The 124,883-nt window shown below is 40.9% G+C and overlaps 8 protein-coding genes across 16 annotated transcripts; 5 read left to right on the top strand and 3 right to left on the bottom strand.

Moving 5' to 3' along the window:
* Positions 1-9,095: 9,095 nt before the first annotated feature.
* On the bottom strand, positions 9,096-19,937 carry RB195_001638 (uncharacterized protein; the record flags this gene model as incomplete). Of its 2 annotated transcripts, XM_064198527.1 has the most annotated exons (18): positions 9,096-9,151; positions 9,543-9,687; positions 9,757-9,885; positions 9,940-10,099; positions 10,160-10,288; positions 10,348-10,444; positions 10,586-10,676; positions 10,737-10,797; positions 10,979-11,165; positions 11,631-11,728; positions 11,900-11,995; positions 12,052-12,211; positions 12,276-12,402; positions 13,114-13,262; positions 13,413-13,587; positions 14,467-14,625; positions 19,587-19,792; positions 19,859-19,868. In XM_064198527.1, 18 exons carry the CDS (start codon positions 19,866-19,868, stop codon positions 9,096-9,098), a joined length of 2,235 nt encoding a protein of 744 aa, XP_064054408.1. The 2 variants fall into 2 exon arrangements, with proteins under 2 accessions (XP_064054408.1, XP_013297808.2); XM_013442354.2 differs by lacking the exon at positions 9,096-9,151 and having other exon boundaries at positions 9,520-9,687; positions 19,859-19,937.
* A 27,253-nt stretch (positions 19,938-47,190) lies between these two features.
* On the top strand, positions 47,191-51,999 carry RB195_001637 (uncharacterized protein; the record flags this gene model as incomplete). 3 transcript variants are annotated; one of them, XM_064198525.1, is made up of 7 exons in its annotated part: positions 47,191-47,279; positions 48,229-48,234; positions 48,588-48,608; positions 48,640-48,706; positions 51,299-51,441; positions 51,528-51,664; positions 51,941-51,999. In XM_064198525.1, the coding sequence occupies 7 exons, from the start codon at positions 47,191-47,193 to the stop codon at positions 51,997-51,999; spliced, it is 522 nt and encodes a 173-aa protein (XP_064054405.1). The 3 variants fall into 3 exon arrangements, with proteins under 3 accessions (XP_064054405.1, XP_064054406.1, XP_064054407.1); XM_064198526.1 differs by having other exon boundaries at positions 51,513-51,664; XM_064198524.1 differs by lacking the exons at positions 47,191-47,279; positions 48,229-48,234; positions 51,941-51,999 and having other exon boundaries at positions 48,596-48,706; positions 51,513-51,693.
* Positions 52,000-52,040: 41 nt separating this feature from the next.
* On the bottom strand, positions 52,041-53,728 carry RB195_001636 (uncharacterized protein; the record flags this gene model as incomplete). The annotated part of the gene is made up of 5 exons (XM_013442814.2): positions 52,041-52,104; positions 52,160-52,329; positions 53,101-53,196; positions 53,271-53,437; positions 53,563-53,728. 5 exons carry the CDS (start codon positions 53,726-53,728, stop codon positions 52,041-52,043), a joined length of 663 nt encoding a protein of 220 aa, XP_013298268.2.
* A 1,131-nt stretch (positions 53,729-54,859) lies between these two features.
* On the top strand, positions 54,860-76,579 carry RB195_001635 (uncharacterized protein; the record flags this gene model as incomplete). 3 transcript variants are annotated; one of them, XM_064198523.1, is made up of 31 exons in its annotated part: positions 54,860-54,888; positions 54,999-55,068; positions 55,344-55,466; positions 55,888-55,948; positions 56,234-56,280; positions 56,412-56,517; positions 57,587-57,675; positions 57,733-57,793; positions 57,847-57,986; positions 58,049-58,213; positions 58,280-58,396; positions 59,221-59,366; positions 59,428-59,605; positions 59,677-59,796; positions 59,918-60,001; positions 60,117-60,211; positions 60,416-60,529; positions 60,605-60,741; positions 60,835-60,920; positions 62,931-63,018; positions 63,071-63,097; positions 63,150-63,241; positions 64,160-64,275; positions 64,787-64,879; positions 65,251-65,352; positions 70,749-70,851; positions 70,917-70,999; positions 71,070-71,166; positions 71,456-71,590; positions 71,647-71,787; positions 71,851-71,901. In XM_064198523.1, 31 exons carry the CDS (start codon positions 54,860-54,862, stop codon positions 71,899-71,901), a joined length of 3,096 nt encoding a protein of 1,031 aa, XP_064054403.1. The 3 variants fall into 3 exon arrangements, with proteins under 3 accessions (XP_064054403.1, XP_064054404.1, XP_064054402.1); XM_064198522.1 differs by lacking the exons at positions 62,931-63,018; positions 63,071-63,097; positions 63,150-63,241; ... (7 more) ...; positions 71,647-71,787; positions 71,851-71,901 and having other exon boundaries at positions 60,835-60,944; XM_064198521.1 differs by lacking the exons at positions 54,860-54,888; positions 54,999-55,068; positions 55,344-55,466; ... (19 more) ...; positions 65,251-65,352; positions 71,851-71,901 and adding exons at positions 65,891-66,107; positions 76,466-76,579 and having other exon boundaries at positions 64,139-64,275; positions 64,787-64,863.
* Positions 76,580-76,687: 108 nt separating this feature from the next.
* On the top strand, positions 76,688-87,424 carry RB195_001634 (uncharacterized protein; the record flags this gene model as incomplete). 2 transcript variants are annotated; one of them, XM_064198520.1, is made up of 15 exons in its annotated part: positions 76,688-76,721; positions 76,812-76,841; positions 77,072-77,101; positions 78,658-78,690; positions 78,767-78,795; positions 78,830-78,982; positions 80,682-80,797; positions 80,857-80,949; positions 81,077-81,172; positions 81,647-81,764; positions 83,904-83,974; positions 84,046-84,151; positions 84,219-84,353; positions 87,079-87,219; positions 87,365-87,424. In XM_064198520.1, the coding sequence occupies 15 exons, from the start codon at positions 76,688-76,690 to the stop codon at positions 87,422-87,424; spliced, it is 1,245 nt and encodes a 414-aa protein (XP_064054400.1). The 2 variants fall into 2 exon arrangements, with proteins under 2 accessions (XP_064054400.1, XP_064054401.1); XM_064198519.1 differs by having other exon boundaries at positions 78,767-78,805; positions 78,945-78,982.
* A 499-nt stretch (positions 87,425-87,923) lies between these two features.
* Positions 87,924-101,735, bottom strand: RB195_001633 (uncharacterized protein; the record flags this gene model as incomplete). The annotated part of the gene is made up of 13 exons (XM_064198518.1): positions 87,924-88,016; positions 88,082-88,195; positions 88,687-88,830; positions 88,946-89,077; positions 89,438-89,575; positions 90,059-90,190; positions 90,262-90,423; positions 90,873-91,004; positions 94,698-94,829; positions 95,109-95,135; positions 101,391-101,408; positions 101,466-101,546; positions 101,637-101,735. 13 exons carry the CDS (start codon positions 101,733-101,735, stop codon positions 87,924-87,926), a joined length of 1,404 nt encoding a protein of 467 aa, XP_064054399.1.
* A 1,294-nt stretch (positions 101,736-103,029) lies between these two features.
* RB195_001632 (uncharacterized protein) lies at positions 103,030-104,821 on the top strand (the record flags this gene model as incomplete). The annotated part of the gene is made up of 3 exons (XM_064198517.1): positions 103,030-103,074; positions 103,468-103,878; positions 104,417-104,821. 3 exons carry the CDS (start codon positions 103,030-103,032, stop codon positions 104,819-104,821), a joined length of 861 nt encoding a protein of 286 aa, XP_064054398.1.
* Positions 104,822-108,505: 3,684 nt separating this feature from the next.
* On the top strand, positions 108,506-120,524 carry RB195_001631 (uncharacterized protein; the record flags this gene model as incomplete). 3 transcript variants are annotated; one of them, XM_064198515.1, is made up of 14 exons in its annotated part: positions 108,506-108,539; positions 108,637-108,758; positions 109,884-109,933; positions 110,210-110,277; positions 115,590-115,681; positions 115,898-115,986; positions 116,091-116,178; positions 116,379-116,482; positions 116,782-116,875; positions 116,947-117,036; positions 117,115-117,222; positions 117,320-117,402; positions 117,470-117,588; positions 120,460-120,524. In XM_064198515.1, the coding sequence occupies 14 exons, from the start codon at positions 108,506-108,508 to the stop codon at positions 120,522-120,524; spliced, it is 1,206 nt and encodes a 401-aa protein (XP_064054395.1). The 3 variants fall into 3 exon arrangements, with proteins under 3 accessions (XP_064054395.1, XP_064054396.1, XP_064054397.1); XM_064198516.1 differs by lacking the exon at positions 120,460-120,524 and having other exon boundaries at positions 116,094-116,178; positions 117,470-117,617; XM_064198514.1 differs by lacking the exon at positions 120,460-120,524 and having other exon boundaries at positions 117,470-117,617.
* Positions 120,525-124,883: the final 4,359 nt, after the last annotated feature.

Here is a 124,883-nt window from a genome sequence, read left to right as displayed (position 1 = left end):
GGATCCAGCTCTTGGTAGTTGTGTAGCAGGTCACACGCCGAGGTGTGTAGTGCTGATGATAGTCGCCCAACGATAAAGGGCTAAATGATACGGAACCTAAGGTTACAACCAGCAGTACACGAAAAAGCGTCCGGAGGTAGACTAAAGATGTTGCGCTCTTAAGTATCACGTTGTCCTCGAATTAATGAGCATGAAATCACCGTGGAAATGCTGAAGAATTTATGACATGAAAAAAAAATCTTTCCAAAGTCAAAACATATAATCCTATATGAAGGAAAGCTATGGCTTTTATGTTGTTTGAATTAGTTGAAGCTAAATTATAGTTAATCCAAGACATCAGTCAAAGTCATAGTCTACAGTGATAATTGATGGAAACTGCAAATAGTTTTCCAAGGTGATTTGCGAAATCCACTGATTATCTATTCGTACAGGAAATGTGAATGCAAGATCGTAGTAAAATCAGAATTTTTAGAATTTCCTAATAAGCTAGTACTTCCGGGAGGTTAATTTTTAAACGACTAGAATGCCTTTTACAGCATTATGCAGTAAAACACAATGGAAGCAGAGGCGAGGTAGTCGTCACGTGAAACTCTATTAACTGAGCTTTAACATCCTCGTAAAAAAATCGGTTTATTATTATTTGCTTCCCCAAAAATCTACAATGGTAACGTTTATGAGATCAGTGTTAAAACGAAATTAACACCATATATGACAAGTTAGTCAGTTGCGTCCATCCCATAAATAATGCGACATTCTGAACCTAATTTTAATTTTCAAGGAAAAGATATAAGAAGAACTTTTTTCAATTTAAAACATATTTACTTTCAATTTCCCTAATCCTCTTTTAACTTTCTGATTCACTTTCATTGCCTCTCCTTCAAATAAATGCTTCTTACTATAAAATACTTCTTAACTGCCGTTGAAAGAACCGTATTAATCGCAATCTCAGATCGGCCAGGACGAAAGTTAGCTTGCTCGTTGCGCGTTGATTCTTCGCAATGCTTAAAATCATCACCCCACGAATGTGAAGTGGTACGGATTTCAGGTGGAGTATTCGTATACGGAGTCGTAGACTATGAAGAGAAGGGTAATTCCGTCCATTACTTCCTAATTGCCTTAAAAAACGGCCCGAAAGATACGGCTTCGAGCGATCCGGCGCGCTGTTTTCTACAATGAGTTCGATTCAGGAGCGTTTTTTACGGCAATTAGGAAGAAATGGACGGAATCACCTTCCTCTTCATAGTCTACAATCCCGTATACGTATACTCCACCTGAAATCTGTACCACTTCAGATTCGTGGGGTGATGCTTTCAATAAGTCGCTCCAGGATAATCCGTTCCAAAACCTCTTATATAACACGCTACAAAGAGATTCTTCGTTATTTCCCAGAGTGCATGACAAATAACTTTTCGTGGAGGAGAGTTATGATAGCGTGTCTCCACGAGTTAGGTATCCTTTCATCTATCCATATTGGAAGGATGATTTTATCATCTCACGGATTCCAGACGGAGGAAGATATTCTAGCATTTCTGCGCTAATTCCGTCATCTTCACCAGAGTTTCCATTTCTCGTCTTTTGGATACGGACCAGAACCTTCGACTCGGTCGATAGTTCGTCGTTAACCGCATATATCGGTCTATAAACGTGCTCTAGTTTAGGAGTTAACCGCGGCAGCCGATCTATTGGTAGTGTTGAGGACTGGAGAACATCTTTCCATTTTGCCACTGTAGTGCTTTAATAAAGCATAGGCTTTTCACCCACGCCTTTCCTCCTCTTGACGTCCACGTCCATTGTTTTGTATTACGAACAAACACATAGAAAAGTACACTCTAGATGATTTTAGAAAAAGAGAATCTGAAAAATTACTAGCACTATTAAAGAACATATTAAACTGGTTCAGAATCGAGATTATTATTATTATTGTACTAAATACGAGTCTGATTGCCATCTGGTGGCCCTGCTTTAACTAAACGCAATCAGGAGTTCGATTGTACGCATTGCGAATGTACGAGCTATATAACCTGCACTCTTTTATGGAGAGATTGTCTTAAATTGCAAAAGGGTGTTGTCATCCAGCACACTGCCAAAGCCATAACGTGGAAGGTCAACTGCTTGAAGAGAGAATGGATTTTTTGGCAACAACAATTTGTTTCATCACGTTGAACTACCAAACAATATCGAGTGAACTCCAACAGACCACACTGTCTGAGCATCTGCGATATCTATGTGTGCCGTTTGCACTGCAGAAAGTACGCATGAGAGATCGGCTGTCATCAGCATCGAAAATTGCACCACATACATCGACGAGGCTGAAGGAAGGTGGCTGCGCGATACCTGTGAGCAACGACTACAACAACCTGGGGGAGGGGGGAACCTGGCTCAACGTCGCCTAGAAGCACTTTGTACGTCTGCGGAACAAGACGTAAACTGTTGGTCATAAGTGCCCATGCACCTACACAAACCGCTGAGTACAACAATAAGGACGCCTTCTATGATGAAGTTAATGCGTTGACGTATAAAATATCCAGGCAGCAGGTGGTCATCGACGGAATGGACGCAAATGCAAAGATAAGACTTGAACAACAATCCGATGTATGGAAAATGGTATTATCCAATGGAGCGCACGTCGAATAACAGTGACCTCCTGGTTGACTTATGTGAACAGGCAGGCCTCAACGTCGCTTCCACGTTTAAGAGGAAACATCTACGCCATGCTTCTTGCACGATCGATCGGGAGGTTCGTATCCGCCTTAGTTCTCACCAAGCCCTTCATCCCTCGATCGATAAACTGGTACAAGACTTGTATGGGAGGATAAAAACACTGAATTGACACATCGACCAACCACCGCAAGTCATTGGATGGGCCAGTTACACGTTTGCAAATCTCAAACGATTCTGAATTGAAGTGAAAGTGGGGCGCATCCCATCGGGCGGATTGATTAAATCCAGGCTTTTTATCCTTTATCCTCTATCTGTGCCATCACCTGAGGTGGCAGGGCTGGCTGGCTTCAAGTTCTCACCAGGGTCAAGCGTGTGATGGGATTTTCCCACCGCAGGAGGGAGGGGGCGAAGGTTCGCAAAGAGAGAGGGTTGCAAGGAAAGAGGGTCGTAAAAGAGTGTGCGGTGGCCAGTTGTGAATTGAAGAGCATAATAAGCATGATAACAAGCACAAAAGTAACCAAACTAGTAATTAAGTAATCACATACATTCCAAAATATCACAATAAATAATACTGAATGATTACATAATTACAAGTATTATATTTAGTTTCAAGCGTAGAACAGTAAAATGGAAGCATCAACATTTCCTTTTGACAAAGTCCAATGACAACGTAGTAATGGGACCACGCATGTTCGACACCTCCGAGCCAAAATTTACAAAAGAGATGGGAACTTGAAACAATTTCTAAAAATGAAGAGTTTAATTTTACGTAGTTTGTAGCAGTTTAAATATGAACTTAACAAAATTTAATGACCATAAAAGCCCAGATTCTGTGCACAGGTCAGGTCTGAGAGATCGCGAATAACCTTGTCGTAAGAAGACCAGAAGAAAAAAGGTAGTTTTTAAGAGAAGAAGGTTTGCCCTAACAATGGTCACATCGCTGTTTTTTTTTCTCCCCTTATAGTCTTTTTGGAAATTTGCTGGGACAGAGATAGGAATCTGTTAGATCTGTTAATGCGATATCTGATAGAGAAAACCCTCGGCTACAACATACTGGAAGATGATACGCTTCGCACTTCGCAGTTTCTCCGAGTTATTGAATTTTATTCAAAATCATACACTCTTCGGCACGTGAGCAAAAATCGGGATTCTGGCTTTTTCCATTTCAAAAAAATGGGACGGAGTTTCAAAAAATCACCCACCAATGGAGAATTCAAGAAAACCCTTATGTGCAAAATTTCTCCTTGTCTGATTTTCTCAAAATTTAGATGGGTAAAATTCAAAAAAAGGTGAAGAATTTTAAAATTCGTCCTCTTCCCTTCCTTCTCTCTTTTTCTCTAAAAAAGCCTTCTTCTCTAAAAAAAAAACTACTTGAAATACCTCTTTTGACCCACCTATCATGGAGTTATTCGCGATCTCCCAGACATAACGATGTGCACAGAATCTGAGCCTTTTGGTCATTAACTTTTGTTAAATTCACTTTTAAACTGCTGTATACTAGGTAAAATCGAATTCTTCATTTTCGGGAAGTTGTTTCAGGTTTCCATCTCATTTGCAAGGATATGCCTTAGCCGAGAGTCGACCACACTGTCATATTGCAGGGACAAAACGTTGATTTTTTCGCTTTTTTTCTTTTCTTCGTCCCTTTGTGAATCGACCTCTGTACATGACTATCCTATTTTTGTCGTATTATGTGATTTAGTCAGAATTTGAAGCTAATTCATAGATTTTAGAGTAGAAATAAAATGGAATAAACATGAAAATATTCCAATATCAGTATTTCAGCAGCATTTTGGCAAATTTGCGTCTTCTAGTAAATGGTATATCTTTGCTTCTGTCAGCTACCGATTTTCACATTTGCTATTGGTTTCCCCGCTAATTTTCGACTTTTCGAAACAGATGAATATTGAATTAGCAGCAGTCGAGAACTATCACAGGAACGTTGGAACGTTGGAGGGGAAGAAGAAGAAAGAGGGGATCGTTTTCGAATGGGTCGTGTCTCATCACCACGCTTGACTCTGATTCTCATTGATCATTGAAAGCAAGCAAAGGAAGCACCTGAAGAAGCGTAAAATTCGGCGTTGGCGGGACTCTCGGACGGGTATTCACTGTTGCCTCACACAACCAACATGATGTCGTTATACTAGAACAGAACGTTTAAGATGATTTAAAATAAATTACAAATGTTCAGGTTGGGCGTTTCATCCCCTCTGAAAGTAATAGAGGGACACCTGGTCCCTTCATTTTCTTCACTATACAAAAGGACGTCGGCTACCTTTTGTCCTTAATACGCAAATACAATTATAGGATTAGAAATGTAATTGAACAATCACGCGCAACCTTGTCCACTTTGCTGTTCCCTCGGGCCTTGTCTGATGCAACACCACCGCTCCAAACGATTCCACAGCTCTGCGTTGTGTGCACCTACTCCTGCACCAATCCCTCCGGATGACGCCTTCTCAACTGCTTAGGCTTGGGTCCACCCGCAGAGACCTCAAGAGAGCTCTGAGTCCCCATTTCCGAAAATACGCTCGGATACACTATCGTCTCGGGCGCACTGTACTAGTGTCCTGAGCCTTGCCATCGACTCGATTGGCTCTCCGCTACGAGGTGTCACACTGAATTAGCGAGCGGATTGACTCCTTAACTGTGAGTGAGCTTTTTATATAGAGTGATTTCCCAGCTGGTATCACGTGGCTGCCGCTCACGAGACCGGCGACCACATCTCTGCCCAGTTTAATTTGAGTTCAAATTCATGGAATCGAAAAAGCAGAATTATAGGTACGACTACCTACAGCAACAACATGTAACAGATACATAACGTTCTATATACGGCAGTACACGGTACTGACACGAAAAATTTACTCAAAATAACCTTAGAAAAGTTATTTAAGAAAAGCTAGCTGGCAGCAACGGCTAGCGACGTCTAGCCAGAAGACTAGAACTCTGGCGGCTACGAACTGAAGAGGCGCGAAATTTCACCAATTCCTCAATTTTCCGGCGAGTAAGCTTTTTCACGTAAGGTAGGGCGTTATCATGAAGTTGAGCAACAGCAAAACTCTCTTACTTGATTGGGAAGTTCTATCACATCCAACTTATTCTCCAATCTTGGCACCGTCTGACTACCATTTGTTTCGGCCACTGAAGCTGCTTCTACAAGAGGAAAATTTCAGTGATCAGAAAGAGCTGGGAAGTGAGATTTTGCTCTTCTTCTACTCGCAGCCGCCAGAGTTGTGGATTTCTAGAATTGATAGTTTGACGAAGCGATGAACACAAGTTATGGATCATAATGGTAATTATTTCGTTTTTTGATATCTATCATGACATATAATAACGTACTTAGTCCGTGTGTGGTGCGTGTGTGTCCCCCGGCGTCGGATTTTTGCGCCGATGCCACATAACTATAACATGGGCTGCGACGGGTCTCATCACAGCGTCCTAATGGTGCTTGGTTGTGCAGTAGGTAGTTTCGTGAAATTAATTCATGTGGGTCTGGTAGGGAGTAAACGAGACGCTGTGAACCTTTTCATAGCCATGATCACTGCACGTGTTACTTCTGACCTCTACGGCTCCTCCTCGTGTCTACTTCTTTGCACGTTTGCCTCAGTTTGGTAATATGCTCTCTTCAGAAAGTGGAAATATGCATGCAAACGACTCCTTAAGTATTGTCTATGTTCGACTGTCTTTGAATCTTCGCATGTTAAAACGTAGTTTTTTAATTGATTTTCTTTATCAAACAACAGCTAACGTTTCGGCGTCATCGCCTTCCTTAGAGCCTGGAAAAAACCAAAGCCATTAGTGATTTATCCTCTCAAGCGCCTCATCACCCTAAAGAAAGCATCCAAAACGGTAGGCAAACTCAATTTGGTTAACTTGATTAACAAAAAAAATCACTCAAAGGCTCCTTAGGTACTAAACAAAAGTTTACGTAATCTCACGTGGAACCTTATCTTTATTAATTTAAATATGTTTACCATGCGGAATAATGTTTGAAATGCTTGCAGTGCGCTTGGGATGCGCTCCATTTCAATTCAGAATCGTTTGAGGTTCACGAAGGTGCAACTGGTCTATACAATGACTTGTGGTGGTTGGTCGATGTGTCAAGTCAGGGTTCTTATCCTCCCAGACAAGTCTGGTATCAATTTATTGATCCCGGAGGGATGAAAGGCTTGGTGAGCACTGGGGCGAATTCGAACCTCCGATCGGTCGTGCAGGATGCGGAACCTCTAACCGCTACACCATACCCCCCTCTGAACAATGTTATCTTCTGTTATTTCTAAAAGCGCGAATAAGATCATGCCAAATCTTTCATTCGTATTATTTCAAAAATATTAGTCAGAGCTTCAAGAATGGGTTTTTTGGACTTTTGCTGAATTCCAACAACTTTAAAACCGGGAATAAATGACAAAATCTGGATATGTTCCCAGTATAGTGTTTAGAACAACTTGCATTTTGACAAGAGTCAAGTTTTCCTTGTCTGCTGGTATCATATGGTGAGATATAATTTTTCAAAGTCCACAAGTTGATAATCAGAAAAAATCTTTTGTTGTCAACTTTGAGCATTTATTGATCCTCGAACAGCTTAGAAACACAACTTTATCAGGTTTATTTTGTAGTAGATAAAATATACTACTGTTTCATACTTTAACAAACTCCCTATATACACCTGTCTTTAATGCTAGAAGCATCAAAGTAGGTAAGTTCCAATTTTTTTCGAGTAGTGCCTGACCTCGTACTGATTTTCTTGGCGTGTTGTGTGGCTATTGATACTGTGATAACTAAAATCTTTTTCAGCTTTTGATTTTACATCAATAGCTGAGTTTTCGCGGTGTTACACCATGTTTGACTTTTCACTGATTTCCTAGACCCGTCTTTTTTTCGCACCTTTGCGAAGGCATAGCGCCTTCCATTTGAGTTACACATGTCGAGCTATGCAGGACTATGAGGACACCAGTAGCATAAACATGATACCACAAACACATAGAACGATAACAAAATGACTGTAATGGCATTTATTAAACATCAACCTAAATAGAATTTTACATAATCTAAATGAATACTGGCTAAAATCAGAAAACTAAGGCAAGCAAAAGATGTCATCATCAAAGTCGTACATATCAAAGTTGGTCTCGGATCTCTGTGATCCAGCAGCGTCTCCGCTTCTTCCGCCGTTACTACTTAATCCATTTGAACTCAGATCTGTAGATACGACACCGTTAGCGACACCGCCGCTGCTTGAGTACACGGCTATTCAAAGCGTCTCTGGCACTCTTCCATACTTCCACTTGGCATTTCTCGGGAATATTAATAAGTAATATTTAAAGAGCGCTTAAAACATAAATATTGGGTAGAGGTAATGATTAGACAAAAACACTGGTTACCCATCTCTTTTATGAATTCGACTTTGTCACAACTGGTGCGCCTCTCAACGGAGACCACTAAATCTGTTTTCAAATCCACGTAAACTTCTTTCTCGAGAGCCAATGCGAACAAATTTTTGTTTCCCTTTTTTTCCTTTTCATCATCTCAACATTTTTTTGAGACACAACGTCGCATCGTAGTTCCTCCCTAAAATTCCTGTTATCTGACATTTTTGGAAGCGTACTCTATTTCTGAGTACAATTATCGTGAATTATATTTGGCAGGAAGATCGCAACGAGCTCGCAGCAATTCACATACATTCTCCACCGATGCGTGCATCCTGTTTGGTCTCTGCCTTTCTCCGACTGCATATCCCAAATATTTGCCGTCCTCTCTTTCGTAGTCCGCCATGCTATCCCGATCAATAGTTAGGAAAGACCATGACACCGGTTCATATCCGGAATATACACAATTGACTTCATTTGTGGATGTTGTTGACCTAATAAAGAACAGTTTCACACTTATCGCAATACTTGTCGTTCTCGAAAACGCACTAAAATATCAATGATTGAGCATTTATTTCTTTCAAATAAAAAATCTGCAAAACCAGCAAGACATAATCGATCACGTGCACATTCAAGAATAAAACACACCTGGTAAGATACATGTAACCACTGGTCATTTTGACAAATGAATGTGAGACAGAGAGAAAAAAAAAGAAGAAAGAACCCCCGACAATCATTTAAAAGCAGTTATTTGTTGTTTTGTGAATTATGCTTGACTTCAACCAATAACAAACAGTCAGAAACGCAAGCATAAGCATAACATTGTTACTATTGATTTATAATAAGGCTACAGTAATATTGTGTAGTTGGGATAAGAATAAGTTGGGAAAAATGATGAAGATACGATTGATGACAGGATATCTACAATTTAAAAAAACTATAGGTTAGTCAATCAATCGATAGTTGTGTAGAAAACCCGTTCGCTCGCTGAAGCACCGCAGTGACGATTCTCCACGTAGGAGAATCGCCGACGTAGCGCGGAAGAAATCGTTGCAGTGTTATTGATTTTCAGACAGATGCGTAGAGCAGCGTGCATGCGACATGTTTGATGTGCGGCTTGCGCTCTGCGGTAAAAATCGATAAAAGCAAGATATGAAGCATCACATTTACGCAGGCAAGTGGAATTTAGAGACCACGAGGATTGAAATATGAGTTGAGATGAGGTAGAAGTAGTACTTCTTAAATGAATCTATGATTTCGTAGTCGCATGGATCATCTAATCAACCCAACTTTCAGTTCTCTGGCTTTTAGGGTGAAACACTAACAATTAGCCAACGTTACAGGGGAAAAAAATTTAACAGGTTAATAGGGAATTCACAGGAGAAAGGGTACAAAAAGTATGGGATAACCAGTATATATTTTGCGTAACTACTAAGGCATGAAAGCAACACTGAACAATGGTACATAGGTCTTTGGCTTGGTGCCAAAAGGATTAATGATGATTCAATGCCTCACGATAACTCATTTTGTCTAGATCGTCAGCGATGTCGGACTTGGAATGTACGCCGGATGTGGAATCTGATGGGGCCCCGCCCAATTCGCATCCACCGCCAGGAAGGCGGGACCGTAGTAAATGACAATAGGTGTCATAACGAAGGATCTGAACGGAGCTATCGATATTTCTGGAGCTTGATAGTTGAAAAATGTGGAGTGATCAAAAGAGGACTACCTCCTGAGTAAGATAACGCTCCTTAAAAAAGAACTCTTCTACAGGTCGTCCTTTCGCCTTAAGAGGTGGCGCTTCTTGTCGAACACGGGACAACTGCTCTCGTAATTCACATGCGGCTGATTCATGAGCCTGGACATAGCTTCACAATGTTTATTTAGCCACGTGAATGAAAAGATTCCCTACTTTTAATTGCTGCGCTAACGGCGCTGAACTGGGCAATTTCGGTAGTCGGGCCCTCGAAAATGCTCCTCCCGAACACGCAGGTGGCGGAAGAGCTCGGGATGAGAACCGCGCACAGGCAAAGTTTATTTGCATCACCCAATCCTCTACCTCAGCAGAGCTCCTGAAAAGTCAAATTCCAAACAAAACACAGGTTCCGCAAAAGCTGTTGCTATTTTCTCACGTCGTCTGGAACAAAAATTCTCCCAGATTGGCGGTTCTAACGCGAAAGATGTACTGTTTCTTCTTGTAGTCCGGAGCTGGTTCAGCGAATGCATGATGAAGAAGAATGGCATTGTTAAAAGTCTCATATCTGAACAAAATGTTAATCCAAAAACTCATGTTGCAATAATTTAAAGGGCTTTACCATACCTGCTTCGTTTTTTGTCGCTGTCATCTCGTCCCAAATATAGCACTAAACCTCGTAACCTCGCATACCATTCTCTCCATCCTCGTCTTCCAAACGGAGCTAGAAAAACTTGATAATGGATGAATATTTTCCTGAATTTTGCAATAGAAAAGCTTCCTCCGAAAATGAATGGCCCTGTAGTGCTACGAAATGGAACATGTGCGAATTTTGGGACAAGTGCATGCCGTAGTTGGAACTTACTTTTGGCGCCATCCGCATCATAAACACATTTGCGCATAATATAACCGCATTTATATTCAACTTGTGATTCAGGATCAACCTCAAGCAGCATCTGAAATCGATCAATAGGAGGAAATTCCCGATTAACGCTGAATTAATAGATAATTCTGACCTGACGCGAGACAAAGGAACGTTTTGAAGCAACCTTAGACGTCAGTGGTTTTTCGAATTTACTGAAAAGAAGAAGGCAATAATATACTGCATTCGCATACCTTGACAACAAGAAGATTAGATTTGAAAGAGAAGAGATGGAGTAGGTGCAAGAATCATTTTAAACAATATTTAAGCAGGAACCATAATTTTACTATATGTGGAGTCAATTATTGATTCATGAAACATAGTGATAACGCCCACCTCGCATGAACAATTTCGTTCTCCTTAATACTGTTATATAGAGCCTTGAGTAGATCACGTTTGTAGTGTACTCCAGTATGGGAGATATTATTAATAAAATCTCGAATTGTCATCTTTTTCCCCAAATTTTGTCCATGTAAATCGGAGTTCAATAGGAGTAAGGCGCATGTCAAGGTGTGCACGTCATCTAAAAATAAGAAGAATGTAATACTATTGACCAACTATTTAAAAAGCTTTGATGCTGTAGCATTTCAAAGATAAGGCTTGGGTCAAAAAGCCAACTATTTCTAGTTTCCTTCAGTTTTCTTTTTTCGTCACAGCAAAGGTGAAGAAACACCAACAATAGTTAGTTACACATCTGGTAGAGTTTTTGATTTCTAGTGAACCGCGAATGCTTGTTTTTTTTTTTTTAATTTACTGAGTTGTAACAATTCACGAAGTAAAAATCCACACACATTCACTCTAAAGTTTGCTATTATTAAATAATATCGAGGAGATGGTAAAACTACTCTATACGGAAAAGAAGAACCAAAAGGTTGTCGGAAAGACTTCAAAACATTTTAAAGCAATTTAAGATACTCGTAAAAGGAAAGAGGTTCAAAAAGCGTGACTAGAAACAATGGCTAGTGATTTGAAAAAGAAAACAACTAACCAACGGTATCAAAAAGACTTGGATCACACTGATGATAACGTGTAGAGAAGAAACGAAGAAGACGTTCACGTTCTGATGAATCTCCACGCAATTCAACCCTAAAAACTGAATATTTTTCGTAATTTTCGGACTCGGGTTCTCGTGCCATATTTGATACTTTTCTGCAAAAATTATGTGCCGCGCCAGAGTTCGGCAGAATTGATCCCGAAGGGAGCAACATACTGAAGAACTTCTATTTTGTTCCGAGAATCTATTTGTACACAACTTACCTTGACAAAAACTCTCGTAAAGCAGCATCTATACGTAGACTAGAGAAGAAGAATAGTTCTAGATATTTGGTGGTAACCAAAGCCGAGAACTCAGACCTAAACCACAGTTAGTTTGCAGTAAAGTAATCTGTATGCGTAACTTCAACTATTACCTGTCATTCAGCCTCTCAGCTACGTCCGCTTTGGTGCAGTCCTCTAGCCTAAACAATTTTGCTGCCTCTCTTGCTGCTTCTCGTTCCTCTTCCAGTGGACACTGCGAATCCGCACCAATTGTACCATCCGAACGGAACGATCCGAATACTTCATTGCCACCTAAGCGGGTGATTTGATTAGCATTGAATGCCATTATCAATTAGAATGACTGCAGTAGAAGTACCAGTTTGTTGTCTCCTTGTGTTCATAAGCCGTCTATTGCTAGGACTTGTCGTCGTTGATGCAGATGGTGCACAATTAATTGCATTTACCGTAACCGTTGAGTGTTTTGTCGGTGAATCAGCGGTTGACTGAAAATTTTTATTATCTCATATGAGTAAATCTGGAATGAAATTATTCAAGATAGGTCAGAGGATCTCCTTCAAAGAATGAGTCCTCCAAAAGAAAAGGAATGTAATTTTAGCAGTCCTCATTATATTTCTATGTACACTGGAGTAAAAGAGAACCAGTTTTCGCTTCTGCAATTTCCCTTACCTCTTTCTCTAGAACACTATTTCCCGCCTATCAAAGGAATACAGCCACGAGGTAAAAGTGTTACGTTCCTATTTCATTGGCAATCGTTTCACAACAATTTAGACATTTGAACCGATATAAAAACGGCTTGTAGAAAATCCGAAATCTTCAAAAGATATCTATATCCAGAGAAATCAATAGGTGTCTGAAACGTTTATGAAATCTGGGTAGAAGTGCGCCACGACCTCAAATTTACAAGAGTTCAGAAAACTAGCAACTACAGCGTTGCGTCAAAATGATACAATGTCTGCTTTTTCAGCGGTGGCAATCAGTGTGGTGGGACCCTAGCTACCACTAATCGGACAACAAGAGCCCCATCTCCCCAATTAGAACACAACAGCTGCCTGTCCGCAACTGTGTCAAGTTTCAGGTAGTTTTAAATGATAGTAACGCTAGCGATGTAGATCTATTAAGGACATCCCAGAGTAGAGAGTTAGAGTAGAGTCCAGAAAACTCTGAGAGCTTGAAACTGATCGCTTGCAACTCACAATAACAAAAGTATCCGAGCTGCCTGTCTTTTTATGGCAAATTTGTGGATTTGAAAATGCGGATTTATAGTATGATGAATGCATGGATGATTCCATAACTTGAGCCGTAGTTGCAGACGATGGAGACTCGTCGTCAATTGATGCGAAATCTGGAATAGGTTGCATTTCTAACACATCTCTGCAGAAAATATTTAGGAATCGAACAGGTGGCGATTTTTAGGTTCAACGCCGGCCCAAAAATAACTCACTAGTTCCTATAACTTTTTATAACACTATGCTAATCTCGTGCAATTACCCACCTCCATTGGTATGTGAGACAGTTCCCTCGGATTTTTCCGAGATTACCGTCGGGGATACGGTAGCGCTGGGCGGCTTTTCATCGACAGTTGGTGGTGGCAGTACGATTGACGATGGAGAGCCGTTGGACAGATGCGGTGGTGAAGTACGTTCAGCAACTTGATCTGGGCATGAGACCTACAAATAATACAAGTGATGACATTAGAACAGTATAACCAAAGCAATCGACTAAATTGCCTCCTCGATGGCTTTTTTCGCGCTGAGAACCACACTGTGTGGATTTAATCTCATGTACTATGTGTAAGCTTAGAGAAGTTCATCCGAGCGTACGAAAACTAAAGAGATAGGACGTCCAGAATGAGGTCAGTGATGGTGATAGAAATTTTGCAAGAAACACTCTTAGGAAAATTTCATAGGATATAAGCAGAAAGTTCAAAGTAATCCTACAGCGCCTAAAAATATCCAGAAAAAGGGGAAGAGATAGAAATTATAAAAGAGTATAATTTAGAAAAATGGAAAAATAATCACTTACATACATACAAATTTCATTATTATTTTATTTTTAATTCTCAACAGGTTAACATTCTTTCGTTTGAATCATTTTTCACTTTTTCTTTATAAGATTTGATATAATCTAAATTAAATAGGAATGCATTTGTTCTATTTATATTAAATAAAAAGACCTCTACTAAACAGGAAGATAAAATAAAGCCATAGCAGAAGAATCATCACCAGAGTCGGGGGAACACCTTTGTGTGTACAGCTTTTCAGTTGTTGACTTATGTAAAAATTCAGAAATCATCAGTTCGCCGGAAATGAGATTTAAAAATTGTTTAAAAGTTTTAAAAAAAGAGAGAGCGAGACAAGCAGCGAATGACCAAGAGAAATGTATGTTCATGTGTTGTAGTAGCGTTTGAAACGATGCGTATCCATCACGGTTGTTCAGTGGCCACTAGGAACACCTGTTCTTCACTGTTACTCGAATAATTCGCATCTCTTTCATCAATGCATGTTTATTTGTAATAAAACCAATCAATCAATATGTATTGAGCATACCTGTCGCTGCGTGTTAACCGTTTCCGGTTGACTACGTGATGTTGGTATTCGACTGCGCATACTTCTACGTACAGATGGAAACTCGGACAATGTTGGCGCTGGGCGTGGTTTAGGTGTTTCGAGAATTTGCGTGGATGGTGGTAATTGATCGCGAGCGACCTAAATGAGTAGCGATGATTCTCGGCTTATCTGTAGTACCCTGAAAAGATCACAAAACAGAAAAGTCATATTTTCACGTGACTGATAGGTTACACCTCCAAAACTTCTAATAAAAAAGAAATAATAAACTAAATAATAATAAAATAAAAATAACTAATTCTAAGATAAGCAATCAGTTACAGTGCTCATTCCACATACTCAATCCATTAATATATGGATAATCATATATTCTACATAGATTCTTTTAGAATTAAGTAATTATTCTCAAAACCTATACTCCGCATTATTATACAATATATATTATATCTACTTATTAACAGCTCTATGGATTTCAGAAGTGTCAGAATTGCAGTCTAGTACATAAAGATTACCATAAGCACTCTTCTTCGAGAAAATTCCCCACTGTAGTGTAAAAAAGAACAGAATTTGGCAGAAAAGGCAAGATCGCTCAATAATGATCAAGTAACTGAGGAAGCTCTACTAAGAAGATGAAAATCTGTTCCGCTGACATCCATTTAGCCCCCAGACCACAATTTTGCTCCGCGCAAAAAATTATTGATTGGGCTTATAATGGTGTTTGGCACAGAATTAATAAGCACAGTTACAAATCAATGTTCCAAAATATTTGTAGTCGATTATGTCCCAGAACAAAGCAACCTATGCAATAATGAACACATGCACAAAAACAAGACGAAACTGGTAGTTCCATTACGATGTTTGCAGTTACGGAAAATAATCGACCTCGAGCAAAAAACTCGAAAACGCGCAGCGATTGAATGCACAGAGAGCTGGTCGATTGCACAGTAATTACAGGGAAATTTAGCATTTTAACGCTGTGTTTGAGTGAGTACACACACAGACGCATGCAGCAATCCTACGTCTGGAACCAGCTCCTATGTGGAGCAAAGGACATCTTTGCTAGAGGAGTAGGCAGAGAATTTGAGGAGGAATACGATTCCCAGAGAGAATCAACGTCGAAATCTGCTTGTCAGTGCGCATAATTTCTTTCTGACTAGTGGCTGAAAACAATCAATCGATTGGTGCTAAGTAGAATTTATGACTTGATCGTAATCGTAAACGAGGACGGACTTTCGAATCCTGGTCACCACAACGAATACAACGATTCAATTCGAGCAGTATTTTATCCGTTGAAGAGAACTCAAATAACGATGAAAGGTAAAGTATCCGTAGTTAATAGATCTGTTCAGGACGCGTCAATCCATTTGACTTCAATTCTGAATCCTTAGCGGTTTGTGAAGTCAAATGGATTGCGTACGCAGCTTACACAGCGTGTTGTGGTGGTCAGCAGATGTATCAGGTAAGTTTCTTTCATCCAGCCAGACAAAACCGGAGCCTATCTATCTTTAGTGGGATCAAGGCCCAGGTTTCGAAGTATCGGTAGTGCAGCCACAGCCGAAACTTTCACTGGCTGCGCTACACCTTCCCCTACTCAAAAGAGTTCTGGTACTAGTAGCAAGTAATTGCTAAGACCATAAATACTTTACATCTACGATCCTGGAGGGTAGCAGCAGCTGGTACCTCGTGGAGCTTATTCCATGAATCTTCTACTAAATCAGCCTAAGCAGCGTGCACTCTTTTTCAAGTACTTTCAAGTTCGTATGACAAAAAAGAACTATTAAAGTCTTTGAGTAGTTTCGTTGCGAAAATACCAGTAGGCAATATTTACGGTTCCACACCGATTGATGTATGACCGATTTTGGGTGCTAAAAAACGAAACATCTTTTTTTCAGTTGGAAATTCATCAATGAGTTGTCGCTGCAGATATTCTGAAATCCTTGAAACGCGTTTTAGATCTGAACTGAGTGCAATCTAGACCTCGTAACTCAAAAAAATTAAAAAAAAAATTAAAAAATTGATCTAAAAAAACACCACAGTGCACTACTGTAACTAATTCTACAAGCAGCATTGGGATTGATTGTTCGTGAAAATAAAAGGGGAAGTAAAGAAAATCATAACTAGGAGAATTTAAAAAATTGAAGCAAAGTCCCTTGCATCAGATAGAACTGGATGGACGAGGACGTGGATACCATATCTTGTTAACCTTGCTTCAAATTTCTGTAAGTAATCCTACATGATCACAGCTTCCTGAGCTTAATGTACTTCTAGCTATGAGATGAATTTAACTTCCGCAGTTTTGATGCTGTATTCTTCATACTATTCAAAATGGCAGAGAACTAGACATGTTCTCAGGTTTCAAGTGGAACAAAAAAGGAAGAAAAGACGCTGAAACCTTTAGAATCCACTGCTTCAAATGCTCAGATGAAAATTCTTGTTATTTTCTTCTTCGTTTTCCAGTAAAACGCATTGGCGCATCCCAAATGCATTGATACTCCTGTGACTTTATCCTTCTTTATCCTTTTTTGTAGGAAGTCCATTCCAGTTGAAAAGCTCAGCTCTTATTCCTCTAAGTCTATCTACACTATCTAATGTAACGATCAAAAGAAGCTCAGATAACCATTCAGTTAACCTGTCCTGATATCCATGAAAGTAATGTCCTCTCATGTTTTCTTTGCTGCTTTTAAAGGCAACATATTACGAGATTGGTCGAGTGGTGGGTTGCAAGTATGAGCCATGCTCAAATCCTTCTAATCGTCCTGAAAAACGATGTGGGGATCGGACCTAGTTCATACGAGGTACGTTAGGACGCGACACGCGTGAGTGAGCGGTCGGAAATCACTGTAGTTTTCTCACAAGCCTCTTCGAGTAAACCCAATCAACCAACGTAGCTCGTGGGAACTAAGGCCACGCCTTTTTCAAGATGGGGTATCGAGCGTGGCCAGGCTCAAACTCGTAATCTACAACCCGAAATTTATATTGTCCCTCGCAGACCGCAACACCGTCGATTTCGTGACATGCTGCTTTTAAGTCGCTTTGTTCAAAACCGCAAATATTAGAAAAGAACTTTTCCCCCTACGAAAACAGCAATTTCGAGCACAATGTCCCCATTCGCTTATTGTGTAAAGCGTCGAAATTAAACACTACGGCCTCGGAGAACACTCTAAGTTCAAGAGAAAGCTTGCACTTTTTTTCATGACGTAAAACCATGAGAAAATCAATATTGGTCAATTCGCAAGTCAATAATGAGAATATTAATTGGTAGATAGAAATGAAAAAAAAAACAAAATGCGGGAAAAATGAGGACTTTAAGCAACACGCCCACCAGAAAAAACAAAGAAGAAAATTTCCTCAGAATCCAGAGTAACTGCACAATCAATTCCAAGTAAAGGTTAGTAAAATAGGGAAGATTTGTGGAACAAAAGCTATGAAGGATTAGAAAGTTGGACCCAGGTCCGAATTTGAATAATCGATTGCATCGCCCATTTCAGCTTCTAATGGATGAAATTAGCCAATAGAGTCAATAAACAACCTCGTGTATAACTATCCAGGAATGAGAGCAGGGTCCGAAAGCTCATGAAAAATAGACTTATTGTTTGAACGATAACAGGTGAAAGAAGGAAGAGAGCAAGACTCAAGAGGTCGTTTTTTATTACACTACATTTATCTTTGGTTTCATATTGAATCTCTTACAAAAAATAAAACTGAAGTAAAATTTTTTTATATTCAAACAGAAAGTTTCAGTACAAGATAAGCTGATCCAGTTTATGCAGCGACCTAAGGACGAACATAAGTGATATTCGATGGTCAGGAGACAGTAATAAACAAGTTTGTTTATCGCCGATTGACTGACATTTTACTTCCAGACATGTGGTGCTCCTTCCTCTCGCATTTATGTGGAATATTCTGGGAAAGGGGAAAAACATGTTTTCAAAATTTATATAGCAAAATCGCAAGAATTATTACAAACAGAAGTCACCTTAATCTTTTCATCAGAGGGACTAATATTTCAACTCTCTACCGACACATTCCATTAAGATTAAATAGAAGATGCATCTTAAGAAATGAACGAAAAAAGAAACTCTAGTCCTTTTCAGATTGATTTTTCTTTGTATTCCTGATTATATTTCACTCGAGTATCAGTCGTTTGATCAACTAAAGTCATTCCCACTTATATTCTACCTATCTTTTTGCCTTTACTCCCCTTCATTTTCACTGAATCACCCCTACTTATGGTGAAATGAATATCACTCTCACACGGATAGAGATAAGTGCCCCAGATGAATAAAATATGCAAAAATACTTAGGTAAAGCATAGTCAGCTTGTATGGATTTTTTAATGCAAATGTACATACGTAGACAAGAAAAAAGAACGGAATATCAATGAGCTGTTTCGAGGGTCCATCTAATAGCTACCGTAGCAAGATCGTCACATGCGTAAATTTATTTCAATTTTTTCTCATCGCATTCATTATTACGGTCTTCTGAAGACCATTACGAGCGATTCATGTGTAAGAAATGGCATTCGATTGCATTACTAAGCTCCAGTGAGCTACACGCCCCATCGCCTTTGAACTCACCACGAAATAGAGAGATGTCAGAGATCAAAGAAAGGTAATAGAGAGGGTCAATACCGTATAAATCGAACTAAAACTGATGATCCCTCAACAAAGTTGTGGCTTCTCTACATTTTGTGCATTTGCTTTTATTAGAACCCGAAAAGGGAAACCCTAATCCTTTCCACCTTTTCAATTTTCTAAAACCCCGTACTCCCACTATTTCACGTCGCTGCACCAATCAAATGTTAATTTCTCAGCCTTGGCGCATTGCATTGCACAGCATTAAATCATGGACTTGTACAAACCCCACATTATATTATTAAGACCTTAGAATTTTGCTTTGTCCCCAATTTAATTAATTAAACACGCTCCTAACTGAACCTTCGAGATTCTGTCCTACTGTAGACTTCAAAAAAGTCCGAAGTGTATTTTGGCGGCCAGGCCACCCTAGGAAATCACGCGACGAAAAATTATTTTCATGAATTTTCCTTAGAAATCTGTTGATTTTACAAATAACTTTTAATTGTAAGATTCAAGATTGCTTACCTTAGCATAGTTTGGCGAGATATGATGGTTGAGGTTCAAGATCTTGTCACCGGTCATCACAAAAGCCTCACATCGCGGGCTACGCGTTGTCGAATCGCCGCGAGCGAGCGACGAAGAGTCGCAGGGCGAAGACGTCGGCGACGACGGGTACGTCGACAGGGCCTCGCGCGCGCCCGACTGCGCCACAGCCGCCATCCGGAACCCGTCTGGAACGTGACAAATGACGTCAGCGTAAGACTAGCCAACTCGATACAAATTGTTTCGACACGCACCAACTTCCATAAACGAATCGAACGAAATGAATAGTAGGAATTGAGGTGAGAAAGTGGAGGTAAGCAATGATGTTCGCATGTTATCAATTAAAACTGACTTCCGTTGATTGCTAAGATGGAATGTGAATGGACAGATTGATTGGTATAAGGGAGTCGTTTTAACGAAACTAAACAGATTTGCAAGTGAAAACAACGGAGAATAATATATACACACTAGCATAGAAGTGTATCAAGATATCATATAGAATACATGTAAGATAGACCTGAGGTGGACATTTTACTAGATGAAAAATGAAGGCTCTCACCAACGTTAAGTTTTTATAGGGGAACTTTTTTGTCCACAACGATTCCAGAAAAAAATTACTCCAGATTCAACCACGCCATGAAATCCTCGAGCAAAAGGACAAAAGTAAGGACAATGAATAAATTCTGGGACCATACTGAATCCGTGCAATCCATTAGAAATGGTTCAAGAAGAAGCGGTTCAGCTGTCCAGCGCAGTTCACCGGTTCGGGCGGCCGCGTATCATGCCAACGTTTATAGTTGGGATTTTCTTTTAAAGTAATAAATCGTTAACTGGTGTGTGTTAAATCAATAGCGAAAAATAGATGGATTAAATGGAAAGAAATGAAGAATGAGAAAATCACAAAAAAAAATGAAAATCTACAAAATGAACAGATGAAAAAGATTATGTACAAAGGAGACGAGAGCAGGATATTTGAGAAGTACTAATAACAGAAAAGCGAACTCACAAAATTGAAAAGCCAGCGGAAAGAAAGGAGTAATGGGCGAGAACAACAAAGAATAATACATTCAGTTGTACTTCAGCTCACAGAGAGAAAAGTGTTGAACAAAGAAGAATTTTGACAAGCATCATACCATTCACCTGAAGAAAGTGTTTGAAAAAAAGAGTATACTTTAGCAGAACTTGCAAACAGGTTCGTGATCGAGAAACAAAATTCGTGAAGGAAAGGAGGTGAAAATGAGAAGGCTGCAAAAATTCGAAGAAAACAGAAACAAGTAAAGAAGAAGAGACAAGTAATAGGGAATAATCGCCAGAAAAGACAAGTCCAAAAAGAAAGAAATAATTAAGAGTCACGTAGATAGTGTCAAACAGGTCTAAAATTCATCCAAGATCAAAAAAGTAAAGGATAAAGTTTCTGGCGTTAACCAATCCGCTTGGAATGCGCCCCCACGTACACTTCAATTCAGAATCGTTTGAGGTTCACGAACGCGTAACTGGCCTATACAATGACTTGCGGTGGCTAGCCGATGTATCAAGTCAGTGTTTTTATCCTCCCAGACAAGTCTGGTACCAATTTATCGACCCTGGAGGGATGAAAGGCTTGGTGAGCACTAGGGCGGATTCGAACCTCGATCGTGCAGGAAGCGGAACCTCTAACCGCTACACCACACCCGCCCAAAATCAATAGTAGAAGATAAAATCAAAGAAAACAAAAGATAGATCCAAAATTTAATAACTGAAGACAACACAGTTCGCAGCAGATAGAGAGATAAAATGAGAATGAATTTATGAATGAATCAATGATCGAATGAATGAATGAATGGATATGAGAAACCGAAACATCAGTGGATTAAGTGCTGTGCACAAAACGAAGCTTTTTGCGATTGTGTAAGACCTTCATAGCGGAGATTAGTTGGCTTAAGTACAAACACGTTTTCGGAGCTCTTCTCTGTGCGAAAAAAAAGAATGGTTCTTCCTAGTATGTCAGCCACAAAGAGTGAAGCTAAACCATAGATACATAACTGATTCAGCGTAATTCACCTCTGCGTCAAATCCAACAAGAATCTTGATAATCCGAGGATTTCACTAGTTACTATTTCAATATGTTCCTGTATTTGACTTAAAAAGGTATATTATAGCAGTTTTAATAGTTTCGTTGGTCTCAAAATAACTGCATTCTAATGAAAATAACCCTAAAACCTCTCATGCTCGCTGTTCCCTATCAACGTTTCAGGCACTACCATCAGCATCAACAATCCCCTATAATTCAGATACATCACGATCACGGTCAATCTTCGTACTGAAGGCTAAAATTTAGGTGTCGCACGGACAACGTCCCCGATCAGAAAAGGTTTTTTAAGATGAGGTCACCGACCATTTTCCACTAAAGTGTTTTCCTTCTTTTTTCAAATCAAAGCAATCTTATTTGTCACATTCCTAGGAGTACACAGGTGAGGATATCAGTACACACAGATTTAGAACCAGTAAGCATGGATGACAAGCTGATCGATGCAGATTACTGGAAGGTAAACTTCGATTTAACTAACATTTACATAAATGGTGGAAAACAGATAGGAATGATAGTAAAGGGAAATCTATTTAAAAAAATAGAGAAAATCACTGAGTATATAAATACATGAAGAAACAGATAGACTTAGGTATTTTTAATGACTTAAAAAAATAAATAGGGCGGGTGTAGTGTAGCGGTTAGAGGTTCGGCTTCTTGCATGATCGATTGCAGGTTCGAATCCATCCCAGTGCTCACCAAGGATTAATAAATTGGTACCAGACTTGTCTGAGAGGATAAAACACTACTGACTTGACACATTGGCTAGCCACCGCAAGTCACTGTATACGCAAGTTACACGTTCGTAAATCTCAAACGATTCTGAATTGAAGTGAATGTGGGGGCGCATCCCAACGGAGTGACGCCAGAAACTTTATCCTTTTAACTTTAAAAAAATAAATGAGACAGTCACAGTAAATTCAGGGAAAGGATTAGATTTAAGGGAACCAAAAATTTTCTCAAAGAACCGCAAAACGAGTTCCACGACAGCTATGATCAAATCGATATAATCGGATCAAACAGTCCTTAACCATCCTCTTTCTACTCCTCATGAATCCATTGGAAAGACGAAAAAATGAGGTTGAGTGGATTCCGGCCTCCTCTTTTATTCGCAGGACATTCGAGGGGATTTAAATGAGTAGAAATCAGCTGTAAGCTTGTCGTTCACCATGGTTAATCGGAATCGATAGAGAAATTCCCCATATGGTGGGAGTTGTTCGTTTTTTTTTTCGTCAGCTAAGCGATATAAGTCGTCGTGGATGTGAACGCCGCACTATTACACATGCAGATACGAATTGGTTCCACACGTCGCTACTTCATACACAGAAGAAAATAGCACATTATGTACACATGTTGAATTTATACTATACGAAGATCCAGCAGTCGGTGTGTAGTGGCTCGACAGCAAGAAAAAAGTTGGAAAACTTATAATCCTCGAATAGTTCGGCTGTCTCTTTAACAGTATACCCCCTTATAGGTGTAAGGAATGCCGAAAATTTTACAAGCTCGATAGCTGTCGTCTACTTCTGTATCCTCAAAACGATTGGAAAGGCAAACAGTACGGGACTGTCTCTCTATCTCTGTCTAACATGAATTCTAGAAAGTGGCTGCTGTCCCAAAAATTCCCCCAGGTATATTTATGACTGGGACTCTCATTGAAATTCCGATTGAATAAAAGAGTCACAATTTCCATTTCTGTATTCATGTATCTGCTCATTTATTTCCGCGCCTTGAAGTACGCTGAAAAAGAAAAACAAGTCGTTTCGAAATCAAAATGGGATTTCAACAACTTTAAAAGGAAATCTTTTCTATGTCTATGACTATGTTCTATGACTGTTATAAACTCACTAAAATGGAAATTAGTCCCTTAATTCTTGAGCGTTCGTATACGACGGGATTTTCTTCTCGGCAGTAAACTCAACGAGGAAAGGGAACAAAAAAGAGTTAAGAATAGTAATAGCAGTAATAAGCAGTAAGTATAGGTATAAACATGTTTATAATAGTAATAATCAAACAAATGGTAAGCACAAAAATTACTGTACAATACCAGTAACCGTTAAGTTATCATAAACTTCATTCAGCATGTACCATAGAATTCTCAAGGTTATTAACCGAATCTCATTTAAAAAAAAACGAAGGAAATGTCCTATTGTACATGAATATCAGTGATTCGCAGCCATTGACAGCGCCAAGCGGGCGCGATAAACATTCGAATGACAATTGATATTCAAAGTATATGACGACGTGGCATGAACGACAAATGGACGCGAATCATTCAAACTGGAACATGTGACATGCGGTTGTGAGAAATTTTGTAGCAGTTGTAGGCTTCGAAAAATAAAATCGATAAAAGTGCGTGATTCAGTATATACTAGACAGCATAGTGTGTAATAACCGTACATATCTATTGAGAACTTTGGTAATAACAACAAATTCTCTGTTAATAATTCCTTGATAAGTCTGTTTACTTAAAGAATTATTTATAGGACTTAAGGAATTGGAATGCTGCATAGAGATATCAATAAAATGACGTAGACTGGTGGTCTGGAGGAATTATCGTGGACTTAAAGGCATCACCCCACTAATCAGGGGTGGTACGGGTTTCAGGTGGGTAATGCCTACGGGATCGTAGATTGTAGCGAAGAGGGTGATTCCGTACATTTCTCTGTATGAGTGTAGACGACCCCGGAACGCTGTTTCTTACGACGTCCCCTATTGCAGCGCACAACCCTTGCGCCCTCCCACCTGCGATTCGTCCGAATGAGTTTTCGACGCCTGCGATTGGTCGAAAACCCACGCCTGTGATTTGTCGAAAACTCATTCGGACGAATCGCAGGCGGGATGGCGCAAGAGTGGCGCGCTGCAATAGGGGACGTCGTAAGCAACAGCGTTCCGGGGTCGTCTACACTGATACAGGGAGAGAGTACGGAATCACCCTCTTCGCTACAATCTACGATCCCGTAGGCATTACCCACCTGAAACCAGTACCTCCCTGGATTCGTGTGGTGATGCCTTTAAGGTAATGAAAAAGTGGCAAAAGCAGAGCGTCACGCCCAATAACTGCTATGTAAATCTAAAAAACCTAATTCTCAGTAATTGTATTTTTTTCCTATCGAAGATCGGCTGAAATTCCAAAAAGATTATCTTTCGCCTACTCACCAACCAAAAGAAGGCAGATGGGCGCTACAGAAGAAACTGCCGCAAATCCAAGAAAGCGACTTTTTTTAAGGAATAATATATTTTGTCGATAGAATAGCTTAATTGCGGAGCAGGCTAGTGGAGCAACGCGGAAAAAAGGCACTAATTTTAGGATACGCAGATGACGAAGGGAAAAAAGATGCCATAAAGGACAGATCTCGTTCAAAATCAACGTGAAATATTTGTTGTGAGTCCTTGATGTGCCATTTTTGAGGAGAACAAAAACGGTCAAGCAATACCAATCGTATGTGTTCTGGTAACAATCCAACATTAAATTTCAAACTCTCGAACTATGCGAAAAGGAGTATGGAGAACTGACATAGGAATGTCAATCCAAAAATAGCTGGCGAAAAAGATAGTCTTTTTTCAAACATCTATTTACAGGGAACAAAAGTAAGAGCTCTACTATATTTTTGGATGCGTCAAATTAAAATTACCGTAGTTGGAAACTAAGAATTTTGCCAACAATCACCATGAAACCTATACAAAAGGACAGAAGAAATGTATGCAAATGATGATAGTTGCATGCACTGTTGTTTTGAAATAAGAACTTGTAGGTTGTTCAAAAAAAACAAGGATAACTAATCCTATCCACACCTCATCTTATGTAGCAGAATGTAGCAGAGAGTAGGGTTCGCATTGATATCGAATGTCACGAAACGAACAAAACATGAACTAACGTTAGGAACAAAACCATTTCGAAATTTCCGAAGACGAAGAAAGAACAGAAAAGAAGAAGACACCATAGTAATTCCTTCACAGCACGTTTTCTAAGATGTAGTTTAATTTTTTTTCTCAAATTTTTCAAAGTTAAGGAGAAATCCATTCAAAATGTTACATAGACCATTTTGCATAGCTCTAGAGTTTAAAATTCAGTATTGAATTGTTATCAGAACACATGCGATTGTTATTTTTGGGCCGTTTTCGTTCTCCTCAAAAATGCCACACCAAGGACATACGACAAACATTTCACTTTGACCTTAAACGAGATCTGCTCCTTAGCGCATCTGGGTCCCTTAAAGTCAGTGCCTTTTTCGCGCAGCTCCACTGGCCTGTTCTACAACCGAGAAACGACGCGTATGTAGTGCGTTCACAAATGCTTCCATCTTCCACTTTTTACGAAACAAGGAAGAACATCGAAAATCCAGCACCTTTAGTCAATCCAAGAAGTTTCTTTCATTCTCAAGAAACTACATCTACATTAAAATATGTAAGGCCCCCTTAAACACGGAGGATTTGTAAATTAGTTTTATAACGGTAGAACCCAACTAAAAGAATTAGATTTTGCAAGAAAAAGTCAGAATGATGAAGCGCATGAATAAAAAAAATCGGGGAGAAAAAATAGAACAAACTGAGACCCTACAAATTAATCACATTGTCCATGGGACTGTCATCTGTACTTCATCAGTGCGTGAATTCACAAATATAAGAATTTTGTATATTTGGAAGTGTAAATTTAGCTTCTCCTTCCATATGAAACATTTCTAAACAAAAGTATGTGATATATTCCTAAAGCTTCCGAAAAAAAGTGGATTGACATGGCAACTGGCACAAAATTCGGAATTTCTGTAGCAGTAACTGCCGGGCAAACAACCCCAAAAGGACTCCGCGACAAGAACGGCGCACTAGCGTTTTGTATTTAAAAGGAGTTCCGCCCACAAGATGACCTTCTCGTCGAAGACAACCCGGTCAGGCGTGAACAAGCCTCTCTACCCCATCACTCGTTGCACCGCCGGCTGTGACTCATCCGATCGTAAAGTAGTGAAAAGCTCACGTGACTTACACATACATCTCATAGTCCCACTTTGTATTTGGCACTACATTATTATTTACAATCAATTCACTCGACGCGTCCTATCCCGAGAACAAATCTACAAATAAGAACTCGCCAAAAAGAGAAAAGCTCAACCTGATCCACCTTTCTACAATTGAAAGGCTCAAAATGTACGTGATTACACAAGGTAAGAAGCAAAAATCAATCAACGGCGAAAGCAGAAGCCCAGTCGAAGAACAATTGAGCGCAATGGCACATCCTGCAAATGGTGTGAGCGATACGCGTGCCAGTAGGACGCCTTTTATTTGCCGAGATGAGATTCGAAGCTAGACAATTAACACCGAATGACAAGAAGACCATTCTTTACTGAGTAATCAATAAAACAATCGATAGGAACATAGCATGCAACTGTAATCGCTGTCATTTCTGTTCCTCTCCTCAGGTGCTAAATACGATAAACTGAAGTCGCATTTTTGCCAAACACATCTCCTAAAGATGTCAATGTTCGAGGACATTTTGTGCATTTGTACAACTGATCGTGAACAAACTGACGACTACGTTTTTTTCATCTTTCGGCAAAGAAGACGTGCTGAGTACACGGAAATGAACAATACAAGAATTCCTAGCGAACAAACAGCACCCAGTCAATAAGTAAATAAAAGCGGAGTTAAAATGAAGGTAAATAAAAGTAATAAAGGTAATAAAGGTAATAAAGGTGAGGATTCAATATGGTTCGAGAGAAGAACTTTGGAAAAAAGAAACGAAATCTGCACAAGAATTCGACTTTAGAAAAAGAAATAGGAGGAATTCAGAACGTGAAGGGAGAGAACAAGTAGTTTGGAAAATGAAGTAGTTAGGGCTAAGGATAGTTAAGTTAGAAAGAGTAGAGAAGAGCGGAAAAATGAAAAAGATAACATGTGAAGAGTTTTAAGAGGGACAAAAACGAAACATGGGCTTTTGGAGTTAGTGGGGGAAAAGGAAAATTGCCAGCCAAAGCGAGTATTGGAAAGGAACAAAAAAAAGCATGCTTGAAAGAGGCGAAAGAGGGAAGTATGTGAGCGGAAGACGAAAGCAGAAAAGAACCAACGCAGCAATAGCAAAGTCTACAACCATTAATCGATAAATCAATAGCAGTGAAATAAATATTCCTATCTGTTGGAACTCACGTCGAAAAGTCTACTTATAGGAACGAATCACAATCCCGCTCTGGCTTATCCCTTTGCAGCTAAAGAGACCCTCTTTAGTAGGAACCGGTTCGCCTATGTAATGATAAACTGCGTACGTAACGTGTACTTTCATACTCTTGTACTACTTTCATACTACAAAGTCTTAAGAATAAGTTTGCCATATATTGTAGGTAATTACTAGCAAAAGTTCTGCGAGGAACGAAGAACAGTTTAGCTGGTTGTAGCAGCCACAAATATAATTTGAAGAAATCGTAGATTAGAGTAGATTCCCGGAAAAATCATCCAACATTACAATTATACGGTAGCGATGATTGACAAGATTTATCTTACTTTTCTGTCAAAGATTGAAGGTGAAATAGAGAACATCCTTCAACAGTATGTTTATTACAGCACAAAAAAGTGGCGACCTACAAACATTTTTGGCGTAGCTTTCGGAAAGAAATATGATTTCCAACGGGACTTATATACAGCTACAGTACTGATCAAACGGTGAGTCCGTTTTACCATAACCTCATCTTACCTCGAACCTAAGAAAGGATGGAAGGTCGTCTCGTGAAATCGCACCGCATTAACGAGATCGGCTGAGTGCGCCGACAAGCACCCTGTCTGATGTCTTTAACGCCGTTGCGAATAGACTGGGGAAAGTCATTTTTTCATCCTTTACAAGAAAGGATCGATTCCCATATTTTGTGTACTTGCAGTGGCACACATTTTTTTGAAGCGGTAAATGAATTCCGAGAACTAGTTGCTGCTGCTGTACGCGTGGTCGTCGAATGGCGCTAAATGTGGGTGAGCGTGCAACCTCTTGACGGTCACTCCCATCAAAAATAGGCACTTTCGCTCACTCCTCCGTCAGGCAGAAGTCGTCCAGCCCGGCTGAACACGCGAACGCTAAGTGGAACGTTAATTGCGTTTTCGATACTAGAATTTATATACAAGAAAATAGCCATTCATTAAACCAAAAAAAAGGAAAATGAATATTGACCTATATTATACTAATTATGTGATTATATTATATGATTGTATGCAAATTACATAACTATGTGTTGCTGTGTATCTCCTTTAAATTTTAACCAGCCTGAACGCTTTTTGGGCTTTGGTGTTCGCTCCGCTCGCCCTCACCGATTGAAAAGAAATAATTTTTTTTTTTGTAAAATTAGAATTGCTTTTTTCTATCAGCGCTTTCTTCAATTTTTTTAAAACGAAAATTTAAGCATAGATGAAAGATTTTATGGTGTTTCCCCAAACGCATCGATTCTATATTTGGAGAACAATAGAACTTGGTTTAACATCTACGTTTCTCTCAAATCTCCACAATTTGGAAACATTATTCGAAGTATGAGTTTCCTCCGTTCTCAGCTATTAGCAAAGAACGAAGTGCTAAAGCCAACATCGATGGAGACATAACTTAGGAGAATGGATAAAAGGTAGAGTGCTCGCCTATCAGGTGCATGGCGATGGTTCGGCACCTCACCGGTGGAGAGTTTTGCATCACTGTGGAGTATTTTCGTGACACACAGACAAACAAACAAACAAACAAACAAACAAACACACACACGGACTAAGCGCGTTATTATATAGCATGATGGATAATCTTCTTTAGAAAGTGAAAGGGTGCGTGTAAAGAGCGTCCCGGCGGAATTTCGAGCATGCCCTGGTCATGCCTCGTCAGAGTAATTAGCGATGGTGCGTATCCTAAAGAGATTCACTTTCGTTGGCACCTAAGTAGCTGACTCTGCCTACCTACCGCTAATCATACGCTGCATCACCCGCTAGGATATAATTCACTATCTACTAAATTGTTTTGAAGAATCACACACGTCCACTGCAATTTTGTGATGTGAGGTAAACTTGTAATCCTACCAGAAGCAAAAGAAATCCTTACGTGAAATATGAGAAAGGGACGCATGTTAATAGCTTCAAATTACGTATGTAAAAAATTTCGTTAAAATGGAGCATTCCAGCTTTCAAAAGTAACGCTAATGAGAATTATCGTTATTCTGTAACTCCCAAGCTTTTTTGTAGCGTAATTTATACAAAAGACCTACAGAGGGACCTTCTGACTTCTTGGAACTTACAGGAAGAAAAGAGTTCAAATTTGATAAGATTTCTAGACTTTTTGAAAGTAGTATAAAGACAAACTGACTCCCTTTCTTTATTAGAACACCATACGAAATCCCATGTACTTCTATCTGACTCTATTATTCTTTGACTTATTCGGTGATTTCGACAACTCACACCATTCTTCTTTGCATATTTCCTTGTAACTGCACACTTTGCTCTATGACCTTCTCTATGGCCTCTTCTTCTCTATGGCCAGAAGAGCATCTTAGACGGTTGTCGGCGTTTCTATCAACGACTGAAGTGACCTAGTCGAGGTATATTCGCGTATCCGCCGGCATATCCACTGGGCACGTTATGTCTCGAAGGCATTCGCAGAGGATCCGACGGGACCCTCTTTACCGTTCCCCAAAGTGAAAAATAGTAATTTAACACTTCAACGTATATCTCTATTTTCACGCTTGATTTCATGCGTGCCGTACGAAACTGGTCCGTATTTCGAGGAGTAGATGAAGTGAGTTGTAGGTAATAAAGTTAATAAAGATAACAAATTTATCGAATTGTTCACATGTGAATATGTATCATATTAGTGTATTTATTTCAGGGAATTAATGAGAAAAGATATCAGTATGCTGCAAGTTTCTCAAAGAAATTACAATTCATAACCTAATTCAATAATGTTCGGATGACGAATGTGCAAATGAATGGAAAAATGGGAGGGAAGAAAGTTAAAGGGTGGAGAATGGATGAATGAGTGACTGAATGAATGAACTGATCAATGATTTATGTCGAACGAATGGAAAAAATAATTACATATATATATATATATATATATATATATATATATATATATATATATATATATATATATATAAGTGAGAAAACAGGAAAACAATACTGAGAAGAGTTATCAGCAAAGAAAAATGAAAAAAGTACAAATACACTAAAAATAAATAGACAAAAATGTGAATCCAAAATTATAATAAACAATATTTGTTTCGGAAAACTTAGACTGCTCACTAGAATATTAACGGATAAGGTGCTTCAAAAAAGATAAAAATAAGAAAAGAAGAAGGAAATGGATTGAAAAAGAGCAATCAAAGGCAGCAGAAGGGAATGAGTGAATGAATGAAGCTCAGAAGTAAGTCACTTGGCAGGCATAGCTTCATAGAAACAGTCTCCCAACTCTTTTCTGGAAAAAGAAAAACGGTTTTTGGTGGTAAAGTTACTAAAGTTCTCTGTAAAAAATTAAGGAGAATCAGTTTACGAGGATAAAAATGAGAATATCGCGAAAATGCTACTATTACTGTGCGATATACCCTCTGTTGAAGGATAGCCTATCATCTGATTCTATTTTAAAATCAAAGAACATCGCTTTTTGTTGACAAACAACGACCAACCTAAAAATAGTGGAATTTGGCTGCTGCAAGTTTATAGCAATCGATAATCAATATTAGGACAATCGGTCGACCACATACACGAAGGTGTGGATATCGGATGTGTGACCGTGATTTGTATCACGTATGATGACAGTGATGGCGGTTACAGACGAAGTGTGGCAAATTACTGGGAGATCGCAAATTAGTAGCTAGTAGACTGGCTGATCTAGGTGATCTCGAGTCGATACTAGTGGCTCTGGACAAACAGGAGAACAGACAATGCAATCTGCGCCACTTGATTAATTAGATTATAAACAATGATGTAAAGCAAGCAGGAAGGAGGGAGTACTGTGAAGAACACAGGTTTTTCTTTTCTGGAAAAGAGAATAAAAGGATAGCGGAAAAATGCGAAGAGGAAAAATATTTCACATTTCAGAGATACAAAAGATTCATTCTCAAAGTTCCCGACTGTCTAGAAAAATCCAGAAATGTCACCAAGAAATTGTCGGGAAAAGAATTAACTAAGGCGAGTAACTTAATAACGCCGCAACTAAATGTCGTTTGGTGAGCGTAGCGGGTGTCAAGGACAGTCGATGCGGTTGCGATTTGTTGTTTGGAAATGAAAAGAAGAGTAAAAAGTAAATTAAACAAAGTATGAGGATTATCTATCGGCTTCGCGTTTTTGCACTACTCTTTCAAATTTGTTTAATTATTTTCCGAAGGGAATGGTCCAAAATTTTATTTTGAGCTGCTAAAATACTGATTTGGAAGAATTTCGCTCCATATTTCCGTCTAATACTTCTGTTGTTCAAATGCATAATATGGCCTTGGGGTTACAGAATTGCGCAAAAAGAAACACTTGTAGAAAACCACAATACTGAGTCGAAAATTATCCCTGGAGACTCAGATGAACTTCCTGAGGATGAGGAAGAGGATGTGGGGAAAAATTGCTGAGGGAAAAAATAGTCACCACAATCACAGGAAAAGAATACTGGATTGACTGCTACAAAAGTCCTCTTCATAGACTCAAGAATTTGTCTAAATGAATAATTGTTTGTTTCAGAAGATGCTTTCTGAGTTGAGCAAAATGTAAAACCCAAAATGAAAGAATTTCCGTGAAAATCGCATGATTAAAAACTGGGCACATCCGCCAGAACACGTTTGCGCTTCACGATTTAATCGCTTTAAATGAGATGATGCTTTAGATGGGCTTGCACTGCAATCAGCTAGCAGGGCGCCAGTGTGATCAAGGTAAAGTTTTTCAAAAGGTGGAATAATGAAGGAAACCTCGGAGGGAACGACAAGTTCAAGTCAAAATTGTATTCAGTCCTATAGATACAAGGAAATACCCCGTGTAACGGACTCTCGGGAGAAAGAATTTTCTTTTTTTCTGATAAACTAAGAAGCGACAACAAGCGAAGCAATGTTGAAATTAAGAGTTTAAGCAAATGAGAACTCCACCTTATTCAACCGAAATCCATCTCAATTCAGCAGATGTTTGGGTGAAAATCTGCTCGTCAGATTCAGTATAATAAAAGGTGATAATTAGAGTGATTACATCACTATCTGATAATTATTTTGTTTCAATCTGAATCTGGAAAAGTGCAATATTTGCGGTGGCCTATGATAATAAAGCTGTTTGGCATCGGGCGGGAAGGTACAACACCGATATCCCTGCCCCTTTGATTCCAATAAAATCTACTTTAACACTGCCAAACCTTCTATTAATGGTAACGCTTGAATGAAAACCAAAAATCAGAAAAAAAAAATAAAAAATAAAAACCCGCATAACCCAAGCAATCCAGAACTGTTAGGTCTGTGAGCGTCCAAAACTTTAACCGCTGGTCTACGAGATAATTAAAACATTCTCAAGCAGCAAAACAAAGTCCGAAACAGCTGCAGTCATTTGATACGCGTAAGAAACGTTAAGGACAACTGCTTTTAAAAAAGATCCTCAGTCAAAAAAAATGGCGCCACAATGTTCAAACAAAAAACTATGACCTATTGGAGAGGTTTGAGGTAAGATGTTAAAAACTTATAAAAATCCAGAAAATTGTTTCGTGAAGCAAAACCGACTTTCTAACCATTGGTAAATAGTAGACGGTCAATTCTTGGGGAAAGAGCACAATAAATAAAACCATATACTTATCAATCTGGCAGCATTATTTTTTGGGCCTCCTTTTTTCCTTTTTTGTGTAATACACTACGAGTGCACATAGATAAAATACAAAGCACCAACAAAAATCCATTATAAAAAAAGAAGTGGGAAGTTTCTTGCGGTCAATTTTCAAGCCTTGATCCTTTCTTTTACAAGAGTAATTTAGTCTGATCTGTAAGACCGAACTCTATTATGGACTAACTTGGCTCAACTGAATTTTCCTAATACTATCGCCACATTAAAACGAGAACAACGAGGTTGGAGATCTTACGTGCAAGGAAGAACTGAAAAGAAAAGTGTGCAAAATTGGAAAAAAAAATTCTTCTTTTTTTAAGGAGTTTCTTCCAGGTATCCATTATGCTAGGAAGAGGTGATTTCGGAGAATTCGAGAATATTAGCGTGTAAAGCAGCTGCGAAAGGGACATTTGAGTGGAGGATGTGTGGAAATGTATCAAGGAGGTCAATTTTCCCCAGCGTAATAAAAAAAACTACATTTAAAATGCCAGGCGTCGAGAAAAATCAAAAAGTAGGAAGTGTTGAGATTATTAAAAGTGCATAGAAAATTGCAGGGCATAGAAGGTCCGGACGTTTCTTCTAGGATCCGAGAAGCAACAGAGGGTTAATTGAAGCGAATTTTCCGTCGAGGCGCTATATGTGGTTGTGGCAATGAATGCCCTCTCTCTTATGTCGTCTCTCAGTATCGTCCCGTTCGTTCGTTGTCGTCGCATCGATTCGCCGCCCACAGCAGCCTGGACCGCACACAGCAATCCGCAGGCCGGCTGGCCTGTGGTGGCATGTCTGTCGGCGGTCGGGTTGTCTTTGACCCTCACACACATACACACCGAGAGAAACTAAGGAACAGTGAAACAGACTCGTGGACGGTGTGTAACAGACTCACCAACCGCATCAACTGCACCTTTTTGTCGTCGATCCGGTAAAAACTAGTTCTACAACGAAGTCACAGCTCTTCTAAAGCATCCATACAGCTCTATAACAGCAATTGCTAAAATTGCTACGGTAACAACGTCTAAAAAAGATGTTTTGCGGTATAAGAAAAAAAAAACTAGAAATCTCTTTGGCTTCGCTTCCACGTACGTGTATCAACGCGCCTCACTGTCAGCCACACTTGGCAAACACATCACTCGTCCCATTTCTATTGTGCACAAAGATGTTGTGTTTACAGAGGAGAACAGTATGTAAACAAAAGGTTATGCATGATGATCGACGTTAAAACTTACTTTGTGCTTTACTTTAATATTCAGAAAATATTTAGAGAAATTTAGATTCGATTGACAAGACGTGACATATGCCTACACTGGGTATACTGTGAGACCTTATTCAAGTACTGTTCACCACCGTTTGTAAATAAGTAGATGCTGATCGCAGACAGGTGGGAACTGTAAGAAAAATAGACGAACATACATATTGCCTTGACTCTATGAAGAAGATCAGGACCTTCGCAGCAAAAAAAGCTGCTTGTCTGTCGTTCAAGAGAGCTCCAAAATTTGGGCATAGAATGGCTTGTTATGGAGGACACTTCACAAGAACAACTGACATTAGCTTCAGAGAGGAAAAGCAGGAAATTCGCTTCCAGTTATTAATCCCCTCCCATCCGTTCCTATTCAGCAGGCTAATATCACTCAAAAAATTATGCGAAGAATAGCAACCAGGACCAGTTCAGTGATGTTCACATAGAAAAGAAAAGGAGTCCTTGGAAGAGATTGTTTCACTAATTGCGGCTTTAAGGGAAGTAGCCGCAACTAGTGAAACAATTTCTTCCAAGGATTTTTTTCATTTCTGTGCACTTACCATGCTCAACTCAGAAAGCATCTTCTGAAACAAACAATTATTCATTTAGACAAATTCTTGAGTCTATGAAGAGGACTTTTGTAGCAGTCAATCCAGTATTCTTTTCCTGTGATTGTGGTAACTATTTTTTCCCTCAGCAATTTTTCCCCACATCCTCTTCCTCATCCTCAGGAAGTACCATAGCTACCACAGCGCTTAAGAAATCCGAGACAGAGGAATTTTTCCCGAAAGCCTCGGTGCTGGCAACAGCACTACGGGAAATAACCTGATCTAACGAATGGGTGACACATACTATACAAAGCTTAGTTGCAGAACTAATATGTTCGTAAGTAACAAGGAGTTCGACTGTTGAGAATAGCGGCGTCGGAAATTTAATTCTACTAGCCTTCTCAATGTTTCTCTGCGTCTCTGCCTTGCGATTCTGAAGTGACAAGACAATTGAAAGCTACGTAGCTGGCTAGCTGGCTCGCTTAAGCACGCCGGATATAGCAGCGAGTGCAATGAAGCAGAGGGAGTTCGGGGCTAAAAACAGGCGAGTGCAATTTGCTTGGATGTCTATGGAAGGAGAAATCATACATAATTATTGGTAGTCTAGAGCGTATCCACGTGCTTGCACCTCCAGCGCCTTGCGGAGTGTTGAAACTTACGATTGCATGAGTTCCGAGTAAATCCTTTTGGGGGTCGATGCTGGCCAAAAAAATCCATGGGTTTAGGAGGATAGAAAGGGTTGCCATTCCTCTGTTTTTTTTTGACGGGCAGATAACGTGAACATCAAAACAACTCACCGTAACGTTGTGGTCGGTCGGTCGTACTTGAACAACTGAACTCATTCCCCTCTTCTCCCTCGTGTCACTCAATGACACTCAATACGGTTCTTGTATAAATATTCATGGAACCATGAAGTGTTTTTGAGCGCATCGCGAGATGAAAACCCCAGAATGAGTGTTGTTGATTTGCGGGGGCTTCGAATTACAACGTGGTTCGATTCAGCCAGCAGGTAAAAGTCAGAATGATTTCTGGACTAACGCTAAGATGAATAGAACCTACAAAAATTGCGATGTTGTCAGTGTCCCAATCTTTAAAAAGTTGTTAAACCGGTCTTTACACAGTAAGAGATTCATGGGGGAACCAGTAAAGTGCTTACTCCACTAATTTCAACCAATTATCCAAAAAACTTGTTATAGATTACTTTTCAAGAGTAGTAATTGATATAACCTACAAAAAGCAATCCAGATGGCAAAGAAGGGGAAATGGAAGCTGTCGAGAAGTTCGAAAGAGTATTCATTCCCTATGTGTCAATCAATCATTCAGATTTCCCTCCTCCAGAACGTGTGTGTGCCCACTTCGCAACACAGGAACAACAAAAACAAATGATGAATGCAATGTTTTCGACTACAGAAAGCATAGAACACCACAGACAGACGCTAGTAGCCAGTCCGAAGTCCTGAAGATTGGATTAGCGCCAGATCAATAGCAGCTAGCTCGGACTGGGGGTCAATTAGCCGTTTCACGAGTGTCCCTCGTGACGTCGTAAATGGCAATGAAATCCTGGAAGAGTGACCGCTGGAAGATGTTGAACGCGATGGTTGTACGGGATGAGGGATTAGAGAAAAAGAGTGTAACGAAGGACACGCAGAATTTATAAAAGGAGGTATTCCTGAGATTAACTAAGGAACGATCAATTATGAAGGAAAAAGGCTGCGAACAGCTGAATTAATGGAAAAAATTCTCCCAACTGCAAAATTGCAGTACAGAATGGAGGAGGAATTCTCAGTGAGGCACTGGGGATGAACATTGGGATGTAATACCTCAACGAAGTCGAAAACTTTTTCGCTGGCAGAATATGAAGCTGTGAAGTTATGTACTGCTTATGCGGTTCAAAAGACTTGTTAAAAAGAATATTTGCGAACAATCGGAAAATAGAGAAATAAGATCAATTAATTAACACGGAAATTAGCCAGTTTTCATTAATTTAGGAAGATCGGAGCACCCTTGTGTTAAAAAAACAGATCTAACAGAAACTTAAAAAAAAAATAAAGCAAAGAAGATCTATGTGTGTAATAAAAACCCTTCCTTCCTTAATATTGTTCTTTAAGAACGTTTTTAAAAGAATTAGCCTGAAAAAGCAAAAAAATATGAGAAAGCGTTGAGAAGAAGCGTCAATGGAAGTTGAGATGGGATTTAAGCAAACAGTATTTTTTCTTAAAAGCGAAGTTATGTACCTGGCTACTCAAAAAAAAGAGAAGAGAACGCAATGAGAAAGAGCTGTTAGCAAAGTTATCCATGAACACATATTAATTAGTCCTGATAGGATGGTTTGTTAGAGGGATACAACCATGTCACTCTCATCGTTACAAAACTTTGGGAAATTTGTTGATAAAAATTTCTAGTGCTAGGAACAATTTCTACAATGAACGAATAAATTGTTTGGTTTTTCAGGGATGAACTTTCTCCCCGTGGACCAATGTCCACCCAGTGCAGTAATGAAAAAGCTAAATTCAAGGGTTTGTTTTTCTCAACGATAAATTAATATTGATTCTTCGCGGAGGAACGCTCTCACTGATAAGGAAACAATTAAAAATGGACGCGTATGTGAAAACCAGAGATTGGAAATACAAATAAATCATAAAATATGGATTCTTCGATTGATACTTAGAGCATATTTCAAAATAGTTTGAAAGAAGATTTTAGGAAATTAAAACATTTTAGAAAACCACAACAGAAAAAATGCGAACATTTATATTAGTTATTATTTTATTTTTAAATTCACACTAGCGCTAGAAGTTTCTTCTTAGAGATAGCAAAGTTTTGCTGCACTTAGCAATAAGCGAATTATTTGAAGCATTTTAATTCAAATTAATTTTACAGCAGTTGAAGCATTGAAAGTAATTGTTATTTACCAGCTTATTCATTTGTTAACCAAAATATAAGAAAAAATTCAAATTCTAAGGGAGATGCATAGATCATGTTTTTAAAAGTGATAATTTCAATCATTTAATAGTTATTTCATTTAACAGTCCAATCATTCAACCATAAATCGTGGTCACCAACGCTGGATTTTAGGAGATTTCCGCCTCATCAATAAAATCGACAAGACAAATCAATAACGGTTGAATATAACGACAAACCATAACGAGCGCAGTGCAATCTAGAATGTCGTTCATCTAGATTAAGCTCTCCGCCAGCGCGACAATAAATTTTTTGTCAAACTTTCTAGTGTCTGCTTTCTTCACAATATGCATGATCTCTTGTAGCGATTTCAGCTGCACGTTTTAGGTTTCGATAATTCAGCTGTATCCTGAACGAAAAGGGCTGGATGCGGCGGAAATTGCCATACTTAACTGAAGCGAACTTGTCCCACCAACGAAAGAAAGGTTTTTCTAATAATAAAAGAGGGATATATATTATATAATAATCAAGTGCTGTGTAAAATTAAATTAATCAAAAAATATAAGAGCGTCTGATGTTTCCTAGCTAACGGAATATTTTTTTCGAGAATTTCCCGGCCTTCCTACAAATGAGAAGGGGTGATGTTGCGATGATTCTTTGCCGGTGTTTTCACGTTTGAGGTGGGGGTTAGGCCGGTGCGTTTTTGACTATCAAATACATCAATGCGTTTAAATTTTTACTTTATTACCATGTCGATTAGATGTACCTACAAGAAGGATGAAGTCACTGGCGTATCGATCCACTTGGGATGCGTCCCAGGTTCACTTCAATTCAGAATCGTTTGAGGTTACGAACGTGTAAGTGGCCTATACAATGACTTGCGGTGGCTAGCTGATGTACCTATTGTAGGCTATTAATGAGGAACTGTTGATGATCAACATACCTGAGCTGGAAAAAAAAACCACATCTTGATACATCGGCGCGTCAAGCACTCATCAATTTTTCACATGGCAACTGGACTGTGCATGAAATCAGCTAGAACATTCTGAATTTAGTGGTAATTTTGTTATCATTTGACATCGCAATCAACTGGTGGTGTGGATCTTCAATGTAAAAACCTTAAATTTGAAAATGGCCAGCCAGAGTCCTCTAAGGACAAAGTCAGTCTCGAAAAAAACTGCGGCAATTACTTTGCAGAATGCTTTAACAGATGGAGCATATCTCTCAAGTTATGTTCCATGTTGTTAAATCCGTTAGATTTGATTATGTCTTTAGTAGAGATGGCAGGTTTTGCACTATAGAATGAGCTCAGAAAAGTGAATGGAAAGATAACATGAAATTGACCGAGCTGAAGTGAAACGGTGACGACAACAGTAACATTGAATGAAATCGTAAATGAAACACAAAACAAACTTTCTAGTGCGCGGAATGCATTGTAGAAGTAGCAATAGTAATTAAAATATGAGGTCATGCTACGGAAATGAGAAAATTAATGTCAGTTTCTCAGTCGTCGTCATTCAACGTTCGCAATCCAACTAACATAAGTCAAACAAACAGCGGAAACAACCCCCATCCGCACTACCGTAGGCGCAATGCGGCTTGTCCTCGTTCAACTGCCCGCAGTAAGTTGTATCGTTGAGGAGATGGATCACATAAGGCTGTTTCGCACGCCTTTTTGGATCACTAGGAGGAATTGTGCAATGAAATCATGGGCCCATGAGTGGAATTAAGCTGCGCGTTCTCTCCCGTACACACCTCATTGAGTTCATTGACAGGTGCACGAGCGTGCAACAAACAGGAAACGCTTGGTTATTTATCGTAAAGGCGACTAGGTGAGGTTGACAGGAGAGGGTGCGGCTGTCATTGGAGCGCGATTGTCATCGGCGTTCAAACATAGTGAGCGTTGTCGGAGATTGGATCACCTGCTGCGGGTGTGTAGATCGACACTGTCCTAGATTTATGACGTGGAGAGACGAATGTTTCGCGCATAAATGTTTCTAATTCGCTAGCGATTAGTAGGGAGTTAGAATAAATTGTCTATGTTTCTAGACTCATTTCTATTTCTAGACTACTTCATACCATGATAGTAGCAGTTAGTATAGATAGACAGTGTTCCATATTGCTACAGTATTTGCATTAGTATTTTGTATTTGTCGAAAATATTTGATAAAACAATGAATGAAGAAAATGTATCTTGGATGGGAAGTAATTACTGCATTTTTTCCAAATCCGCAAAAAGACAAGCAAAAAGTTCTGATGATTAGTCAGCTAGTTGTTTTTTGTTTTGGTTCCAGTAAGCGTTCTCTTCTCTTCAAATGAATTTACTTCTACCGATCTTTAGCGAAATGTTAGAACTCTTTCTGAAGACGCAAGATCGTACAGCTTCAAACTTCAAATGCACTTCATACCGCGCGTAAACATAAACATAACAACCAAAAAGACAAGGGGTAGAACCATGATTCTACCGCAATTAATTCGCAGCAAAAGTAAACATGTACGTTTTCGGAGAAAAAAGTAACAGTTCGTTTGGTGTGAGTGGTAGTTCACCAAACGAACTGTTACTCATTCTCCCCAAAATTAACACAGTGGGAAGGGCACATTTTCCACATTTAGAAGCTCTGTGAAATGGAAAATAGCACCTACTCATTCTCGTATTTACTACATTTCTTTGTCTGCTCGATACATTGAAAACAAATGGGCGATTTGGCTTATGCACGTGACAAAAACCGAGGCGAGTAGAGAACTCGGAGATAAAGATGAATAGCAATAAGCAAGCAAAACATACATACAAATAAAATACATGAAGCACAATTATGAAATGAGTAACAATAAACACGTAAAATATATGCTAATAAAATATTTAGACAAGCTGCATCAAACAATTGATACAATAGATTTTTTGTTCGTACTTTTTTGCGAATGCAGGGCTTTGGCAATAACTACAAACGGCTATCAAACTTTGAAAATGTCCAACTAAAAGGGTTTCTTGTGTCCTTTCTTTTTCGAAGGGATAGTGCTGTTTTGATTGTGTGCAGTCACCAACGACTTGGGCCTCGACGATGAGGAAGCCTCGATAGCTCAGTTGGGAGAGCGTTAGACTGAAGATCTAAAGGTCACCAGTTCGATCCTGGTTCGGGGCATTCCTTTTGCTAAGGGGTTACTGTTGAGCGTTTGGCTCCGAATCCATGAGCGAAGTGTAAAAAACTCGCTTAGAAAGAAGAGGAGAAGTTTCCGGAGGATATTCGAAGGGACGAAGATATAAGATGTATTTGCTATTGAGTAGATCTAAACGATTATATCAATAAAACCGAAGAAAGTAAAAATAGCATCAGTATTCCAAAAAACATGTAGCTCATAAGGATTAGAAGGTAAACATTCGTTAAGATTTCTAAATAAGAATTCCTAAAAATTGTCTCTGAAGACCGATTTTGATTTTGGTTTTTTCTCGCTTCATGTTACTACCAAATTTCACTGCCTTACTAACCATAGATGAGCACTACAGTAATGCGGTCAACCATCGAATGATCTGTTCACAACATTATTACCTCACCATATGAATAAGAAACAAAATTTGCTAGAGAATGCAGCGAATGCAAGAGATGACAGACGAGAGCTAGAATCGGGAAAAGAAACACAAAAATACAATGAATAATTCTTAAAATATACGCATGCAGGTCATCAAAACCTACAATTAAATTTTGATGTTCTGCTACCATTCCTGAAAAATTGGTGAACAACGCGCCGCTGAACCATATAATTTGATTTAAATCACTTCTTCAAGAAAAAAAAAACATAAAGACAGACACAAATAGAAAAGAGCAAACAAGAACCATGGTCATTCATAAGCTGTTTCAATTGCTACAACGAATTTTTTCCCTAAAACCCAACGATTTGACAACAAACTCGATCGATGATGAGCAGATAGCGGACAGCAAAGAATGAACAAAGGAGGGAAATGAGTGCGAGTGACCAACGAGGATTGAGCGCAGCGGTGCATCTTCGTCGTTTTTGCATCCTCAATCGTCGTCGCCGGTCGGACGCTCCGCGGCCTCCACCTCGGAGCTCGATTTTGAAGTGAATAACAGCGATGGAGCTAATTGTGAAAGTCAACAAACAAATAAAAAAAACTGATCGTGAACAGGTCCGAGGCTGGCGGTGCTTGAGTTCCTCTATAGTTTGAAGGTTTCCGAGAATGTGAAGAGTCAAGGATCTTGACTGAGGTAAATTTGTTGGATGATTCTCCGGAACGAATAATGCATCCAAGAACGTCAACTAGCGATAAAAAGTGTCCATCTCACAAGGCGCCTGCTCACCCTCTCGTATGCAGCGGATTTTAAAAATGAAATAGATAGATAGCTTCCACGAAGAATAATATTCTACCGGCGGCAATTTTGACCAAAATGTTGTAGCATCGCTATCATATAAGTGAACGTAATAGTAACTGATTTTTGGTTAAAAAAAAACCTCCTTCGTTGGTGTCTGACGGTTTTTTTGGCAAACAACAAGAAGAAAAAGTTAGTAAAATCTACTTCTCTGACTGTTGAGAATTAAGAACTTGGAAAGTGGAAAAAAGGAGGAATACATGTACGCGTATATTCTTTTAATTCGTCACTAAGTTCTCTCATCTAATTTAACAAAAAAGAAAACAGCGGAAATTTGGGTGGATTGGAATATGTGACATGAAGAAAGAAGAGACAAACACAATAATTATTTTTCCTATTTACTGACCATTACTGTTATTTAAATAACGGCAAATAATCAAAGAAATACTACCACGTTGAACGTCAAAAAAAAACGTAGAAAATATATTAGTGTCGGAATGGAGATAATGGATCAATGAAAGTCGCACTGTTTCGGACACCAACAATGATATGTTCAGATCAGTTGATCAGATCAGCTATTAATCTGCTAACCACTATCTTAATATAGAAAAATACGAATATTGTTGAAAAACTATGCGTTACCTAAAACTGCGCTCAGCTTTTCTGTTGCAGTTTTCCACTTTAATGAGAAAACTCAAGTGGAATTGGTGTGGAAAAATATCACAAGCATATATGAATAAAGATTCACTGGCAGGCTCACGATAAAATGTATTTTAAGGTTTATAATGCATATAATGGCATACTATGAAATCCGAAGAAACGACAAATTTATTCTTTGCTTGCGTGAGGAGTTCGTTTGAATCTTATTGGTGTGAGTATTCTCAACGTTTTACGATATGAAAGCAAAGAGCTCAAGATTTGTTCAAGGATTTCCTGTCCACAATCCATGGATAATTAGCATGGCTACTGTTTTGAAAGTGCGCCATACAGATTAGCGAGGGCAATGACTAGCATAATCAGGTAGGTTTCTGGCTGTGAAACAGCGCGTCCTCCTCGATGAAGATTAATAGTTAGTCGAGTCAGGGGCACCATCAACGCTATGCAAATACCTCATACGGAAAGACTGGTTCTAACTTGAAAACTGCGAGTAGCACGAGAATGTTTTTTGTCGGAGAGTGGACGGTGTACTCTACTGTTTTCCGGTGTCCCTCAAATAAAGCGATCCTTTATTGAAAATACCAACATTTATTGCCAATGTCTTTGAACATAGTTATGACGTTATAAGTTGTATTTGGCGTATATTAATATTAATTCCAACGTTCTATTACTTCGCAGCTGTTCTTATTTGGTTCGTTTGGCATTTATTTATTATACATTATTATTATTATTTATATTACTTACTTATTTATTTATTTATTGAAACACCTGCAGGTGTGCCATAAAACAGAAAAAAAACAAGATGGAACAGAGTTCACTAGAATCTCGCTTGAATTTTATACAGCAAGGCTGGCCCTTTAAAGCATGAGGAATGGTGGGTTGGCAGGTCATTCTCCTGCTACAGAAGGTGAGAAATACTCATACGAGATCCTTTTCCCAGATTCAGAACGCTACGGTAGATATACGGATACCAGGGTTTGCGTGACCAACTTAACCTCGAACGGAGGAATCCGTCAGGGACCCCTGGGCGAACGGGTGGGGGGACCTCAAGCGCAAGGGCTCATCAACTTTGCTATCCTTGAACGGCTTTGTACCACCAGGAGAGAACAAGGACCAACTGTAGGGACGAATTTAAAAAGGAGCATATCAGGGCAGAATTCCAGCTAGCTAATGTCATAATGAACAACAGGAAAAGAGGAACCAAAACTGTGGCCCTAAAACAGATATCAATCCTTGAAGCTTAAAACAGATATTACCATACTATCAGTAATATTTATTTATATTTGAAAGATACATGATTGTACAGTATTATAACATTATAGTATTGTTCAATTGATTGCGATCGATTGTTCCTAAGGGCAAGACGAGCAGCAGAAAAGCGCAGCCTGATCTTTTTCTTCAATCTCCCGGCGACCCTGGAGAACATTAAAACGAGGAAGAAAATTGTTTACAACATATTTCCGTAGATCAAACGCTACTGAGTAAAAAACAAAACAGAAGAAGATCTTAGCGCTCAAAGTCTCAGCGGAGTATCGAGAAGCTACTCCTTAATCTGGATAGGATTCCTCTGCGGGTAGTGTTTTTCTTTCAGTTGTTCCTCTTTTAAACTACCAGGAATCCAGAAAAGGTGAGCTAGGGGATCGTATTTGGACCGATTCAACTCTGCTCTTTTTCCGAGAGAACTCCATGACTCCCTAAGAGAAACTCATAGAAAAGCATACGGGAAGTCCAGTGTTTTATCCACAAACCTATCCAAAACTGCACTTTTTCGTCTGCTTCTAAAATCGGTTTGGAAACAGCACCGAAGCCGTCACAAAAAAAAAAAACTAAAAAAAAGCCATAGCACATATTCATGCTCGTCTACCTACTGCGCGCGTACTCCTCCCATACTATGTAGTTTCAGCTAACCGTAATGCAAAAAGTGGCCCTCCACATTGGAAAAAGAATAAAATCCGAATGTCCTACGTTTCTACCACCAGGGGAGAATAAGGACCAATAGTGTTCGAGCAAATGTTGACTCGATTTTTCTCCCAGGATCTTTTCCATAGTTGGAATTTAAACAAGTGGTGAGCCTTTAATTGATCTCTGAGACCTCCAAATAAATGCTGATGCTAACAATTTTTTGGTTTTTCTCTGCAATTTTTAGTTTTTTGGGAATTTTAGAAGCCCATTCGGATCCATAAAGGTATTAAGTAAACTATAGAATACCTGGTAAAAACAACTAGTGGGCTAAATGTATAAAACAAGCAAATATTGTCGCCAACGTTGTGAAGCACTTACCGCTAAACTATGGAAAGAAAACAGAGAAAAAAGATTGACTGTTTTCTCGAACAATTTCAGAGTTCTGTTGTCCCGCTTACGCAAAAGTCAATTACTTCAACAGTTTTAACATGAAGGAAAGAAGAAAATAAAATGACAATGTAAACAAATGTACACAAGTACGAAAATAAAAAGAAAATGTTAAGGAAAACTCCAAGGAACGATTATTTGTCTTGTACTCCAATCTAAATAGTATTTTTGAAATTCCCCACTTGAAATTAATGAAAGCTCATCGTGACGCAAATCGGAACACACAAAGAGATGGAAATTTCGCCGGCAAAAACGTGAACCTCCCATAAATTGTGCGCCAGAGATGCGATGTGTCCTTTTACTCACGGACCAGCGTAGAGCTGTCAGTTCACCCTAAATCCGTAATAAATCATCCGCGTGGACTGCGGTAATCGGCCCAACGATGGGTAGCAAAAATGCACAGTAGTAAAGAAACAGGCGCACTTCTGTTACACATACACGGATGCACGTTAGTGCTGGCACTGAACTCTTCAGGCCACCCACAGGAGACGGATACGCGAAAATTGAAGCAAGGAGCAGTTGAGATCGCGAACCGAAACCGAAGTGAGATTTGTCGAACAGTTGTCGTGCAATTGGAGAAATTGCTGGATATTCGATATGTTGTTTCTAAGGGTATCGACTGTGTACGGCTGTCAATTATGCATTTTGTGGAGGAAGGAAAAAGAGGAAGCAATGCCACGAGGAGGAGAATGTTTTTAGACCGGAACATAATAGTTTCATGGTTTCAGTGTCATTGTTCTGTTAAAACTGTTCCCTGTAACTTGACCTTTCCCGCAAATCCTTCTGTAACTCGATTAGTTGTTTTTCTAGTAGCCTCCCAACACAATCCTCCATACTGAGATTTTCTTCGATAAAATGAAAGGGAGATATTGTGACAGAAAACAACGTTTGTTCTGTTAGCTAAGACTCTTCAGAACTTCTAGAAAGGCGATCGAGAACCTGCAAGAGATTCAATGAGAGTTCTGGTGAAAATCTGGCAAAGAGAGAAGAACCGAAATGTTTGTGTTCAGCAAGAGGTTTGGTTTCTAATGCATGATTAATTCGACTCTTCTGTAGGGCACACATGAAAAGAAACAGCAACGTTTCAGTCAGTTTAGAGAAAGCGAAAATACGAAAAGCCGCACCGCTTCCAGCGCAGCTGCTTACGCAACTGCGTGTTGTTCTGACCCTACTATGTATAAGTAGTATGCGCTGTTTACGATGGTGTTTTAAACTTCTTATCTAACGTTGGACATTCAATCTGGTGGATTGACCTACAATAAACTATGAATTTACGGAAAGGTAGTCTTCAATTAACATTCCAAAAACATGGGTTATCATGCAATCTCCTGAAAGAAAACTATTCCCGAAGAAATAAGCATGCGTTCCAGTTTGGCTGATATCAACAGTAAGCACAAGTTTTGTGATAAATTACAAACAAATTAAGGTGAAACGGGTCTCAACACGATGTAGTGAGCGCAATTACGAAAAATGAAGCGATTTTGCAGGATTCTTCTTCCTTGTAAAAATTCAATTCTGCTGCACTTGGCTGCATACAAACGCACAAAATAGGAGATTTTATAAATGACAGAAATTAGCAACTTGATACCACTCTATCACACAACTACTTACTGCAGGATTGAATCAAAATGATCCACAGACCTGGAGCAAACATGCCAGTGGCAGCAACATACATGTGATGACGACCTGGTGCGCACCCGTCTTCACCGTCCTATCCTTCGCTAATCACTAATAGAACATGGAATATTGGCTAATGATCGATGACATAGACGGAAAGAGTGGAATGCGTGCTGCTCGAAAAAGTCGGATGCCAATCGGTCCTGTTCGGTATTCCTGTCTGTTCAAAGAAAAAAAAAACCCAGCGCTTTCTATAAAAAGCTGGGAAGCGAATGCTAATCCTCTAAGAGAATGTTAGGGAAGAAGACTTTGCTGCTACAGCGCAAAGAATTCCATCCAATCGAAGAGGAACGAGATTTTCGAGAAGGAATAAGTACAAATTCGATAAAGGTCCACAAAACATTAGTCATCCATGCCGGAAACTATGACTAAGCCGTGAAACCATTGTATAATTAGATAACAACAACGGTTCGAATTGTTTTGAAATCGAGACGAAAGTATGCAATTGCGTTTTTAACGATGAATATTTTTACGCTGAAATGGACCTGATATGTTACATGTATGCAAGAGATGCAAATTTGAAAACGATGCTACAGTCGGCGCAAGAATCCTCTACCATGGAAGCAACAATACGCTTTCGGAGAAATGCAATAACAATACGCAAAGGAGAGATAAAAAGATGTGAAATCAAGGAAGAGTGTTGTTGTTCCCATCGGACGCGTCACGGTCGCCCGACTAAACATAAGTGTTGACGAGTATGTGCACAACCGCACCCTGGCAAAGTATGTTAACCATTGCCTGTACGTCTGCTTATGGAAGAACTCATATCGCAGAGGGACGAAGGAATAAGTCGATGAATCAGACCAAGTGCTAAAGTGCTACGAACATTCCAAATGACATAAGCAGAGAGTCTGAGGAAGAAAGGAAAAAATACGCCAGGTTGAATACTTAAAAAACATTTCCGTCCCGCTCATGCGTGGCACGAAACCAATTAGATCTGTTTGCACGTGTTCAACGGGGAATAACTATTGATTGGTTGTTTAATCGTATGTTTTTAAATCGCAACAGTTAAAACAGACATTGGCCGGGTGCTCAATCTTCGACACGGACGGTGCCAGTGCATTGTCAGGAACTGCTGCTAATTTATCGCGTCTTTTAGCTTAAGGTAAGATGAGCTTAACTTCTATCTTCAGTGTGTTCAGATGCATAAGTCGGCAGTTTTATACCGTTAACGGTACGCTCTTCTTACATTGTATCCGAATTTTTCGCAGCAAGAAGTTTGCACGTGTTTTAATGATGGCATACAGCATTCATAGCATGCGTGGCACGAAACCATTCGTAGAATAATAAATGTAGAATATCGATCGTGATCTATCCGTGGTCTTTTTGGAAAACTCGTTTCCTATAGAAAAATGTTCTTTCCGACTATTTCCACTGACGAATATTATCAAAAAGTCATCATAATCCTTTGAATACTATTCTTTGTAATGTGATCACGATGTAAGGATGACATTTTAGCAGTAATTATGTGGACAGGAGGTGCTCTTGAGAAATATGTACGTGATTTAAGTTGTTATATCAAATCATGTTTGGATGGTCCTGAGCCTATAGAACAAAAATCGACGGATAACATACAAGTATGCAAGTTTCCGAACTTTATTTACTTTATATAATTCTATGTTTATATACGCTATCTACTTCATTTACAATTCAAATTGTACTATTGAGGGTACAAATAAGTTTTAATGTTTTTCTTTTGTAACTTTGAAGCTTTCTTCAAAAAAACCGGTATAATGGAAGTATTTTCCATCGTTAGCTACGGTTTTTTTTTTCATCTTTCAGGCGCCATACGGACCCCGAGTTGGAAAAAAAAATACCTCCAAAAAATCTTTGGAGGTGACCCAAAGCGACTTCATTTACAATTCAAATTGTACTACTGAGGGTACAAATAAGTTTTGATGTTTTTTTTGTAACTTTGAAGCTTTCTTCAAAAAAGCCGGTATAATGGAAGTATTTTCCATCGCCAAGGATCGGTCTAATTTTTAGCTTCTTCGTAAGAAGTGAAGCGCAGCCCGCCCAGATTATTGGTCAGCGACCGAGAGAAGTGATAGTCGGAATGAGCAATGTGTGGTGAATACAGCGGGTAGAATAGGACACCCCATCGAAGCACCTCCAAAGTATCTTTGACGAATTTTACGACACACGGCCCAGTATTGCCCATGTTCGACTGTCTTAGAATCTTGGCATGTTGGAATGTAGTTCAATTGATTTCGTATCGTATCACGTGCATGTTGTGCGGTGACGATTATATAGGGAGTTAGTATACTATCCTACGAGTCCGAGATCACAGCATGCAGAACACTAGAGGCATTTTGGATCACCGATAAAATCCAAAAATGAACAGGAAGGATGAGTGCAATCGCGATTGCGATCACAAACGAACTACCCCCATATCAAGACCTATACGGGTTTTCATCTACGGGACGGGCCGTGAGGTCCCTAAAAAAAAACCTTTGTGACTCATAGTTGTGGTACGTGGTGGTCTGTAGCGTAACCAGACCTTGTAAATGAGGTAAGTACCAGCTGATGTGCTGCTGTTTTGGTTTACCTATCGTTTGAATGTTTTCTGAGATGAGGTGCTTGAGAGGATAAATCACTGATGGCTTTGATTTAATTTAATTGACTGCTTTGATTTAATCCTCAGCTCAATTGTGTGAACTGTTGTTGGTAACGTTCACCAGTTATGGTTTCGTTAGGTTGGTGTAGCTCATAGCAGATCACTCCGAGCTGGCCCCACCAGATCCACAGCATTAGCTTCTTGAATATTCGGTTTGGCCGTTGAAGTTGATGCATGGCCAGGCTGACGCTGCGATTTTCTGCGCTCTGGGTTGTTGGTGTGGATCCATTTTTCGTGGCCAGCCATGACTCGGTGCAAAAAAAAATCCTTCCGATTTTGCCTTCGGAGCAGTTGTTCGACGTCTCTTGGCTTGAGGTCATACGAAACCCACGTTTCTTGATTTCCCACCATACTCATGGACTTGAGACGGCTTGAAATCGCCTGTTGAGTCACTACCAAGGTTTCAGCGAACTTCCCTTGAGTTTGGCATGAATCTTGGTCTAATAAGGCCTCCACCTCAGCGTCTCTAAACTTTACAGACCTCCCTAGGCGTTTTTTTTTCTTGTCGCTTGTGTCTAAATCGTCACTTTTGAAACACCGAAATCACTGCTCACATGTTTTATTGACCGAGCATGTTCTCTATATTCTTCAAACAACAATCGATGTCCGCAAGCTGCATTTCTTTGAAATTAAAACAAAAAAGCAGCGCTCCCCGCAAATTGTGCTTTGTTGGCACAAAGGTGATATAGGGTATAAACAAAATAGATTGTTTACATATCAGCAAAATGACATATATCTTTGGAGAGAAATCACGACGCCTTACATGCATATAGCTGCTAGATGCTCCGATGCGATTTAGTGCTAGTTACGCCATCGTTTGTAAATCCCTTAAAACTTATTTGTACTCTTAATAATATCTTTAAGGTATGCTATATGGCAGTGGGGAAAATTATCCCGTTACTACCCGTTAGAGTGCATCTGCATTTCGCATTTCGCAACTGCGTTTCTGTGACGCGTCCACCGCAGCTCACACGTTCCCGCTGCTTGAAACGCAAGCTCAATTTTCCTTCCTGCATTTCTACGTTGAACGTGCATTGTGCTGTGCGTCAGCAAAGAATTTCGACATTGAAAAAAAACTCGTCCAAACTCGTCCACAATAGTCTGCTGCGAAATTCTCAGAAGCGCTATTGAATTATCGATGCAACAAGTAACTGGCACCTTTCGCAACGCCTAAAAAATGCACTGATTTATATTGCCGACCATAGCACTTAGCGAAAAACGGGCTCCACCTCTTCAACTCCTTACGGTGGGCACGCGTGTTTTGAGCAACTACAAACATCAAAAACAATCATTTTCGCAGATTTGATGTGGCGTAGCAGATTCTACCAAGGTCTATCCTATTGCCCTTAGCTGCGATGTTTCTTTTTTGGTTAAAAAAAGGTTACTTCTCTAGATTCCATTCCTATTTATAGAACGGAATAACCAGCCACATCATTGTCTAAGCTACTTTTCCTTATATTCGAGGGCTATTCGTTGCCGACATAAAAATTCGATTGATAGAAGTAGACAACTTGGCAATCGTACTTCAAATATCATTGATTGATAATTGAAGGTAATCAATGACACCACTAGATTCGCATTGTCAATAGACGTCTCTTTGTACAAACCGGAAGAACTCCGGGTTCACCTCACCGGTCGAGACCTCATCATTGAAGGAAATCAGGAAAAGCCTGGTGGCGCTGGATACATCCAAAGGTGGTGTCTCTATATGAGGAGAACGTCGTTGTCTCGTTTATTTACTTACTTATTCTCTCACCAAATTTTAGATCATTCTTGCGCAGATGGACTCTACCTGATGAAGTGGACTTAGACGCAATAGACATAAGTCTTAACGAATTTGGATGCCTATCGGTTGATGCAGCAAAAACCGGCCTCCATATGATGAGAAGAGAACTGCCGATCAGGATTTATTCAAGAAGTGAGGAAGAAAAAACAGTGTTGGCTTAAACAGCATGTTGTACTCTCTCACTAACAGCACGTTATGTCCCCTGATTAGGATTTTTTGGAATTTTCTGTTGTGTTATACTCCTTTCAAAGAGACTGAGTTATGCACGTTTGTTTCTTTTATTCAATTATAACAAACAGCATGAAATTAATGATACATCTCTAAATTTGAATCAACTTCTTACCTATCAAAGACAAGCTAGTAACGTACAGTAAAGAGCACCGATATCCGAAATTTGGTGGTTTTCAGGTCAACAGTCAGGCAGTGATTTACCCAGTCTTTATCCAGCTGGTAACTTTAGAATTTGAGTGACACGTCATAACTATGAAACATCAACATAAGAAGATCCTCATTTCATCAGTGTAATTGCAGCCAGAGTAAACAAAGTACTTATAACAATGAAAGCCAATTCCCTGCAAATGCCGAATATTTTTTGTTCAAAGAAAAACCAAACATAAAGGTACAAACCTGTTGCTTGGAAACTGATCAATGTCGAACTCAACCTCCACTAAAGGATTTGCGGAGTCATGAGTCTGCTTTTGAAGCGTTTTTATTGCATGTTCCACAGCAGCTGCATCACCTTCGAAGAAAAATCTCACATCTGGAGGGCGAGAGAATTTGTCCGGAGCAGCATGAACCTAAAAAAGGCTGAAATAGTTGGAGAAGAAATCCTGTGCTACCGCATAGATTCATAATTAGTCAGTAAAGAATATGTTGAACAGGGTGACTGCGATGCGCTTGTCGCAGCGCATGCTTTTTCTCTGCTTGAAGGCATCACCCTACGAATCTGGGGTAGTACGGGTTTCAGGTGGGTTATGCCTGTACGGGGTCGTAGATTGTGGGGAAGAGGGTGATTCCGTTCATGTTCAGTGTGTAAAAGGGCGACCCCGGAACGTTTTTTCTATTGCAACCACCCTTGCGCCGGAACGATCGAAGCCGTGTTTTCCGAGCCGTTTTTTACGGTAATTAAGAAGAAATGGACGGAATCACCCTTCTATCCACAGTACACAACCCCGTATAGGCATAACCAACCTGAAATTCGCACCATCCCAGATTCCTGGGATGATGCCTTTAATGCACACTCCCTTTTTCCTTTCCTTAGCCAGCAAAATTTGTGAAATACATTCGGCGCCATCTAATTGTATTTTATGGAATATTAAAAGTTATGTTCGAGACGTCATTTAAGTGTAAACTCATGTTTGCGGCAGTCTATGTGTAATTTTATGAAAAACGAAAAAAAAAAACGCTTATGTCTAGGAAATGTGCATTTTGTTTAAACTTAGCAGATAATAATATGAGTTAATAATAACATGAGTTCTTATAGCAGTTGAAACAAATAAACAGTTGTAAATATGATCGACTGATTGTGCTCTATCTTTTTGAAATATAGTAAAGGAAGAAAAGCATACCCAATCCAACAACGCCTTTTTCATTAATTGTTCCGTAGCGGAATGTAGATAAACATTGCCAACTTCGAAATGTGGTTGATACACTATCGTTTTCACCTACAACAACGACAACGACCAAAGAATGGAGCAAAACACAAAATAATGTGACAAAAATAATGAGAACTGCATACCTTCCCAAGTAATAAATATTTTTGCACGAATTCCTCCCAAGATATAGGTGGAAGTTTCTCGTTTAGACTCCGATGCTCATTTCGGCGCCGATACAATAATAATGCATGTGCAGAAAGCCACATACACATCAAACATCCTCCTAGGGCATAAGCTCGCCGAACTTTCGCTACAAATAGAAGTCGAGCAGCAATTTCAATCATTACTCTAGAAGAAGAGAAGTAGACGTAGGAAACAAACTAACAAGAGAAATGTATATGACAATAACCTTTCATAAATACACAAATCAATTACCGCTGTCCTTCTTATCATCGGTCTCATTCGGTCGTGACTGAGCTGTCGAAGAACACTGTCTTAGAGGAACAGTTCGTATTTGAAAACATTTCCCGGATAAATTCGGAAGGTTCGTGCTACGAGCTGTTAATACAGATGCTCGACGAAGAAGAGCGACAATATGCATCTGAAGTACAAAAGGAAATAGTGCTACGTAAATGAAAATATGAGGAATTGACGCAAACGATTTACAAAGATTCACACTTCATTCATAGGATCCACAGGCTGTGAAGTAGTGCGCTTAAAGGCATTACTCCACGAATCTGAGGTGGTACGGATTTCAGGTGGAGGTCTTTAACATTCCCTTTTCCTACTTCGCCCCAATATTCACGAATACTGCCTTCTTGCCTTTTTTTTTTGCTCTCAGCCTCATTTTGTTACTGTAGTATCTAGACAATGTATTGTTTGCTTGTGACAGTACTGTATTTTGAGTAGATGTGACCAAATTGACTTGGCTTAAAATGTGGCATAAGTCCATGTATGCAATCAAACCAGATCTTATGAAGTGCTTCAAGAGGAGAGACCTGTTTTTCTTATGTCTCCATACGAAGGGACTGGAGAACGTGACTCAGAGATTGCCACTATTTGTAGGCAAAGACCGGGTCACAATCAAAACCTGCCTCCTTTTGAAGAATCTTCTACTAACTGCAAAGAAAAAAAGGTGATTTGGCACCTTCGAAATCCGATATGGACTGAACTCATCGCAACGTATTTGTGACTATAGCAGGGCAGATGAAACGAATGTAATAAATCAGCTCTTTTACGGATAGGTGGCAGTGAAGATTAACACAGGTCATTTCTACACGAATTTTGAGAAACATCGGCATTCAGGAGAAAAAAAAACAAGAACCAGATTAACTGAACCCCATAGCTTCAAACCATTCTGGACTCAACTGGAGAGATCCAGTAAACGAAAAAGGGAAAACAAATATTACTAGCTTCTCTAACAAAAACTTACAAAAGGCTACCAACACCTAGGCTTGCAATGGCCCTCATTTGACCACCCTCGAATATAGTCGTCATTTCCAATGCTACGCAGTCGCCCAACACGTGACCACACGCCTAATATTTTCATCGAGCGCATCATGCGATCGTGGTAGTAATGCTTGTCTCGTCCCTCCGACGTGTACGTCTCTCACGTCTATCCTTTGTTGCTTTCTTGTTGTTATGTTTATGCCTTCCTCATTGTCACATCTATACTACTCCTACTGGAGAAATCAGGAGTGTTATGGAATAACGACGACATTCTCTCATCATTATGTGTGAGCTCTGTCGATATTCCAAAAGGTATTTGTTCGTATTTTAGTCAGGATTATCCCCAGATACTTTCAACTTCTGGACGTTCTTTCGTTCGACGAACTCGAACTGTTGTTATCTTACTATATTTTCTATTTCAGCATGAATGGCTTCGAATTCCGCGCGGTAGTTTTCAATGCCGCCAGCGCGGGAAATCTTCGAAGGCTCAAGGTTAGTTGTAGTATTAGCGGTATAGTAATTGCATTGTATTACAGGAGTTCGTTCGTTTTGTTTGTGTAAGTTTAATAAACTGTCAACAACTGAACTGAAACTAACCACATAAAGCTGAGCAGGATTACTCTCGAAATCCAATTACAGCCGTTCTTCTTGTTGTGCCTCAAATCTACCATAAAGGAACACTGAACTTTAACCTCTTATTCAGTCCACTTTTTTTTAGTTTTTTATTCGTACTGCATTTGTGGATTTTAGACGTAAGGACGATTTAGGTGTTTCTTGATGGACGTACATCGAAACCATGGTTAGACAGTTGCTTGAATAGCACCGAAAGCGACAAAATCCCATTGGTCATTGCATCAAGAAATGGTCACGTCGATGTTGTCAGGTATTTGGTGAGTTTTTCTAAAAATGATTTTACTAGAATTATTTGTATTTTTAATTTCTCATGCCGGAATACAGTTATTCATGAAATTGTTCTGGCTTTTGTTTATGTTAATAGATAGGTAATTAGTTCTTTTCTCCTGTAGTGGAATGAGCGGGGTCACATCATCCTTTCCTGCCTAACGCAGTTTTAATGCTTTCTTGGAAAGAGAGAAGAGAAAATGAGCTTCCCTTTTCACTTTCACATTCAGTAATACAACGAAGCTCACGAAATTTTTCGAGAGGAGCATTTTTCTTTCCATCCGTTTGGGTTGACGTTTTTTACACTCTCCTCAGATTCAGCCTCCAAATCTGTGACTCATCTCAATTTTTTTTTCGCCGCATCAGTGCTGTGTTTAATTCAGGCCTCATTAAATTCCATAATTTTTACAGCTTGCTAAAGGTGCAGATCCAAATGTGGTCGGAACCGTTTCATTCGACGGTGAAACGATTTGTGGGTTTCCACTACTTTTGTTTAGTTTTTGCTGCTCCTTTCCCCTACATTCCGTCTTTATCGAGAGTTTTTTTTTTAAACTATCAGTTTCAGTTTGATCGTTCCATGTTCTCTGTCACATGTAGAGAAACTAGAAAGAAGCACCTCTTCATTTTTATTATATGTTCCTTTTTATTGAAATGTTACTGCTCACCGGGCACTGATTAGATTTGATCCGTTTGTTATCATACGTTATGTTAGAGAGAAGATTTCAGTTCGAAAATCAATTGAAATTGTAATTTTTAGTGGGTGCTCCAGCGCTTTGGGCAGCCTCTGCTGCAGGGAAGTTTGAGGCAGGTGTTTCTAATCTAATTTCTAATTCTAAAATTTCACTTTTTTCCGGAACCACTAGTTCAATGTTCAAGCTCACTATGAGCGAAAATGAAAGGAAAATTTTGAGCTCAGGTGTTTCTGGCCTTTTTAGGTGGTGCGTCTTCTTGTTGAAGAAGCGGGAGCAAATATCAATCAAACAACAAACACAAGCAGTACACCGCTTCGGGGCGCATGCTATGATGGCCACTTGGAGATAGGTGTCTATTCCTTATTTCTTTTTTTCTGTACTCTTGCTTTCATCTCAAGATTGCTGTTTTTCCCTTTGGAGTGGAGTTTTTCCTATTTGTGTCCAACTTAATCATAAGTGAAAATTATCACAACTACTCAATTGCAAAAATCAGTGTAAGCTGGCCCATTTTTAGGGCCCATATAGGTTTTCGTTAACAGTATTTGGGAAAGAATGGAGCGCTACTCCTCCTTTTGAAAGCATTTGGTTTCTGTATTGATTTGGTTTGGATTCTATAATAACGAATAATAATTTTTCGAGTCGGGTCTCGACACTTCAAAGACGACTGGCATTCTCCATGCCGTTGTTTACTCGGGTCTATGAGCTCTCTCGTCAGCCCAAGTATTACAACGCATGGTTATACGGCAAGAAAAAATGGCATACGCAACCAGACATTTGGATTTCCGTTTCAAATAGTCGCTTGCGAGACAGTTTTTCGTCAACAATATCCATATCAGATGTTATCGTCGAAGATTAGCCAGATTGACACTTCAGTGAGCTCTTTTTAGCGTTTTTTTGCAGATGAGCTTCAGGGGACGTTGCTTAGAACTCCAAAGTGGAAGGTTAGCTTTGTTTATGGTAGTAGTTTTGCTAGTAGCTTCATAGATAGACTAGGGGGAATCGCTCACGAAATACTTCGTCTCTTGTCACTTTTCTAATGTTAAAAATAATATAAAAGAAGAATGATAATATGAAGAAATACTTAGAAAAAGAACGAGAAAGAAACAAAACCTGCTGCTGTTCTGTGATAAGAACAGCGTGGCTCACAGAAGCATTTTAAACATATTTTACTGGTTGTCAGTTCTGCTTCTAATTTGAAATAAACAAGGGACTGTAGGAGGAATCCACATCACAAGTTAAATGTCATAAAGAAATGAAGCTGCTTAAATGAATTAAAGAAGCTGCTTTGGTCTGGCAGGTTGGCTAGCTAGAGACAGTGCCTTTCCATATATGCATATGCGTTTAAAACGAACGTATTCGTTGTTTCACGAATGAATTCTTGTGAATTTTCGAATCTTGATCTGCATATTTTTTTTCAGTTAAATACCTCGTCGAGCACGGTGCAGATATTGAAGTAGCAAATCAACATGGTCATACTTCTTTAATGATAGCTGCTTATCGGCAAAAAGTGAATATTTTAACTATTTTGTAAATAAATCTTCACAAACATATCTAAGCTGTTCAGGTGGATGTAGTCAAATACCTGATCAGTTGTGGAGCGGATGTTAACAGAAGCAGCAAAAAGGGTATACCGTTGGTTCAAATACCTTACCTAAGTAACAACGCGGCAGTTTTTAAGGGAACACAGCCATGCATGACGCCGTTGAAGGTGAAAATCTTGAGGTGTGCGCTCTTCTCTTGAATGCTGGAGCTCGCTTGGTTCCCGATGAGTTTGGAGTTTGCCCGCTAATGTGTGCTGTAATGATTGGAGCTGATTGGGTGAGTGATTCTCAGATTTCTGTTCTGAGATGTGAAAACACGTTGAATGGTGTCACCGTTAGATCTTACCGATGTTGCTGGAATACTGTGAGTCTGGTGAGAAACGACGTGATGCACTCAAACTGTTAGGATGCACGAGAGTCGATAAAAAGATGGATATGGTAGGAGCGATTGAGGCATGGAATGATGCATTACAAGTGCCACTCACGGATGAGGAACGAAAACATGTACATAATTTTTTCAAACTGGAGTACACATTTTCTGATAAACGCATTAATCAAAATGTTGGCTAGGTAGAGGAAAAGGTCGAGCGGTTCGAGGTTGCTCAGGTGTATGAAGGACACAAAGAAATACAAACGCTAGAGGACATCGCGGCAATTGAAGATAGTCCCGATGCCATTCGTTTACAGGTGAGAAATTCCGTGCTTGTTCCTTGTGCTCGGCTTTTGTTTCTTTGTGAATAAAAGAGAAAAAAAGTTCTTCCTCTGTTGCGTCTAAACTCCACAGCTTTGTTCTGTTCTTTGCTTGCTCACTAGTCATTCGTCGTATTGGAAATGTTTTCTTCAATATTACAGGAATTGTTTTTTTTTTAATGTTTTGCTTTATAGCATCACAAACTAACTGATAGTATTCTTTTCGAGCTGGACCTCTTTGGTTCCAGCCAACGATCTTCCCCTCACTAGTTAATCCGTTCGTGTTCAATTTTTGAACATTAACTAGTTGTATAAACTCACATAGAAACACTTTCAACATTTTGCCTATGCTCGAAATAATTGCTGGATGATACTCGAAATACATGTTTGATGAGGCACCATGGTGTATTACTCACTTTTATATATAATAATTCTGGATGGTTAATTATTCTGGATTTCGCAGTGAACTGTCGTGTGTTTTCAGAAATTAGCCTAGGCTTTCAAGTGTTGTTGCATCTGTTACTGACAAAAAAAAGCGAATCCAAAACATGTGTTCTTCAACAAACTGTCGCCAAGTTTTTGACGAGCTTGAATATTAGGTGTTTTGTGATGTTCTGTTTTGGAATACCATTTTTGTTAAAATTTGCAAGCAGCTCGTCGAATTACGTCGAATTATTCAGTTAGTGATTGAGAGGACTGAGTGATTGAATGGACAAGAAGTGAAAGAAGTGTGTCCTGGGTTGCTTAATGTCACATTATTTATTTGTTTTTAAATATATCTTTATTTCCAGGATGGAACAATTCACCTCACTACTTTTCAGTCCTTGCTGATTCGTGAACGCATTCTTGGAGGAGCTCATGCAGATGTTCATTATTACCTGCGCTTCCGAGGAGCTGTCTACAGTGACTTGGGACATGTGGATAAATGCTACGAACTGTGGAGCCATGCGTTGATTTTGCAACAAACGTCAGCGTGGCTTTTTTCTTCTTTTTAGTATCACGCTAATGCTCTGATCGTTCTATTTCAGACATTTAACTCCGCTCCACATGTCTACACAAACAATGTTCCAAGCGTTTCTAGAGACCTTCTTACATACTCTCAATGACCGAGCTATTCATATGGAACTAGCTGGGAGAAGAAATGCTCCTCCGAAACAAGACATTGTGAAATTTGTGTTTGAACGAGTGTGCCTCGAGTTAGAAAGGGTGGGCGTGTGTTCTCTACTAGAAACAAGATGTTTCCTCGCTTGCGTTTGATCGATTTATTTGTTTTTTAGTTAGCTGAGTGGGGCGAGCGTCCTCTTTCGGATTTATGCAATTGTGGTGAAGATCATGTTCACAGTTGTGATGATGAGAAGAAGCGAGTTGTACTATTAGGGTTGCAGTTGTTAGCATTGGTGGGTAATCTGGACAAACACAAAGCTTTGAAACTTTTCGAATTTAAAGGTGTTTGTTCTAGATAGTTTCTGATACGATTTATGTGCATTCAATTTGTAAGCTTTTATTGTCACATTTAAGATGAATCGGTTATCGTTACCCATGCACGAGGAAGAAGAGGAGGATGACGTGGTTTATTTTTGTCGAGCGTCTGAAACAGTTAAGGTGATTAATGAAGCCACATGTTCTGAATCTGTTTAATTCGCTTTTCGTTTAGTTCCTTGTTGAAAAGGAACTGTTTTCTGTAGTTATTTTTACTTTTTACTTTGTCTTGCTTCAGATTGATGTTCGACGTTTTGCGGAAGCATGTCGACAGCTGAAGATACCATTACTTCATTATGCTGTGAAAGAAATCGATACTGTTGAGTTTGATGGGTATGTGATCAAAATCTCATTTTTTCCTTAATTCTTCTTACATTACATAAAATGTCTTACATAAATGCGTCTGCAAAAATATGCGCATATAGCGCTAAACTTGCTTGATTGCTAAGTATGAAGAAACTTTAGTCTCGAGTTGTTGAGTATTCTTTCAAATCATTTGCATTAGTTTGTTCAAAAGCGCTAATTGGTATGATCTAGAATGCCATCATACTTCGTAGTGGAGCGTTTACTTGCGGCCGGTGTCTGCGTTAACTCGAAGGATGCCGATGGTGACACAGCACTACATGTAATGTTAAAGAATTCGCATCCAAGGTACTCGAGTTCTGCCTTAGTTTTTGGTTTGTACAGTTGCATGCTAAATGGTCATGTTTATGCTGTTCTTTTAAGGATGAGCGTGGTTCGACTTCTTCTAGAATACGGCGCCTATGTTCTTGCTCGTGACGCTGAGGGAAAAACTTGTTTTGATATTATTACTAATCGTAATGAACATCTGCTACAGCCATTTTCGTTTCCCATGCGACTGGGTAGGGTTTTCAATCTATAAACATCTTAGATGATCCACTTTTTAAAATATTTTTGCACTTTTCTTTGCTTATATGTGCTATGGTATATTTCAGGCAAGTACATCACCCTCAAAGGTTTGGCGGCAAACTCAGTGCGAAGAAATAACCTCGCACATGAGCAAGTGATCCCACAAGATCTGGTATATTACACCCAGTTGCACTAAGGGTTTCCCTAACTATCTTTCGGAAGAACTGCTAGTTAGCGAAATCTCGACAATTATTCCCTTTCATTCGTTTTGTTGCGTGCATCATTGCACTTATAGTAGTAAGCAACTATCAATACGGGTTCCTCGATTGCGTTCATGTCATTTTGAGATGAACTGGTGTGCGGGGCATTGATGTAATTTTTGGATTATATGCTGTCCTCTGAATCTGCAATACTGACTGTTGCGTTCAGTAGCACTTGAACAGGGATGAGCAGGACTACTTCTTTTTGTACTTCTTCGATTTTTTGAGTAGTTCACCATTTTGAGGTTTTCTCAGTTCTGCATATCCTCTCTCTGGAACCTGTGGGAATTAAAAGCGAGTCTTTTGGCAAAATGTCTTTTGTGACCTTATGAGCTTAAAGAGTTTTACAGACGAAGAACATTTGCCAGAGGAACCGCAAAAACTTTTGACAATGGCCATGCTTAGTACACTTCTTTAGTTTCTATTAAATTGTTTCTACTTTACTCTCTAACTGCACACTTTTTGTGCACCATTTTTCTCAGCATTCGTTCTTGACTTGCCATATTCATTAATTTTGTATCGAAATGATATCCGTGAAGAAAATGCCTTTACGAGGTTCTTGGAAGATCCAGCGTTTCGGTTGTCTGCATTGTCTTATTGTCTTCGAACAAGTCGATACGTATGTGTGCGATAGCATTGATGTATTATTTAGTAGTACATGTGAAACATTGTAAATAGGAGATTTAATAAAGAGTTTTAATAATAGTAGTTTTAATAAACAGTCTGCAACATGTTGATGGCGGATGAGAACATGACATGTGCAGAATATTCTTTCTATTTGCGGTGTTGTTTGGAATTTTTCGCATTTGTTCATAAGGTCTCAGCTTCGAAAAAGATGATTGGTTCTGCTTGATTAAGAATATATTTCATCGTTTTGTGTATCAGCGGTAGGATTAAAGGCATCACTCCACGAATCTGAGGTGGTACGGATTTCAGGTGGAGTATTCTTATAAGAGATAGTAGATTATGGAGAGGATGGTGATTTCGTCCACTTCTTCCTAATTGCCGTAAAAAACGGCCCGGAAGATATGGCTTCAGGCGTTTTGGCGCACTATTTTCTACAGGGGGTTCGACTGGAGCGCGCCAGCCTTGTGCGGCGCCGCATCTTCCGGGCCGTTTTTTACGGCAATTAGGAAGAAATGGACGGAATCACCCTTCTCTCCATAATCTTTTATCTCTTATAAGAATACTCTACCTGAAATCTGCACCACCTCAGATTCGTGGGGTGATGCCTTTAAAGGCAACATATCACTAAATTGATGTGTGGAAAACATGGTGTTCGTGGTATAGATTACGAATGTGACCATCTCCCACTCACTTTTCATTAATCTTCTTGAAAAACGGAGTTCATGCCTACGGAATATGTGAAAATGCGCTACCTTTTTGGACGCGCCTCTTCCACGAGCGAGCGGTGGAGAATCAATGAGGTCTTCTTAGCAGTTTGTTCAAGTTAAATCAATGAATAAGCAGCAGTTGAAGGTGGAGCACAAAGATGGCGCGTTTTAACGCACCTCGTAGGAGCTAAGACAATTCCCCACTTTTTAAGGTCCATTAGATGAAATTAAGAGAGACCAGACTTATATTCGTAATCCAGATCCTCTGCACTCCGAACTCTATGTTCTCCATCAGGTTTCCACACTACGTAAACTTCGTGATGCGCTGTGGCAAATTGTGCCTGTCGCTCGTAAGGTCTGCGTCCAGGAAGCAAATCACGCGATCTTTACTTTTCAAAGCATGCGGTTTGTTTAAATCCTAAAGTGTTCATACAAGCTTGATTCACAACATCATCTTGACTGACGAGTGTGATAAAAATGTTTACTATCGTTGCGGAGTCGAGGAATGGCAGTTTAGTAGATTTGTTTTGTGTGATTTGTGTACAAAAGTTGTTTTGATAATCATCGTAATTATCAATTGAGTTGAAGCGGTCGGTCAGAACCATTCAAAGCACGGTTGGTGGAATGGGTGGCTCACATTATTCTGATGAATCTCAATCAGAGAGAACTACTGGAGGTGTCAGTTTACATTATTTCCACCGTAAAGTTATTATTCTTTTGCATTTCAGGTCGCTCCCCACCATCATTTGGCTCTTGTACGTCTAGGATTACTTTAAGCTCTAACCCTTCGCAAAATTTCTATTTCAGATCGTTCCATGAGGATCAGGTCGCCAACTGAAGATTCTTCTAGCGATATACTGGAAATAACCGTGAACAGTGTCATGGAAGGAGTATCTGGGGCAAGTTGTGTTTGCTTGCGTTACCTATACTTTATTTATTTCGAACTATTTTTACGAAAATTTATTGATTAGTGGTTCAAGTCTATGAATCTGCTCGTGGGGTCTTGTGTTCATGTAAGACTAGTGAAAGCCTTTTTCCACCAGCTTTTTTTGGAAAGTATCGTGGCAGTCAAAAGTCAGCAATGCGATATCGACTGCACCGGTTAAAGCTTAATGGACAGTTTTTTTTTAGTGGGCAGGGATAGTTTTTCCACTGCAGCTTGGTTTTCTACCTTCTTAGGATAAGCAGTGATCAGACAGCACTTCCATAATAGAGAACTTGGTTGAAGCAGAATTCATAATGTCGTAGAGTACTATTGCTGTCGTTCCCGTAGATTACTGTGGCTGCCATGTAACTTATAACAATCTCAAATGACTCCTGTCCATTAAAATGTGTTATTAAATTATTTAAAACGCACAACTGTGTTGATAATGGTGACTGGTTCCATGATATGATATGATTGATATATTTACGTTATGGTCGATATGCTCAAATTCATGGCTACCGTTTCCGTAATCTCTAGGACAACTCATTTGTAGCTATCGAATTGATAGCTACAAATGCACTGTCCTAGAGATCACGGAAACGTCAGCGATTGCACGAGTGATCCGATTGCGCGCAACCGAATGTTAGAAATTTAATATCCTTTACAGTCGATACATCTAATAAAATTAGAGATGTACCAGTGAAGAAAAGCACAGAGGAAAAGCGAAATAAAAGTTCGAAAAATCTTTTCTTCATATTTCATCGACACCATGAATTTTTTCCTGGATTATTTTTCTTGTTGGGGTCTGGTATTATGAAAATATTTAGATTGTTTCTAAAATGAAGAACGATATGCTAAAGATCTGTTTCCAATGTTATTGTGGTCGTTTCAGGCAAAAGTACTTGTTCCCGCTCTATGTCGGGTGTCCGAGTTAAAGAGTATTATTTCCGACGCAACAGACGTACCTCCTGATAAACAACTTTTACTTTACAAAGATACTGAATTGAAGTGAGCTTCTTTTGCTTTTGTCGACGCTTACATTTATTCAACCACTACTATAACGAGTGCTTTCAACTTCTTTTTTCAATCACTGAACTAACGTACACATGAGATAACCATCGGTAGCCGTTTCCCAGTTTTTCTGCAGTTTGTTGCCCTTTTTGAAAGAGAACTTTATTCATCTGTAAATGTAATAAAAAAATCTTTGCCAGCTTCCGAAAATAAAATATATAACGAAAAAACATTGGAATAGAAGTGTTTGGTTAGGCAGAAATAGACGGTTCTAGGAAAATATTTGTTCTTCTTTCTAGTCCGAACTTTCCTCTGGGTTTAGGAAGATGAATTAGGTTTTACTTTCTGTGAGTTATCCTATTTCGCAGTTTAGAGTTACTTCCCATCAAATAGTCGCATTCCTTTAAAATTAGAATTACTGGGAAGTGGAAATTGGCTTGGGGACCAGTTCTCGAAGGGATCTCTGAGTGATTATATTAAAACTCCAATTTTTTTTGGCATTTTTCAGAAACGACAATGCCGGCATTCGTAACTATGGAATTGTCAAAGATTGTAGTATCACGATGAATATCAAAATGAGCACAGGTTCTAAGGTAGCAAGGTATATGTTCAAATCATTAAAAGTGTGTGTTTGTGTGGCGTTAGTCATTTCGCTTGGGATGTTCCACCACGTTCACTTCAATTCAGAATTCTTTGCGGTTTACGAACGTGCAACTGACCTACATAGTGACCTGTAGGGGCTAATCAATGCATCAAGTCAGGGTTTTTATCCTCCCAGTTAAGTTTGGTGCCTATTTATCAACCCCAGAGGGATGAAGGGCCTAGTTAGCACTAAGGCGGATTCGATCCTCCGATCGGTCGTGCAGGAAGCGGAACCTCTAACCGCTACACTACACCCGACCTATCCTAAAATTGTTATTACACCATCATTGTTAGAGGAAATTGCAAGATTTTTTTTTGTACTGGTTCCAGATCTCACACCAACATGAACATGCTTTTCCTACCGATGGTCATGCAACAGGGTAGTATTTCGAGTTTACGCAACACTATCAAGACCATGACGACAGTTCGCGGGTGACTTTTTTAAACTCTAACTTATTCTCTACATACTCCAAGTATGTATTTAGTAATATTCACGTATAAGCTTTATTAAATTAGAAAGGATCAAAGCATTTGTTGGTAGAACTAATTCAAATAGATTCCCCTCTGCTACAAACACGTTGAGGGTAATAAAAAATCACTTGAAAGTTTTTCTTAAGAAAATAAGGCTAAACGGATAATGAACCAATGAAAAAATCTACAGCTTTAAAAACGGGGGATTGCTAAAAAAAAAGAAATCACCACAAAGATATAAGTCAAGATTAAATAACAGATATAACGTTCTTTATGATCATACAGCTATAAGACCACTGATCCAAGCTATGAAGCAATCGTCAAACATTGAAAAGATCGAGTTCCCCCAAGATTTAGTGGACGAGTCGCGAGTCATCAGTCAGAGAAACATTGAAGAGGATCGGATATCTGTTTTTGCTATTTCATTGGGGTGTTCGGAAAGTGTCTGCCGAAATACGGCAAAATTTCAAAACAACACAACTTTTTAACAACATTTTAGTATTCGACGAAATAATCCCCATCAACATCGACAACCTTCTGCCAACATCTCACAAGATCACGGATTCCTTTGGCGAAGAACCCCGGCGACTTGGAGGCGAAGAAAGCAGGAAGGTCATTTTCGAGGTGGTCACGATCATCGTAGCGCTTCTCTTCCAGGTGATGCTGAAGCGATCGGAAGATGTGGTAGTCGCTCGGGGCCAGGTCTGGGCTCTTCGGTGAGTGCGGTAGAACTTCCCATCCGAGCTCCTGAATTTTCTGGGAAGTTTTCTGCGCGATGTGAGGACGCGCGTTATCGTGCAGCAAGCGAACGTCGTCGAGCTTCGGTGCTCCTTGCGGATCTTGTCGGCCAGTCTTTGAGCGCAGTAGACCTCGGCAGTAACTGTCGTGTTGTCCGGCAGCAATTCGAAACGGTAACGTATGCCATGAACTCCCCAACAGACGCTCAGCATGACCTTCTTCTCATCGATTTCATTTTTCACATAAGGATCCGCCATTTTATCGCCAGCGCACCACGCACGTTTGTGGGTGTGGTTGACGTAGAGGACCCATTTTTCATCTCCAGTGACAATGGTGTCCAGCAGGTCGAATCTGCGGCTTCTGGAGAGCAGCTGAGTGAAGATGTCCAGGCGTCTGGCGGTAGTCGTCGCTCAATGCATGTGGGAGCCTCTGACCAAGCTTTATCACCATTCCGAGAGATCACAGTCCACGGTGGACAGCGAACAGCCAAGACTGGCAGCAAAGTACCGCACATCTTCATATGGATGCAGCTGCGCCAGATTCGTCAGTTCGTCGAACGATATTGCAGTCGGTCGACCAGAGCGAGGCTCATTTTCGACTTTCTTGTTTCCAGTTTTGAAGCGCTGGAACCAGGCGCGCACAGACTGCTCAGAAGGGACTTCAGTGCTGAATACTTCAATTAAGTTTCGATGGGCTTCAGCAGCAGGTTGGCCAGATTCGAACTCGTAAAGGAGTACGTGTCGAATATGGGTGGAATGTTCTGCCATTATAGAATGAAATAGGCAAGGAAGAGGGAGCCAGATATGTTATGTGTATACAAGCAGTAATGTCCTTATATAATCTCCAAGTCCTCTCTTCTTGAAAGCTCCGCATTTGATAGTGTATTTATGTTTTCTTGTTATGCCAACGAGGTTTAGGTGAAACTTTTTTATTGGCCTGACGTTTCGACAAACTCGTCTTTTTCAAAGGCCTGTTCTCTTCTCGTGCGCTAATATTGTACATTTTATTTCAAACTCATTTCCATCATGCTTATCATTTTTGTAGCTCCCTAACGGTGTCATCGAACTCCCTCGCCTTTTACCAGCCAAATGTTCCTTGATACGCACGCTCAGCATTATTCCAGTTTACTCCAATATAAATTGCGTTGCACGTTAGGCATTCTGTTTGGTAAATAACTCCGATGTTCGCGCAATCACCGGCCTTACCGAATGGACAAACCACGCAACATTCTGACACGCATTGCCTATCGTAGAATCTATTGCGAACTAACTGTCGCTTGATGCTGTCGTTTGGGATGTTCATCTTGCAGTTGTGCTCGCAAAAGAGTCCGGTTTATAGCAGCAGTTAAGGAGTCAGAGACAAAGGGGATGCACAAAGGAATTCTACCTTCACTTGGGATCCTCACTGTGTTGTTCGTAGTTCGAGATTGGGTGTTAGATTTCAATCTCGAGTAACCGTTTGAACTAGCTATGCTTGTGGCTAGGTTTAGTGATTCCTCCCGTTCTCTATCCCCTGTGCACATTGCTGTTGCTGTTTTGACCATATTTCCGATAATTACCTTTTTCATGCCATTAGGATGGGCTGACTTTGCGTTTATCAGTATGTTTTTCGAGCTTTGCCATTGTGTAGTTTTATTTGAGCATTCAAATAAGGCAGCCAACCATCTTTTGGTTGTTCTCAAGTGAGTTTTATGTACTGTGATCGTTCATTCAGAATTCTAAAGCATTCGTCCATTTCGGATTGCGTTGATGTTATAATGAAGCAATCATCGATATAACGGCAGTACATCTGTGGAAGACGTTCTATCACTGGTTGTTCTATTCTGCTCATAAAGCAAACGGCAAGAACTGGAGCAAGCCTTTGGCCCATAGCAAGTCCTCTTATTTGAGAGAAATATTTTCCTGACCATTTAAAAATATTGCACTGGAGGCATTCGTTGATCAGGATCATTATGCGTTGCTTGCTTAGACCAAAAGTTTCTATACTACGGCGTGTCTATCTAGCATTTCAGATAACGCTTGTAACGTGTGTGAAGGTAAAATTCCTTTGTGCATCCCCTTCGTCTCTGACTCCTTAACTGCTGCTATACACCGGACTCTTTTACGAGCACAACTGCAAGATGATGTTGTGTTGGTGAACATCCCAAACGAAAGCATCAAGCGACAGTTAGTTCGCAATAGATTCTACGATAGGCAATGCGTGTCAGAATGTTGCGTGGTTTGTCCATTCGGTAAGGCCGGTGATTGCGCGAACATCGGAGTTATTTACCAAATAGAATGCCTAACGTGCAACGCCATTTATATTGGAGAAACTGGAATAATGCTGAGCGTGCGTATCAAGGAACATTTGGCTGGTAAAAGGCGAGGGAGTTCGATGACACCGTTAGGGCGCCACAAAAATGATAAGCATGATGGAAATGTGTTTGAAATAAAATGTACAATATTAGCGTACGAGAAAGAAATATCTGCTATTAAGACATCGAAAGCATTCTGGATTTCCGTCAGGAACCCGTCCATGAATAACAAAAATGAATGCTTATCAATTACCAGTGACTTCCTGCCGTTCGTAACATTCTGTGAGTTATAAGATTGTCCCACATGCAGTTCCTTAACGTTATCCACACACCAGTACTTAAGGATACTGCATAGCGCGTAGATCTCATTCACCTTGGTGACAGTCCTTAAGAACGCGGTGGTTTACCAACCCCGCTAGTCGGTGAAACTGGTTGGAACAATATCGGAGGTTGGCGAGGAGAGAGGAGTTTGATGGAATATGCATGGTATCAAAGACCTCGAACCATTTTCAGACCTTTGAAAAAGACGAGTTTGTCGAAACGTCAGGCCAATAAAAAAGTTTCACCTAAACCTCGTTGGCATAACAAGAAAACATAAATGCCCTTATATAATACCAGTCTGAATGTCCGGCTAAAGCCGGACTTCAGACTTTCGGTGGTTTTAGCTTCGCTCCCCTTCACTGATCAATGAAAGTTAATAGTGGTGTTTTCTATAAAATTAGAATTGTGTTTTTTTAAACAACGCTTTCCTTCTCTTCTTTATATTGTAAATTAAGGCAAAAGATTACGGAGCTTTCCTTCTAAGCGCGTCAATTCTACATTTGGAGAATATTCAACCATCAGCGACAAACACTCCTTCGATGTCAGATTAATGTAGATACTATTTGAAAGCATTACTCGAAGTATGGGTATTCCTCCTGATTTCCCCCAATAGTTATCATAGAATGATGTTTTAACATAAAATGACGTGAAAGACATCTTCCTACTGATAAAGATAACGTTCCACGTCAGATCACGTAAACATCTTGCTACTATTTAAGCAGCTGTTTGCATGCGTGTTCCCACTTTCTGAGGACGGCATGCTACAAATTGGAGGCCAACAAAGAAAGAAATATGCACACGGAGCAGTCATGATGGTGATGAACAAAGCGCTCAATGGTCACGGCTTTGAAACGGCTGCAACCATTTATCTTTTACATCATGCACCCTGAGTTATTGCGCACCAATGACCGGGTCCACCGATGCCGGTGGATCCGTCGCACCCCATATTATGGATATCTGGCGCCGGCGCACCAATCTGACGCCGTAGTAGTAGCCGTCGCACCCCCTTTTTTCGAATTTCGTGCCACACACACACACATACACACACACACACACACACACACACACACACACACACACACACACACACACACACACACACACACACACACACACACACACACACACACACACACACACACACACACACACACACACGGACTAAGCACGTTATTGTATATCATGATATTTAAACTTTTAACGGAACTTCCAAAACATCTCAAAAAATCTGCGCTACTGCGAAATCTTCGGCAGATACTTTCCGAACACCTTAATACCTGCAAATACGAGAATGTCAGATTGTTTCTACTTCGACTTTTGTTTGACTGTTGTTTGAGTTTGACTTTTGTTCTTCTGTTTTTTCCTTTGACCTCGATGTTTCCTCTACTGGTGGCCTAACATGTATGGTATCTGTGCTCAACTGACCACGTTCTACATGGATACACATCCGCCACAGTGATCACTGATAATTAGTTCCCACGCCGACTCATTGACTAACGTGCGGATTTACTTCCGAAATTCCTCTGTTTGGCAGTGGCTACTTGTAGTTAAACAATTAAAGGCATCACTCCACGAAACTGAGGTGGTACGGATTTCAGGTGGAGTATTCTTATAAGGGATAACAGATTATGGAGAGGAGGGTGATTCCGTCCATTTCTTCCTGATTGACCGTAAGAAACGGCCCGGAAGATGCAGGTTCAGGCGTTCTGGTGCACTATTTTCTACAGGGAGTTCGACTGAAGCGCGCCAGTCTTGTGCGGCGCCGCATCTTCCGGGCCGTTTTTTTCGGCAATTAGGAAGAAATGGACGGAATCACCCTTCTCTCCATAATCTTTTATCTCTTATAAGAATACTCTACCTGAAATCTGCACCACCCCAGGTTCGTGGGATGATGCCTTTAAGTCGGCTGTCTAACAGTCATTCTACCATATTATTTTCAAAGTGCAGATTCAACCGAATGTTTTTCTTTTGTAAATACAGAATCCGGTAAGAACCGAATATTTAGTCGTCCAGCATTTCGTGGACGAGTCGAAAAGCCGATGGAATACACTACAACATGGTCTCCCTCAAAACAAATGGAACACGAACTCACCAGAAATAAGATGAAGGTACTAGGTTCTATGGCGTCTAATTTGCTGAAGAAACTATATTTAAATGCAGTTAAATATTCTAGCGTCTGCTTCGAAATCGAAAAAAGAAACATAGGACAATTTTGTCCGATTCAAATCACATTTCGTCACCCGATTCAGCTTCCGAGTATGTTCGGTTCTCAATTCAGGGATGAGCGGAAAGATGCATGTATTAATTTCATCAACATTTGCTTCAGTTCGCCATCAGCTAATTCACCTAGCACTTCTGTGGGCAGCCCTGTGGCATCAGCTGTTTATGAGCAGGACCCAACGATTACGGATAAACACCTTAAAGTACGTCTAAATGTTATTGTCCTAGGCGGAGCCTGCTGGCCACCGCCTTTCTGGCCAATAAAGTAGCGCATCTGGATTGGTAGGAACAATAAGGGCAAAAACACCAGCGACGACTACTAGAAAGAAGAGTTGAGCAGGGTCCCATCGCGTTCGTTAAAAGCTCCGTCCATAGTCGGGTTGTTCAAGAAGTCTACTCTGCATGGATATTTGCATGTTCGACGAATATTGCTGCAGACCCTCTCTGTATTTAACTAGTTTTGTTCTTTGAAGTGTTTCCCCATTCTTCTAGCTCTTTTTCGATCCTCCTGAATCATTAGAAGAGCTGGAGTTGGCGCAAGGACAAATGACACTGCCTCCCTCGAATATGGAAGAGTTACTAAGGCTGAAACAAGAGCGGATCAAATCGGCAAGAACCACATGCTATGTAAAATCTCTTCATTTTTTTGCAGTTGCTTCTCCACGATTCCTTGTAATTTGCAGTTTTGCCATCGAAGGCTACAACTGACAGAACAACAGATCCAATGTCTATGCCAGGAGATTTTCTGTAAAAAACATCGCCCACCAGTAGCTCACAACTGTAGCATTGATTACAAACAAACCGGAAGGAGTAAGATAAACAAGGTAATGGACAAAAATGCAATAATTCAAGCAAATTTCAATTCAGATTCGTGTGTTTTCTTGCAGGAAAATCCTAGAATTTTGGAAGGTGGCTATCATAAAGCAAGAGAAGAATGAAACAAAAAAAAAGAAAAATTCCAAAACAAACTTGCTCTCATGACAAACTGATAAAAAATTGACTCTAAGTTTTGATGCGTAATTTCTCATCATCTTCTGGATTTCTCATTCTTAGAAATAAGTTACTATTTTTACTGCTTCCTTCAAATTTCAGGAAGAGTCCGGAGTTGCCTATTTTACATTTTGTTTCGTTTTAAAGGCATCACCCCTCGAATCTGGGGTGGTGCGAGTTTCAGGTGGGTTATGCCTATACTTTGTCGTAGATTATGGAGCGATTCCGTCCATTTCTTCCTAATTGCCGTAAAAAAAAACGGCCCGTAAGATGCTTCGCGTGCAAAGGCTGGCGCGCTCTGATCGAACTCGTTGTAGAAAATAGCGCGGGAACGATAGAAGCCGTATCCTCCGAGCCTTTTTTTACGGCAACTAGGAAGGAATGGACGGAATCACCCTTTTCTCCACAATCTACGACTCCGTATAGGCATAACCCACACCCGAAAACTAAAACCCGCGCCACCCCAGATTTGTGGGGTGATGTCTTTAAACTAGTATATGTAATCAAAAGTGATGCAAGAAACATACTCCTTAAAAAAGAAGAAAATTGCAGTAACAAAAAAATGCTATTCCAAATTTACTGAAAACAGTCCGGATAAAAGTTTAGCAACTTCTCCCTCCTTGTATTTTGCGTTATCTTCTCATGTTGTTTTTCTTGTTCTACACATTTGTGACAAATTTCTCTTGTTTTACATCTAGACGAGAAGGAAGTAGTTGCTCTAAATGTTCAAGGGCTAATTATCAATCCTTTTTAACGGATGTAGTGAAGGAAAGAGTTGTTGTCATTATAATCATCCAAGTACTGTTAGTGGAACTTGTCAACGTTTCCAAGAGCAAGAAGTAATCTTAAAGGTTTTTAGATGTTGCCGACCAAAGAAAACTACTGAAAGAATTGATATCAATATTCTCAGAGAGGTTTACAGCAATACACATTCAACCAATTGATATTCAGAAAGATCTGGCTGGTTTTCCAAAGATTTCAGTCTCTCTCTCAGGGCAATCCAAAATTGTTTCTGTACTGTTGGACTGATTGCTGGAAGACCCTGTAAGAAATTGTTGACTTATCTGCGATGACCAGTCAACCATCAAATTGAACTCATTCCTTTATACCGGATACTTGTTGTGAATAAACGAATCTTTTTGCGTTTGATGCAAGTGCGGCCTTTGCAAATGCTACTCATGTTTTTTGGAACCAACGGTTTTTTTAACAAAATCTTCAACTAAACAGCCCGCGTAATAAACTTTGGACGTTTGATGATTCTGAGAGACGCATGGAAATCTAGAATTTGCCAGATCTTTTTCAACATCGACTGATTAGACATGAGTTGCTACTAATTTCTTTAGGACTCTTGATAACAATTCTTCCCGTAGTTTTCTTTGCTTCGCCTATGTATCTTTATTTAACGACATCTAAAACAAGGAAATATGTTACGAGAGTGTGGAACTTGACAAAATAGCAATAAGAAAAGGCAAAAGTAGCGCAAACAATACAAGTACTAAAAAGTTGCCAGACTTTTGTCCGCACTGTTTTCAGTGAGTCTGAAATTGCATATTTTCATCCTGCACTTCTTTCAAACGAAGTTGCATTTCTTACCTCATTCTTCGATTCTGTGTGCTAGATTTGACCACAAGGAAATGAAAAGTCGTAGTTAAGAGCTTGAAAAGAAAACACTGTTAAACTTTTATTCTCCTCCGTATATCATGATCATGATGATCACCAGCGCCAGATACCTATAGAAGGGGGTGCGACGGGTCCAGCGGCGTCGGATTGGTGCGCCGGCGCCAGATACCTAAATAAAGGGGTGCGACGGGTCCACCGGCGTCGGATTGGTGCGCCGGCACCAGATACCTAAATAAAGGGGTGCGACGGGTCCACCGGCGTCGGGTTGGCGCGCTGGCGCCAGATCGCTATAACGTGGGGTGAGACGGGTCCCGCGGTATCAAAATGGTGCGCAATAACTTCGCCTACATGTCGCAAAAGGTAAATGGGATGCTTCTTAGCTGTGGCCACAGCGCGCGTTGCTTTTCACCTCTATGTCCCATCTGGGCGTCTTTTTCTTTCCACATTTGCCTCTGGTTGGTATAATGCCTTCCTCAGAAAGTGGAAACACAAATGAAACCGGCTGCTTAAATAGTAGAGAACAGTTTACATGATTTGACCAGGAACATTATCAGTACAATGACGTTTTTCCCGTCATTTTATGTTAAAACTTCATTCTTTTATAACTGTTGCAGGGAAGCAGGAGGAAAGCCCAAATTTCGAGTAATGCTTTCAAATTGTGTCAACATTATATTGGCATCGACGGCATCAAACTATTGCAGTATCTTACAAGGATTTAATAGTCTGTATAAATACAAATCTAAATCCATATCTTCTATACAGTTTTTTCAACCACACATCTACATCTTTCAAAAACCAAGTTCTCTCAAAAACTTTTTTTTTGGAACGTTTTGAATTTTCAGCCAGCTATGTTCTCATTCGCTTTACAAATACAAATTTAAAAAAAAGTACAACTTTACAAATTTTCTACGTTATTGCCTTTTTGTTCTTTGAACCTTCGTAGAAGGCAACTCTATCACGTAATTGCAGTACAAACATTGCTCATGACCTCATTGATGTGATGATGGATGGGCGTGGCTTAGTGATCACAGGTAGTCCAAGATGGCCTCTGGCCTACCGACAGCCTCTCTGCAGGCACTTATCCGGCTGCAGATAATCGGCTGCGGGTACCTAACGATACGCACTCCTGACGCCGTGGGACCCGTTACACCCCATTTCGTAGTTATCTGGCACCGTTGCAGCAATCTGACGCCGTACGACCCGTCACACCCCATTTCGTAGCTATCTAGCGCCGGCGCACCAATCCGACGCCGTGGGACCCGCCGCATCCCCTTTTTCGAATTTCATGGCACACACACGAATATCACGAACACGCGTGACAGAATAAGCTCGTTATTATATAGCAGGATAAGTGCAAAAAAATTACATGGCGTATTATATATGGGCCTTCACCAAAGAAAGCATCACTGTAGAACGTAGCAACGCTGTAGAACAAATATTTTCATAAGAAAAATGAGCAGAATGAAGAGGGGCTGTGACCGCAAGACACATTGTTTGCAGCATTAAGTAGCTTCCCTGATCATTTTTTTTTTGGATTTTTTTTTAAGTAACTGTGTACTCTCGGAAAGCCATAGTTTATCCTGAGGAAGATGAGTTGGTTGATCAGATGCCGAAGCGCGACCGCATTATATTATCAACTCTACAGCATTAAGTATGTTCTCTCTTTTTCTACTGCAATTCTCACAAGAAGAAAGCGTACTACTCTTACATACCCCAGGACATATTATTAAGCAGAGGAAGAGTGAGTGAGATGAAATCGGTGATCTTTGCTTCTTTCTAAACATGGTCGATAAGCTCGGTTTTTGCTGCTTATTAGTGGGCGTTTCCACAGCTTAGTAAATTCGTGGAGATTTGTTTTCAGTGTCAGGTTATTGTTTCAGGTAGAATCGTCGGCATTGTTTTGAATGAATAAAGATGTGAATGTATTACTTTGGCGTCTTTCTGCTTTTTTTGTAACCTTTGCAGGTTACGGGGCGGGTGTGGCGCAGTCGGTTAGAGGTCCGTTGTAGCCACACGGTCGAGGGTTCGAATCCGCCCCAGTGCCTTTCATCCCTGCGGGGTCGATAAATTGGTCCCAGACTTGTCTGGGGGGATAAAAACACTGACTTGATCATCGGCTGGCCCCCGCAAGTCATTGTATAGGCTAACACACGTTCCAAAACCTCAACGATTACGAATTCCAGTAAAACGCGTTGGCGCATCCCAAGTGGATTGATACGCCAGTGGCTTTATCCTTTTTATCCTTTGGCTTTTTTGCAGGTTACTGATGCTCTGCTATATACGTAATGTTTTGGGACCGTTACCAAAAATTCTGAAAGAAAATCTATTCTTTTGAAGTTTTGCGAATAGAAGTGTTTTGAATAAATGAGAAGAGTTGTGAAAGCACATTGGAAAGTCTGAGAGTTCGGCGTCAGCCGGACGACCAGTCTGGTATAGCAGGATAAGTGCAAAAACTTGCATGGCGTATTGTGTTTGGGTCTTCACCAAAGAAAGCACCACTGTAATACATCACTTCCTACTCCTACAGAAAGCATGCAGGAACAGCTAGTTAGGGTCATCGCATCAGAAAATAGGTGGTATTGGGGTCCTTCCAGGAGTAGATAGAGGTGGAACTAGGTACTTCATGAGTATGGGCATGATCACGCTGAGTTCTCTCTAGTAATCCAGAACAAGCCGTGCGAAATAGCTCTGTGTGATCTTGTCTTCCCAACGATGCAACTTATTGCGTGATAGAACGCGGGACGTCCCTCGTCATCCGGTATCAACGATCCACCTAATACAGCTCGAATGCACACCAGGAGCTGCCACATCTGCCCAATCGTCGACGCATCGTTGCATCTGCATCGTTGGGGTGACGATGTCACCTAAGACTGTTTCACACACAATTTTCAGGATTTCGAAAGGCGAACTGACCACGATAACCCTCGAACTACACCCCGATCCCTATGTAGTTGCGGAGAGATCGTGATGCGCTGCTTCAATGAGAAGACGATTGAATCCCAATAATTATTATCATGCAGATAAGTCCTCGTTTTTTTTATCACGTCTCCGTAGTCTATTCATCCAGAGTAAGCACCATTTACTCCATTTCTTTCTGAAGTTAAGCCGTACACGATGAACGCACCAAAACTGCCAAAAAGAAGTAACAGTAAGTACTGTTTATCTAAGATGCGCACAAATGGAGATTAATTCCTGTCAAGCGGGAACTACTATCACTTCGAAATCTGTTCCGTTTTAGGCGGAACGTCTTCATCACGCTCCCCAACGAGTAAGCTACTGTTCAAATCTTAGCCTGTCCTATGTTTACCCGAATAACCGCGCAGTCGTTTGAGTGGGGCCGAATGGAAGGCAGAAAGGGGGAAGCAGAAACGCATCGCGGTCATCAGGAAAAACATAGGTACAGGACGCTACACATATAATGAAGAGTAAGGCTGTGAGCTCTTTGTTGCAAAAGGGGATTTTTACTTGGCTTTCTGTTGCTTAAAGCGGCTATTTCAGAACGAGCTGCAAGCTTAACGACATCAAACAGTATGTTTTCTATACATTTGACATTAATTTGTGTTACAAGTTAAAATTGTGTGGATCCGAAGTGACGTCTACATCAATATGAGCGTGTTATTTGGTTAAAGGCAGCATACCACGAATCTGAGGTGTTGCGGATTTGAGGTGAAGTATCCGTATACACGGTCGTAGATTATGGAGATGGGGTGATTCGGCTCATCTCTCCCTGCATCACTGCAAACAGCCACCTCCGGAATGCTGCTTCGTGCGACGCCATTCATTGCAAGGCTCTACCCTTTGCGCCGCCTCCGCCCTGCGATTCTTCGAAAATCAATTCGGACTGCCCCGATAGGCAGCAAGGGCATAGGCGTGTGCAAGAGGGGCGCGCTGCAATAGAAGGCATCGTACAAAACAGCATTCAGAGGCCGGTTGCTTGCAGTGATTCAGGAAGAGATGAGCGGAACCACTTCGGTCTCCATAATCTACGACCCCGTATACGGATACTCCACCTTAAATCCGCACCACCCCAAATTCGTGGTATGCTGCCATTAAGTGGACGGGTGTGGCGCAGTCGGTTAGAGGTCCGCTGTAGCCGCTTTCGCTGGTCCGAAAACACTAATGTGATTATCGGCTGGCCTCCGCAAGTCTTTGTATAGGCCAGCACGCGTCCCAAAACCTCAGACGATTACGAACTGCAGTAAAACGCGTTGGGGCTTCCCAAGTGGATTGATGCTCCAGTGACTTTATCCTTCTTTATCCTTTCATTTGGGTAATGGAACATCGTCATCAGAATATTATTCCGTTGAATGCTGGAACATAGAATGATGTGTTACGAGATAAGATATCATCATGAACGAAAACATGACTGGAAAGGATGGCTGACTGCGTATGCAGTCCAAACAACGTCCTGCGAGGAGCAGTCGACATATCAGTCCAGTGTTTTTATCCTCCTAGAGAAGTGTGGTACCAATTGATCAACTCTGGACACATGAAAGACTTGGTTGGTTCTCGGGTGGGTTTGGACCATACCTTCAGGAAGCACTGATAAAAGAAGGGAACGGAATCGAGGCTGTGACTGCGTGCTACAATGATGCGCTCGAAGTCACCTTCGAGCGTTTGGAAGCTATGGCGTTTTGCAAGCAACCGACTTCAGCAGTATTGCACCATAGATCAGATATTCCAGACAGGATTTGGCATTTCAGTCATATTCTTTTATTCTACTGCTCTCAACATATCAGGGTTAGTGGGTCTCGAACAGCAGAACGGATTTTTGAGTGATTTAGAGAGGAGGGAAGTGCGAACAAATGTAAAGAAGAGGAGCGTAAGTTGTGGTAAACGCGCATCGCCTCCACTTCGGGAGAGACAAGCGCTGGCGATATGATGGTTGCATGAATTCCTTTGCGCCTGTATTTTGTTACAAGAACACGAGGAGCAAATGCATTCCCTTTCAAGTCCACATTCCTTGGATATCGTGTCCACTTCCGCTCGCTTAGCGCGCATGGAAAGCCCTGCCAATTACTGTATTCATTGAACTGGCCTGTAAACACTCATACAAAGCTCACAAATAGCTTTTTCTCATTCAGAAGAAACGACTCCTGCTTCGCACCCTCTAACAAGTATGTCATCCTCATTACCTTACATTCGTATCATTTCGTTACTGAATTTTATGCTGCTTAAAGAAGGATACTTCAGAGCAGAAGTCACGATCACCATCTCCACCCGTTTCGCAGAGTAAGTTTTGTTGCATGTTTTCAGTTGCAGCTAACCAGCATACTTCGGACCGACTACCTCATAATTTCGGGACGTACGCCGCAAGCTCGCTCAACATCAATTGAATCGCCACAAAAACGTAGCCCAATCGATCTACTAGAAATCACTGTAAACAGTGTTATGGAAGACGTACAGGAGGTGAATTTCAATCAATTCATTTCTTGCTTTCGACTTCCCTGAACAAAAACTTATACTGTTGTTTTATTGCTTATTAGAAGCGTCTCAACGGATCCAACCATTGTTAGAATTAAAAGCGTCTTCACATTCGAGCAACCTCAAGCAACAAATCATTTGAAAAAAGAGATTTCGCAGTTGCAAATGATTTTCCTCCACAAATTAATGCTGCGAAACCATGGAAATGTTTTGCGCCGATTGTTTTCTTTACTGTTTGCTATGTTAGACAGTTAGTATTTGAAACCCTCAGAAAGTTTACTTCCTTCCTGTTTATCACGGCCAACCTGCCGATATTTTTACATCTGCTTCATCCTGGTTTGACTTCATGTAATCAAGTGACTTCTGGTACCTAAAGGAAAGAAGGAGAGACGGGGTATTTTAGTTTCGAATCCTTAAATATCAGGGGTAACTACAAGTAACCAATTATTACTACTGTCGAACATTTGCTTCACTCTAGTTCAGACCGTGAGTGCGTAAAGACGTGTTTTACAGCAGCAGAAAAAATTTGTGATGTGTATGGAGACGTACTGAAAGTTAATAACTGCTAACGCTGGTTTGGAAAATTTTCCAGCTTCAAAGGCACCCTCCCCCCTCCGATCATGGGTGGTGCGGGTTTCAGGTGGGTTTCACGGGGTTGTTGATTATGGGGAGGATGGTGATTCCGTCCATTTCTTCCTAATTGCCGTAAAGAACAGCCCGGAATATCTGTCTTCGAGCGTTTCGGGGCGCTATTTTCTACATTGGGTTCTATTGGAGCGCGCCAGCCTTGTGCACGGCCGCATCTTCCGGGCCGTTTTTTACGGCAATCAGGAAGAAACGGACGGAATCAGCTTCCTTCCATAATCTAGAACCTCGTACAGGCATAACTCACCTGAAACTCTTATCACCCCATATTCGTGGGGTAATGCCTTTAAAATCACTGGTGGAAACTGATCCCAAACTGGATATTCAAAAAATAGTGAACACTCTTCAGGCTAGTTGGTCAACAGTCCAGTGAAAACTTCAAGAAATTCTAGAGATTCACAGGTTGGGTATGCAGGTTTCGCTCTATCGCAGCACGATAATCCCAACACGCAGCAAGATTAACCCAGAAAACTGGGAGGTTGTAGCACATCGCTCATAATCTTCAGACGTAGCGCCATCCTATTTTCATTTCTTCCAATCGATAGAACAATCCCTAAGGAAGAAAAATTTTGAAAATCTCGTTGAAGTGCGAGCTTACCCAGAAATATATTTTTCCTCAAGGTCATAGTTAACGACGGAGACCATATAATCTACTAAAGATGAAATCAATTCTAAGTAAATTGTTTCCGCTGAAATGTTTGATTATTTTTGGGTACCCCTAACACATAATACCCGGCCTTTTTAAATTACCGTTTCTCAGTGGCAACCAGAACTTTTGGTTAGTTATCATTCCTTTAACGTATAAGCGGCAGCATCAATCCTTACCCGTACGCTCGTCGCGTGCTTTCTTTCAGAGCACGACTAAAGGAAGAGAGCGTGTGTGTCAAGCAGAGAAAGGGTGCGAGTTGCGACAGGAGCGTCGCGGCCAGCCGGTTGAAGAGAGTCGTTGCCAATTGCATGTGTTGCAATCTCTAGATTAATACAAAACGACGCAGTTGATTACGAACTCATGTAAAATATAAATTCATTTCTATTGCAGTCTAAAGTAATAGTGGCAGCATCATGCAAGGTTTATGAGCTAAAGAATTCGATCTGTCAAGCTACCGATGTGCTTGCCGAAAAACAACTCTTGATATACAAAAGTAAAGAGCTAAAGTGAGTTATTTCCAACGTTCCCCGTATCGTACTGCACAACTATAAGCTATGGAAATCAGAGACGACAGCGCGCCTATATCAAAGTATGGAATTACAGAAGATTGTGAGATAATGATGCATGTAAGAATGAATACGGGTAGCAAAACGGTAAAGTGAGCCTCTTTATAGATACGGTATTTTGTTGTTTTTGTATTTTTTATTGGAATTTGCAAAGACTAAAAAGACGGTTCGAAATACGAACTGGTCAAGCCTTTCTGACTTTCTAATTTATACATTTAGAGCGAGCAATGCTGTACTTTATGTTCCTCCATCTTTCCCTGAAGGAAGTGTTGACGAACTGAGGAGCAAAATCAAATCACTGACGAATATTCGAGGGTTAGTGTTTATCATTGCGGGTGACGGTATTACAACTGTGTTGACCTGAGTATAGTAGGTTTCGACTATGCTCAACCTGGTGATTGCGGAATGCGTTTCTGATTGGACCAGAGTTGAGTGAAGAGGGAGCACGCGTGTTAACACGAGGAAAGCGATGCGCTGCGTTAGATGCGTCGTTTGCTGCGCACGTTGAAAATATTTGGAATGGACTGTACGAACTTTCGAGGAAATTGGTGTCATGAGTTCATCTACGAGAAGAACTGAAATTAGAAAAAAGAAAATTGAATCAACTGCAAAAGAAGTAGAACAGCCGCATTACAGTCCTGCGGCAATCACGCTACTGAGAAAAAACATGGCGATGACTAGATTTTCTTACGGAAATCCATCTTTTTATCCGTTTTGATATGTTTCGCAGTTGTTATACGATTCATTTTTTCCTGTCAAAATTGCGTTGACTTTAATACTCTATTTCAGTGGAACAAAACATCGCATATATAAAAAGAAACAAGGCGGGAGTAAAGTAGACAAAAAACATACTGAATGGACTCCGCAGAAACAGTTCGAGCATGAGTTGACCAGGAATAAAATGAAGGTATATTGAAGCTTTCTTTTTTTCTTCTCTCCATAACGTACTTACCACAAAATACATCGAAAGGGACTTGTGTGGTTATTTTGTAATATTGTGTCTGCAAGGTTTTTAGATGGAACTCTTTACTTTCCTGACGTTTCGGCTTTTTTGCCGTCTTCAAAAGCCTAAATAGGAGATGATTGGAGCAATGCTACGTTTATCTATGGTTTATTTACCAAGTGCCACAATAACTTGGGTCAGTGTTTCGATAATCGTCCAAGGTAGTGAAAATAGAACCATCTACATTGAAAACAGTCTTACGTGCTGGTAGCACGCACTTGTCACTCAGTGTACCAGCGAATGAGTATTGCTGCATGTAGATCAGCAGCGACGATATAGATGATTTGATCTACACACAGAATATCAGACAGTTATAGGTCACAGCGGTACAAGTGGAAATAACTCATTCGCTATCGACAAGAATTCATTCCTATTATTTACTGAAGGGTTTCTTTTAAGAATCCAAAACGCCTCTAACGTCTTCCTTGCCGATGTTTCTGTTTCATGAGCCAGTATGAATTCGACGAAACATGTGAATGTATCGATCTTCTGCTGAATCTGCAAAAGGCGATGTTCATGCGTAACGGATGGGTCTAGGATGCCGCTTTCACGCCCAACGCGACGAAGATATCCGAATGCATTAGCTACGTTCGTCTGGGTCTCAATTGAACGAAGGTCGTATGAAGAACGACTAGGCTAAGCAGGAGGAGACGAGCGGCTTGGAGAGTGTATAAGAGCATTGAGGGTGTAGTGAAGAAGACCAAGAACACCCAGCTCCGTGCTCACCTCTTCAACACCACCGTACTTCCGTACCTATGCTTCGGAAACCTGTGCATTTCGCAACCAGGAAGAAAACGTGGTGAGCGACATTGAACGCGCAATTGAGAGAGTGATTATAGGAGTATCCCGCTTCACACATGTGAGGGAAGCGATTCGAAGTTCTCTCCTACGCCAGCGATCGAAGATTAGAGATGCCGCCGTGTTTGCCAAGGAAAGTAAAATAAGGTGGGCCGGACACGTGATGCGCTTTAAAGACAACCGTTAGACCAGAGCCGTGAGCGACTGGGTTCCTCGCGATATTAGGCGCACAACAGGAAGACCACCGATCGATAGTCAGACTTCTTGACAAAGTCCTTTAAAGAAAAATTTGATGCTACTCGTGTTTTACGTGTAAAAGAGGAACCATTGGGCGACTCTGGCACGCGATGGGGATAAGTGGAAGAATTATTGGCGCCCGCTCGACCAGCTCGAAGATTAACGGGAGTCAAGGTGATCAAGGTGATCAAGGTCAGCCAGTAGGACGTTTTTCACATCATAAACTTTGAGGCCCACAACGGAAACGATTGTGATGTGAAATGCGTTATACTGGCTCAAGAAACAGAAATATCGGCAAGGAGGATGTTCGAGGCGTTTTGGATTCTTGAATGAAACCCTTCAATGAATAACAGGAATGAATGTTTGTCGACAACGAATGAGTTCTTGCCACTTGTACCACTCTGTGACCTATAACTGCCTGATATTCTGTGTGTAGATCAAATCATCTATATCGTCGCTGGTGATCTACACACAGCAATACTCATTCGCTGGTATACTGAGTGGCAAGTGCCTGCTACCAGCCGCGTCACGTCCACTGGAACAACACGTAAGACTAATTTCAATGTACATAGGTTTCTGTTTTAACTACCTTGAACGATTATCGAAACACTGATCCAAGGTAGTGTGGCACTTGACGGGAAAAAGTAGCATTGCTCCAATAATCCCTATTTAGGCCTCTGAAGACGGCGAAAAAGCCGACAAATAGAGTTCCATCTAAAAACCTCCCAGACACACTTTTACAAAATATAGACAGAATATACCGAGGTTTCAAGATAAGAGAACGTTTGAACTACTCGTGTAAATTATTATATGATAAAGACGAGTTATGGTTTGTGCTAGAAGTTACCAAGACGACCACGATGCACTTCCAAAGCATCGAAGGTAATGGCCTAAAGAGTGCTTGTTGAGAGAGGCGTCCCCTGCTCTGAATGCGTCGCGGTCGCTCGATAAACATAGATGCCGATGATTATGCGCTTCTCTACATCTTTATAAGAAGAAAAGTTTCAGAAACTATTAAAAAGAAAGAGGAAGAAGATACTGAGCTATTCCCCACCCTGCCCATCCACGGGATCAATTAGGTGAATACATATTTCAAACAGTTTATTTGAAAAACGAGATCTTGGATGGATGATTTGTGTTAATATCGCAGGTCGTCAGCTGAAAATATTCCTCGTAATTTATCCAAAGAATCACTGGAGAAACCAAGCTTCGAAAAGAAAAGTGATCCGTACACGGTTACAGAACTCCAACTGAAGGTAATAATGTGCAATTAAATGTTCAGTTGCATGTTCATTTGAAGAAAATAGCGAACAAGTTTTTCAGACTTTCTTCGAACCTCCAGAAACGTTAGCGCAGATGGAGCGAGAAATGAAAGATCTTACATTACCTCCGTCAAATATGGAAGAATTGATTGCAGTGAAAACTAAAAGAGAAGAAACGTTGAAAACAACGTGTGGAGTACGTGCATCTTTTTTCTATCCTGGAATATCCAGGAAGTTCGGATAATATACGCTGACGGAGCTGTCTTTTGATAGATTAAAGACCGCCGAATAAGACACATACGATTCACTCCGTACCTCTTCATCTGTGTAACACCACAGTGCGTCTGTGGCAACGCAACGCGCTCTCTTCGATTTCGACTGTGATTACAGGTGTTGCGCTGCTGACAGTTGACAATATAAAGTAGTTGTAATAAACGCTCAAACTCTAATTTTTGAACGATGTAGTTGTTGGCAAGTGGATGAAATGTCCTCCACAACGTTGACGATAACGCTCGTGTGTTCTTGTTCTATACTCCTATTCCATGTTCCTGTTGTTCTCATGGTAGGAAGAGCGCAGTAGAACTCGTTTAGAGATTCCGGTGCGACTCCTTGGTTGTTGGTTCAAAATCGCCTTCAGCAAAATCTTTCATGTCTACTTGGTCGATGAACTAGACTAGTGCTAGACCTATTTAAGAGGGTAGAAAGGTTAACTGGATGCACAAGCTAGCCCCCGTAGCTCAGACACGCGTCCATGAACCTCTAACTTAACTCAGGATTGAAGCCGAGAGTGCTAGTGCATCTCCATCGGTCTGATTAAGCCAGACATCTTATCCTTCATTGAAGCCAACTCCTTGTGTTTTGTGATAGTGTGCCTGCGAGATTTTTAGTTGGAACACTTTATTTGCCTGACGTTTCGGCTTTTACGCCGTCTTCAGAGGCCTAAATAGAGGATGACTGGAGCAATACTACGTTTATCCCGTAAAGTGCCACACTACCCTGGGTCAGTGTTTCGATAATCGTTCAGGGTAGTGAAAACAGGAACCTATCTACATTGAAACTAATCGTACGTGTTGTTCCAGCAGACGTGGCGCGCAGTTGTCTCTCAGCGTACCAGCGAATGATTACTGCTGCGTGTACATCACCAGCGACGATATAGATGATTTGATCTACACACAGAATATCAGGCAGTTATAGGTCACAGAGTGGTACAAGTGGCAAGAACTCATTCGTTATCGACAAGCATTCATTCCTATTATTCATTGGAGGGTTTCGTTTAAGAATCCAAAACGCGTCCAACGTCTTCCTTGCCGATATTTCTCTTTCGTGAGCCAGTATAACGCATTTCACACCATAATCGTTCCATCTGTGGGCCTTATATCTATGCATTCCTATTGCTGTTATCAAACTTTATCGTCGTTTTCCTGCCATGTGTTCATTGATCCTCACTCCAATGTTCCTACCGGTTTCCCCAATGTAAGTTGCATTGCACATCAAGCACTCACTCGAAGACGTACTGTACGGCCATTAGCACATGCAAGTCAAGGCCAAGCACATACAATATGTCCGCATTACCGAAGAACCCGCACTGTAAATAGCAATGTTCCGCGCGAAAACAAAATTTCTCTTTGTCTTCCGTTTATCTCCGACAGTGTCAGTGCCGCTGTTCAGCGAAGCATTATCCAAGCACAATTACAAGACGACGTGATCTTGGTGAATATCCCAAATCCAAATATCAAAAGCCAGCTTGTTAGAAACAGACTATATGATAGATACCGCATCTGTGAAGGATGTGTTATTTGTCCTTACGGAAAAACAGGTGACGCACAAATGGGGACAATATATGAGGTTGAGTGCTTGACGTGCAATGCAACTTATATTGGGGAGACCGGTAAGAGTGTTGGAGTGAGTAATTAACATATGGAAGGAAAACGATGATAAAATTTGATAACAGCAATAGGAACGCATAGACATGAGGCCCACAAATGGAACGATTATGGTGTGAAATGCGTTATACTGGTTCACGAAACAGAAATATCGGCAGAGAAGACGTTGGGGGCGTTTTGGATTCTTAAAAGAAACCCTTCAATGAATAATAGGAGTGAATGCTTGTCGATAACGAATGAGTTCTTGCCACTTGTACTGCTGTGTGACCTATAACTGCTTGATATTCTGTGTGTAGATCAAATCATCCATATCGTCGCTGGTGATCTACACGCAGCAATACTCATTCGTACACTTAGTGGCAAGTGCGTGCTACCAGCCGCGCCACGTCCGCTGGAACAACACGTAAGACTAGTTTCAATGTAGATAGGTTTCTGTTTTCACTACCCTGAGCGACTATATAAACACTGACCCAGGGTAATGTGGCACTTGACGGTATAAACGTAGCATTGCTCCAGTCATCCTCTATTTAGGCCTCTGAAGACGGCAAAAAGGCCGAAACGTCAGACAAATAAAGAATTCCATCTAAAAACCTCGCAGGCACACTATCACAAAACATAGACAGAATATGCCGAGGTTTCAAGACATGAGAACATTCGAACTCCAACTCCTTGTTTAATTAAGCAGATATCTAATTAATATTTGCGTTTAATTTATTTCAAAAATGAACGTGGAGACCAGTTAAGATGGTGTTATGGTTTGACCTAGCAAATACGCGCGAATCGAACCACTAGTTGGTGGATCTTGAACGAATGTTGTACATGAGACATTTTTTTGAATCGGTATCCGTTAACAGAGAGGACATTTATGCAAGACACAAACCTTATTTGGTCAGAAAGCAAAGTTCTAGATTTTTTACATATTGTTATCGTTGCTGGAGTTCTAAAAATTTGATATAAAAGTCCGAAAACTCCGGTTTGGAGGAAATTTATGAGGCGTTTTCTTTAGAAAAAAAAAATCCTTTTCATCCCATTTTTTAGGTATGTCGTCGAAAATTGCACGTTACGGAGCAACAAATGGCTTGTGCGTGTTCCTATACATTCTGCAAGAAACATCGAGAGCCTGACAAACATTTTTGCAATATTGATCATAGGCATGCTGGTCGTAGCAAGATCCACAAGGTAGCTTTCCATTACCAGAAGTAGTTATGAGCTTGTTTTTTCAAGTGTTGTGAAAGTTGTAAAGATGTTTATGAAGCTAAATTCAGATATGACATAAAAAGGATGATTACTGTCTCAAATTTTCTCAAATAATTGTTAATTTTAGGAGAATCCAAAAGTTAGCGGAGGTGGATTACATAAGGCGAGGACACCTTCGAAAGGTTGATTTATGAAAAAAAAAGACTCGTCACAGTCTAAAATCCAAACAGCGAACAGTTAATAATTCTTCTGTGTATTTTTTCGGACAAGAAATAAACATAATTCTTAGTTCTGTGGTTGCAACAAGGACGGTAGGAAAAACCCATGTCGTCTCTTTTTTAACCTTGAGAAAAATTAAGGATTTGTTAGTGTTACATAAACGTTGATCACTCGATGTGCAAATAAATTGCAAATATTGGTTAGCAGGATCAGTTTCGACTACATCAATTTCGTTACTTATTTCTCTTTCTAATGTATGGCTACTGGACTACTGGTTTCAAAAAATTTTGCTTTGAGTTTCGAATGTTTCCATTATTTTTTTCTCTAGAAGGCATTGAGTAGGTCTATTGTCCCAACTAATCTGAAGTTACTACTCATAAACACGACAAGAAACACATCTACAAAGGAGAACAACGTTTATTTTTTCGTGTGAAAGAAATCGATTTGTGCAAATAATTGATGAACAGCTAGTAAGTTGACCATTTATCTTCATCTCGACTTTTTGGTCTTGCTTTCTTTTTATCTTCACCGAAAATATTAGCATTTATGGCTGCCAACGTCTGGAAAAAGTACAGCTGTAAAGCTTTATTTATGTAGGAGAACTGCAAGCATGAAAAATATTGACCTGATAGTTTGGATCATTCGTAGCGACAACCTTATGTTGCGCAGGTCTCTGAACTTTCGGCGCACCTCCAGCTCTACCCCCGGCGCCGCCAACACCACCGTAACCACCACCATCCTGCAATGGAGAATGCGAAATACTTCTAGGTACGGATCTTCATTCCATGAAGGAGGATGGAATTTATGGAATGAAGATTCGTACAACACACTGTAAAACGACTTCACTTTGACACAAAACCAAAGATACGCATAGTTGCCCTTCTTGTTTATTTTTATAGGTTCTTTTTCTTTCTTCAGATAAAAATTGATGTAACATAGATATTAATCGTAGATAACAATTCACTACAACTTCCCTACTCACAATTTCTCTATACTGAGCGCTTTTGTTTTCTGGAGAAGACGAAAAATTCTAATATAGATAGATAAGATATCCTAAGATATAGTTAAAACAGTGCATGGAGGCATACGCGTCTTATTGTTGTTTGTTTTCGTGATAACCGAAGCCTTTGGTAACTGCAGAGTTAAAATTTGAAATTGACCGAAGAAGGAGGCTTGGGAAGGGAAAACTTACTTGGCCTTTTGGAAAATAACAAAGCTATATGAATTTACCTTAGGTTTAAAAACGTCTTCATTCTTCATTCCAGCAAGTGTTTGATAGTTCGGATCAAATGTTGGAACTTTCCCGCCCCTAGCGTCTTTAGGAGGTCTAATTTTTAGATTTCCTCCACCTCTTGGGCCCTGGTCATCATCATCCTGAACAGGTATTTTCGGTGAAACCCGGTATGACTAAACGATTACTTTAATACTAGTTTATAACTTTGAAAGTCATATCTACAATGTTGTGCCCATAAAGCAAAGTTTGACATGCCTTTCGTTTGAAGACGTCATCATTGTTTAGACCAGCTAATGTCTGGTAATTAGGATCAAATGTTGCAACTTTGCCTCCTCCTTTGGGTGGTCTGATGTTCAATTTGCCTTCACCTGACCCTTTTTGCTCATCCTGTAACATTGTGATAAGAATATAACAACAAAAAAAGAAAGTATGACATATAGTCGTTAGTTGAACAAAGATTTGTAATGAAAAGTCAGGAAGAAAGGGTCCAAGCAATTAACAAGCTAAAAAAGAGAATGCTAAGAAAATAGGGAGAAAATGGTCAAAGAAGGTAAGGACGTTAATGGACTGTGAAAGACAGTAGCCTTTTGAAGAAGCGGAAATACCTTCTGTTTTGATTATAGCACTGATAATATATAACGAAAACCTACAAGTTTATGTATCGTCGTGCAGGAGATTGTCTAAGTGATGCAACACAGAAAGATAATTATGAGCTATCAGGTGAAACTGGAATACTTGTAAAATAACCTTTCGTTTGAAAACATCATCATTATTCAATCCTGCAAGGGTCTGGTAATTTGGATCAAACGTTGCAACTTTTTTTCCTCTGGTGTCTTTAGGCGGCCGAATGTTTAGGTTGCCTCCAGCTAGTCCTTTTCCTGTGCTCTGTAATCTTTATTTTACTGAAGTTAGAAGCAGGATGAAATATTGTAAGAACCATAGAAAAGTTGGCGTGCAATGTTCCAGCTGCCTGATTGCGACGCGTCAACCGTTTTTTCCTGTCCGAAATTTCTTTTTATTATACTTGGCTCTACGCTCCACTTTAGACAATAAAGTATAAAGGATAAAAAGTCTTGCGTTGGTCAATCCGCTTGGAACGCGCCCCCGTTCACTTCAATTCAGGATCGTTTGTGGTTCACGAACGTGTGACTGGCCTATACTATGACTTGGGTGGCTTGCTGATGTGCCAAATAAGTGTTTTTATCCTCCCAGGTATACCTGGCACCAATTTATCGACCCCAGGGGAATGAGAGGCTTGGTGAATACTAGGTCGGATTCGAACCCCCGATCCATGGTGCAGAGAGCGGAACCTCTAACCGCTACACTACACTCGCACATTCTAGGCAATAGAACCGAATAAAAGATTACCTTCGGTTTGAAGATGTCTTCGTTCTTCAGCCCCGCAAGGGTCTGATAATTCGGATCAAATGTCGCAACTTTTCCTCCCCTATTATCTGTTGGTGGTCTAATTTTCAAGTTACCTCCGCCACCTCCACCACCCTTGAATGATATAAGTTGTCCTTCATAAAGAAACAAGAAACAGGCTACAATCCTAGAGTTGAGAGGCTTACCTTCGGTTGGAACACTTCATCGTTGTTAAGTCCTGCCAGTGTCTGATAATTGGGATCAAACGTTGCTTTCATTCCCGTATCAGCAGGTGGACGAATTTCGAAGGCACCTCCTCCACCAGCATCGCCACCACCGCCACCACCACCGAACGGTTTCCCGCCATCCTTTAAAGTTCTCTTATTAAGCACCACCTAGCTCTTTTTTTCCGGGTGAACCCGGAGTACGATAATTGACAGATTATTCTTTATTATTAATTGACAGATCTTTCAGAATCGAAAGGAAGGCGACTGTATCGGGTGCAATATACGCTCATAGTCTATAACCGTCTGCATTTATTGACGTCATTCCTTATCCAGTTTTGATTGGCGAGAACATTTCGGGTACTGTACTCCGTGAGAGATTCAACCATGCTGTTTCTTTCGTTGACGCTCATTATCAAAAATATAGAGTATAGGTGGTCGACGTGAAATTGTATAAATCTTGCAAACAGTACTGCCACAGTCCTTCCGATTTCTGCATTTCTCAAAACTTAGGAATTTAATGGTTGATGTACTACTAAATGTTCAGATTATTACTGCTTTTGATCTCTATATTGGGAAACTCTTTCACTTACTTTGGCTTTGAAAACATCATCGTTGCTGAGTCCGACTAATGTCTGATAATTAGGATCGAACGTTGCTCTCATCTTTGTTTCCGCTGGTGCTCTAATGTTGAGACGAGGAGCAGGAGGTGCGGGCGGTTTCTCCTATTAGAAAACAAATAAAACATAAATAACATACACCAAGGCAATAACGCCGAAACGTTGCTGTTAATAAAGATAATTACCAATCTTGGCCACAGCTAAAGCAAATCAATAAAAAATCTACTATTCCAACATGCCTGCCAGGATTCAAAGACAGTCGAACATGGAAAAAACACATATCCTCTCTCCCATATGCTTGATCATCTGGATCACTTTTACTCCCGTTCTTTCTATTTGCTCAAGCGTGCGCCGGCAATACCTCCATCTGTCCCGATCGTATGCAAGAGTCGCGTGTTTTCTCCTTTCGCGTAGGACACGCAGATTATCAAATTTTTTCTTCAAAGGACTTTGTCAAGAAGTCTGACTATTGGTCGGTGGTCTTCCTGTTGTGCGCTTAATATCGTGGAACCCGTTCGCTAATGGCTCTGGCCCAGCAGTCATCGTTGGAACACATCATGTCTCCGGCCCACCTCATTTTGCTTTCCTTGGGAAATGCGTCGCCTCTAATCTTCAGTCGGTGATGCACGACGAAACTTCGAGTCCCGTCCCTCACTTGTGTGAAGCAGAATGCTCCTATCACCACTCTTTCGATTGTTCAATGAGCACACTGCATTTTTTCACTGCATCATCCTTGACGCTCTTACGCAAGCCCATCTCTCCAGATAAACGTGCCTGGCGCATTCGGATTCCGCAAAGCGTACAAAGGGCATCCGGGACCCATCCGTTTCTCATGAAAATCGTCTTTTGCAGATTCATTTGAACACCGATGCATCTCCATGTTTCGTCAAATCCGGACAGCATTTGTTCCGCTTGGCTGATTTTAGAGGTTATCAAAACAACGTCATCAGCAAACCGCAGATAGTGTTGTTTCCGACTATCGACCCTAACTCCCATGACGCCTCAGTCCAACTTTTGCACTGCGTTCCCGGAAGAGGCCGTGAAAATATTCTAAGTGATCGATGATGATATTCTTGTAGAATGATGAAATGCCGGTCACAAAGGTACATTATAACTTTCGAAGTACCTTTATGCACTGAGTAAAGACGCCTTGGTTTTTCAAAGCTTCCATGGCCGCTTCCATCTCAACTGAGTCAAAGACAATTTTTTAGTCGATGAAGGAGAGACGTAGCGACATCTGTACTCTCACGATAACTCGACGAGTTTCGAAACAACGTTGAATCTGGTCAACCGTTCTGAATCTTCTTGGAAACCCTGCTTGCTCTCTTGGCTGCCTTTCATCTAATTTTCCTTCATTCCTGTTGATAGTCACCAATGTCATGTGGGTCCCTCTTCTTATACAACAACACGGTGTTGCTGGTCTTCAACTGTTTAAACAAACAAAGAAACACTGGCTTCCTTCGGGGTTGGGAACAGCACTATTTCTTATCAACACGATATCATGTGGTACTTCGAAGGGTCTTGGTACGGTAATGTACTTAATAATGTAATAATGTACTTAATATGTCCTTCCTTCAGACAATGAGGAGGCAACTGGGGATGGCTGTCGAAGAGATTAGGGTAGAAGTCGTAGATGATTTTCTCTATTTCCCTTCTTGATGCAGAGGTTGTTCCAGTTGAGTAGCACCGCACATTCATCTTCGTCTTGCGATTGGCGAATTCGCGATGTGCACAGCGAATGCTCTTTTGCGCTTCTGCAGCTTTGACCGGCACTTCTGCTCTTTTCTTAAAGCCTTCTTTTATTGCCTCTCTTCAAAACTTTGCGTGACGTGAGTTCTCGGTTACTTGTGACCCGTGCAGCTCCACAATGGCGCATTAGTTCAGGAAGTTCTAAGGACAGGTGTCTCTTAGTGGTTTTAAATCTCCTTGCTTTCTTCGCACAGTCGTGAACGAGCCGATCGTACTCCTCGTCGATGTTATCCATTGCGTTAGTTTCAAGAAGTCTGCCAGCGTAGAGAACAGATGCCACTTATTGACGGTACTGGGACTTCGCTCTTTGAACTTTGCGACCGTTTCTCTTTTTCTTGTGAAGAGAAATCTCAATCGAAGGAGACGATGGTTCAATTCCGCATGGAACTTTGGTACAACAGCCTCATCCCACAGGCAACATCTTTTACTGATGAAGATGTTGTCTATTTCGTTAAGGTGGCCTCCACCGGGCGATTAATACGTTACAGCAGAGAAGAGGGCTTCTGAAATTGCAAGTTTCCGTGGATGTTCGCATGATGAACTCGGAATGCCTCTCCTCTTGGTCATTTCATTATAGACCCTAGGTCACAATGTGAAGTTCCTCATTTGTTCTTCCAGGACTTTTCTGAGGTTGAAATCACCAACAATACCTTTGTAGTATATGTGATATATATAATCTTCTCTGAAGAACCTCTCTATGTCCATAAAGAAAATTTCGATTTCTTTTTCTTCGACGATGGAGCATAACCGAAGAAAAGAGACGAAGCTGGCGTTGATCCACATCTTCTCAAATGTCGAGGTTCTATACGGCTTTCGAGCTGTTCGAAGGAGTCGAAGTTCTTTCTTATACTCATGTTGACGAGGACACAAACTCTACCAACTACTCAAGTGTCGCATGTTCCTAAAGACAGTTCCCCAATTTCATAAACGGCGCGCAGTGGGTACTGTTATCTAGTCTCGGTCAGTTTGATGACCCTGCAAATAGACTTTCCAGTTTTCATCATCTAATCTTCAATGACCCCATCCGATGCTAACGTCATTCGAGTCCTTTTCCGTTTCGATGAACTAGAGGACTCCTCCAACCCCGTCCTTCCTAGTGTTACCGTACCATGGTTTGCTTCGATGTCAGGAGACTCTTATTACTGTAACATACATATAATTTCAAAACCCATGGCCAGGGTGCCGGCCTCTAGTCCCATCCGTTTTGAGGGAGCGTTGCATTCTCAGTAGACAAATGGAGCTTATTAGGTGGAAGTGACTCCGGACCGCCTCCCTTGCACCCCAGTCACTTCATTGCAGGCTTTTGGCCGATACACAAACATGAGTCGATCCTGGCACACAGGGAGTCCCCTGAATTTAGCCTACGCGTCAGAGCAGGGTCGCGTTTGACCGACAGCGACGCGACTAATTGGCTTTAGATACATACATGGATAAACGTTTAGACACTGATTATCGTGGAATGAATTATGTATGTTTATTCGTAGGTTGATCAACACACAAACAACATGAAGTCATCTGTGAAGGGTTTTCATTTTTTTACTGCTACTGGGATGGCTTTAGGTTGCACTTGTATCTTATTTTACTCTTTTTGCGTTTTTTTTTCGCGTCCCTAATGTCTCATACATCACCTTTTCTAGTTCTGCACACTGCACCCTTTTGCCCATATTACATTTTTACTGGCATTTAATTACCCACGTATGAAGTAACTCTTTTGTACTACTAGCTGGTGAATGACAGACAAAACCGATCTCAAATTACCGGCGCTTGCTTCTTATCAATGGCTATAAAAGTCACTAGCATGCGTGAGGAAATAAGTCGAGGAACCAAATGGGCGCATGCTCTCATAATGAGAAAGTTTGATATCAAATAGAACAGGAGAAAGGAATTTCAGAATCTTTCAAAAGTCAAGTCACTCACTGAATGGTATAATATGTCGTGTAGTTGAAAATGAATGTATACATCATTACGGAATTGGAATCGTATCGAAACTCAACAGTTCACTATACTCAGGGCATCGGCTTAATTTTTACATCGAGTCTATTAAATCACCTCGTCAGACATTGGTCCGCCTACGCCTTCACGTTGTTGTGGCATTCTTTGTATTTGCATTCTTCTTGTTTTAGCTCTTCTAGCTCGTCGCTTTTTATTGCTTCTGCTGCTTCGTGTTAACCGTCGAGGAGCCTTAACTTATTATAAGAGTCTGTAACATAAATGGAAATATTTTTTTTTATTTTGATGAAGTGAGGCTGATCGCCACTGAAGAGGAAATTAGCCAAACTCGGAACAAAATACAAAATCAGGCAAAATCGTGTATACGCGAAAAAGACCCATCAAAGTTGTTTTCGGGGAAGGAAAGTGCATTGATGTTATTTTAAAAAATCTGAAATCTAATATTATTTCAAATCTTTGTTTTGAACATTTCTTCATTAACGTCCTGTCACGAAAAAGAACATGACTTACGCTTCCTCCATCATCATCGCTGACCTCCTGGAATATGCAACTTGGTTATCGTTCTCTTGGTTATTGGTAATATAAACTTTGGGCTTTCATTATATCATCAAATAGTTCAAAAAGACTAATTGCTGTTTGTAGCCTAGAAGATTTTGGATCGGATAAACTAGGATCGGCTTGTCAAACATCGCAAAGAATTCACCCGTCATGAATATGCAGTTATCTCTTCTAGGCTTCAAAGCACTTTGGACAACTGCCAATCGCGTGGTAAGGTTTTTTTGTTGGGGGTCCTAAAGAGAGAGGTTGCAAAGGATCCTCACTCTTTACGACCGCAAAGGAAGGGGGCGGGAAGGGAATGGGCGGTGGGCAGTAATGAATGGAGGATATCATGATCACTAGGACAAAATATTACATAATATTAGACAATTACATACATAACAAAATATCATGATCATGCTATGTAATAACGGGATTATTCTGTCACGTGTGTGCGTGTGCGTGTACGTGCGTGTGTGTGTGTTTGCCTGTGTGTCACGAAATTCGAAAAAGGAGGTGCAACGGCCCCTGCAAAGGAACTGCAATTGAACTGCGACGCAAGAAAGCTATAAAATGGGGTGCGGCAGGTCCACCGGCGTCGAGTTGGTTTCGCCATGACCATAGTGCTCATTGCTCTATGACTTCGTGCATCTGTTTCCTTGCACGTCTGCCTCAGGTTGGTAACGTGCCTTCCTCAGAAAGTGGAAACACGAATGAAAACCGCTGCTTAAATAGTGCAGTTTACATGATATGACGTGAAACGTTATCTTTATCACTGCGATGATGTTGTTCACGTCATTTTATGTTAAAACATCATTCTGTGATAACTATTTTGGAGAAAACAGGGAGGAAACTCATACCTAGAGTAATGCTTTCAAATTGTGTCTAAATTATGTTGGTATCGAAGGAGTATTTAAACATGAAGTTTAAACGATCTCCAAATGTGGAACTGATGCATTTAGAAAGAAATCTATGAAATCTTGCGCCTAATTTTATACAAAAAAGAAGAAAGTACTTTTAGAAAGGCCACAATCTAATTTGACAGCAAATGCCGTTGCTATTAATTTTCATTGATCAGTGAACTCGCCCGAAGCGCCGCAGAATGTCTGAAGTCCGTTCAGAGTGGTTACACTGAATAATATTAAGTGGTTACATCCATTTCAAAATAGTACATTTAGCTTCAGGCGAAGGACAGTATGGAAGCAGCAACTTTTTGTTTTGAAAATGTATAACGTGTTGACAATGTAACAATGAGTTCGACACCCGGCTGAGTCACATTCTTGCAAAAGAAATTGGACGCTGAAACTTCTCCAAAGAAATGAAGAATTGTAAGTAATTGTAAGTAGATGTAATTAGTTTAAAGTGGAGTTAATGGAATTTAATGATCAAAAAGATCTAATACTATGCACATTGTTAGCTCTGGAATACCGGAATAGCTTCGTGATATGAAGACAGAGAAATACTCTGTAAGGTTTTCATAGAAGAAACTTTGCCTTACAAAGCATTCACAACGCTGTTTTCTGCGACCTCCTAGTTTTTTTGGACGTTAAATGGAATTGGAATTTAAATAAATAAATTGGAATTTTTGACTTTATTTTGGACTTCTCCCATCTAAAATTTGAGAGGACCAAACAAGCCGGAAAGGAGAAATTCAGAATCTCGGCATATGGAGTCTTTCTTAGTCCCTACATCTGAATTTATGAGTGCTCCCCCACCCTCCCCCCATTATTCAGGAATGGAAAAGCTTGCCGAAATCCCGATTTTTGCTTGTGCGTTGAGAACTAAGAGTTTGAGCAAAAAATTAATTACTCGGAGTAACTTAGTGCGAAGCAAGTCTCCTTTCAGTTTATTGTAGACAACGATTTTCTCTCTCAGATCCTACATCAGTCGATCTCCAGGGCCTCGCCGTTTTTTTTTCCAAATTTTCGATGGGAAAAATATTGGAAAGTGATACTTTCTTATCTTTTTCCATCTAAACTCCAAAAGAATGGGAATTCGCAAAAAAGAGCGCTATAACTATTTCGTATAGCGAACTTTCTTCTCTGAAAAAGTACCTGAAATATTACCCTTCGTCTTTTTGTCGCGAAGTTATTTGCGATCTTCAGGACCTTCAGGAATGTGCACAAAATGTGAGCTTTTTTAGACATTAAATTCTATTAAATCCACGTTTAAACCGCTGCAAACCACGTATAATTAAACCAGTCTGAGCGCCCGGCTAAAGCCGAACCTCAGACTTCCTGTGGTGTTTCCTTCGCTCGCCATCACTGTTCAATGAAAATTAATAATAGTGACATTTTCTGCAATGTAATAATTGTGCTTTTCTAACAACGCCTTCTTCTTTTTTTTTTTTTTTTTTTTTTGAAAATATGGGCAAAAGACTTCATAGTTTTCTTTCAATTCGCGTCATCTCTACATTTGAAGAACATTCAAACTTCAGCTTCAAACATTTCTTCAATACCAACATAATTTAGATACAATTTGAAAACATTACCTTAAGTATGGGTTTTCTCCTTCTATTCTCCCCAATAGCTATCACAGAATGATGTTTAACATAGAATGACGCGGAGGACATCATTGTACTGATAAAGATAACGTTTCGTCTCAGATTACGCAAACTGTTTGCTACTACTTAAGCGGACGGTTTCATTCGTGTTTTCATTTTGCGAGGAAGGCATGTACCACCCTGAGGCAAGCGTGCAAGGAAAGACAGATGTGGAGGAGTCACAGAAATGAAGCGCAGCACGGGCAGCGCCAGCGGCACTGGCTATGAAACGGTTGCAACGAACCTTTTACTTTTCTCAACATGCACACGAAATTACTGCGCGATGCAGTTGCACTATGATGCAGTAATCCCACGTTGTTGGACCCGCTTCACCCCATCCTACCGCCTTGTGGCGCGGGCGCACCAACTCGGTGGACCCGTCGCACCCCATTTTATGGATAATTGGCGCCGGCGTACCAATCCGACGCCGAGTGGACCCGTCGCACCCCCCTTTTCGAATTTAGTGACACACAGACAAACGCACACAGACACACGCACAGACAGACACACACACACGGAGAGACAAACAGACACACACAGAGACACACACAAACATATACACGGAGAGACAGACACAAACATACACATGCGGAGAGAAAGACAGACACATGTACACACACAGAGACAAATAGAGCGACACACACACGGAAAGACAGACACACACAAACACACAGACTAAGCTCGTTATTACATAGTACCAATCCGAACGTCCGGCTAAAGCAGGACTTCAGACTTTTCTGTCATGTTCTTATCGCTCGCCTTCACTGATCAATTAATCAAAATTAGTCGAAAATTAATAGTTGTAACATTTTCTATTAAATCAGAATTCTGCTTTTCTAACAACGTTTTCTTTTCTTTTCTTACTATAAATAAAGGTGAAAGATCCCATAGTTTTCTCTCTAAACGCGTCAGTTCTACATTTTGAGAATATGCAAAGTTCAGCTTCAGACACTCCTTCGATACCAATATAATATAGACACAATTTTAAAGCATTGCCCGAAGTATGGGTGTTCTTCATCCTTGCTTCCACTTTTTCAGGGAGGCATAATACCAACCTGAGGCAAACGTGCAAGGAAACACACACACACACACACACACACACACACACACACACACACACACACACACACACACACACACACACACACACACACACACACACACACACACACACACACACACACACACACACACACACACACACACACACACACACACGCGCACGCACGCACACATACACACACATACATACACATACACACACACGTGACAGAATAAGCCCGTTATTATATACCATGATCATGATATTATGCAGCTTAATCAGTATTTAAAAATAATTCATTGATTTTTTAGAGTAAAAATGGAAATATTTAAATACCAATATTTCAACATTCCACTAAATTTGCTTCTCCTACAATTTGGCGTTTCTCCTCTTCTGCCAGCTACCGAATTTCACATTTTCCACCTGTCATTCGGCTAATTTTCGACTATGGTTTCTCGAAACATACGAAATTTCGAATATGTTAAATTGATGGTGTCATGTGAATAGAAGTTGAGTTGTGTCTTGTTGATGTGGTTACAGCACCATCAGCACTTCTTTTGGTCAATCTTGAAAACGTTGACGATATAATAATGTCCACTTCAAATGGCAGTACGAATTGCGAACATTATATCAGAACTAGCTGTCGCCTACGGATCATGGCTTCGATCTGACAAATGTAAACAGTTTTGGGTCTTCTCGAGACCTAGAGCGGACATCATGATGGACGAGTAACCAGTTGAATTTGTGGATCAATTGTGTTATCTGGATTTCATGTTGGAAAACGACAGCACCTTCGAGAAAGTTATGCAACAAAGACACCTCGGCGATTCGGACAAATGGGGGGGGGGGCTTTAGTAGCATCGTCTCCAGCGATGCGACGGAGAAACTCGACTGCATGAATATACTGTTACGCGGCTACTTACACACTTTGGAACGCCATTACGAAGAACTTCACACAACAGTAGATGTGGTGTAACGGTGGATGAAAATGATGTGGAAATGTCAATAATTGACATCAACGTAGACATAGAAACCGTCTTTTCTCGTCATATCACAAGAAGACTGTCAAATTGCCTTGTCTAAGTTAGCTTTGAGGACGTTCTCAGGAATGTGGAGTTCACGTGGAGTTCTTGGTGTAGATTACGGATAGGATCGTGGCCCCGCTCAATTCCTCGTAATCGTCATGAGAAACAGCGTGGGAACCGCTTTAATGTCTATGGCGTAGGTTAGGACGTGGTTTTCATGTTTGCGTTCCAGCTCCTTCAGCAGTCCATTTATTGGCATTCATTCGTTTTACTTTAATAGGCGGCTTTAATAGGATTTTATTAAATCAGCCTCTCACTCGTGGATGCGTGCACAGAGATAGCTCGTTCTAGCGTGTTTCGTGGGAACCAGTGCGGTTCACTTCTTGGGATTACTAGAGGAATTGAGCGGGACCACATTCATTCTCGTAATCTACACGAACTCTATCTGTACCCACAAAGACCCAGCTTCGTGATACGCTGTCTCGAGAGGAACCGTCTGCGCCACGGTAATTCCACAAAACTTCGCTACGGCGCTGGAATCCAGCCACCAGAGCCTGTTCTTGCACGGATAAATACAAATAAAGTGAAATCATTGCCATTTCGTTTTCTGGCCATGCTACCCAAGGGCTAACTGGTTTTCCCGTTCTCCTGAACTCGTTAAAATGGCAGTTCGTTGCCAGGCTTAAAGATAGGCAGAGAGGAGCGGAGGTTCGGCTCCTCTCTACCTTATTGTAGTTTGAAAAAAATAGCGTGAAAGACTCCGTTTTTCACGACGATTTCAGTTGCAGCGCTCCACTTTCGTACACGTGCTGCCTCAAGCTGCGCAGCGGTCGAAAGCCAGTGAGTTCTTCTCGACAGCCTATTTATGTGAAACCTGTGAACGGGTTGCTAACGGGACCAAAACGTATACATACAGGAGCGTTCTAACATTCCTCGCAAGCTCTAGAGCGCTTCCCACGCCGTTTTTAGATTAACGAGAGGAGCCCTTCATCTTGCAATCTACAACTGCATCTCTTACTTTTGCCGTGGATCCCCTCACCACGCCAGATTCGTGGTACGCTGCCTTTAATCACTGGTTGGATGAGCATATCTAGGGTCAAGGCGGACATATGTGTATTTCCGCTGCATGACTTCTTTGTTTGCAATTATCATCATACCGATAATGGTCTCTTATCGTAATCTCACTGCAACTCAAGTAGTTATGGGTATGGCCCACGTATAGTAGTTGTTGCTTGATATCTGTTGCATAAACTTCGCCTTGGTACTGTCCGGTCATCTGTAGCAATGAAGACATGCTGGACCACCCATTATTCTTCGGAACGATACAGGCCAAGAACCCAAGAGTCTACGCGCCCAACACAAAAATGAATTTCTGATGAGATAACGGTATATCCGACATCCGTTTGTTAGCCAGAGCGCGTTTATTCACTTGGATAAAACATACTACATTCAGGAATAGATGTACTGCGATGATAGGCTCGCAGTCAACTGGGAGAAGTTGAAAACTATGTCGCATTTGACAATGCGACATAGTTTTCAACTTCGACAGCAATCCGAGCTCGATAATGCACTATAGATCAAGTCGTTTGGATAATACGGTGAAAGAAAGCCTTTCTGAGATCAAATTTCTTCAGCTCGAAACGTACCAATCCCATTTGTTCATCCTATAACAGTCGTGTCATAAAGGATTTTCTGGGTTCACTTAATAACAAGCAACTCACCAATTGTTGCGGTTTAGAGCATAAAACAAGCTTCAGTGTGGCGAGAACAATTAACATACTCAGCATATTTTGCAGTAAAACCTAAACAGAGTGGCTAGATTAAAGTCCACGATCATGACTCTTTAGTAACGAAAGTTTATGTCTGTTGTGACTTCTGTCCTCTTGACTCACATTGGTGGATATCATCCCGTTAGTAGGCAGGAATTGAGCCAGCCCGGCTCCCGCAAAAGAATGAGCACAACTGAACAGCACCCCAAGGGAGTCTTTCATTATTTATACAACTTAAAAACAAACATGAAATATAGACTATTATTCCTGGGTAAGGAAAAAATATGCATGTTAAAAGATGTGACTGGCTGAGTAATGTATAAGTGCAGTCTTCTTCATAAATGACCTAATGTAGCAACCTCAAGCTACAGATTGAATGCACCAATCGTCCCAAATTTTCGATTCAAAACTAAGCATGGTGTTGCCAAAACGACGTAAAGCGCGGTGCAGTTGTGCAGGCGGCTGCGCTCGACGCGGCGAGCGTTTACGGTCCAGGGGATAACCCTAAAAGCACCATCCATCGCTGTAACTCGCAATGGTCCCACGTCGATTGCGACCGCCATCTCCAGCACGCCGCCTCGAGCTCAACCGCTCACGCAACTGCACCGTGCTTCATGTCGCTTTGAGCCGAGTACATGACAAAACGATGCTAACACTCCCGAGACTTTATTTCCCAACTTTTTGGAACAAGATTTAATTTATTACTAAAATCAAAAAAATGTGCGCAATAGAAAAGAAAATGCATCCGATGACACCACCTCTGAGATCGCATGTTAGGAGTTGTAGATCAAAACATGAGTGAAGATGTGTGTGTGTAGATATTTCGGTATCTCGATGCATAAATCGTTGCGATACTTCGCTGATTTCTGTTTCTTTTTGTATTACTTTGTTTGTATCACTTACAGATTTCCGTCCATAGTGTAGATGTGTGTGTAGATATTCTAGTGGTCGTCTGTGCCAAAAGAGAGTAAACTAGTATTCAATAGTAACCCCTAAGTAAACCGATATGAATATCAAAATGTGAATTTGCTCGCAGTTTCTATACCGTCGTTATCTTTCATTACGATATCTAAGGGCAGCTGCAAACTCGTCCTTTTGTGACTGCTGCCTACTCAACTGCCCTTCGTTCTGTATTTACCCATTAGAATTGCGCGTGTTTTATTGGCGCTGAGATGCGATGGAACAGTGCCTGCGCTTCTCCCAGCATGCCACACATTAATACCGATCGCTATACAATTTTTAGTGGTTTTAAAAGCTGCCCAGAGAGTTAGCGAAGCAGATGTTAATTCTTCGTTTCTGTACTCTATTGTTGGCTCGTCCTTCTATAACCTTACTGTAGGTGTTGGAGGATGGAGCGAGAGGCTACAAATGTAGCGCCATCTGAATGCACCCTGTCGCGACAGAATCGAACTGCGCTACCAATGTATTTCGCGTCGTAATTACGTGTAGTTCACTGCTGCAAATCCTACCTCACGCCTCAAAGCCGCGCAGCGGTGGTCCTGGCCGTCGGGCAGCTATGGTGGCGAGACTTCGTCTCGGCAGGTTCAACCAAGCCACAAAGGTGTCCGGCTAGTAGCTCGGTCCTTGGGCCAAGGCTACAGGCATCTAAGTGAAGGGGTAGTACGACGATTCCGGTGCCAGGCTGCTAGCTTGCTAGTGCGACAAGCCGACCGAGGACAACAACCCCGTCGCGTTATACTACTAATGTCTACTATGTGTTCTTCAAAAGCTAGGGCGTACTCTAGAAGCGACGCGCATTGTCCTCGCCCGGGGAATGTGGCAAATATGCGAGGGCTACCGGCTAGAGGACGGAGCCGGCCAAAGAAGTTAGTCCATCGCAAGCAACATCCAGTGCGCTTGGCAACAATTAACGTTGGGACGCTTACTGACTGGAAGAAGTCGTGAACTGGCAGACAGTCTCAGAAAACGCCGTGTTGACATATGTTGTGTACAGGAGACTCACTGGAAAGGCTCCAAGTCAAGGGAATTAGGCGATGGCTACAAGCTCATCTACCATGGCACATCAAATCGCAATGGCGTTGGTATCATATTGAACGAGTCGTTTAGAAATAGCGTCACAGCGGTAGATCGACTATCCGATCGCTTGATGGCTGTAAAAGTAGATACAGGAGAAGTGGAACTGCGAGTCGTATCTGCTTATGCGCCACAGATAGGCTGTAGTGAAGAAGAGAAGGCTCGCTTTTGGGAAGATCTTGAGCAGCACGTCCAATCCCTGGAAGGCGAAGAAGTACTTCTAATCAGAGGAGACCAACGGACATGTCGGTTCTCGGAAAGACGGGTTCGAGAGTTGTCATGGTGGATACGGTTTTGGAGCTCGCAACGACGATGGGTTGCAAATCCTGGAGTATGCTGTTGCAAGTGACTTGATCATTGCTAACACGCAGTATCGGAAAAGAAAATCGTATTTGATCACGTAAACCAGCGGCGGTCGTGAAACACAAATAGATTTCTGGATGTTACGCCGACGAGATCGCCGACTTCTGCAGGATTCAAAAGTCATCCCTACAGATCATGTCGCTGCCCAACACCATCTGCTCGTTATGGACTTGAAAATCTCCCGTTCAAGGAAGAGACATCCAAGAACTGAAACACAGCGCATCAAATGATGGAATCTGAATGATCGAAAGGAGATATTTTCTGCGCTCGTGGCTCCACCTGCACTTCCCCACCCTACTCGTAGTGTGTAGGAAATGTGGTCGTCTACTTCCAGCGTTATACGCTTGACCGCGGAGAACACTCTGAGAAAGACGACTCTAGGTAAGCCCAAAGTACAAAAGGCTACGTGGTTTTGGAACGAGGAAGTTCAGGCGGCAATTCGTGAGAAGAAGTCCAAGTATAAGCTCTGGTGGAGGACACGTAAGCCTGAAGATCGTGTTGCTTAGCTAGCGGCGAAGAGGGAGGATAAGAAGGCAGTCTCCAAGGCGAAGTCGGACTGCCACAAGGCTGTGTACGACATGCTTGATACCAGAGAAGGGGAGCGGGCAGTGTATCGTTTAGTCAGAGTGCGACATCGCTCAACGTTGGATATGGAACACACCAAGATCGTTAAGGGAGCTGATGGAGCCGTTCTGCGCCGCCCTGGTCAGATCCTGGAGAGATGGCGAGAGTACTACAACCACTTGTGTAACGAAGAGTTCTGTCATCCTCCGATCTCAACTGTTCCCAGCTTCGAGGGTCCTGTTCTACCAATTACTGCCGTCGAAGTCAGTGCTGCCCTCGCAAAAATGAAGTGGAACAAGGTCGAACCGGTCCTGATGACATACCTGCTGACGTCTGGAAGCTGCTAGGAGATCGAGGGTCCGTGTGGCTCGCAACTCTATTTAACAAGATGTACTGACTTTCACTAAGAGCGCGAAAAAAGTAATGGAGCACAACAGGGACAGAGACGTCCATAGAGCAGAGGAACCGTTTTCGTCGCTAAACCACTTCATTTGAATGGCTGCTGACGTGCTGACTCTTCGTTACTTCACCCTGATTACTATCTGGCTCGCTGATCGTGGATTGCGGCAGATGGAGCGATTTCTCTCCAACTGCGGAAGTCCCGGAAGGAACAGAAGAAATAACGGAAGAAATAGCGAATATAAACCGCCTTCATAAAGGTTGACCCAGTGGGCCACCAACTTGCGAATACAAATCGAAAATGTGCGAATAAGGTTGTTGTTTGCTTGGCGGTCGTGGATTGCCATGGAAGCCATTTTCGGTCCTTTTCTCTTTGGACGTAACAATGACATGACTTAGCTATTCATTTCTGGTAAACTTGTTTGGGTTAAAATGTGGTTGTGGGGAAGCACTTAGTAGTGCCCTTAGCCTTTATTTCTGGAAGTAAATAACTAATTCAGTAATAAGACTTAAACATCAGTGTTGAAAATCTATGACATGTAAGGTGAAGTTAACAAGAGAAAAATGTACGAGAGATCGTTCAGAAATAAAGGGCGCTACTGAGTGTGCCCCAACTACATTTTCCCCTTTTGTTTGGAAGATTTCGTAAAGTTAAGGCAGTAGTAGTTCCAGCTTTGTCTTCCTTTTTTCTTAGTAGCTTTATCCTACATGTCGTGTATGTTCCAAGACTGATGCATAACGTTTAGGGCCCCAAGTGACTTAGATATTCACTTGTGCTCCACGACCTTTTTGCGCTCTGAGTGCAGGTTAGTACACGCTACGACACTACTAGCACAGTTCGATTCTGTCGCGTCAGAGTGTCCTTCCCGCCCAACCACAATTTCCCCCCGGCTGTCCTAGCAAGAACTAGTACCTACTTTACTCGTTGAGGTATTGAGATCAGCTGGTTGCCGCCCTCATGGTCGCGAATAACACTGCATTTTTTCCTTCTCGGTTCCGCATCTACCAAAATGATTAGAGCTCATCTAAGTCAATTTCAACGACCGTGCTAGCGGTCGCGTGTGTTTGCGGCTCTTTGGCGGGGTTGGGAGCTTTCTTTTAACTGAGGTTATAGTCGGGTCAAAACGCCATGAATCACGAGTGTAGTTGCGGTTTTGCTTACGCGCTCGAAACGGCACGGTGGAGGCAGCAGTTGGGACCCAGGTGGGACCCGAGCAAACTGCAGCGATGGGTGGTGCCAGCAAAGGTTTTACCACGCTCCCAGCCGCCACGCTCCAGCAATGCGCCTCGAGAGAAGCCGCATACGGCGTGCGTGCTGTACGTGCTTCATGACCCTATTATATGTGTGCGAATTCTTTGTGATTTAAAGGCATCAACCCAGGAATCTGGGGTGGACTGCAGGTGGAGTATACAGTCCGTAATCTACTCTCCCGTATACTCTATATAGTATATAGAGTATACGGGATAGTAGATTATGGAGAGGGAGTGATTCCTTTTCTTTCTAATTAGCGTAAAAAAAGGCCTGGAAGATGCGGCGCGTACACGGGGCTGGCGCGCTCCAATCGAACTTTTTGTAGAAAATGACGCGCCGGAGCCTCCGAAGCTGTTTCTTCCGGACCGTTTTTTTACGGAAATTAGGAAGAAATGGACGGAATCACCCCTCTCTCCATAATCTACGATCCCGTATATGAATACTCCACCTGAAATCCGAACCACCTCAGATTCGTGGGGTGATGCCTTTAATGCAAGTATTTGAAACTTGAATAGTGAGTAGATAGTCATGACATGACTACTTCTGCTGTTTACTGTTACCTATCACAGCTTCTTTAAGGTGTTGTTTCAAAAGGTAAAGTCGGATCAAACCGACACGAAGTAAGGTGCAGCTGCGTAAGCGGCTACGCTCGAAACGGCGATGTGGAGCTATTGGTTGGAATCGAGGTAGGACGAGCGACAAGTTGTACTAGCCAGGGTCCTCCTTCGGTCATAACCGCTCCACCGCTCCGCTTCGAGCGCAGCCGCTTACGCAACTTCATGTCGTTTCACTCTACTGTACTTCTTCTACTGCGAGCATAGACGTCTACTTGATGCTTACCTACTTTCATCTAGTGTCTTGCATACAACATCGCAGATTACTTTCGAAAGTATCTGCGAGGGTGGTACTGTTGGTTATAACATGTAATAACATGTGTTAGCGTGGAGTTGACTTTTTCAGGAACTTCAGGGACTCTTGACTCCGCATCTTTCAGCCTGGACAGTCCCCTAATCCACTGGTAAGTAATGTCATCTACTAAGGTTGCCCTTCTTGGCTACTTCTAAAAATTGTCTGTTCGTGGTCATCCATCCAATCAATGCAATCTTATAAATAATTTACTTTCCTTCTTCTTACTATATCTTACTCTTACGATTCTTTATTGTCAACCTTTTCGAAAATATGTAACATGAACTGTGCACTTGTCTGAAAGACGCATGATAAGTGTGTCATAATAATATGCATGTCCATAATATGTCCCTATGTACAAACATGTTTCTTGTGGCATATAGTGATTCGAGGATGGACCATTCAAAACCAGTTGAGTGGAAAGGACGTTAACGTTAGGGCGTTAACAGAGATATGAAGTGAAGCTTACTAAGACGCAATCAGATTGTATCTGAAAAACCTTACGAGAACTGATAAATAAATGATCTATATTGCAATTTCAACGTCAAACACAAGCGAAGTCGTACGATTGTGCAAACTTATTTTAAAGAAAAAATTAAAAGTGAAAATTTAAATCTATGAATATTCAAGGAGAAGAAGGCTCAAAGAGGTTCTCGAGTTCTTTATTTATTAGAGCTGACCAAAAATGTTCCTGGAAACCTCTTGGCAATGTGTTCGCGAAGGCAGTTCAGTTGGTTCCATGCAATGGTATCCTTTTCTTCACTTTTTCCGTGAGCACACGTATGAACTAAGTTGTCTTGCTGAGTGGTGTGTTCCTAGACTAGCTTTGGAAAAAATCTTTTGCATTGTACTACTAGCTTTTTAAATGTAGAGATCTGATCTGTTATCAAGCTCAAAACAAGTAAAAAACTAGTAGTCCTGGTAAGTTGCAGTGGACAAGAAGCATCCATGTTCTTGCCGAACTCAACACAACGCTAGCACATGTAGAACAATATGTCACATGTTATCTAACAATGCCAAGGCTTTTATCGACCGTGCAGGAAATACAGTAGGAAGGGTAGCAGAGATAAAGTGGTGTAAATGCAAAAAGAACAGGCATGTACTTCAGCGATAGAAAATTCACATGTAGTGGAAGTAAGATTCTATTTATTGCTTTGCTAGAACTTGGAAATCTCATTTCCTCAGGGTAAATAGCAGCGAGCAGATCCTGCGACGCGATCGCCCGCGTAGCCGTCCGAGTTGAAAGAGTACAAAGAATAATGTAGGAAGTATATGCCTATGAGTTTTTCTTTGAGGTAGAAAGGTACGGCAATCAATTTAGTTATCTTCGCTGTCTTGCACTCTTGGAACATCTGCCGTTAGGTCGTTCTCCATCCGGAGTGTTTCCAATCCATTTCGCTACAGTTTTTTCTTTTTGCCACCGAACGTCGTCTTTTTCTTTGCAGATTCCTGCGGCTACAGAACAAATTCACCCATGATCAAGCTCGAAGGGATCCCCTTGTCACGGTGTGAGTGCTTTATATTCATGATTTATTCAATAAGAGGATTTTCAAATTTACATGTGGTATTAGTACTTGCTTTTGTGTTCAAAGTAAACTTTCTCAGCACCTGAGTTCTGTCTTGCTGCTGCTTTTGCGGTTGCTCTTCGATCTCGAAATGAAAGGCTTCCCGCTTTGCTCTCCTCAATTTCGTTTACGGAAGTACTACCAACGACGTCACAAATTCGCGTTAGTGTGTTCTGTTTTTTGTTCAGGTAACAAACCAGTTTCTGTTTCTCATCATTGCTGGAACTTCCTGAGGTACACAAAACACTTCTTGTAACTCTATGGCATATATATATATATATATATATATATATATATACACATATGTATATATATATATATCCTCTATAATTTCGTGAAGTCAGCGATGTATCCACGTTACTAAGTACATCATTCGTACGACTCAACTTTATTGATAATTTAGCATTTTCAGTATCGAATCCAAACGGCTCTCATCACGTTGTTGCAATCTTTCATGAGCGATATAAGGTTCGGGGAGTAGATTACGAGTGTGAAAGTGTTCAAGTCACTTCCAAGTAATGGTTCTAAGGACGGCGCCAAAAACTTCTACGATGCCTTAAATGCAGCATACCACGAATCTGAGGTGGTGAAGGAATCCACGGGAGAATCTAGAATTCGGGTTGTAGATTGCGGGATAAGGGTGGTTCCGCTCATCTCTTCCTGATCATCGTAAGAAACAGCGTGGTAATCACTTTGTTTGGTACAAGGTAAGTTAGGACGCTCATCTATGCACACGTTCGCTCCCCTTAGCAGTTTATTTATTGGTTTGATTAGGCTGGTTAGAAGACATCACTGATCTTCACTTGGATGTGGGCGCGTGCACAAGGGTTTCGCGCTGCAACTGGAATCGTCTTAAAAAGTCGTCTTCCACGCCGTTTCACATTATCAGTTCCCTTAAACTTGAAAATTCTTGGCTCCACCTTGCTGCCTTAGCTGTCTGTTTATTCAATGTGCTCTTGTCAAAGTTTGTCGTAGGTCCTCGTTCTACATTTGGTATACAGGTGTTGGCATTGTCCCAAAAAGTTGAACATCTTGCGGACATATACGGGTTTGGATGCGAGTTTCTATCAAAAATACTCTGTTATTCTGTTTGGAGGCGACGGTGATTGTGGTCGAGGTGGGACCTTCGCTATCTTCAAGTGGGATGAGTGAGGGTTCGCTATATTGAGCGAGAAATACATATAAATTCTTGTTGAGAAACATGTAATATAGAACTTATAAGTGTTTATAAGCAAACAAAGACAACTCCGTTTTTCCTTATCACATTAGTACATATTACTTTTGCAGCCATCTGGACGGTCATCTCGGGGTTCTGATTTGTCGTCAGACGTGTTCTCGTGAGTTCATTCTTATTAGTAAATGAACTTATTGGTAATAAATGAACCTATTGATTGCAGTGGACGTTTCGAGCAAACGTTTTTGTTAGACGTTTTTCTATATTAGATATTCTGAAATAAGATGCCTTTTCTCTAGACAAAAACTAAGGGCTTTTTCAGCACTTTTTGTGAGCGAAAAGGGAGTATAAGGGTGAGGGGAACTCCATTTTGTTATATTTTTCATAAGATCAAAAATATGGAAAAGTCGTGCAAATTTGACGACGGTTTAATTTGCAGCACGAACTGGTCAACTCTTTACCGTTCTGAAGAAGTAGGAGCCGTGAGCAATGATGGTGAAGCGCAAGGTATTTTCGTTTAATGGAATGTCGCTTTCTGTTGGAACTCTCGTCACTAAAGATGTTTATGGATGATAGAACTGGGATGAATCTGTGATAGTTGTAGTTATTTAGTCTAGCGTTTTCTTTTTTTCTGTTTTTGCTAAAATATAATATGCTTATTTTTATTCATGCAACCGTGAGCATCAAGTGAGACCCTCTAGGAAATTTACTGTGCGAATAGGTTGAGAAATGTAATATGAGCGCATCATGACTTCTCCTACAGCATTATATGAAGATTTGGTGGGGTAAAAAGCAGTTGGGGGAGGGCCACTCTGACGCGAAATCGTGTAGAGAGCATTAAAACCGTTCTAACTCAGAAATGGATTTCCCATTTGAGAAGCATTTGAGAAGGCGATAATTCATCAATGGACAGGTCATCAATGGAAGCGAATTTCGACGTCGTTCGGTTCTCTAAGAAGTAACCATCAGGCTTAGAGGATCCACGATGTGTATAGTAGGGTCAAAACAACATGAAGGACGGTGCAATTGCGTACGCTGCTTCTCTCAAGGCTGTGCGGTGGAGTATAGCGGTTAGGAGATTAGGAAAGGATCCTCGCTGGCACCACCCATCGCTGCAGTTTGCGATGGCCCCACTTCGGTTTCCAACTGCTACTTCCATCGCGCTGTTTCAAGTGCGTACGCAAATCCACCGTGCTTCATGTCGTTTTGGCCCGATTATAGGTTAAAGCTACTAAGAGAAAGGAAGACGGAGATGGGACTACTACTGCTTTAACTTTACAAAACCTTCCAAACAAACTTATCAAGTATGTTTAACTAAATCATATCGTGTACCATTTCCAAAGAGAAAAAGGGACCGAAAATGCCATCTACGATATCCAAGTATGGATGGAATAACTTCTTTTCAGAAATTTTCAATTTGTATTCGCAAGTTGGTGGCCCTAAGGAGGACCATTAGGTTATCCTTTATGAAGGCTGTTCGCGTTTTCCTGTTTCGAGACTTTACGAGGATTTCCAATGGGCCGCGTATACAAGTCTGATCGATACCTGCTCGGGGTGGCCCTATTTTTACTAAACCCAATCGCAGATTCGACTATACGCATTGGGAACGTACAAGCTATATAACCTGCACTGTTATATGGCGCAAGTTTATTCATACGTTGCAAAAAGGTGCTGTCGCCCAACACATAGCCAAAGCCCATAATCTGAAAGGTGGGCTGCCTGAAAAGAGCATGGAATTTCTGGCAACAACCATTCGTTTCATCGCACTGAACTGCCGAACAATGTCGAGTGAACTCCAACAAACCGCCCTTAAAGGCATCACACCACGAATCTGGCGTGGTGTGGATTTCCGTTGGAGTATACCTGTATCGGGTCGTAGATTATGAATGCAGGAGTGGCTCCGCCCATTTCTCCTTGTATCACGACAGCGCAGAATGCGGTTCCCTACGATGTCCTCTATTGCAACGCGCCACCCTTGCCCCCGCCTGCTATTCCTCCAGTGAAATGAATTGCGTGGGGTGAATGGATTTTCAAAGAATTGCATTGCAATCAGGGTGGGGTGATGCCTTCAAATTTATACCATATCTCTATGTGCCGTTTGCTGCGCTGCAGAAGACACGCATTGGGGATCAGCCCGTCATCAGTATCGGAGACTACGCTATCTACGGCGGCGATGCACATGAAAAGAAGATAGGTGGCTGCGAGCTGACAGCTGTGAGAAACGACTGAAACAGCCAGGTAGAGGAATTTGGCTAGATGTGCCTTGTACGACTGCGATATCACAGAGGACATACACTCTGGATCGTAAGTGCCCACGTACCTAAGCAAACCGTTGAAGAGAACAATAAGGACCCTTTACATGATGAGATCAACGCGTTGATGTTTGGGATACACAGCCAGCAGGCAGTTATTGTCGGAATCGACGCGAACGCGAAGGTTTTGGAAGTTGAAGAACAGTCCGATATGCTAGGGAAATGGCATTATCCAGTGAAGCATACTTCGGATACGGTTTCCGTCTTGTTGACTGGTCTGAACGGACGGGCTTCGTCATCGCTTCCTACGGCTAGAAAGAAATCATCAATGCCATCAGTTTACGTATCAAAGGTTAACCCTTCCGACACCTGAAGAGCAGCGCAAGCGGAAAGTGAGAACTCTCAAACTTCAGCTCGACTACATTCTGACAGGAAACATTCCTCGGTCGGATATACGAGAATCTAGAGCTGTCTGAGACGTCGCGTTCGACTCTGACCACATTCCAGTTTCTGTCTGCTTCAAGATACGGCTCCGGCTCACAAGAGGAACCGAGGAGTTCCTCTTCAACCGAAAATCTACATGGCAGGTCTCAAAGACGGAGAATGCTGGACGAAAACGTGTGTCTATTCATGTTGGAGTACGGACTAGGAAGAGATTTAGCGATGCGGTTTCCTTCACAAAGTTCATACAGGACGCTTCAAGGGAAGTGATCCCGGTTATAGGGCCGAGAGTGAAGTTCGATTTTGTATCTGCAAAGACGAGATCCACATATAATTCTGTATGTGCCGACCGCAACACTAGCGATTTCAGCCAGGAATAGCGTCTGAGAAGGAAGTTGCGTCTCCAGCTGCAAAAAGACCGACATCGTTAACCAGTGGGCGTCAAGAGCGAAGGAGTTTGAAAAGGCGTGGAGGACAAGAACTCTCAGAAAGCCAATGCTTTGCTGGAACAGTATAGCGGCAAAATGGAAAGATATTCTCCAGTTCGCAATTCTGGTAATGAAGTGGCTGTCGGTGAAGCAACCCTACCAATTTAGATGAATCATTTCAAAACGCTGCTGAAAAGGCAAGCGCCGTCAGCCTGAGCTCGAGCTCGTTCATAGCGGTTAACGAGGGACCACCGACCGAGGTTTTGGACTGCATCCAGAAGATGAAAAGCGGAAAATTTGGCGGGGACGGAATAAGTGCAGAAATGCTGAAATATCTTCTTCCGTCTGGGATTCGTGAGATGACAAAGATCATCCATTCAATATGGATAGACGAAAGGGTACCTGATTCTTGGAGACACGCTATCATAATTCCCCTTCACAAGAAGTTATTCATCAGGGATACCAGAAACTACCGAAATGAGGAATCTCATTGTTGCGTGTTATGTATAAGGTCTTGGAGCGAATCAGCGAATAGTGGATCGGCTTATCAAACATCGCGAAGAAACAACGTGGCACGAGCATGCTGGCTTTCATCTTGGCCGATCTACCATCACGTGTTCATCGTTAGGAAAGTTATCGAAATACGGCAGCGGTATTCAAAACCAATGTAATTAGACCTTTCGGATTTCGAAGCCGCCTTCAACTCTCTTAATCAAGAGCGTCTTCTCAACGCGCTTCCCGCAGAAGGAGTGCCAGAAAGTTTGTTTGCCTACTTGAAGTAATTGCTGCAGTTCGAACACTAGCCGGATATACATTGTTTGAAGTGGTAACTGGAGTAAGACAAGGGACAGTGCCAGGACCCTTCCTGTTCAATTTCGCCATCGATAACACTATGCAATGAACAGTAGATCAGTGTTCTGCCGATATCATCCCAGCCCCATCAGGACGCCCCTTGACCGATCTCGAGAACGCTGACAATACCTCGAACGAGAATCGGGGTGGACCGATCGACCAAACCTATGAGTTCTGTTACTTGGGCTGTATCCTGGAGAACAATGGCAACCACGAGAAAGATATTCATCAAAGATGCGCTAAGGCCATTTAACTCCTTAACGAAATCCCTTCGGTCGACCACCATCACCTACGAAGTCAAGCTTCGAGTCCAGCTATCCGCTATTCGCTCCATCATAATGTATCCGATCGGAGACTTGGGCAGCATTTGCAATGATAGCGAAAATCGATTGCATGGAAAGGAAACTACTTAGACGCCTGCATCGCTACTTTTGGCCTGGGGTATGCCACGATATCTTTTTGCGGAAGTCGATGTGGTGCCCGACTGGTAGGAAGTGTCAGCATTTTGCACCGCCATCGGAAGTGGTTGCAGAGAATCGTCTTCGCTTCTTTGGTTGTATATTAAGGGGACCAGGAGACCGCCTTGTTCTACGCGATTTGACCTCCCGGATTCAAATTTGAAGATACCTCCTGGACGGAATCGGAAGTTCTGGACTGAGGTGGCTAAAGAGGATCTAAGAGCGCTCGGCGTGGAAGAACAGTTCAGGCGAGACGTAACTTTCCGCAGGATATAGAATAACGGCGAATGGATTGATTCTGTGCAAGCTCTTGCTGAAGATGGGGTAGGTTGGGCAGACCTATGCTCAAGGACGACATACCTCGGCGAAGATGCGGAGATTCGTGTCAAGCGATAACATCCGCCCGCCAATGGGCAAGTATAATTCATTGATATAAGTCAAGTTATTGTACATATGAAACGGTTTAGCGGAGAGAATGTTTCCTGTGCTCCATGGACTTTTTGCGTCTGTTTTGCTCCATGGCATTTTCCCCGCTCTGAGTGCAGGCTTTGCAGTAGTAGTACCGTTCGAGTACTACTACTGAAACACCGCGCGTCAGAGTGCGCCGTCAGAGTTAGGGCTTAGTCTGTCACGTGTGTATGTATGTATGTGCGTATGTGTATGTGTGTATGTATGTGTGTGTGAAACGAAATTCCAAAACGGGGGTACGATGGGTTGCACGGCATCGGATTGGTGCCAGATAGATATAAAATGGGGTGGGACGGGTCCCACGGGGTTTTGGTGTGACAGGTCCAACGGCGTCGAATTGGTGCTATTTAGCAGCCGTGGCAACTGTCCATGTTGCGTCTCACCTTTATTACTACTCCGCGTGTCTATCTCCTTGTACTTGACCTGCCTCAGGTTGGTAACATGCTGTATTCAGAAAGTGGAAGCACGAGTGCAATGGGCTGCTCAACTAGTAGTGAGCAGTTTACATGGTGTGTTGTGGAACGTTATCTTTATCAGTAGGATGACATTGTTCATTTCATTTTATGTTAAAGCATCATTCTATGATAAATGTTTGGGAAAAACAGGAAGATATCCCATACTATGTTATGCATGAAATGTTTTCGAATTGTGTCTATATTATATTGGAATTGGAGGAGTGTTTAAAGCTGACGATTGAACCGATTGTTCTCTAAAGGTAGAGGTTCAGAAAATGAAATATTTTGCCTTTATTTATAACAAGAAAGAGGAATAAAGCGTCGTTAGAAGAACAGAAATTTTAGCAAATGCCACTACTATTGATTTTCATTGATCAGAACCACAGAAAGTCCGAAGTCCGGCTTTAGCCGGACGTTCAGACTGGTACTAGAAATATTCTGTAATTAATTGCGATATCATTTCAGCACTCGCTGAAACCAGGAATGTTTCTAGTCAGTGTTATCCACTCTTGACTTCTGCAGTTGTCAACCATTACACTGGGGTTGAAAAAACAGAGGTGGTTTTCATTTTTTCGCATTTACTTCTGATTTAAGTATGTTGTGGATTTGGAGTGGCAATGATTTTACCACTAGATTTTTTAAACGTCCTTTTGCTTGTGCTTGGGGAAAATCCAGTATGAGGTGATGAATCTTTGATTTTTGATGATGTTGAAGTAGTCTTGCTATTGTGTGTCTCTAGCAGCTAAAAATTGAGATTTGATCATTTGTTGTAGAATGAAATCTCCGATTTGGCTGGCGACTTGAATATAATAAATGAAGAAGCAGATAGACAGTCAGGTCTCACTTGTTCTGCACCAAAAAGGTAACGATTTCTCAAAGTAAGTGTATAAACTATTTTTTCCATTTTGAGCTATCTAAAAAGTATGTGTTATAGTATGTGTAGTACATTTTACACTGTTTATGCAGCAGGCCATCGTCACCGGTACGATCGCGGAACCGATATGGTCAGGGTGCTCGACTTAAAGTGAGCCGCTCACATTCCAACTCTGCAGCGGTGCGAATCACTTAGTTTTCCGAACTTTTTTCTGTTCCTCTGGTTGTTTGATTGGATGCCGAGAATGGGGCTTAAATTTCCCGGTTTTTTATATTCAGGATTTTAAGAAAATACAACTAGTGATCTGTTATGAAACGATAATGTGTGCTTTGTAATCGCTTCGGATGATAAATTGTATTGACATCGATTATTTGTTTCAGAACGTGCCTTCTGTTCTTTCGACCATGTCTTTCCGTTCTCAAGCGTCGATGAAAAGCAAGGAATTTTGGGAGCAAATGTGTGCCTTGCAATTGCACTCGATACGGTACTTTCCTGTCCATTCCCTCCATAACTAACAAATCAGCATGCTATTTAGCCTTATTTCGAGAATCAGTAGCGCCCTTATTTTTCGAAAGTAAATTACTGAATCAATCGGGGCCCTAAGGCGTAAGCATTAGTCTTAGAGGATCTGTGACAAGTAAGCTAAAGTTGCTGAGAGAAAAAAAAAGATAGAACGTACAGAAATCCCTCCCCTACCATCTTCAACTACATTTTCTCTTCTTTCTACTTTCTCGGATATGTTTCTACGTTTTCACGTGTTCTCAGCCGTTCTTGCCCTTTCAGAACAGTGCTTGATTCAACATTTTCCCGATCCGCAATAGCTGCACATGCTTTGGAGAGCTGGAAAATTCTTACCAAGACGTACTCTTCCTTGAGGGTTAGCGTTGCATTAACATGAAACTATTCATTTTTTGGCAGCCGATATTAATTCGCCAATTTTAATTTTAGAGCCGTCCTGTTGAATTACAAGCTAGTATTCAGCTCTACGCAGTTAGTGCAACGAAACTACTGGAATTCTTGATAGTACGTGGCTACGGTGTCAGTTTCTTAAATGCACATGTCAATATGTACATAATTTCCAAACTTTCACATACTTGTGCCTGCTGTGCGTTTTAGGAGGTGTCCACCCTAATGAATGAGTTCATAACCGGAGTTTTCAGCAGCTACCTGAGAAAACCTAAGAACCTGTGCGAATTAAGTCAGGGATGGGTTCAGAGCAGGGAGGTTAGTTGTTTATCATTACTTGTGTTATTTTACAGTTCCTCCAGTTTTTATACATTTGTCCTGAATTAATTAAGAAATATTTCTTGGAACCTATTAGGTTCTCCGTACAGTTTGCCAAACGCCCACAAACATTGACGTTCTTCTTGCGTTGATGGCAACTGTCGCTGAAGTGAAACTAAGGTGAGACTAAGTTGCAGTTGGGTAGCTTCACAGAATTTTCTCCAGACTTTCGGAGATGTTTTTCCAGGTTCCTTAACAAGATGACATGTAATGTCATAGATCGGGATACTGATTTTGTCGCTTATGCTGTTGAACAGATGAGTGATCTTGAAAATTGCATCAGTCACCGTGTACAGCAATGTCGGCGTAAGAAAACATTTGGACTTGTGTTCTAGATCATAGATAAGGGATAAATTGCTGTAAATAGTTCTATGTTCGAGAAATATCTTTCAAATTCAATATTTTTGTAATAATATACGTGGGTTACTTTTATCATCTTGGTGTTGATTATTGTGTTTATTGCTAATTTTAGCTTTTCTTCTTTGTTATTTATCATTGTTGCTTTTTAGTTATGTTTCTTCGAGTGGTTTTTTCATTGTTTCGTATCAAAATTTGTTCAAAAAAAAATGAAGCCCAAACGAAGCAGATAGGGAATTTCTACAGGATTCTCTTGTCTTTTTTTCCTTGTGATTTTCTATGTTGTTAATTTCGTCTTCTCATGTTAAAGGCAGCATACCATGAACTCGATGTGGTGAGGGAATCCGCTAGAAAAGTTAAAGATGAGGTTGTATAACAAGGCATCAATGGCAAGGGTTCCGAGAAGTTCGAGAACTAATATCTAACATTAACAATTACCTGGTGTCGGTTTATGCAACAGTTGGCAATAAATTTCATATGTATCCCCTTTTCGAGTTCTGGATCTTTCGGCGTATTTGTTTCCATTTCATTCTTTTTGCTGGTAGTTTCTAGTAGACATTTTGATTTTTCTGTCACTTGTTGTTAATGGCTTTCGCGCTTAGTGTGCATGAGTAGACTGTTTAACCAAACAAAGACGTTAAGACAAAAACAATCAAACCTTAAAACTGCAATCGTAGTTGCAGTGTATTGTTTTATTAACAAATAAACAACATAATATTGTTATAGACCTTTGTATTTTATGCACTTTTTCGTTTTGCCAGTTCTTCAAAGGGCGAAGAAAAATGTAAAAGGCAGTTTTATGCAAAGGTGAATAGTCTGCCTTCTGTCTAATTTAAACGGTGAAATTTCAGTCAAAGTTTCAGTCTATAAATTCTTATTTCTTTTTGTATTCATTTTGCTCTAGGATGTTTTGCAAAATTTCGAGGAAGTATGTGATTTATCCTGGAATGGTATTTCCACAAAATCTTTGCTTCACAGTGTTCGTCCGATGGGTGAATCCGTCTACCGCACCGTTTTGTTAAGAAAACGGTTCATTTATGTTTGCTTTCACCTATATTCACAGAGGTTAATCGCCTTTAAGCGCTCTTATACTTTTATGTACACCTATAAAAATATGTACATATTATATCCGTCGTTGGAACTGCATAAACGATGGATATTATTGGATCTAGGATCTGCAGTATCTGAAATAGCGCAAAATTGTCGTTATTAATATCATTATGCTTTGTAATCATACTATATAATATTCTAGCTTATTCTGTCGCGTGTGTGAGTCACAAAATTCCGTTAAGCAGTGAGATGAGTCCAAAGGCGGGCTGGTGCGCCAACGCCAGAAAGCGTTAAAATGGAGTGGGACGGGCTCTATGGCGTCGTATTGGTGCTCCGACGCCAGACAACTATTAAATAAGGTGGAGCAAGACCCATTGCGTTGAAATGGTGCGCCGCCATGCGGTTGTAACGTGCTGACTCAAGTTAATTTGTCAAGTGAATGAGACGTGAACCGTTTCATAGGCGTGAAAACTACATGTATTTCGTTTCACCCCACCATACTCCACCTCACTGTCTATTCCTTTTCAAGCGTTTCCTTCATCAGATTGGTCAGACTCTTCTTTTAAAGGCATCACCCCACGAACCTGAGGTGGTACGGATTTCACGTGGAGTATTCTTATACGGGATAGTAGATTATGGAGATAGGGGCGATTCCCTCCATTTCTTCCTAATTGCAGTAAAAAAAACGGTCCAGAAAACGCGGCGCCGGCGCAAGGATGGCTCGCTCCAATCGAACTCGTTGTAGAAAAGAGCGCGCCGGATCGTTCGAAGCCGTATCGTCCGGGCAGTTTTTTTACGGCAGTTAGGAAGAAATGGAAGGAATCACCCGCCTCTTCATAATCTACTATCCCGTATACGAATACTCCACCTGAAATCCGTACCACCTCAGATTCATGGGGTGATGCCTTTAAAAATAAGAAATACGAATGCAAACGGGCGCTTATATAACAGCTAATAGTTTACCTAATATGAGGTAGAACCTTATCCGTATTAGCATCAACTGGTGATGTTCACGTTATTTCATACAAATCTGAACGTCCGGCCATAGCATATATCCATAGGACTCCAGACTTTCTGTGATGTTCCTTTCGCTCGCCTTCACTTTTCAATGAAAGTTAATACTAGTGGCATTTTCTGTAAAATTAGAATTGTGTTTTCCTAACAATGGTTTCATCTTCTTCTTTAGGCGAAAGACTTCATAGTTTTCTTTCTAAACACCGTCAGTTCTACATTTGGAGAACATTCAAACTTCAGTTTCAAACAGTTCTCCGAGACCAAAATAATATAAATACTATTTGAAAGCATTACTCGTAGTATGGGTTTATCTACTGTTTTCTCCCATTAGTTATCACTGATTGATGTTTTAACATTAAATGACGTGAACGACATCTCGTGCTAATAAGAATAACGTTTCACGTCAGATCATGTAAATTGTTGGCTACTATTTAAGCAGCCGTTTGCATTCGTGTTTGCACTTTCTGAAGAAGAGATTTTAGCAACTTTAGGCAAGCGTGCAACGAAATGGATACGCGGAGGAGTTGTAGAGGTGAAAAGCAACACGGGCAGTGGCCACAGCTATGAAACAGTTGCAACGTCTCATTCACTTTTTGCGACTTGCATTCGAAGTTATTGCGCACCAATTCTATGCCGTGGGACCTTTTTCTTCCTCCCTTTTTGGAATTGCGTCACAATTAACACACACCTTACAGAATAAGCCCGTTTTTATATAGCATGATCATGATGGTGTATGCGTATGTCATGAAATTCCAGAAAGCAGTGAGGTCCCACGGAGCCGAATGGGTGCGCCTGCCCCAGAAATCGATAAAAGGAGGTGAGATGGGTCCCGTGGCATCGGATTGGTGCGCTGACGCTAGAAATTGGAATCAGCGGGACGTTTGTGCACCAGCACTCCTTCATAATTCCAAGCGGTTTTTTTTAAAACAAATGAGACGTTGTGAATGGTTGTATGGCCGTGACAAACTGCATTCAACCTAACCTTCGCTACCGCATGTCTGCTCTCTTCTTGTTTCCTTCACCATGTGTCCCGGATTCTTTCTTCAAAGACTGAATACAAGAATGCAGACTGCTGTTTAAGTAGTTGTAGTTAACGGTTCATCTGACGTATCACCTCACCTACCTATCTACTTTTATCAGAATAATGATGGTGTTTATGTCATTTCACGTCTGCATGCTATGTTAGTTGCTGAGCAGGAAGATAAAAACTTTGTCCAATACTTCCAAATATACTTTTCAAATTGATGTAGTATCGACGGTATACGGATACAAAATCAGCTTTGAATATCCTCTAAATGTAGAATAAATAAATATACTTATGCCAAAATGGCTGCAAGAAAACATCCATGAATCTGTATATTTCTTTAATAAAAGAAGAACGAAATAAGCTTCTTCTTTAGAGAAAACACTTTTAATTTTCTTGCAGCAATTTACGAGAAGTGCTCTTGTTTCAAATTTGTGTCAAAAACTGAAGCGACCACCAGGAAAAGCCTGCAGTCCGTCATCAGTCGGACGTTGAGACTGGTCCAAATATAATCAGTTACTATTTCAGTAAATTGTCATGTTAATTCTCCCACTTTTCGTTCCTGAAGGCCAATATGCTTTTTTTTAATCTTTTTTTTTATGAGCGCTCTTTCTTTGTTCATTGCTTTTCGACTTCCTTCGGCCCCTACCTGTCTGATTTTTTTCCTACGATTGCCGCCGTCAACAAAAGCGCACGATATAATAAGTGGCGCGAAATTGAGCGGAAACACATCATTGGCGCCTAATTGCCGGCACGGCTGTGATCGACGCCGCATCCACGTCCTCGTTGATTGTGTAGAAGACGACCTCGACTGTTGAGTAGTAACACTTGAGATCTTTGCACTATTCAAGCGTAAGATTTGAAGAAGGTCACTGGTTTGAGCTTTGCAGATAATCAACAGATTTTTTGACGGTGAAATTGTGCAGTTGTATCTTAATTTACTTGTATTCAATCCGACCACTATCTAATAAGATTTCCCCAGTTGGATAAACGCGTTCCAGCGGAAAGATGTGCATTGGTTGCATATTTTGCAATCCTATGAAAGGTTCGACAAATATGCACCAATCGGCAGAAATACATTTGCACTCCTATTAACACTGGCACTGCTTCAGCAATAAGAAGGTCACGCAGAGAAGTGCTGTTGCATTGATTCTGCGTCAGTAAACAAGTCAAATAATACTGGATAATAAATAAACAAATAATACGGTTGGAAGATGTTTTTTTTCTCCATCCTTTTTTGTTTATAAAGACATACTGGATATACTACACTATACTAAATACATATACTGGGTTCAGGCTCTGGAGATTAAAAGAGAGAGACGGAGTAATTCCACTATCCTTTTTCGCTTAAGATCTAGAAATCTTTGGGAACTAGCTGGGTTCATTGTAGTGAAAGAGCAACTTAATTTTTACACAGTAATTTTTCTGAACTTCTTCTTTCTTCCTACTTCCGAAGATCTTAGAAGCAAATTTTGTAGGATCGTTGATTCCACTCATGGTAGTCTTGTGGAGTCAAAGTATAGGATAATTATGATGAGTTTCAATGTACACCCATATGCATTAGGTTCCTCTCCTTTATCAGCTCTCTACCTTCCAAAGAACAAAAAACAGGCTGGTGGGCTACACCAGTCCTTCACTTAATCTTATTTATTACCACGTTCATGTTGTGTAACACTGATAACTCACAGTGATGTTCTTGTTCCGGTTCGTGTGCGTAGAGATTAGTACTTAAATTAGTCAAGAGTAACTAAATTTTTGGGCGTAATTCATCTAACCAGTGATAAACTCAATGCTAAATACTTTCACAGCGTGTGGTTAGTGGCCTCTACTTGCCTGTCCCCTCTCCAAAGGATATCGCGATGATTGTTGCCATTCGACGGATGTCGCGATCATTAGAGCGGCTTTGTCTGTGTTCAACAATGTGCGCGAATGTGTTGCAATGGTTCAAAGCGAATCTTGCCGCTAAATCGTGCCTCTCACGCCATCGCGTTATCTGAGCTCGTCGTAAATTATGGCAGTTTGCTTTGCTTGCTCGATTCTTCATTCACTAGGTGCGTACAGAAGTTTCTTAGCGAAGTACATTAGAATCGGGGAGAATCCCCTTGTTGTCATAAATGAGTAACAGATAACAAAGTAAGGAACCATTTGGTGCACCTCTTTTTAACACTTCGTATGTTTTAAGAAATTTGCATGTGGGGTCTGTAATGATGTCTTTTGATGCAGAATAATCCAAAAATTCTTGGATCTTGATAGAAGCGTGCAAGCGATAGGCAGGTTGCTCTGAAAACCTGCTAAGTCTGAGTTAGAAACTTCTTTAATTACTTGCTAAAATGACTTCAAAGCGAATTCTTAATTGATATCCCTAATCCAGCATCTTCACCGAGGAGGTTCGTCACCGATAGATCTATTTAGAATATTACGTGGTGTCCATGTTGAGAGCAAGAATGTCTCGGAAAATCTTGTTTGCAGCGTTAGTTCCAATGAACTTGTTTACCTAAGGGATGTTGTTTTTGCCACAGAAACTTGTGCGCACACTAATGGCACCGGTATCGAGCAGAACAGACAGGAACATGTGCCGTTGTTAAACGATTACGGTGGGATGAAATTATCGGAGCCGTTGTTAGAAAACGAATGTGGAAGAACCCATCTTCTTACATTTTTGTAAATAGGAACATTATTTATCTGCATGCTGAACTTTAAAGGCATCACCCCATGAATCTGAGGTGGTACGGATTCCAGGTGAAGTATTCGTGTACAAGATCGTAGATTAAGGAGAGAGGGGTGATTCCGTCCTTTTCTTCCCAATTGCTGTAAAAAAACTGCCCGGAAGATACGGCTTCGAGCTATTTTCTACAACGAGTCTGATGGGGCATGCCAGCCGTGTGCACGCGCCGCATCTTCCGGGCCGTTTTTTAAGGGAATTAGGAAGAAATGGACGGAATCACCCCCTCCCCTTAATCTAATCCCGTATACGAAGACTCCACCTGAAATCCGTATCACCTCACATTCGTGGGGTGATGCTTTTAAACCAACTCCTAAAGATTGAACACATTCACAGAATTGCAAATCAGGAATGCGACATTAAGAAAATGAATCATTTTTCTAAACCTTGAATTCTGGAACTCATCTCTTTATCCTGCGGCTGGGTAACATTTCTCGTAAGCACCACTACGACGGGATAACTATCCGCAGAAAATGGTTGGTTTGCCATCAAAGAGCTGTAGACTATTCTGCCTGCTGCAACACTTCTCTATTAATTGAATGACCAGAACAGTTAGATGATGTGACTGTGGAGTTTTCACAGTAGAGTAAATTTTTCAATCCACCCTTTTCTTGTGAGAAAACGTTGTAAAGCAAAGCACCAGCAGAGCTTATTCTTAAATTTAGACTTAGTGCTTTTCTTCAAAGAATGTAGGTATAGAGACGCTGTCGTCATTGTTTTGCTTTTTTCTTCAGCTCCTAATTTTTTCTTTTCCAACATTTGAAGATGAAAAAAAAATAGACGGGTTAGAAAATAGAATAAGCTCTGCTGGTCACGCGGCGGCCGGCGCCGAAAATGATTGATGTGCTGGATGCTGACTCTTAAATCCCCAAGAGCATCGTGCTTTGTTCCTGGTGATCAGTCAGCTACATGTTACAATATGAGTGCGAACAAATTGCTAGTTGCTTTGCTGTTAGCCGACTTTTATCGTTTTTTATTTCATGCAGTGACCTTCATGACTCTATCGTTGCGCTGTGAGCGTACCATGGCTTTTGTTTAGGCTCTCGATTTCATAAGTAACGCTAAGTGCACATTTCTGTACAAGAAGAAGAAGTTACATTCAAGACTGAACCCAAAAAAAAAATAAATGAAAAATAGTCCAAGTTAGCTGAGGCTTAACTAAGATTAATTTTAAAAAAAAGTTGAAGAGAGAAGAGATATCACGGCAAAGAGCATACATCACTGTGAAAACCAATCAAATTTAAGATAGTAATGCAGTTCTAAAAACGAGAAATCTAGCCTTGTGGCTGGGACCTCTTTTTACTTATAATTGTTCCGTTGTGCTGGTCTCATATTCATAGTGCTATCGGCCTATTCTGCTGTCAAAAGCGAGTAATATTGTAAAACCTGCGGATTCATGAATGCGCTCATGTGCTCGACAAAAAGCCCGTAGAA

This window comes from Necator americanus, chromosome IV (genome assembly GCF_031761385.1).
Source record: "Necator americanus strain Aroian chromosome IV, whole genome shotgun sequence".
Classification (NCBI taxonomy): Eukaryota; Metazoa; Nematoda; class Chromadorea; order Rhabditida; family Ancylostomatidae; genus Necator; species Necator americanus.
The sequence above is the reverse complement of the archived record's forward strand: the minus strand, read 5'-3'. Positions and strand labels throughout refer to the sequence as shown.